The sequence below is a fragment of the Chelonus insularis genome, unplaced genomic scaffold (assembly GCF_013357705.1).
Source record: "Chelonus insularis isolate UGA/USDA-ARS -01 unplaced genomic scaffold, ASM1335770v1 contig_317_pilon, whole genome shotgun sequence".
Taxonomy (NCBI): domain Eukaryota; kingdom Metazoa; phylum Arthropoda; class Insecta; order Hymenoptera; family Braconidae; genus Chelonus; species Chelonus insularis.
This window is the reverse complement of record NW_023276487.1, coordinates 1,695-117,595: the sequence shown is the minus strand read 5'-3', so window position 1 is coordinate 117,595 and position 115,901 is coordinate 1,695. Positions and strand designations below refer to the sequence as shown.

General features: G+C 31.6%; 1 protein-coding gene and 1 long non-coding RNA gene across 6 annotated transcripts; one reads left to right on the top strand and one right to left on the bottom strand.

Moving 5' to 3' along the window:
- Positions 1 to 18,617: 18,617 nt before the first annotated feature.
- On the top strand, positions 18,618 to 103,255 carry LOC118065608 (Ecdysone-induced protein 75B). 5 transcript variants are annotated; one of them, XM_035081011.1, is made up of 5 exons: positions 18,618 to 20,010; positions 89,607 to 89,695; positions 95,560 to 95,704; positions 98,517 to 98,758; positions 99,128 to 103,255. In XM_035081011.1, exons 1-5 carry the CDS (start codon positions 19,800 to 19,802, stop codon positions 101,039 to 101,041), a joined length of 2,601 nt encoding a protein of 866 aa, XP_034936902.1. In that variant the 5' UTR covers positions 18,618 to 19,799; the 3' UTR covers positions 101,042 to 103,255. The 5 variants fall into 5 exon arrangements, with proteins under 5 accessions (XP_034936902.1, XP_034936903.1, XP_034936904.1 ...); XM_035081012.1 differs by lacking the exon at positions 18,618 to 20,010 and adding an exon at positions 60,068 to 60,690; XM_035081013.1 differs by lacking the exon at positions 18,618 to 20,010 and adding an exon at positions 69,238 to 69,499.
- LOC118065609 (uncharacterized) lies at positions 68,490 to 69,849 on the bottom strand. Its single transcript, XR_004690172.1, has 3 exons — positions 69,680 to 69,849; positions 68,696 to 69,598; positions 68,490 to 68,625 (listed from the first exon to the last, which is right to left on the bottom strand). It is a non-coding gene; the product is annotated as an uncharacterized lncRNA (long non-coding RNA).
- Positions 103,256 to 115,901: the final 12,646 nt, after the last annotated feature.

The window sequence follows — 115,901 nt, the reverse complement described above, 5'->3', positions numbered from 1 at the left end:
TGTTAATAATTCCTTAAATGCATTCTATAATTCAATTTTTTTCTCAATAATCATAATTTGCTATCAATTTACTATCTTTATTCTTCTTAAATAATTCAAATTTAAAACATAACTGATCTTTCAATGCAAGAAAATCGTTTTTTTTTTCAAAATATGCAGTGCAATTACTCTAGAAAAAGTGTCACATAATTTTGACTTGTTCAGATGAAATGACAGCTGGTAAATGTGTCGTGATGAACGTGATTAATAATAGCCAGAAAAGTTATTAACTGGTTCGTAGGTACATCAGTTGGGCGAATAAGAGAGAGGTGGAGGGATAGATTTGTCTAGGAATGGGATTGTTGGTACTCTTGGTAAAGTTGAAGTTGGAGTAGGTTAGCAAGGCAGTTCGTGGTTCATACCGGGTCACTGGCTGTCGTATATAATTACTCAAAGCTCTCAGCGAGTTAGTCGGCCTTTGGGCATTGCACTCGATGCATTTCTCGAGGGCGGTCCCGGGGTTGATGTACGCGGAATGCCAACGAAGCTAGCCGAAGGTTGACGAGATTGTCCGAGTTGTTACAAGTGAGGGAGAGAAAGAGAAAGAGATGTCAGAGGATGATGAGAAGAAAGAGGCGAGCTTTTACAGAGTTGTGGTGAGGCGCGCCTTCTTGCAGCTGCAACGGTCATTGAGTTCGATGCACTCGACTGCTGGATACTGCCGTATCCACGATATTACTGCACTCATGAGTCAGTTTGTTGGGATATGGCCTTGACCCGACGTTCAACGTCAGCTATACCTTTCTTATAAACATGTTCAGATTGAATGAGCATTGAAAATTTTACACTTATTCATCAGTTACGTATTAGGCTTAGTTTTAGCTATTTATTGTCTATTTGACGATCATTATACTGTAAAAATGATAAAAAAGTGTACTACAATACCTAATTTTTATAACTGAATGAACTCGATGTCTTCAGGAGAATGTGATTCAGTAGTAATGGGCATTGTTAATCAGACGAAGCTATATCTTAGTGTAGAAGAAAATAAAAAAATCAATTATGGTATTTATTTTTTGGAGAATTTTATACACATTCTATTTTGTTTTAAAATTATCTACATTTTGAATCATAAAGCTGTCAACTAATGTCACTTGAAATTCAAGTATTGAAATTAATTGAATTAGTCAATAATGTTATTGAAATTTTTTCTCTAAAAATGTTTGAACTCTTTTTTATAATGTCTAATTAAGAGCCAAATATAAAGATGAAAATAAGAAATTATAATCATTAATTCTCGATCAATTGTGATTATCTAATTAATAAAACATCATATTATTTATGATTACTTCGATATAATTTGAACTTAGCTTTCTTCACTTTTAAGGGAAAGTACGAAATAGACGATTTCACACACTTTTAACTAATTCATAATAATAAATAGAGTGGGAAATAGACACTGTAATCGAATACACAAAAACAATAGTGTGCGAAGAAAGTGTATTGTCCTCAGAGTTGAGTTCAATGGCTTGTCGAATACGCAAGACAAAGACTAAGAATCTCACCTCTCCTTCGGATATCTTTATGGAGCTACTCGTAAAAGAGTGTCGACGACATTGCTAGTGCGCCAAGGGTGTATGCATTGTAAAGGTCAACGAATCTATTATAGAATAACTTCATCACCTTGCTACTGCACCATGCAAATACTTCACCCACGAGTGATAATCCATTTAATTTTATTCATTAATTTAAAGACCCAAAACTATGATCATGCATTCAGCTATCGTTGAAGGTATTATATCATTTCCATGATAAATATTTTACTCGATTTATTTTTAATATGACAAAAGATAAATGATTAAAATAATTAGCAATATTTGACATAAAACAGTTATCGTACATGTAAAAAAAACGATAATTTACTACTCACTTAGTTTGAGAATGAAATAAAAATTAGAAAAAATAAGCATTGCAAATGTATCCTTCTGTAGTTCTGAATGATGTGGTATGAGCTTGAATGATATAGGTGTTGAAGTAAAAATTGTAACATATTTTTAAATTGTGCTGCAAGGTTAGTAGGATGCACCAAATATTTGACATTACTTGTCTTCTCTTTCTTAACTTTCCTTCAAGTTATTTATATATCATTAAGGGGGATGTATTTTTGGTAGTAGAAACAACACCACACACGCGGTGTGTGCCCGTAACCTTGAACTGATGGACGCAGTCGACACCCGCCAACGTCCTAGACTATTTCTGTTTACTTTGTAAAAATTGCAGTATTTTTTTTAACTTATAAGCTTCTTCTTTTGTCCATTTATTCTCAAAATACTCGCAAAATTGAAATTCTCTTTGATTTAATTCGAATTTGCAAAATTCTTTGTCTTGCATGGAAAAGTACACTGAAGAGATATTTTCGGTTATCTCATTATTAGTGTTTAGTTTACTTCCCTCTGACAAAAAAAATATTTTTTTAACATAAATATATTTGAACTCAACAAACATCAGGTCGATTTATCAAGCAAGTTGATGACTCCTGCAATAATTGTGAAATATTAACATGATATTAATAAGAATCAATAAATATTATTTTTTTCTATATTTGAACATCTCTGTCTGTATAGGTTGCGATGAGTTGACAGAAAATTAATGATATACAATTGAAATTCTTATGACACTTGCATGATTGTTTATAAAAACTTCAGTACCAGCTCCAATGATAAAACAGCTTTAGTGATAAATTATTTGGCTACGATAGGGTCTACATTAAAAATTTAATTTTTAAACTGTGTAAAGATATTTTATTCTAATCAATTACCTTTCCTCATATTCACTTTCATTACACTGAAATTTCATTAAACTCTTACCATACATGGAGAAGAGGATTGAGTAAAAATTACTCTACCTTATCGTGATAATTGGAGTATTCGTAGTACATTGCATAGGAAAATTAAAATATGATAAATATTATTTAAAATATGATTTTAAAAACAACTTGAATTTGTTCAAATAAATTTGACAATTAAAATGAAATTATATTCCATATTCCATTTAAAAGGTACTTAATTACATTAGGTAATTGATATTCATCGTTCAGTGATAGACGTCGATATTTGATTATCAAATAAGTAAATGGTTAGTAACCAAATTTGAGTCATATCAATCCGATAAATTAATTTATTTGATTAATTGAAATAATTGCCAGGACAAAATGAGTGTATAAAGTAGTTGTAAAAAAGTGCACTGTAAATCTGAGAAAATATAAGTGCTTCGTAAAAAAACGCTTAGAGTGTGTAATAATAGAACACCGAAGTGTTAACGAATGTTCAACACCACAAAAAAACTATAACATTTTGGTAAACGGCAAGAAGCGTTTAAAATTTATCTACATAATTATTATAGTTTGTTTATGGTGTTTAAGATTGTTACACTTTTGATGTTTAGTTTCTAGACACTTGAATTTTCAGTGTGTTTGAAAAAATTTATATCTCATACATTCTCTGATGTAATATGTATCACGAATGATAGAATAACAGACAGCATCAAAATATTTTAGATATCTACTAGACAACTTGAGAATAGAGAATAAAGTTTGAGTCATTCCAGAGTTATATTGGATATATTTACACGGAGAGAATTTTTACACTAACCGTACGTAAAAAATGACAACGGTACTTTTTGAATAACAGAAGTACAAATATTTTTGTTCAACAGTGAACTTTGCGTAGTTGCTCGTAGTTTTAAAGTTATCGTAAATTTACTTAGAAGTATTCAAAATTTATTGTTGGATGGAAACATTTTTTTTCTAAACTTCGAAATGTGCACTTGTCATTTGTTCCACTTACATTTAGTGAACGAATTCTTTTTGTCTACAGATATTTATCAATTGAATTTCAAAAAATTTTTATATTTTTACATAGTGTTGACAACGTTTGAAAATGTTTTTGTACATGCAGAGAAATGTATAGTAAAAATTGCCTTGAATTTTATGGTAATTTGGTGACACTGCAGGATGAGGGTAAAAATTACTAGCAGTTGAGTAATTTTTACAATGTGCACTGTAATTTTTACCCTTACCCTGCAGTGTCACCAAATTACCATAAAATTCAAGGCAATTTTTACTATACATTTCTCTGCATGTATGTTTATTTTCTTTCATAGAAAAGATTTATCCTCGTTCACGCATAACTTTTAATATCCCAGTATCAAGTGTTGTTCTCTCTTCGGTGACAAAAACACCTTGGTGTTATTACTGATTTGAAAGTAAAATATTCAGTGGTATATACGTACGATTTGTCGTCTCTGTGCCTTCTTTATTTTTTTACCTTCAAAATAAAGCAGCGATGCCTGATATTTGCGATTCTTTTCATCTTATAAACCCTTAAAATGTCGAAAACAAATTTTTTCGTTCTGAGAGGTCACAAAGTCGATACGTAAAATTGAAATGAGCTTCAAGTTCGATGCTTCACCTTTGTCGTAAAGTCACGATGAAACAAAGGGTGTTACCATTGGCGGGATCAAGGACGTCACACAATGCTCCGGATATGGAACAGCAAATGTAGATTACATTGCTTTCTTGTGTGTATATATATTTGCTTCATTTTTCTTTTGACTTTGCTGTGATCGACAGACCGCACCTTTGCACGCCTGATCGTTTGACCGTGGATTGCATTCTTTATCGATCGTCCGGAACAAAAGTGGGGTTGGATAATAAGGCTAATACTCTCGAAGTGAAGGGTGCTACCATCAGAAACAAAGACTGATTTGAAGTTATCTTCCGACAAAATTTAATCATCATTCATTCCAAAAAAAACTCCCTCAAGCATCAATAAATCTCTATACACTGATAATCCACGATTTCACAAATGTGTTAAAATAACACGCATAAAGTATGTTCAATATAAAATGTTCATAAACAACAGTGTATGAAGATCACATGATGAAAATTAACAAAATTGGTAATTATTTTTTTGTAATTTTAGTAAAAATGATTAAACTTTTCAACCAATAAATAACGCTTTTATAATTTTATTTTGAATATGTTATCATAAATGTCTAATAATAAATTTTAAATTAAATAATAATTTTTAAATCAACTTTGCAATCATAATATTTGCACATTTATTTCGTGTAATGTATGTTTTAGATTAGATAATTCTCTGAAAAGTGTAAGAATTACTTTAGATAATATTATTTATTTAAGAAAAATGTGTTTAATATAGAATAGACAAGAAATTAATCTTTTTTAATGTATTCTAGGTGGTATAATCATTGGAATATGGTCGTTACTTTTAACTATCTTAGAACAAAGATTGACTCATTACCTGCCTAATTTTGTTTCATGTTACGGTAGATAAAAATAATAGCTGCTGTGATAATTAACAATGTCATATATTATACATTAAAATCTCTTGAACATAATGACGATAAAAGTCAAGATTAATTCATATACAAAGTATTTTTTGTAGTAATTAAAATCAGATAAATCTCTCTGGAAAATCATCTAAGTTTTATTGACTAAACAAACTTTTTTGTGGTAAAACGTCAAAAGGTTTAATTAATTTTTGTTAGTATTTCTTTTTCGATATTGCTATAAGTTACTTAGAACTGATTGGATTTTGAACCCAATCGTTTAAGCTATTTCCGAAAATAATAGACAAAAAAAAACGTTAACTTTGGATTGAAAAAATAACTTGCTTGATGATCGTAGAAACCATTTAATCAATTTAGGTAAAAAAAAAAAATATCAGTGCAAGTGTTTGGCTCAAAAAGAATTCTTCGAAATTCTTAAAATGTGTAAAGTAAATAAAGGAAATTTTAATTTGTTTTCCTTCGAGAAAGTAAAGATGGACATTAGAAAAGTTCTGCTATTTTCATTGAATAAATAAAATGATTTGGTTTGCAAATATTTTTTATAGTGTTGAATACATTTCAACCCCTAGAAATTCCAAAGAAAAAATGTATCCAATATAAAATCAATCTGATTTGGTCGATCGCCAGAAGGTTATTGGTGCTATGCTGGTTACATGGTCATTTTGGGATGTCTACAAAGAAAATAAAACGAATAAAATAGCTTGAACCTTTAGAGATGATGAATATAAGAAAAAAATAAAAGCTTTCTTGGCGGAGATTCAAGCTCTGAGTTGAATGCTCTCCCTCTAAATTTACACCCTCCCGCTATTTTTCTCTAGGTCTAGTGCAAATATTTTGTCTGCACTTTATATGTACACTCTCACAAGTATAATACTAACATAGACGTATAGACTTGATTGTCTCCTCCCTTGAACCTTTTTTGTAGACTTTTCATTGCTCTGAATACTCAGACGAGACGGTTATGCAAGACGAGTGCAATCGACCTTCCTTATGTCTGCATTTTACCTTGAAAGGGGTGTCTGGCGTGTAGAAACTCTAGGGGAGTGAAATACTTTTGAATGTCAATGTCTTTTTTCCAGGCTTGACGCTTCTAATGCATATTTTTAATTTTACAACTTTACAATATTATCTAGGTAAAATATTACTTTTATTCATGTCATTATTCAAATTTATATCATTCTTTTTTCCTAATATTTAGTTATTCTATCCATAAGAATGAAGTCGAACAAAACCTGCCTCCAATAATTCTAAGAAGCAACATTATAGCATAGTTATCAATAGTACAATGCAAATCCAAGTGTGTTATTTTTGTAGACACTTTTAACACATTAATTTGATCAATGTTTAATGCCGTTAACAAACTATAGATTTTAACACACTATGAAATGTGTAAAAAGTGTCTACAAATCATGTATCGTTTATTCATGGACATTTTATTGAACATACTTTATATGTGTTATTTTAACACGTTTGTGAAATCTTGGGATTTTCAGTGTAGAAATCACTTATTTTCTATTAAATAAACAAATAAATTAAATTCGTTAATAATATTTTCTTCCGAAAAAAAATAAAGCTTGGAAGTTACAAAAATGTAGATATTAAATAGATAATTACCCATGAAGTTTCTTCATTTTGTGGGTCTTAAATAAAATTGACCCTACAATGTAATGTCATGTAGGAAATGAAGTCATAGGATTAATCTTCTAAATGTAATATACGATAGAGACGTTAGAAGGAAATGTATCTTCTTTAAAAGTATTTAGAAACAGATATCTAACTACTTTCATGTCATAATTAAACTCTTAACCGAACAAAATATTCAAAGCTTGTAAATAAAGCATTGTTGAACACATGGTTGTTATCTTAATTCCAATTAAAATAACAACTATTGTTTTATTAGTCCAATTATATAATAAACATTTTTTCAATTGATAAAAAATGTGTAATGATATTTAATAAATAATTTGACAATGATTTATTTTCTATCCCATATTAATAAATCTGATTGGTTAGCACTGGTATATGTCTATATACACTGGTAGTTCATAGGGGATGATGGATGAGTCTGTTTTCACAGGTTGAATCTGAAGGAGTTGAGATTTATGTCCGGTTGAACCTGCTAATGACTACAAGTTAAATAAAACTATTATTGTTAGTGGTTTATTATCTAATGCATATTTATTGAACAATATGTCAATTTATTATGTTGAATGTACATAATAAGATATTCCATTGAGTTTGTCATTAATTTGGTCATCATATTACAGTGAAAGCTTGATTTGATCTCTCTTCATTTATCTATCTATCTCTCAACTACCTAACCATATTGGATGCCACAGATACCTTACAACCAACTTCCCATACTAATATAAAATCATCAGTATACCGATGGCTTCTTAATGATATTGCTATGAATACCTGTAAAACAATACCTTTTTATATCAAATATAAAATTGATATCTATGTGTACGACTTAAAAGTGCGTGTTCATATTCATATTTTTCAATTTAAATAGGAGTTTTTTCCGGGGATCTTTGAGGTAAAAACATTGTCCAAATAGTTAGAAGATGAAAATGAAGGAATGTGCATCAAGTAGTTTTCCCGGTGAAAGAACGCAAGCGAAAAATGAAAACGAGACATAAGAATTCGTCAGTAGTTGTCGAGACTTAAAAGCTTATCCTCTTAGACTCTGGGATTCTGGCACAGGGTAAAGTTGGATAGGATAGAGTAGGTTGAAGGGGTTAAGAGAAAGAGAGAGCGTCGCATAGGAGGTTGAGGTCGGCGGGCTTACGGGAACGAGGCATTGACCTCCAGTGAGTTAGGATGTCTGCCAGTATTGATTCACTGTGGTATAGTGCAGCTAACGCGTTGAGGGTGGTAAAATAGGAAGACGCGGAAGAAAGGGCAACGCGACGCCGCTTCTAGACAGGAGGGTTGAAAAGAGGAGAATTGCAGGGGAAGAAATATCTATATATATACCATAGAAAATACTTTCCACACGGTATATGCAACCTCAAGACCTTCTCCGTCCTTTCTTTCCTGTTTCTTTTCAGTGTAGCAGTGAGTCTAAAGAACAAAAAAGAAAAAAATATCCCAGACGAAGCCCTAGCCAACTGAAAAGATCTATTGAAATGGATGATTATAATCCTCAGTAGTAAACTTTAAAATTAATGCATTAATTTATGTAAATAATGTAATTAGTCTGTAAGCTAATAAACATTTTGTTTGTAGAAATAAAATTTTTTCATTAATTATGTTGAAATCGAGATCTTTCTCCATAGAGACGGAAAAAGAGGGGAAACACGGAAGGGTAGTGGTGCAGCGGAACACGATGGAAGGGATTAGGGTAGGACACAGCCAGACAGGCAAGGGGAGTACGGAGAGATCAAGTTCGCACTATATAGTATTGCAGACAGGATGGAGGCACTGGGACGAACTTTCGCTCTCTCAACTTGGCATGGCTATACTATTTCACTCATTGAATTTCCTGGCAAAAATAAGCCAGTAGTTTCACTGAAATTTTATTTTAAATTACTAAAAATCCTTTTCTATTTATTATTTATTTTTTTAAATAAAAATATCAGAATAAATTTTACTAACGCTTATATCTATATAGAAAATAATTTGTAACATTATTATCTTTCAAAATATTACAACAATATCATTTTTCGTAACTTCGTTATTACATAGAGAAAAAAAAAATTTCGCAAATTTTTGCATTATCTAGAATTTTATCTAGATGGTGTAATTTTTTTTTGGATTAAAAATTTGATATGACGATCGCATATCCGTGACGTGATGATTTTGATCAAAAATTTCGGCTTTTGACTTGTTTAAATAGCTAGGTGTATTTTTCATTACAATTAAATTAATGATAGTTTTCGTGTTTGTGGAGAATCGATCAGACTCGATCCAATCGTACACGTCGCCAACAGTGTAGACACATCGGCGCATGCAATATTTTTACATATATCACGCGATGCAGGTAGGTAAATCCTACCGTTCATCGAACTAGTCACAGGCTTATTAAATTGTAACCGTCTCGATGGCGTCCTGAGAAAGACACTCATGGTGTATGAAAGTCACCAACAGACGCCAGAATGTCTACTGCAAGGTTTTCCCCACACTGACTTTCTTTCAGCTACTGCAGTCTATGGATAAAAATACATATGTAGAGCAAAAAAATGATTTATTTTGTGAATATTCTTGATAATTTTTTTGAAAATAAAATAAAAAACTTAAATATTATAAAACACAGAGTTTGTAATTAAAAAAACAAAAGTGCTTTCGGAGACATACTAATTGCATACTTGACGTTAGCCGAGACGAAAAAAAAACTAAACTTTATTCAAAAGCAACTAGACCTCTTCTTTATATTCTAATAAAATATATATATATATATATATACATATTGTTTTTTTGTAATGTTTAAAAATTATTTAAATTATTTATAAATAGTAAAGCGGTTATAATGTTCAAAAAATTGAACTTCATTTAAATAAAAACGTTTTTAAAGGAATAAATTATAATTTTTATCATTTTTTTATATTATAATCCACGACAATAATAAAAATATTTGTTTTTTAATATTAATAACGTTTGTTGTCGACTTTTAAATATATAAAAATGTTTATTAAAAATTCTATAGTTTGTTTATGGAATTTACCACTGTAAACACTTAAAGTGTGTAGTTTTTTTAAACATTAGTGAAACACTGGATTCTCAATGTGAAAATAAATTATTTGAATAGTGGACAATTCATACTTAGTGTGATAAAATCTCGAAATAAGTTTGTGAGATTATAATTAAATTAAAAAAAAAATCAATTATTGGATCAAAATGGCCGATAATAATTTTTCTCCTTCAAAAAAATTTTACCCTACTCCCTAAAAATAAATCGGTAAATATTAACTGTTTGGAGTAATATTACTAATTCAAACAGTGGTGGTTTTATAATTAAAAATTAATCTACACTATTTTGCCTGTGATTGTCGCTGATTTATTTTTAGAGAGTAATTTTTACACGAAAAGAAGGATTGAGTAAAAATTATTTTTTACGCGAGTTCATCGTAATGCACGGCATAAAGAGAGTGAAATTTCCTTTGATATGAATATTTTTTTTACAGTGTGTCACGGTTGTCCTCAACAGCAGGGTGATTTTTACTAGATCCTTCCCGCAGGATATAAAAATTACAGGAAAACTAGACTTTTTTTTATTTAAAAGTGTTTCAGACTCATTTTCAATGTCAGAGTAGTTTTAAATAAAGGAATACGGGGCAAGACGACTTTTTGAATTTTAAAATGACTTATACATTTGAATGATATAGTCATATTTTTAAATCGATGTTAATTGATAGCTTCGGAGGATCCGTTTTGCTTCCCTAAGTTACCTGAAAAGCTGTCCTGCCTCGTATTCCCCTATCAAATATTCTCTGTGCACTACTATGACTACTATTACTACTACTACTATAATACTATTCGAATAACGGTATTTTAGGTGAGGGTGAAAAAATCGATTGTGTTAAGTAAAGTTTAATTATGTTCTCCGAGGTCATGCTTGAAGTTACAATTCTCTTCGTCATTTCCGAAAGTCACATGATATGGATTCGATAGTACAAACTGGCTGATTCGAATCTCCGTGACGATAAGAGTTGGTTTCAACACTGTAAATTACTAAGAGAGTTCGTGAAGGGTGCATAACCTTATGACACCAACCCTTTAACTATACAGTACAGCCCCATTGTCTTTTCCCTTGACTTTCATGTTACTGATAGACGGCTGTAACAAAAAGTAAAATGATCACGAATGTACTAGACAATGCACGTTTTATGGATATGCACAGAGACTTTTACATCGACAATTTCTGCCCTCTTTCTTTCACTTGCTATCTCGTTCTTTATCTTCTTCTCCCTCTAGTTTTTGCTCGTCTCACTCTTTTGGATACGATGAGCAAAATATTCCGCTCTTCTCTCGTAAAGTTGATCCACTATACGAAGAGTAGGACAGGGTGAAGCCGCCATGGAGAGTGAATGTCTGTGTGAGATTTGTATTCGTGGAAGTGCAGACAGGAAGGGGGTGACTGAATGTACCCTCTGTCTCATCGCATAGGCGTAGTTGCATCTAGAAAACGTAATATAATTTGAAATCAGGTCAGCTCTATTTTTTCTTGTTCCACTAAATTATTTATTTAATAACAAATTAGTTAAATAGATTTAAATTTACATTATTTATATACAATAATAATAATAATTAAGAAAATATTAACAAGTAAATTTATTTATTCTTATGAAAAATTATGAAATACTTATTGGAAAATATTGCAAAAAATAATCTAATATTAATGGCAATAAAAAATATCCGAAGTTGATCGATTAGTAGGAAAAACATACCGTTTGCATCTCTTCGGATAATATAGGGGTGGTTGGCCGTCGCGACTATTACTGATGCGCGCGCACCGGTAGTGCAGTGGAGGTCATCCACCTGAAAGGTCGGGGTCACGTTCTTCCCTGTAGAGAGGACAATAACGTCGGATAGGTGAACGCAATGAAGGGGTAATATAGGAAGAAGAGGATGAGAGCGACGGACGAGTTGCCAGCAAACGGGGGTGTATATCTTCATAGCAACCCTCACACATTGTCAAGGCTGGACTGCAGCTTTCCAGTATCGTTACTCAAGTTGATCACTCTAGTTATCGATCATTGGTCATTATTTCATTTTACTCGATCGATGTTTATCATGTTGATCGCATTCAATTAATTATACATTGAAGAATCTCAAGAAGATGCTACAGAGATGATTGATGTGTTCTTAATTAACAATTCACTATCACTTTTCACTTTAACAATCGTGATAAAGTGATGTTATTTTTATTTTTGATTAATTTATCAATTTATGTATAATTGGGCAAAATTAATCAATCAATTAATTATTTAAAAAAATTTTGAACTGTAAATAAATTGTTTACGAAACAGTACATATTGATATAAGTACTCCCATTTCGTATTTTTTGGCAAGTAATTGTAAAATTTATTCCCGACATTATTCACTTGAAATACTGCAGTTACATGTAATATCAATATTATCTATTAAGACTGATTTATTATCTTAGTTCTTTGTTATTATTTTAGAATTTTTTTCTTCCTTGTGACCCAGATAAATTTGTAGAAAAATTCTAAACATAATTTATAATATAATTCTAAACAATAATTTATTTGTTGTAAATTTATGTATTCAAATGCTTATTAAGCATAATTTCTTTATTGTTCAATTAATAATTAAAGTACACATCAAGTGAACGAAATTAATCATTTAACAATTTTTTCATTTATTTTAAATTTTGATTGTTGGTTTTTAAACATTAAAATGAATTTATTTACTTTTCTCTTTTTATATTTTTTATGGAAAAATTATAATTTTATCTAGCACAATTAATCGATGAAATAACTTTCCGGAATAAAATATAGGGTCGCTAATGACCATAAAAATATTTTTTATGATGTGTGAATATAGAGAATATATTTATGTGAAATATAAGTTTCCTTCCTTATGCGCAAGATCTCAAATCCCTTTGGCAGATCTTCCGCGTCAATAAACTCACCCTTGCGTCTATAGAACGCAATCTTTACTTGATGGTAATATTCATAGTAAGGATGAAATCTATTGATGAGACTTGTGCGTGTCTCCATTTCTTTGAATTATTTATTACCATTGAAAGCCATTATTTTCGCAATATTTTACATCCAAGTATAGAAATAATATTCAAGTTACACTCAATTAAATTTAGAATGCCAATACGAGTGAAAGATTTCTTTATATTACAAGTACGATGATTCACACAACCCTCAAAAAATAGGGCTAGTTGGACGTTTTTGTTCGTTCGAAGGGGATTGAAAGTAAAATGCATACTCACCGTCAGACGCCTTGTCTCGATGACGTCATTTTTTGCGATAGCTGTAGGCGTAGAATTGAGCCCCAGTTATTTTTGGGACCTCGACCTACCACAGCAACACGTAAGTTGATTAATGTCTCCGGTTAAATGGTGGTAATCAGTTGAATCATTTCCTCAACTTATATAAAAAACTTATCTGCTAAATTCCATCTATGAAATTCACTATTCTACACCTTTATTTCGATAAGAAATGATTATTTTTTCAAATCTATTTATTGCTTCATTAACTCTCATCCTTAGTTAATAATATTTTCGATAAATCAACATTTTTTGCACCCTTTTACATTTTTAGAGAATATTTTTTTGCAAATGCAAGGATATATATTTTTAATAATTACTTTAAAGTATGATGATTATTATTTTAAATAGTTTATATTTATAAACACTTCAAATTGAATGAATTCCAAAAATATTAATTAATCAATATTGTGAAAGTATGATAAAATAAAATACATAAGATACAATATCGATAAACTAAGGAGAATTTCTGCGTATGATGTAAAGATCAATATGACGTATAAATTAACCGACATATACATAATAAGGTCATGTATACAAAGAGATAATCAAAATTCAATGTTATCAATAAACATTTATATTGAAATTTTTTCCATTTGTTTTCTGTATTATTTTTTATTGATACATTGGATATATTTAGATGCTTCAAATTCAACTGAAATTATTTTTGCTTCAAAGTAAAAAAAAAAAAGTTTCTATCAAACCTTAAAACTAACTTCTATTTTTTTTTTCATCTATTGTAAAAATAGTTATTTTTGTGAATGTAATTTTTTGTTTGTTTCCATTGTGGTTTTCTACATTTCATACGGTTGACTATCAAATTGATAAATATTTATAGAACATGAAATTCGGTAAGGTGCGTAAAATTTAAACGTCTGGTACTCAAAAAATATAACCATACTGTGTTGTGTCAAAATGATCGGTCGATAAACGGGTTCAATGTCAAGTGCAAACTGATATAGCATATCTTTCTGCTGTGTCTGTAAATATAATTTTAGTTTACTGATAAAAATATTTTTCGTAGGATGTAATTGGTTTAATTTTTATTACAGAATAAAATACAATTATTATAAATTTTAATCAACGATTTGCTTGTTTGTTTGTTAAAAAAGAAAATCACATCGTTTAAATGATAAAATAACATACCAATTTCTTACAAAGTATATTGATGTCTGTCGATATGATATCGCCGAATTGTTTAATTAAATTTATCCTTAAAAGTAACAAAGTTTTCCACCGATAATATTTTTCATGTAAAAGAAAAAATTATAAAACCAACAGATTTGATGTAATAAAAATCGGTTGACTTTGATGTGAAAGTTTAAAAATATAACTTCTAATATTTTGAGGTCTAATGGTGAATGCAAATTTTACAGGATCGAATGTCTAGACGTGTAGACTCGCAGATAAATGCTGTAGGCCCTCAAATGGGGACCGGTTTTCGTATGAAGGTCACTAGTTCAATGGCGTCAGCCGTTCTCCGATCAAGGGAATGGCAATAGAATGAAACTAGTGTGACATATTTACTTTCATCAAATTTTCAGCTCCACATATTCTTTTACATATGGCTTTTACTCTCACCTCACTATCTCACTGCATCACTTTCGATTAGTGAAAAAAGTGAAAGTAAAATGGGCCTCACTCTTACTCTCATTTTTGTTGCGGTTCAAGAAGTGTGGAATTCACTTTTGATTTCTAGACCCTGTGAAAGTTACAGCCTCAAATATTCAATTGGGTCATGACATCAATACCTATTTATCTACTGTGTTTACATTTGTGTCGTCCATTTTCTTCCTTCTATTTATCATATTTACTTTCAAGAATTAACATGTTTATATTGAAGAATAAATTATTTTCATTGTTTCAGAATTGTTTCGAGTTTTCAGATATTTGCTAGTGCGTGTACTCGTCATTAGGATCTCGTAATGAAAGTCTCAGTACATGTGAGTACATTAGTTTAATAAAGTTTCGCTTTCTTACTACTCTCACATGATCTTTACACGAAAAATTTAAGATAAAATTTGCCAGCTTAGCGAAATCTTCAATTAATGATGTTACTAGAAAAAAATGATAGGTCTTATGTTAATCAACTTTGATCAATACTATTTTTATTAAAATAAATAACATGAAAAAAATTTCTTCACTAATCAAAAAGCTGAAACAAAGAAAAGTTATAATCTACCCAAAAGTAACATTATTTGTTTTTTTTTTTCAAGTTATTCTTTGTCTCGGCGTACATCGTAGATCTTGATTTTTTTGCTAATAAAAGTCGTGAGTAGCCCGAAATCGATTGGGCATTTTTATCACGTTCTACCTTTTTTCTGTATACGTCTGTGTAGGAGATAATAAAATTGAATAATGAAAATAGGTAGGCAGCAGCAGCTAATGTTTAAAAAATAGACATGTTGACCTCGCAAATGAGTATGTGTATAGAGCAGTGGGCCATTGGCAATATATTATCGGCAGTGAACAAGGAAGGCTTTCTCCTCTGATGGCCTTGGGCTCCTGTTCAACCGCGTGAACTTGAACCAGTCGCACACATTCTCTCTCTTCTGGTCCTGGACCGTCTGCTCTTGTATTTGAGTTTCAAATCGTGTCACGATTGCCGTGTTATGTAATTCTGTTTTTTTTTTAGAGGAATCATTTATAATTGATGAATCTTGAGGAAGAAAAATAAGAGAAAAAATTATCACTACTTTTTTGGAGGAAAAAAAATGTCTATACCAGCTGCAGCAGCCGGGAGATATTTCGTAAATAGATAAGAAAAGTAAAGACCTCCTTCGAGAGCGAGTTTCGACCTTGATCAACATCTTAGCTCTCTTGCACAGCAGTATCCCTCATGATCATCTGTCTTTCTTAAACTATGCTCTCCGATGTTTTATACCTCTTCTTTCTTCTCGTGTCTTCTACTTGGTCTGTACTATTTCAACTCATGCGTGTTATAACACACTCAGTCCCTAACCTAATACAACTAGAGATCGCGCAGCATCGACCCAGACTGCAACGAACCTACGTCAAGACCGGTTTGACTGATTCAAGTTCATCTAGATCTAAACGCACGACACGCCATAAATCGTCACCACGATAACCGGCTTACGCACTTATTCAAAGACTAGCCACTCAATTTTTATTTCTCTTCATTTACTCTTGCGTGAGACTATATAAGCTCGCCCGATTTATTATAAACTCATAAAAATACTTTTATTTATTACCAGCTTAATTTGATCGTGCTGCAATTGCGATAAATAAATGCAGAATATTATATTATAAATCTTAATATCGAAAGAATTAGAAATGATCTTTGAAGGGTTTTTTTAACGACACAAGGTCGTTTGCGTCGAGACAGATCGCATTTGCTCTCTCTTCCTCTCTCGTCTCCTTCTCCCTTCCTGCTTCTGAATAGATCCGGTGAGCCTTCATGGACAATAAGGACTGAGGGCAGCGCAGTTTCTCGATTTAAGAGCCGCCGAGAGAGCAAGAGAGAGTGAGAAAGAAAGACCTTGACCTCGACTGGTTGACCTACAACGCCCGCTTTGAAATCGGTTGTCTAGCGTAGCCCTCAGACTCAATTCTAAAGGCTTCATGCACCCGTCTATGCTCTACCTATTATTTCATTTCTTCCTGTACGTTCCTTTTAAATCAACTTTCGTCTGGTTTTATTCATTGATTGGTACAGTGGTACTCACAGCCATTAAGCCCTTTTATTTCTTTCAGATTTTATTTAAAACTTCATTATTCTGTGAAATCATGACCAAATCATATCTCTGTAATGAGCCTCTCGTTATCACTTTGATAATTATTAAGACATAATATTAATTAACTGAATGTCATGTTTTCGAATTTTAACAGCAAAGTTACTCAGTCGGTAGGTACGGCATTGCATCGGAATAGATAGATGGTTATAGTGAGTGCGTCGAAGCGGGATGCGGGGGCTGATCGATAAAAGCAGCAGTCGGGTTCACGAGCCTCGTTCAAGGACAAGGCCATGTGATAGCGGGCGCGCACCCGCGACGCGCATTTTGCCACCCCTGGCTTATGTTGGACTGATGGGCGGCTGTATGTTTCCAGGGACGAAATTCAATGCATTGTGCCCTGCTCTCCCTATAAATATTCACATCAGTGTCATCGACGTCATTGCGATTAATCCTCAGCAATCATTTGTAAACTCCACTGTCAGTTACAAATATGCCTCTTCTCAAGTGAAACTTCATTTCTTTTAGATGTTTACTTTCACATAGGAAATGAATATAAATCATTGCTGTCATTTATTGTAACATTTTTTTTATTTACTCAAATGATAAGGAAACAGATTGCTACATTGTATTTATTCATTAAAATTTTAATTTTAAACACTTGTATCGAGTAATTTTATTTAAATTGATAAAGTAGTGTCATTTATCATCGAATTTGTCTCTATGCAAAGATCAATTAATAATATTGCGTGATAAAGAGAAAAAAACTTATTGAAAATTCAAGTGACATTTGAAGTTTTCAACTACTTCAGTTGTATTAAAAATTCAATCATTTAATCGTTTCAACTTCAAGGATATAAATAATTGAATTTACAAACAGGTTATTAAAAACTCAAGTCAGATTATATTACTCTATTTAGCTGGTTAATTTGCCCACCGTAAGTGCCTAAAATTTTAATCGTAAATTTAAACACATACAAATTTTATTAATACCACTACAATAAAACGATACAAAAAAAAATATTTAATTAATGTAAATTGTAATCATACAACTACAAAAAAGCAGCTAATGTTCATTAAGGATATCCAACTTTTGATAAGTACAATTTTAAATAGAGTATTCAAGAAAGTATTCTCGAAAGATAAACAAATATATGTTAATGACAATAATGTAGTTTCAATTGAATTAAAATACTTGGAGAATGCAAAAATGTTAATGACATGAATAAATCGGTTGGTATGTTTACAGTTGGGTGTTGGGAGCATTGGAGAACGCATCTCTTACGCTTATCGTGGATTCCCGCCGGTTGGATGCGCACGCGTGGCTCGTTTTCCCTTTCATGGGGGATAAAGTTGGACGATGAGTAGGCAATGGGCGCGCATGAAACATCAGCTATGATAGTCTACAGGGAGGTTTTGGGCGGCGCGTGTGTGCGAAAGAGAGTTTATAAAGGTTTGGAAGTGCGCACGGCGGATATCAGAACGTTCCGTCGCGTTAATAAGAATAAAGAGAGGGGGTGAAAGAGAGAAAGATTCGCAAGCTGTACACCACCGTACGTACCGCAGCAGAGCGCGGACTCGTGACGGGTTTGAGCGCTTAATCTCACGCACCGCTCAATCTACACTGCCTGCTACACTCTCACTTTCGCCGGCGCCGTCGACGGTCGTGTCGGCCCGCACCGGCAGTGACACAGTGTCTGCGACCCCCGCATTAGATACATACGCACGTTGTCGCACACTGACCAGCTGTTTTTCTGTGCTATTTGGGTGTTTAAGGAATATCTGATTACATTGGAGTTCGAACATTCATGTACCGATCATAAGCTTAAGTGTCTGTGAATCTTTTTATTGTTTGTCAAAGTATGCAATAAAAAAAATATATATATATATTGTTAAAAAGTCATTTGCACATTACTTAGAAGAAAGTAAACAGAAGACAGACGGAAGGAAGGCCACAAGAGTGAAGGGCAGCGACATCCTCTTGCACTTCTTCTCTTCTTCCTCTTCTTTTTCTTTCTCTTCTTCGCGGAGAGACAAAAACGTTGTAGTGGGGATACACGAAGAGCGAAACAAGGTCTACGCCAGTGGTCCGCGTGTACCTTCTTTCAAAAGTGTCGCCGTCACCAAACGCCGCGGAGCCTGCGCCGATGATATCAATTTTTTGGTACGTCTTGTGAAAATATTATCTTGCAATTTTTATTACGATTATATACATTTATTATATACGTATGTATTTCGTAAAAATTATTTATATTACTACTGTTTTAGTATGAACATTAATGAGTATATTGGCGCTTACATTTTTATTTCAATATATCGCATATAGAAACACCAACAAAGACTCAGTGAGTGACGGAATGTAATAAGACGTAAGTGATAGTGACAGTGATATTTAACTTTAGATTGGTTTAAATACATTTTTATAAGTGATCTTTAATACATTTATCTGTCAAACTGAGTGTGTTACTTATTGAGTGTAAAATTAATTATTGCTCGTAGAAAGACTAGAAAACGATACACTACTTAAAGTACTTGGGAACAGACGGTAAATAACACATAAAGTGTTGAATATTAATTAGTGTAAGTGTCGGCAGATAAGTGATAAATAATTAGTATTTGTTGAACCCGCTGTAGCGGGTTAAATCGCTAACAAAGTGGCTCATACAGCGAGGGATAGAACGGCGGAGTTGCAGGCGGAAGTGAGGAGTGCTATAAGAGTACTCAACGGATGGTGTCCCAGAGGGCCACAGCAGCCTTCAGGCGGACATACTAGAGGTGACACAGTCCTCATGTCACCCCAGTCTCAAATGCGCGGAGGATCATTACATTCAGCACCAACAGGACATCGGACTAGTACATCAACAAATCCACCAACTAGCGTCGTTGTCAGTTCGACCTCTAGCATGCGGCCCCCACCGCCACCACCACCACCAAGGGCAAGGCCCTCATCCGAGGGCAAAGGTCACCATGAGGAGCCCACGAGTTCTATTCCTGATCTTGGTGAGTCATTGCTTTATTTTTTCTATTCTTTTAATTATTATTTTCTTCATAACCATCTTTGGACATATTTTAACTACCCGGAATAATTTAAAGAAATATCTATTCATTAATCATTACAAAGAATTTGTGTTGATCAATTTATCTGTTAAATCAAAGATATATTATTTCAAGAAAACACCTATTGAAGAAAACAATGTTTTGTAATTGAATGACATTACTTTCATTTACATTCAATTAACTAACAATTAAAAACAAACAATATTCATTTCGATCTTTTGCTCTTATCGATTTTTCAGTCATTATTGAAAAATACTACAATTATCATCAAGTTCAACTTGAATACAATTTTTTTTGTCCGACATTGAGTAATCATTTTGAATTTTGCAATGAGGACATTATAAATTAATTGTAGTAGAGAATTAATTTTAAATTATTTAAATTACATGCTTAAATAATTAAATCCTGTAACAATGTATATATGCTGTGTATGAGTATTAGATTAAAAAATGTCGTTCGATTATTACCGATAAGTCGAATGACTTAATATCGGTTTGAAGGACACTAGGATCGATCGATAGATTTGCTTATATGCGATTAACCGTCAACACAATCGCCGCTTGAAACGTTCCTGTCTTTATTGAAATATATGTGTAGAACAGACCTCACACCTTGACCGTTGCTGCTGCTGCTTTTAGTCAAGAGGAAGAGGGGAACAGGGTGAAAGAAAGTCGAACCGGCTGATGTACAATAAAACTATAAAGAATATGAGACGGTTTGAGTTTATCAGTCTGTTGTCAACCAGATGCGTTACACTATCTGACCACAGAAATTCATAGCAGAATTTAATAATGAATATAATCTATCAACAACTAAGAAGCAGGAAATAGCTAAATAAAATGAATAAATAATAATAAAAAAATAAAACAGTATGGTTTAGCAGTTTAGTAGGAGTAGAATAAAATTTTATTATAAAACTTGAACAGACGGTTCGTTTTAATCAACAATCGTGACCTCGGGCAACGATGAGAGTCGTGTGGTTTCAATACTTGTTCGATTACTCTGACTCTCATCGAAACACGTTAATGATGACCGAACGAAAGGGGATCGGACGCACTGGTGTGTTGCATAATATGTCCGGACAGGAGGCGGGTTAAATTTCTGGATAATACTGATATCTGTCCGTGAATAAGCAGTTGAAGGTGATGACCTCGGGATGGAATGATGCGCGTTAAATAATAATCGGTCCAATAGGTGCTCACGATGTTAGCTCCATATGATATACACGCCGACTTCATTGACCGAGTGACACGAGTCATGCTTGTTTAGTCGCGTGATTCACTGGATGAATTTGACTTTTCTTTCAGCAATGTATATAAATATACTCGATGTCTATATTTCATGTAGTATATGTTGTATAGACTTTCTTGACTATCTTGTATTCTCGACTTTGAATGTTTTTAATCTGTGGCTTCTTATCGAACCTATGACCGCCGCGATAGCTTGATTTCGAATGAAGGTCGGATTTATTTCACATTTTATATGCACTCGAGTCTCATTTTTTTTTGTCAATGTAGTCTTTATCTTTATATTGTTAGCTTAAATTGAAGTTTATTTTTATTTTTAAAAATGGTACTGAATATCTTGGAAATTTTTGTTTTCTGTATACTTTGAAGAGAGATTCTTTTATTGTTAGTAAATTTTATTTATTATTAGTATCTAGAGAGAAATTTTTTTGTAGTCTATAAAAATGAATACTTAAAAAGAATATAGAATAATATACATGGCTATTTATTCTAGGAAAGTGTTTTCTTAATTTAAAAAAAAAATGAAGTTTTTTTCGTTCTAAAATAAATGATTTTTCTCGGGATAAAAACACATTGGAGTCAAATAAATTCAGCAATTTAAGTACTTGTCGGTTGCTGATGATGGCAATATTGAAGGAATGAGAAGATAGAAAAAATAGAAGCAAAAAAATGACTTGCTGACCTTGTCCTTGCGACGCGTAGCATTCGACACACGTATAGGACAGCTCTTTCGGATTCTCTCATGGTCATGGTCTCGTCTAACGTCATCGTCTCTATCGTTTTAAATTTAGAGGTCGATTCTGCTGGCTTTCTCTCTAAAATATTTTTTTCAATGTCGAATAAATATTTTTCGTGTTAAATAACGTACATATTCAAATATTTATTATCTTATCAAAATTGATATATATATATAAATTACACTTTGAACAATAGACAAATTTATTCTGTAAGTATTTAAAGTCATCAATAATATTTGTTCATCAACTAAAATAAAAGAAAAAAAAAACAATCTGGTGTAAATTAAATGTGCAAAGATTCAAGTTATAATTTTTGTCAAAGGTAATGGCTTTCAGCAGAAACATTATAGTTTAATCCGAATGTTATCACTATTATTTTAGTATTTAATTAAAGAATTTTATATTTATTATACAAAAAAAATATGGCACAGGTGTTTTATATTAAAATACGTAATAAGTGATCGTGACTACATAGATTATTCTATTGAATTTATTACATGCATGAATATTTGATGGTGAGGTCGATGACATTGATCTTTTTTTTCTTTATTATATGACAATAAATATCTTTTTAATTTTAAATAATATACTTCCATAGGTTCAACTATTATCATACATATACATATTATACATTAATAGACCTTGGCCTCCACACAGAAGGTGATAAAGTTAACAAGATGACGATAAATATTCCAAGTATTTCTGACGTTCCTCGTTGAACTATGCAAGATCATATCAATGATATCATTATCGTCATGAAATCATCAATATTTGAAAGTTTTAAACTTTTAATCACCATAATCTTTTTCTTTAATTACTTACTGTTTGAAGAATCATTTAAATCAGCTGTTTACAGTCACGATGTTATTACACTTTCTAATGTATGATAAATCTGTATATGTGCGTGGAAAGTAGCAAGTTTAATGTCGATTAAGTCTGGCGACGCGGAGGATCGCGTGTGCAATTTAATCGTCATTGAGTAAAAGTGAAAAGTGATAGAGCCGAGTTCTATAGATGTAAAACTTTTACTCTTCTCTCATCATTAAGTTTTAACATAACTTTAAGGAATAAAGAGAAAAACTCTTGTATTTACTTTCACGATACCAAACATCAAAGAAATGTGAATAATCAACTTTTACCTATATTATATGTATAGAGTTGTTTTACTGAACCAATAAGTCTGAAACAAGAAAAGGAAAGTGACGATGAGCATTAGCGCTGCTGGGTTTGATCGGATGTTGTGTCTGGTTATGCCCCAATCAAGAACTTGTCGAGGGCAATGGGTCCCCGCAACGTGTGTTGTAAGCGCAGACACTCACTCTATTTGCATCTGTATAGTTTTGAATGTGCATATACATATATCCTTTCAATTCTTTTTATTTATCTCTACATTCACTCGTGTACATTACATTGTAATAAGTATTAAATTCTTACATACTGACATCATTAAATAGCTCATAACAGAACTGTTACATCTTCGGGCCATTGCATTTTTTATGTTAATCTTATTAATGATTTATTTTTCTTTTTTTTTTTTTGAGAATGTTAATATTATCAGTGATTCTGGTTTATATCGTGCAAAACAGATGATAATTCGACTTTTTTAAAAATTAACATAACAAAACATTGAACTGATTGTAACCTGAGATAATTTTAGAACGAGAATAACATCTAGAGTTTATTGATATTTTCAGATAAAAAAAATAATAGTTCTAACATTTTACATTAAAAAGTCAGTTTATAAATATATAATTAATAATTTGCAATTTTTTAATTTTTTTCACCATTTTACTATTCTATATTATAATGAAAAATTCGCATAATTTATACAGAATTAAAAAAAAAGAATTTATTTGTTAAATTACAATTCTGAAATGGTTGGTCTTATTTTTCTTTTCAAACAAATAATTTTTATATAAGAAAAATATTTCATTAAATGAGTTTGAAGTAAATATGAAATACGTGAATTTCAATTAGATGTTTTTATTAAAATATTCATCTTCATTTCTCAAAGCATAATCGTTTTCATAGGAAAAAGTAATATTAAAAAAATGCATAAACTTGTCGTCTAGTACCTTTGAGTAAAGGTCAAAAGAAGTTGACAAAAGCACGTGCTAATTGGTACATCGCGTTGCACAAATCACGTGGACCAGACTGTAGAATCTCGTATTCTGGCGTCCAGACGATTCGACCCTCTACTTCTCTTACATTCCCCTCCATCATAGTTGCTCTGACTCATTCACAAGTCCACTAATTCTTGCAGCTGATTACTCTCCACTTCCCTCGAGTTATTTACCTTACATGATGAATAAAAAATCTGCTTTAGATAAATATATTAAAAAATATCTATAAATATATTCGCGATACAATAAATGAAGAACTTATTTAATGCGTTATAATAAAAAGAAATTTTATCACCAGTAATATAACGACCATTTTGACTTAGCAATTTTCCATAAATTCATAATATAGAACTAGTGGTTTACGGCCACGCATTTCCTCTCCCTTTGCCAATAGTGAAAGACTACAAACGTATCTGGGTTGTAAACGACGATCGTGGCAAAAAAGTAAGGGGTGGAGCCGTAAGTGCGACAGGCGAGGGGATAGAGAGGGAATGAAAGTAGAGAGGGTGGTAAAAACGAAGGGTTCAGTGTCTCGCAATGACCCTTGCACACTCGATACTGCAAGGGGGGAATGACCTAGTCCCCCTTGGCCTCTCATACCCGTCGTCGCGTCGCGAATCCTCTCACTCTTACTCTCTACTTACCACTCATCGCACACTCGGTCGTGTTTTCAAACGTCTCGCACACGCACTCAAACCCTCGTCGCATACCTTGGGGGTGAAAAATTGCACGTCTCGGTGCATTAATGAAAATAAGGGGAAGAGAAAGTATTCAAATTTTCACCTTTTTCATTCCTACATCATTATTTCCTTTTACTTTTTATTCTACATCATTTTTAATTTTTCTTTTTTCAATTTTCAATCTTTTGTTACTTTTGATAAAAATTTGTAATCTTAATTACAAACCTTATTTAAATATTTACACAAAATTAATTTTTTTTTTTTTAAATTAAAACAACTGTCGTTATTTTCTTGTAAATTACAAAGTTTATCGCTTAAACGATCAAAGGGAAACATTTTGAAGCGTGCTTAGGGTGTTAAGACGCGTTTTCTCAACCCCTTAGTTACGTAGGATTGTTGTACGCAAAATTTATTGAATGATCTCAAAGGACATTAACACAGGAAGATAATTTTAAAAATCAATTATTTCTATACGGCAAAATCCGTAAGTTATTTCGTCATTAAAAAAAATCTTTAATTCTATCGTGTTTTTTTTTCGTAATTAAATAAGAAAGTTGAAAAAATTTTTATAGAATAACGATCATTTTAGATAGTGCACGATAAACAGTAATTGACATTAATAACATTACATGTCAATTACAATACACGTTTAAAAATTAAGTTTTGAAATTTTTTAAAAAAATTTAAAAATATTTCCAGAGTTAGAATTACAAGTATATTAAATATTAAATATTAAAACTTGATTTTCTTTTTGACAAAACATTTATTACAAATGCATCTACATGGTATAATTTAAAGAATTAAAAAACCTAATCTTGTAGTCAATTATCATTGGTTGGAATAAAAAGAAGAGTAAACTTTGATTTCGAATAATTCGAGTTCTAAACAGTAAATCAATTTTTTTATTAAAACAAACGTTTTATTTTCTAATAATTTTTAATTCTAATGTAGTAGAAAAAATCTCAAGAAAATATGAATCTCGATTGAAATACCTTAAGTTTTATAATAAGTCAGTACTTTGATATAACAGAAGGTAATCAGGTGTTTTCTACAAAAAACTTTTCTTTCAGATAATTAAATCATTTTAGTAATTAATATACTTTTGTTGTGATTTCACGTTCATTTGTTTGATAGATTGTTCATCACTGACAATCTAATTCATTCTTTAATCAATATTTCCAGCTCTCTCATATTAAATAAATTGAATTGAAAAAATCCAACTGCCGCAATATTATAAATAATAATGTTCTGAAGACTCTACTTGATAATGTAATTTTGATAATCTCAATTTGTCAGAAACTTGACTAGAATTATCTATCGTCTGACATTCGTTAGGGTTGATTTTCTCTGAATATTTAACGTGATAAGAATCAAATCATGATATACGTCTATAGATTCCATCATGTCATAAATCAAATGGAAAATGATCTCAAATTCTATGTTGAAGTTTAAGGTGTGTCTAGGTGAAATTCAATGGTACCAGGAAGAGGAGAATATAGACTACTATCAAGGGCCAATGTCTTGAACTTTATGACAAGGGTTGATTCGAATGTGGTGTTGGGATAGAAATCGTAAAAAGGGGAGTGTTTGGCGGTTCGCGTTCATTGCCATCTCGTCATCTTGTGCGCATATACATGTATTCTGAGTACAATGTCGACAATGGGTGGGAGTTAAAGGGGGTGGTTGCGACTCGATGCCATTGCACTGCACTGGGTGAGGGTCATTACTCCGAGCAAGGCGAGCCGGTGACCTCGGCGCCAACGCCCGGATCGATCCGATCCCCTCAGCTATAAGGGGTGCATTGCACCACGAGCTTTCCTTTTATTGCTACCCCCAGCTATTACTCTGCAAATCTTCACATTAACACACGTGCTCATGTGTGTATAAGCTCTTTATGAACAAATTCCTTTTTTACTCTTTGCACCTTGCTCTTCTCATGTTTGTTCTCTGTCTGAATGATCTACAGGTCACTTCGATCGTATCCTTTTTTAATCAATTTCAGTTGTCTGTCAATCCATACCTGTGTTCCCTGTTATTCTGAGGGTAAAAACTTCTATTTAGGGCCTTACATTTAACTTCTGGGCCCTATTCAAAGATGGAGCTTCAATTCAACTCAAAAGAATTTTTAACTACTCACATTTCATCAACGATCAATAGATCACGCCACTGTCCTCTCGAGCAAATCGTGCACTTATTTTTTACATATTTTAAATGGCTAACAGGCCTTTTTTCAGCTTAAAAATTATTATGGCAGATAATTTGCATTCACTGAAGTAGAACCTATTCATCTGTATAAACATGTATTAAATAATAAATATGTTTTCAAGTGATTAATGTTATGTGATATGACATATATTCAAGTGAATTTGACATGTAGGAATTAATTTAAATCAAAAATTCTAATACTCAATTATTATAAAGCTGTAAGATTATTTTCCAATCAATTCAAGGGTACCATCATAGATAAATCCCGTTGTGAGTAGATTTCTTTTTTTTTCTAATATTGTTTGATTTCCGGTTTTTTCTACGCATTCTGATGGCAAAATAGCACGTGCCCCTTTGAGGTATAATATACATACCTAACCGCTGTTACGTGAAACATTTTCCTTAAGAGTTCTCGTATTACATCAGGCGCGTGTCGTCTGGCATCCGTTCATCCTGTTATAGGCTTATTATAGTATCTGCAAGGCAGATGTAACTCCCTATTTATGAATTTTTTATTATTTCACACTCACATGTCATAGTTACGAAATTTTTTTCTATCATTTTGTCTAGTATATTGATAAAAAATTGACAAGAAAAAATAACAGTTGAAGAATAATGGCAAACATGTATGTGAAATAAATGTTTTATATTTATTGTACAAAAATATTTGGAATGTTTACATCTTTTTACTTTTTCAGAGAAAAAGAAATTGCAGTTTTTTATTTTAATCGTTCAAAATTTTTAATTAAAGTTTTTGAATTTTTCAGTAATGAGTTTACATGGTAAATAAAAAACAATTTTTAATATTCTAAATTATTAAAAAAAAAATCTTTAAATTTGGAGAGGAATAAAAACTTGTGCAAAAAGTAATAAAAAACCATCTAGGTAAAATTTCCTGTAAAAAAAAAAAATTTGTCTTGAAAAGCATTCAAAGATTTCTCTGTTCCAAGTTCATTTCAAAGTGAAGATCATTTTTACTCCAAAAATAAGCTTGTGTGATTTTTATTAGTATTCACAGTTTTTTTGATAAAGTTTTATTTAGAGTATTTTTAAAAATTATTAATACTTGAATTACACAGTTTTAATAAGTTTATTACGATTAAATTTATGATTCGTTTAAATTAAAACTTCATTATTTTCTATAAACTGTTTGAAAGTTTTACTCACCCATTAGTGAATTTTAAAAAAAGATATATGTTTTGAGAAAAGTGATCTGCATCAAATCATGGGATTTCTAATTATAATAACGGTTTTATTTTGTCTACAAATAATGAAAGAGAAGGTGTAATTTTTGTAGTAGAAAAAATAAACATTTTGTTTTTATTCAATTTATTAATCTTCGAAATGTAACGAATTATTTTTATTGATTTTAAATATAAAGCATCATTTTTACAGATTTTTGTTTGGATACGTAAATATATTTGTAACATGTGATTGAACTGTCATTCGGCGTTCAAAATCTTATATATTAGGACAAATTCAAAAAACTAGAGTAATCAGCTTTGAAGTGATTAGCTTTGGAGTCTACTGTCTGTAATAAAACCATTGTTGTCTACAAGTAAAATGTCGTTTATTATAAACGTTATTTCTAGGTATGAAATAAGTGAGTGTTTTATTTACTGTTTTGAAGTTCATGATAAGAAACATAAACACTCATTATCAAAAATAATTACTCTTATCATAAGTAACCTGAAATCTAGCCTATTTTCTGACTAAAGAAATTAATGTCAAACATAATGACTGGTTTAAATTACTCTAACTTTCAATGATTAATAAATTAATTATCAGAATAACTATCTTTTTTTTAAAATTTATTTCTAAACAAATTATTTTCTTTTTTTAGGATTTATCATTAGAATATCAATCCGCAATGTTTTAATAAATAACACCTGACATTTATTTATTTGTGGTCAATATTTCATAAAAACATTAAGTGAATTTAATAATTAGACGAAAGTAATTTAGTAATTAACAAGTCTTTTTAATCATTGAAAAATATAACACAGCCATAAGTGTAATCATGAAGATAGTAATAATGATAATTATTCAGTATGATTCAATGTTCTCACGACAATTTTTGATCATTTTTTTGGAAAGAATGTAAAATAGATGATATTCCCAGATAAATAAAAGGGTGCATTGAAAAGGGTTAAATTATTTGCAGAGGGTTTGTTTGCTTGGGACATGTAAACTTTGTAAGGATCGAAGCAGGATATAGATCTTTCGTGATATGTCACTGGTATCCGGTCAGAAACCCTTTTGGCGATCAACCCTCCTAGTTTAACATGCAAAATTTCCCCCAACTGAACATTATTCACGTAAATAATCAATGCCGAAAATTATTTTATCCTAAAATTTGATTTCAAGTACTACAATAAGTTACGTCAAAATTTTGATAACTCTTCTTAAACTATTATGAGTGAATTAATTTAGAAAGTTTCATGTTCTAAATAATTCGTATGCTAATATTCTCTCTATAAAATACGAGGTTTGATAATGTACCTCTATATATTGAATAAATATATTTATCATGATGTCATAAGCTGAAACATTCACCCTTTTTTTTACTTTTTTTCCGTTAACCTTACTCAAACCTCCTGGAGGTCTATACGGTTACATGGATAATTGTACCTACAATTTTACAACGGTGAATGTAAAACTGAAGGTGAGAAACTGTGACCGTAATTGTGAGTAAGGTACACGTTACGCATATTTTTCCTGAGTCTCTGAAGATAGAGTAGTCTGCAGAGATCTTCACTGTAAATCTCAGTTTTCCAAAATGCGTTATTTTAATGCGGACAAGTGTGTTAAATATGACTTCACCCATTTGATTAACATTGTAGTCACTTTTAACGCAGATCTAAATGTGTGAAAAGTGACTACAATGTTAATCAAATGGGTGACGTCATATTTAACACACTTATGCGCATTTAAATAATGCATTTTGGAAAACTAAGATTTACAGTGTTCCCACCATCAGTAACTGAGTTTTTGAGAAATTAAAATTATCAACTTGGGACTCGAAGAAAAGTGTTTTGGTTCCAAAATGTAAACATTCTTCCACTGAGTCACTGATGTGGGTTCAACATCTATACTTCTGAAAAAAATTTCATGCTAAATATTAAGTTAAGGTTTTCCTATAATTGCACAAAGAAAATTCAAGCGTAAAAATGACTGTACATTTTGTAGTAACCCAAAGACATTTTTTTTACAACGAAAAAACTATCCATCACCATGACTAAACATACTCAAGACCAAACCTTTTTTATGTTACATAGATTTAAACTTACCTTTTACATAAGTGCACATTCTTTCCTGGTACAGGATGATTTTTGTTTAAAAATGTTTCAGGTTTATTCCAAAGTGTAAGTTAAATTTTACGCTTGATTTTCATCGGTCTGTGGCCAGGCATTTAAGGCTAAAAATCGATTGCATATAATGCAAATCTATTAATTTTCTTATCTACAATACTCGGGAAGAGAGGAATTGCAATTTCTACTCCAATTTATGATAGCTTATTGCTTCATGTACAAAAAAGCACGGAGCAAAAATTTTAAAAATAATTCCCATACTTTCTGGTAATCTGCATGCAATTTATCAGCCTAGTAAAAAATATTAAACATCTTCGAAAAATTAACATTTCAGTAAAGTATTAATTACTAGACTTTTGTCAAAAGTTGAAAACGTTTCTATTACAAATTATTTTGCATGAATAAAGTTTTTCCTCATTTGTTTTAGAAAAATTTCATTACTCGTCACTTGCACTTGCTTCATAATAGTGATCAGCAAGAAATTTTTCTCCGTATGGCATTGAGTTATTTTTTAATTAGAAAACATTACAGTTCTAATGTGCAATGAAATTTTTACGTGAAAGAATTATACTGTATTTTAATTAAAAAATTGTTTATTGCCAATTTTGAATCCATAATGATAGACTACCATATATTGGAGTAAAAATCACACATCTTCTTCCATGTGTGATGTATCAAAACATTAAGTATTTTTTGTTTTTAAAAATAAAATTAATTCCTAAAAAATTTACGCAAATAAAAAAAATCGATTTAATAATTAATATATTGATTTCGACGGCTTATATTTTTCATGGATGCATTTCTCGAACTGGTGCACAAATTTTAATTAATGAAAAAATTCTATTAGAATAAAGATATACCGGAAATTATTTAGATGATATAAAAACTGAAGATCGTTATCGTTTTTAAGGTATATGTGATTTGTATGACAATTATAGCTCATGTTGTCAATAGTTTCCTGAGTATTACACAATAATCTGATTTTAAAATTCCAGGTAGTGTTAATCAAGATTCATTTTTCTTTCAACATTTATTCATAAGTTGCATAATAGAATGCCAAGATACACATGTTACGATGAAGCCAGGTGTGACGACCGTACAAATATTTATCCGAAAAAATTGCCACGTGTCTTTTCATTGCGTTACTCGATACGATAATCTTTTTTCTTCTCCATTTGATCTCAATTATGTTTCAGTTTTCAAGAACTCTTCAGAGTTCATTCAGGTTATAATTCACTTATTCATCGTTCATCGAGTACACATAAAGATTTATTAAACTTATCTACGTCGTTTTTTATTTATTGTTTTATTTTTAGTCAAAAAAATATTGCATAATACAGCTACTATTAACGATATTAAACGGTTTCTTTATTATCAGTAAATCATGTATAAACCATCTGCTTAAAATTGATCATAAGTGTTGGAAAAAATGTCTTCTTTAAGGATACCATTTCATTGATCTGGAGAATATAATCCATTGAACATCTGTTCTATTATGTGGACGACGTAACCCTTTTCATTCTTCGTTGAAAAATCTAAAGAATATCCCAAAAATTCTTATGACATAGTAATACATCATACAATTGATGAAAATTTGTAATTTCCGCATCTGCCAAGATTTTACGTAAATTCGAATCCTTTCGATTCCATTGAAACTACTAACATCTGTTGGATTCCTTGGCCCACGAGTTTTTCTCCATAAGGACAGAGCCCAACAGGTGTCACATTTTTACCAAGTACCTTTCGAGATTACCTATATATACGTATACGTATCAATAAGGATTGTTCATGAATATAAAATCAAAATCATTCAATATACCACGGTATATTTATCATCAGTTTCATACATTTTTCTCTGGACACATGAATAAAGGATCGAAGTCTTAAATCTGAGAATAAAGAATTCATCGTTAACCCGTGCTTCAAATTGCATCTGTCAATGCGGTCAGCTTCGACGATTTACGTAAACAGCACAGCAGCTGGTGGTAAAGTTTCCGAGGTTTATATCCATATGCATATATACATTCATTTAGGCAACTCGAGTGTGAAGAGCATTTACCTGTTGCAGCTGCCGTTATGCAATCACACCCGCGTACGAGATGCTAAGTTATTTACATTCAATACTGTGGTATCGTAAGCTAGAACATAATAGTTAAACATTCAAATGTGGATTGAAAAATAAAATATTTGTTCTTATGATGCTTTTCCTTTCCTCTGGTATCTTCACGGAAGTTTCTGATATTGATAACCGATCAATTTATTCAGTAATGGTGGATATATTGCTTTCTACAAGTGAAAACGTTTTTAAATAATACACACAACAATCACATTAAGTTTATTGATTGATTAAATTTAATTTAGTCATCAGATAATTAAAGATGGTAAAAATGTTTTGTTTTAAGGTAGCATGGTCGAAAAATGATATTAAACTCAGAATAGTAAGTCTACTATTATCTTAAAAATAATCATCCAGATTAATTATTTGGTAAGTTTGAGAATGCTTTAACAACTTTTATAATTAAAAATCAATGATCAAATATCGTAGTTTTTGCATTCACTGTCAATTTAAGTGTTTTATTTTAAAATATTAAAAGTGTTTCAATATGACGTTACCCATTCGATTAACATTAATGTTAATCGAATGGGTAACGTCATATTGAATATATTGTCTCGATTTTAAAACACTTAAAAACGTTTTACATATTGAAACACCTTTAATATTTTAAAATGAAACACTCAAATTTACAGTGTTGACACAAAAGAAAATTGTTTGTTAAAAAAGGCTTTAAGATTGAAGAAATGATTAATTTATATAAGATTGTATATCAACGACTATTATTACAAGATATTAATGATTAATTAGGATATTCATAATTTTCCAATGTACAATACGGCGATAAGAAATTATATCTCCACTAATTAATTAAATCAGTGTTTAAAAAAATTTTTTATTGTTTATAATTGGATTTCGTATATTTTTAACTATTATAAAATTAATTTATTTAAGGTACTTAATTATAGTAATATGTAGATAATTTTTAGTACGCTATTGAAAATTTAGAAAAAAATAAATGGTCTGACGACGACCCATACTACCTTAAATACGAAACAATTTTTATTTTAAGTTAATTGATTACAAGTTGAAAAAAAATAAAATAATAAGGAACAATTAGGATTGAACTCTGTAATTGTTTTATAAGTATTATTCACGTTAATGAGATAGGTCTATCAGTGAATCTTACGTTTAACAAATTTCATGCACACTTGGAGGCAAAGGGATCAGAGCGCAGTAATCTCGAAGGTGCATTGGCCGAAGTGAGGGCATGGTAGTACATCGGCCTGTATGTATCAGTATACTTTATCAAACGTGTTAGTAAGTTACGTATGTATTGTGTAAGTGAATGTAAGAGGAAGAAACAAAGTTACTTCTTCTCCCTTTATGCGTCATATTTTCTCCAGTGCCTGGAGCCTTGGTAAATTCTGTAGGGCTCGCGATGAAGAGATGAGAGAGTGGTTAGACGCGAGAAGAAAGTCGTATTGAGAGGAAAGAAGAGGAGGAAAAGACTCGAGCTCCAAGTCTCTGTCAAGGTCCGCAGCGTGCGTTGATCCTCTCCCGGTCACAGACCTCATCGTGCTTCCTTCTTTCTTTTCTCTTTCCTCTATCTTTCTTCTAGCCCTTTTGCCAATGAAGAAACTCGCGCGCGTGAATATGCACTTTAAACGAAGATACTCGTTTGTATTTTTAAGAGTTATACCAGAACTGAAGCTTAATTTCTTCCTTTTGAGATATATGTGTGTAGAAATAATACACGTCTGGGCTTTGGTTTCATTTTAAATGCGAATGATTTTTCATGTATAATATTGCACTTTATCTCGTGCTTGTTTTGATCGATTCACTCATTTTAATGTAAATGACAAAGATAGAGAATTAATAATGTACAAGACACGCGCGTAGATAACCATCTACCCTCGTCCTTCCAAGTTCCAAGACCTTTGACGACGCAAGGAGTTGACTGAAGAAAGAAAATATGTAGTCTGTTGATGGTTGTTTGTTCGCACGTAAATATTCGCTTGAACAAACTCTCTAAAGAGACATGCCAATCACCAGATTTCCCTTGGCCCTTCTGAACTTTTATTATATTTTTCATCTAGTTCTATTGATATAAATAAAGAAGGAAAATTTTATTTTGTGTCACATGCTTTTGAACTTTTGAATTCTACCCTACAGTTTGTGGTAAGCAGGAGGTATATCTCACGAGAAAAAAATTTTTCACCAAGGGAATAATGTTTTTTCTCCCTAACACGATCTGAGAATTGACCTTGAGGAGTATTATTGAATCGCGGAAGTGAGGCAAGCACGAATTCGCGAAAGCCTAAGGGACTAGGGTGGAAGAAAACGAGGGTAAGATTGTTCAAGCGTGTGCTGAGATACAGGAAATAATATCTTGGAACAAAGAACCCGCAGAGGGTGGAAATTAAGAGGACGTTGCAACCAAATTAACGAGGATTTAGTTGAGGAAAAAATTCTCTCTAGTTTCAAGTGAAACCTATAAGCCTATTTGTTACTTAAGTTATCAAGATAAAATTATTTTATCCAAGGAAATGTGAATCTCAGTAAGTTCTGATTACTTTTTGTCCCTGCTTAGAAATGGCGCTGTTCAAGGTTAAATATAAGAATACTAGAAGGGCCAGTTGCTAAGGAAACGATCGTTCTATTTACCAATCCCGACCTTGGCCACGACATGTAACAACCCTCGCCATCTTATACAAAACTGCCTTGATTCTGTTGTCACCCTCAACTTCCTTGACTTTTCTATTTCACATTATCAAGACAAAAATTCTGGATCGAACCGAAAAAACACCGTCATTTCTATCGAATTAAACAAAGTTTGTTGTTTTAAATTAAAAATTCTATTTCAAATCTATTTTTTATTCATACTTGAATTTTTTTATTAATATACATCAAGCAAAAAGTTATTCAATTTCTTGCTATTCATACTGTTCGATTAACCTAGTCTTTTATATTAGAAAAATCATTGTAATATCCATACAAAGTAATTTTCAAATGAGATGTTCTAAACATCAATATTATGAAATTAAATTTTCCAGTTATACTAGTGAACTGAAAAAAAATCCAAGTAAAATGTCAAAGAAAAATACATAATATATTATTGAAAAAATTGAATTACGATAAATGTATATCATTTTATTAAATCACAAAATACATCAAAAAGAAAATTTATATTTTAAATAATTTTTATGATCAATCACATTTAGCACTTGATTGAATTTTATTTTATTAACTGTGAACTTTGAAGAGTTAAAAATCATTCATGCATGCATTATTCTATAAGTAATATAACGGTAATTTGTCAATAATAGCATAAGATGGAAAGATGTTTTAAATTGAAAAAATACTCATTTCCGGTTTTAGAAATTGAAAAATTATTAACTAGAAATAAATAATCTAAAATAAATGAAATATATTTTGACATTAAATATCAACAAAAAAATTTCTAAATTATATATTTATTTATATTATTGAAGAGACGTTTTTTATTGAATATAAAAAATGCATGAATAATTTAAAATATTAAAAAAAATGTATCTCTCGATAAATTACTATATTTACAATGTTTAAACTAACAAACTTTAGCAACAAAAACAAACACTTCAAGATGACAATACTTTTTTCATGAATATAAGCATTTTCACGTAATATAAGGGGTTTTCTCTGGAGCTCGACATTTAAAAATGACGGTCTACAAATATTTGTCTTATTCTTAAACGTTCAGACTTTAGATCCTAAAGACTTATTGTGTTGTTGCATTCATTCGAACTCGAGATTTGTGGATACAGGGTAGAAGAGTTCACGTGAAAGCATAAATCATAGTTGAACATCTGAAAAGGTGTCAATGTCTAAACCGGACCGAAGGAATATTCAGAAAGAATATTTTCCACTTTAAACCAGTTAAATTATTAGCTTGAGCATTGTGGGATCTAATTTAGAAAGTTACCATGAATGGTTTGTGTATGTGCAGGTAACCGGACAACACAAAAGAGATTGGGGGTCCTATACTCCTAGACACTCGAATCCGCAATGGTCATGTATTTGGAGCAGTGTCAAGGGGTTTCGACCTTGCCATCTGATTGGGTCCATCATCATCTTAGGTACCCTTACTCTTTTTCGTCTTTCGAGCCTCTTTTCGCCTTTAGAAATACTGTCGGAAGTTCCATTTAAAGTGACCTGGTGCAAAGTAAACGGAAGGAGATCGATTTATCGAAGAGATCGATCGTGCGTGGGAAATTTCCAAAATTTCAAAATAATCCAAAGATGTTCTGCAGCTGCTTTTATACAACCTTTCATCTTCAATGTATTTTTCTCATTTCTATCGTATTTGAGAGTTTTTGAAAAAGGGTTACATGACTATTGTTCAAATGATCGAATTCGATTCAACAGATTTATACTTTATTTTTTTTTCTCTCTCTTTTTTCATTAGAAAAAAGGGAAAGGATTCAATTTTACTTCTGAAGCTTCCGTTTTACCTCAAATCTGATGATTTTATAAAAGCGGATTATTTTTCATCCTTCATTGTATTTATTTCTAAAGAATTAGGTGAAATTCAATATGATACTAAAATGGAAGACGGTTATGATTATCGATTATTTACTAACACTCGAAGAAAAAGATGTTTTCGAGCTAATTATAGCAATGATGGCAATTTTTTTCATGGTAAAAAATAGACATAGTAAAATTGTTTTTGAGGAAACGGTGTGAAATTTCAAGGATGCTATGGAAGGGTCCCGGCTGTAAATTTCTTGAGATGTCGTCAAACTGTAACTGTGGCCTTTTCGCCCTATGTCCTCTCTCATCGTGGAGGTTAGCCAAAATTTTCGTGTCCTCGAGCGGCAGTAAACCTATAATGTTATTTGTACTCTGAATTATTCGACCCTTAGGCTGATTTATGGGACAGGTTGGTTGGCTTATTTACGATAAGTATCCAAGAAAAAAAAACGGTGTCTTCATTTTCTTTAAAATTACGTAAAAATTTCCTTACTCATCATTTTCCCACATTTTTGTTAAACACGTAAATAATGCATACAGTCAAGGATACACAAGTTATTGTTGTGATGAGGTAAACAAGAGCTATAATTCGGTAATGTAAGTCAGACTCAGTCATAAAGAACATTTAATTTCAAGTCACAAATAAATGAAAAAACTTGTAACTTTTCTATCCTTGAAGGACTGACTTCCTGGTCGTAATATTTTACAGTTTTCTAATGTTTGAAGCGTGGCTAACATAAAAACATTATTCTATCTTTACAATTTAGTCATAAATAAAAACTTGCTATGCCTAAAACATGTTTTTAATTATTAATTCATGGTGTGACTAAAAGAAATAAATATATTACTTGTTTTGATTACCAAATGATGTGATTTCGGTCATGACTTAATTTAAATATTCATTTAAATTTTAAATCAATAAAAAGAGGAATCTATTGAGACGATTGTCGTAGTCATTAATGATGCATTGATAAGAATAGGAAGGAATTTGAAAAGAAAAAGTTGACAACTTTGTTTACAAAGTTGATGTTGACCCTGAAAAAGAATGTACAGTGTTCACGTTCAAGTTCGTAACACTAAATGGTGTTACAGAGAAAACTCAGAGAGTAGCTCGCGGCAAAGTAACTTGCAGCGGCACGGTTACTGCAATCGAGATGTCGGTGACCGGGACGTCGATCCCGGGCAGGAGGCGAAGGACCTCGGCGCCAATTCTCAAGAATTGCACGGGAGCTGAAGCGTTCACGGACGCTTCAAGTGTGTTGAAAATACACTTACAAGATTCTTAATTCTTCTTCACTTTGAACTTGAGTATTGCAGGTGCACATTCCAACCTATCATTATCATTATTATCATCAAAACATTTAAGGATACATCCTATTATTAAAACAGTGAGTAAAATCACAGCCGTAATGATAAGACTTAATTAAGTCTTTAATTAAAAAATAAAAGATCTATAATCATTACTCAAGAGTTTCATTAATTCCTTCTGAATTATTTATCTCACCAAAGAAATCTCTCAGTTAGGTAGAAATTAGTCAAATTACAATACTTTTATTCTTTGATGTTGAAGATTAAGGAATGAATCGTAATAAGTATTTATTTTCTTGATTTACTTTAATATAACCATGACACTTGATAAAATAATTTTTGTTCCAGTAGAACATAATTATAAATGTCAATGTTATAAAATTTAACTGAGACTGATTGAAATTTTTTTTTATGTGCATAAGAGGTTTTCTAGAGCTTTTATGGAATAATTTATCGTAAATTTTTTGCTCGAAGCAGCAGTAGCCAGACGGGCGGAAAGTTGGCGCAGTTTCTATGGGTGGTGCGCGGTGCAAGGGTAGTTTAGTGGCGGTCGTCATGGTAACCCCGACAGCTAACCATACGCTGCACCCCATCAAGGACCTTGAACGAGAATCGAAGGGCATCACAACTCGGTAATGGGAAGCCTAGGACTATATTTTAGTTGACAAACTCAGATAATCTCCTTTCATCCTACTATCAAACTATCGTCATTTCTTCTCATTATTTATATATTTAACATAAATATTATGCATTCACGAATGAACATTTAAAAATGTTGAAAACCAGTGAATTCATCGAATAAATTTACTGCACCATGGAAGATTGATTTTCAACATTTTTCAAACTGTAAAAAGGATAATAAAATTGTTTAGTAGATAGTGTATACAATTTTTATGACTAGACGATAATAATAACACGCATCTAAAGCTTTCAATGTTGCACTCTATCGATTACGCGGTAGTCTGTAGGTTGCTATGGCTACACCTACACACATGAACCAACTCTCTATGTTTCCCGCATTCGTTTCCTCTTACCTCCTCCATTACGTTATCTTACTCTTTTTTTCTCTCTCAATTCGCGGTCATACACCAAGCTTTTATGCTCATTTACGGTGTCCCTGAAGCGTCAGATGCAGTGGAAAACTATAAGACCTTGATCCTGAACTAAAGCATTCTTCTTTACTTTCCCCATAATAAACCGTCTGAAGGAAAAAGTCTAATAAAAGCGACGTTTGGCTTCAAAGAATTCTCATTAATTTTTTATTATATTTGTGTACTTTTGTACTAATTACGATCTTTACGAGTCATTGGTATTTTTATTTTACTCTGACGGTATTTCGTCGTTGGAACAAAGGGCCGGAATCGAATTAGAAAGGCAAGTCTTTGTTCTGAAACCCAGTGGTCCAGAGGGGTCGAAAACGAGACGGATCCCTTGGTTTTCGTCAAAGTAAATACTTAAGGGATGATGTCAAAGTGATGTATGTATATAGTGTCTATTTTTTCTTTTTTTGCTAAACAAAGTCATTCAAGCGTTGATTAGAAAATTTATATTTAAATTATTTGATCTTTTTTCAATGATTGTAAGATTCGTAAAAAGACACTGTGGACAATAAAATTCTTTTTACGACTACTCTAAAAATATTTTTTATCCTATACTTTATTTTTGGCACATTTTATGTATCATTTTTAACTCGAAATTATTTCTTAGAAATTTAATCATTTGATCGGTGATAAAAGTAATTAAATAATGTTGTAATAAAAAAGAGGGCGATATTTTTACAAAATACGGAAGGGAGCGTTTATTTGTATGTTCAATTATTTAAAATGAACAAGGATAATGATAAGAAATCAGTGTACAAGGTAATATATAAAATCAAAACACGCATAGCGTGCTAATTTGGCAATATGTATATGTATTATTTTTGACTGAACGATAAGAATGGTAAAGTTTCTTCGAGTTTTATTCTATTTTGTTTAAGTTTCTTCCTTCTTTAGAGTTTCATTTTTTCCCCACGTTGTCCGGAGTACTTAACGATCGCGTCAACTTTAGGGAGTGGGTGGTCGTTTGCGTAAAGGGACATCCGTATTACGGGCACGTGCGCCGGGTGAGTTTGAGATAAGTAAACTACTAAAGATGAGCGGATTGTTCGAAGTAAAATGTCCTTAGTTAATAAATATACAAGGAGTACCGTTTTAAGAGAAGATTTAAAATTTAAAAATATCCAATCAATAATGAATAAATTCATAAATTATTGTTAAAAATAAAATTCAAGTGAAGACATGATAAATTTATTACTAAATATATTACGATAATTATTATGATATTCTTGCAATATGTTTTCTAAGCATAAATATTCTAGAACTTTTCATAGGCAGCTGTTATCACCACATGGTAGACATTTAGTTATACCGGAAGAGATTTTTACGCGAATCGAAATTCCGAGAATGGTTGCGCGGGACAAGGTCGCCGTAACCGTGGCAACGCCACGGCACGTGCTTCGAAATTCTCTTTTCACCCTCAAGCTTACCCTCAAATCCATAGGTATATAATACTGTACTTGACGGAAGTAAGGCGTTAACATCATTTCCATCCACCAATATAACTTGAACAATTAGTTCATTTTTCCCTTATTTTTTATAACTAAAATTAAAATTCATTCATGTTTGAACCAAGTTTCAACAAATTGATGCGATAACCTGACGGTTTGGAGTCCAAGTACATTCTCTAGTTCACTACTGAGTCTGTTAATGTTGAGAGCTTGAAAAGCCCGGATAGGAATTCGAGCTCGGTGAAGGCTATACGAGGTGAAGGTCTCTGAGAGAGAAGCTTGTTGCTGGGACGAGGCTCGGGCGATGACAGGGGTAGCTGTTGGAGGCTTGTGGAAGAGAGACGATTATTACAAAGATTGTGAATTAGACAAGGATAACACTGGGAAGTGTTCGATCTCGCTTATATACGGATTTTTTATAGTCTTTGATACCTACTTTTACTTCGTACACTTCCGGGTCTTTTTCTTTTGATTTCTTACCACACTCTGTCAGGATAAAATCATCTTATGAATTTATATATATATATTTATTTAAATTTCATTTTTATGTAAGATGAAAAAAGAAATTTCAATTTTATTCATATTCATAAATACGTTTATTTGCCAATGATAAATTTGAAAATGAAATTTATGTTGAGGGTTGATCATGACCGTATGGCCTTCACACGTTACGCTCCGAGGTTCCAGATAAGGTGAAGGTTATATGTCGATCTAGTCACGGCCATCCCCGTTTGCATTGGATAAATTCAATTACTCTCTAGTAGTCAATATAGTTTCAAGTATCTTAAATAATAAATAAATTATTTTTTCAAATAAATCATAAAATATCGTAGGGAATAAATAAATGTTTCTCACTTATTTCAATTCAACATTTAATTTTTACTTCATTTCATTGAATCAACATGTGTCTAGTTATGAAAATTATTTTACATTAATATTTATTTTAATTTATTTTATTGATGTAAATTTGTGAACAACAGTTACAAGAAAATAATTCGTTTTATTACCAACAGTAGTTATCACTGATAAACTTTTAACGATTTCTAGTCAATTAGTTTAGAATTTTAAATAAGATAAATAGACATATAACTAAAGATTTCTATTTGAATTATTTCAATGAATATTAAACTAGTTAGAGGCAATCCTTGCAAAAGTATCTTCAGAGTATGGTTAGATCATTACGGTATATTTAATAAGATAATTAAAAAAGTTTCTGAAAATAGGCATATAAAATTAGTTTCATTATTTCCAATTTGTTTTATATTATACAAAGTATACAAAATTATGATTTATCCGAATAAAATTCTATTGACGTCGATGAAATAACGAACAGTTATTTTTAGAATATTTTAGTAATCCCACAAAATTGTAGTTGAATGAAAACATCATTCATTTTTATACCATAGTTTTATTATTTTTCATTATTTTATAGTTTTTTTAATTCTAAAATATTCGCAGCAACACGTGCCACAGCATAAGAAAAATTATTTAAAAACCTTATGTCTAGGATGTTGAAATAATACTACTGATGTAGTTCACGTCTTGTAGAAAAGCTGCTCTCTAAAAATGAAACAATGGAAAAAAAGAAATACCATGCAAAATCAGTGAATATTCATTGATTTTATTATTTTCACTATTTCATTTTTAGAGAGTGTGAATAGTTGCATTATAAATAGTATGAGCATTCAAATAAATCTTGAAATTTTTGATAAAACGTTTTGTAAACGTTTAACCACATCATTTTTATTACTTCATCATGATAAAGGGGTTTGTTAGAAAATAGATTTTCAAAAAAAATTATTACAAATGAAAAAAAAAACTACATGTGAAAATATATTATATTTACAATAATAAAACTGAATAGAATTATCTGAAAATCTTCTTACAATTGAGCATCATTGTTTTACGCTTGGTTCTGATCTTTTTTCATTCCATCTTCATTCCTTCGGATTTCTTTTCAAATGATATACTTTTTTTTTATATATACAATCAAAACAACTGTCTTCAATTAATTTACATCTTTCACCATTTTATTTCTATCAAGATTTATTAACATAATATATTAATTTAAAAACCTCAAGAAATACGATAAGTAATAAATAGAAGCAATTCCTATCAAGATCATCATTATGTCCCTAACCTGGAACAAGTAAGATTGTCGTAGGAATGATCGTGCAGTTTAAGATGCAGTTGCATATCATGTCTGCACATACAACGCCCGCATTCAAGTTCCATTACGACTACAACAACTGTACGAACATGACAACAGTATTTCATCGCTTTAGTAACTTGTTTTTGTTTTGTTTGAACGTGTGTGCATCGTTATATGTGGCGTTCGTACGTGCTGCTTGAGACACTCTACTTACTGTGTACGTGTATATAAGTATGAAACGCATGGGGTGGACGTCCGGTCAGTAACCCGTGGTACGTTGCAAGAACATTCGCACGATGCGACATTCAGGGACGGTGTCACGGAGTAGACGACATCATAATTCCTGACATTCTCTCCTATTACAATATTTTATTAAGAGTATCATTACTTTTAAAATTCATTACATATTCCAATATTTATCTAATGGTTTAACTTTCTTTTTGTTGCAGGTGAGTTTTTGACACTTTTTATAACGTTTTTGGATCTACACGTCATTTATTTATTACCACAATGAAGTGAGTAATTGTTAGTTATTTTTATTAAAAATATTATTTCACAATCATCTTCCAAAAAAAAAGATGTCTATCTGTGAGGAGTTTGAGATAAAAAGCTCGTAACAGAAAAAATGTGGAAAACACGTGGGTAGACGTACTTACTTATGAGGCTTTAAGAGTTTGCAAGCTCTACGTGAGAGGACACTAGTAGTATTTGTTGACTTTTAGCAAACGGCTGGTTAGTACAGTCTTCTACTACTTCGACTCGCTATTGGCTTACCCGGTATGGAAGTTATCTACTGCGTCCGTAGCGAATACAATTTCTAAAGCAAAAGTAATATCACTCTCTTGTAACTTATCATTCTTACAGTCAGAGAGTGATGTTAACGTCAGAGATATTTAATCCTCTGCGATACCACCACTAGAATTTTATCACACGAGATTTCTACTGAATAACTTGATACCTTTTGTGTCTCAATCATTTTCACTTTTCGCTAAAAAAAATTTTTTTTTTTTCTATTTCAATTTTAAAATAAAATTATCCATCTCTTAGTCTTGAATAGATAAATCCATATCAACACTTTCGGTATTTCAAATCGACAATTAATAATTCGCAATTATTAATACATTAATTCTGATTTTACTTTCCTTTGTGCAACCATTGCAGTTTTAATGATTCAAATATTAAGAATAGTGAAGAAATGTGGTTAGACAATGTGAAAGCGACTTTAGAATGCCATTTCTATGAGGGAATAGTACAGCGAAATTTTAATTAGTTCTAATTATAGGAGACATCATTAGAAATAAATAAATGAATTAAATAATGATATTTATTAGAATGAAGATTAACCTATGACAAGTCTATTGAATATGTATTATTTATTGTAGTATATGTTGATCTAGTGTAAAACAGTGTTCGCATTAATGCGTATGATAATACAAACACGAATATCCAACAAGTGAACACACAGATGTAGCCTTAAAGTTCAGTCACTTTGTAACCTCCTTTCAATTGAAACTATTACACACTACACAGTGACGCTCATTCTTTAGTTCTCACTTTCATTAAACTTACATTCTTAATGTATTTAACTTTCCCAGAGAAACTTAATTAAAGGCGAAAGTCTTTTCCATGATTCTGGCATTATTATTTATGCACTGACGGCTGCAGAAATGGCAAACTTTTTCTACTGAAATTCAAGAAGTCTTAGAAAATGTACCAAATCATAGACTTAGTCAATAGTAATCATGATTAACCTATTCAAGTCTCCGTGTCACGAAAGTAAAAGTATACACGCTTTGAACAGTTCCAAACGCGTCCTCGAACGGTCGCTGCACCGTGTAAAGTGTTATCCGATCGGTTAGGCAACCGGACCATAGATAATCATTAATTTTTTGCCCCTTCATCTTTAACTTTCTAAAACTGCAATGTAGTACAATAATCTCTCAAGACATTTATAATTCTTTTTGTTGAATTGTTTTCTTTAGATTAAAGCATAACCATATTCTCTGATCTTCTATATCACATCTGATGGTTTCATACTCATCATTAGTTAGAAAAGATTTTACTTTTCATTTCTTCCTACTTTTAGTTTCATTTTTAACATCATAAATTAAATAATAACATTAATACTTTAATGGAAAATTAATTTTTATATTTATTTTTCCATTTTTAAAGATCATTTTGAATAATTTACTTTAATTTTAAATTCCATCAGTGAATACTTCCACTGCCAAATTGATTACTGATAGTTAGTTGAAAAGATTATTTTCAATGTAGAAATACTTTTACAATTTAGTTAAAATAGATTGAATAAAATTTTCATGATTAAATAAACCTTTTTTAGTTAGACTAGAGAATAATACAGTGAAATAGTTCAAGATGGAATGCTTCAATTTGTATAATAAGTATAGAAATTCAACGAAGAATGGATCATTGATTAATCACTTGACTTTTTTACTGTCATACTTTCAATTGTAGTGATTCAGAATTACACGCAGCCTCTGAGAGCATTTGGCCGCAAAAGTGTTGCATTGGGCAAGCGGGCGAATGAACAGCAGCAGCACCAGTAGTAGTAGTAGTAATCACCTCGATAGAGAATGTTGAACCCACGAGAATCTAGGCCGACTCACAGACACATGACCGGATAGCCCGTGGGATATGAACAAACCTTGCTCACAACGCATGCGCTTTTATTTGCTCTCTCATTTCTTTACGCACATGATGATTGACGTACATGAACTGTATTTTTCAGTACTATTTTGGCATGATTAATTCATTTACTTTTACTCATCATTTTATCTCTTATCTTTAGTAAAAGTAAGAAGAACTGATGGAAAAAAATCTAGGAATGGTAAACTAATTTCTTCTTTGGAATATAGAAAGAAATATTGAGTAATTCCTGATGTCATTATCACTGGAATTAGTTCATGAGATAAAAGCAGTAGCAGTTGTATCTTTATTCGTAATTAGGCCAACATAGTTATTCCGAGATTGGTGATGTCGTCGACCTCTTCCTCCCATCCAGTCGTATGACCCTTTATATTACATTATTGCCTCGCAACCTATCGCATTTTATGGTTTATATTTTCTCCCTCTTATTATTAGTTAGATTATGTCTATATGTATGTTTACATTGAGCTTGACATAAGTATGTGTATATATTTTTAATATATATATAAATCTATAATACTCATTATAGAGGTTTGTCATAGGGTAGAACAACATATACATAGAAAAGCTCTACTGAAGAAGTTATTTTTACGGATATAATAGCTAAAAGAGACAAAGAAAAATTTTTATAAATAAATATGAAGAATAATTCATCCTTGAAAAAAATTTTCTTATCAATGATTTTTTTTTTTCAATATAAAAGAAGTAATTTTATTTTAATTAGAGAAAAATGTCTGTCAAATCAAAAAAGTATGTTATTGATAAAAATAAATATAAATGAAACAGATAAAAAATATTCTGGATGATTCTGGATAGCACCTATAATAGAAAGTCTTATACATACAGTTTTAGAACCAATGCTTATTGATTTCCCAATACAAGAATAAGTCGTGGGAGCTGAAAGCAGCCCTAGAAAATAGGTGGTAGGGAAAAACATGAAACAGAAATGAGGATGACAGGGGTGGTATTTTAGCCCGGACAATTTCCGACCCGGGTTCATTGTCCTTCCACGAGTACGCATACTCTCACCTACTTCTCCCACTTTTGATCCTTTTTCACTCCCCTTTTCTACCCTCCCGGGAAACTGAAGATATTCTTTTCATATATTGAAATATATATCTCTGTAAATAGCTGTATCACGTAGAGAAAATTTCCTGAAGGATAAAATACTAATTCAAATAATAATGAAGAAAAATTTAGTGCAAACTATAAAAAGTTTTAAACTTGAGATAACTTAGATTTAGTAGTTATTGAGAATTATCTTATTAAAAACAAATTGATGATAAATATATTGAACTTTCAAGCTCACAAAACATCTAAACTCGTAGATAGTAATAAAGTAGTGAATCTCATCATGATGAATATTTGATGAAATTTTTTTTGATAAGTTTAGTAGGTCATGTTACACAAAAGACAACTCATGTAATAATAAGAAATGTTCATCTTAAATTTTTAGCAATAAAGGTTCATTCTATGATATCATTCATGAATATTTCATAAAGACTATAAATTTTTCGACGCTGAAAAATGATAAATTAATTAAAAAAATTTAAATTATTTTATTAAAACATAAAATTTTACGTGAAAAAAAACAAATTCCATAATTAGAAAATAATTTTCCTCTTCCAACGAGAACTTGGAAACATTTGTCATTTTTATGAATATTCATGGCAAAATTGAATTATTACATTCAAAATAAAACCAAAAATTGAATAGCATGTCTAATAATTTAATACTTGCAATTCATATACCAAGATATATATTATTAAAAAAAAGTATTTACAATAGAAGTTTCCTTTCATGTAACCTATATTATTTATAAAGATGTTTTAAGATTATAAAAAATATCATGTTCTTCTTATCATTTAAAGAACTTTACATGATATGCAGTACTAAAAAATGATTTTATTTTATTTTAATAGTTATTAGACACTTAAATAAATTTTCTGTACATGCTACAAGTAGCAATTCATAAATATAAAATTCATCCGATCGTTTTTTGTGAGTTAATATTGATGAAATTGAAGTAAGTATTAAAAAATGTTAATCTATTGAAAAGGAGTTGTTGATGAGTTTGGTCAGATGATGGTATTTTCCTTTAGCACTTAATAACAATAAGACTACAGGCTCTAGATATGAAACTTAACTGTACACTTAAGTCACTAATGAGTTTCGCAATGGCTACATCGAGATTACAGCAGAGCGAAGCTCGTAGGCGGTATATCCTTGGGCTCGTCTACTTCTATAAAAAAACTTTGCATTAATTCAATAATTGCTTGAGAAGCTTTATGTCTCAATTGTCTTTTTGACCCAGCATCAACATCATATTGACATGTTTTGTTAATGAATGATTTTTAATGAAAGAAATAGTAAAAGTGATTATGATGATTAGTAGTTTTAAGAGTAACGATTAACAGCAAATGTAAATTCCAATTCGAAAGTTCCTTATTTCGTAACGCGAGCAGTCCGGGTTCGATGGCCGGTGCCGCGCCTCTCCTCCAACGCGAAGCGCCACAAACGCCTCAACCACTCTGACAACTCTCCATTTCATAACATGCGAACAGGCGTCCAATCGAGAGATCCGCGTCTAGAAACTTGTAGGATCTAACCTAGCAAATCCAATGAATCCAGAGTGAGTGTTACGTACAATTATACTTTTCTCAATCTGTACTTTGTATATAAATATTCCGCAACAAAATCTAATAAATTGTGATTGAACTTTTAAGATCGAAAGGGCTGGTTTCCTATATGGTATGTTGAAGATATGGAATCTCTCTTGTAAATGCAACTGATATTGGTGTCGATTTATTTATGCTTCATGGATCTATGTAACAGTCAGAACTTAAGCAGAAACACTTACGCTGCCAACAATATTTGCATACTGTAACACGCTAACTCTTGGATATATTGTGAAATTTCCAATGCTGTTGACTTATCTCTTTCTGTTTCGAGAAAAGTCTACGCTCAGTCACGAGAGTGCGTTAACCTCATTATGTATTATAACGTTGTGTTTAATAATGAAATGTGTAACACTAAAAATGATGAAAAAAAATATGTACTATTGAATGAAGTACTATATGCATTTTTCAATTATCTATTTGTTAGCATAGTTGAACTATGAATTGGTTTGAAAATTCTTTATGTTTATTATGAAAGTTTCACTGACTTACTGAAACTTTTCCCTTGAGATTTTATCGTCAATGTAATTCTCTTAGTTTCGCTATATAAATACGAGATAGAACAATTTAAGAGGCAATTTTCTTTTATCGTTTTCGTTTAAAATTGATGTCCCTGTGATTAAAATAAGAATTATTAAAGAGATATAGTTTGAGTGATCTTCAAAGGCCAATTAAATGTTGGTTTTCTCGGAAGTTTTCATTACAATTATTTGATTAATAAACACACCAAGTTTTCATTCATTTTCCACTTCAAAAAATTTATAAACGTCAACTATATCATTTTTAGTAATTAAATGTATATTAAAAACAATTTATTCATTAAATAATTGTATAAGCTTTTTGGTGATTTTTTAATTTCAAAATCTAAACTAATATCATTAAAATATGGATATAGAAAAGAATACAAAGAAGTTTTTGAAGAAAAATAGAAAATAAAATTTATGACAAAACTTATTTTAATTAAAAATCCAATTAACATATTTTTCTCGTTACTCAGGATAATTTTTGGAGTTCTTTTGGAGCCAAATATTTTTTATTAATCAATTAAATTTTCTCAGACAATTGACACATTTTGGAAAATTATTCAATTGTTTTTTATTCCAATAGTTTTTCGAATTTTTTTAATGATCAATGTTTCGCAACATATTTGCGTACGGTAGTTCTTTGTTTTGTATTCATAAAGCTTGCGTAGAGTAATTTATTTCAATCTTATTGTCTAAATCAGAATCGACAGTGCACTAGATACCTAAAATTTGACAACTTACTTGACTATTAAGAGAGGAATAACAAGAGCTTATGTGACTCTCACGTTATTTGATTTATGTAGTAAATTTAGTAGATCAGGATTACATAAAATGTTCAAGGCAGTTGCGTAAAATTTCCATGCAGCTATAATAAGTGAGCACCACTGACTGATATAAGGCCTTGTAGTGAGTGCATTGTGCCCTGGTGTACTTTGAGAGAGGAAGAAACTTTCGGAGAATATGAGAAAAGAGAGACAGAAGTGAAGAAAATACTCTTGTCATACATACGCGCCTGTGCTTCAAGATATTCTTCTTCTTCTTTCTCTCATTCGTAATCGTATTCTATCAGATATTTTTTTCCTTTTTTTCTTCCATATTTCAGTATCGTTTTCCATTTTTTATACTAACTTAAGAGTGCGCTGATGTGCCGCGCATTATCGTCTCCTCCTCTCGCATTTAAACCTCCCCGTTTTCTCCTCTCTTAAGCGCCCCCAATTCCGAAGGCCGCAAGGCCGACGAACTGTCGAGGACGGGGTAAGCTATTGCGATTTGTCGACATGTATGTGTGCAAAAGATTAGCCTAATGCTTTAGCACATATACAAAAGTCTAATGTTCCAGACTTTTTTAGCATTGCACTCCATTATTCTCTTATACGTTCCATTCTCTTTCTGCATAATTTAGATGAAAGCGAATATTTCACAATCACTCTCTAATAGAGAAAACTACTACTTTTTCTGATACCTTCAATTCATTAATTATAATATATATATATATATATAATCTGCAAGTATCTCACACTTTATGGCTTTTTAAAAAAATTAAAAATTTATTCAAGTATATCCTCTCGACAGTCTCATCTTTTTTTCTGTCACATCAATTTAAATTCACTTATTTTAAACAATTATATACACCACAAAAATATCTTTTATTATTATTTCAAAAAGTGTAGGTATTTTAAAAATGTTGTAGAGAATTAATTATTAATAATTTAAAAATATTTTAGCATCATTTTATTCAGTAATTTAATCATTTTCTCGAGCATAAACAGTGGAAATTGATAATGAATTCTTTGTAACACACTAACAGGTTTTCTATAAATGAAAAATGTTAACAATATTGACGTAATTAGAATAATAGTTTCAAGGTAGTTTTAATATATGCGATACCCAACTGCAATATTTTTTCTTTGTTAAAAAAGAAGTTTGAATTAATATACGAATAAAAGTATCAATTTGTGCACTTAAACGCACAAGTTGACGGCCCTAACGTTATAGTTGTGCTTGGATGACGTCAGAGCATTGGTTGCAGCGCCCTACATAGGGGGAGGTCACCGTGTACCAGGCCGACGGCCTGTCGAGGTCGAACCTCGGACTCAAAGCGAGTGCACTTTTCGTCTAGTTGTTTCTAGGTTGACTAGGATTACGTTCCCGTGATCCGATCATGGAAGAGAAAGACAAGAAGATAGAGAGACGATAGCATAATCGAGGAACAATTCCAACACCTGAAGTACTCTCAGTTATCAATTTTATAAGGTCATTCATCTTTCTTGCAATCAAATTGAACTTTAAATTTTTAATAATTGCTCCAATTATGGTTTTTTCCTTCCGTTTCCGTTTTTATTGATCAATATAAGGGCTAAAAAGTATTGATAATCAATTTACAAAGGCAGGTCGAGGCTTCTCTTCGTCACTGGAACAATGTCCCTCCATGAACTTCTAACACGTTGTGCTCCAAAGGAGTATAGCAACTTCAAAACGGAATCGCGTGACAGACGCGTCAAGTGCAACGATGAATTACCTGTGTATATGCACACTTCTCGTGACAAACCATTTTTTTTTTCTACAGACTATAGACACTAGTATTTTTACCTTTTGTTCTTTTCATTATTAATCAAACTATTTTTAACTACCATTCTTCATTCACAGGAATTTTTATACAATAAAATATTTTTTTTTTGGTTAAAACTTACAAATTGTCTACAAAAAAAAGTATTCCCTAACTATGACAAGCTAAATATGATGAATAAATGTCGTCTAAAAATAAATACAGTAGTTGAAAAAAGTTTCCAATTGAAACCAAAAATTCAGTGTCAGTTTTTTCATTAAAAAAAGTTATGTTACATGTTAAAAGTAATGTTATTTATTTGGATTCAATTTGTTAAGAATAAAGTGAAGAAAAAAGATGTTTTAGGGATAAGACATACATGTATTGGCAACAAAAATGAGGCTTCATGATGTAAAAGCTTGCTGGTAAACTTATTCTACATCTTTATTGAATTTAGATGATTTATTAATTTAATTATTTAGTGTGTGTCTTATCTTTTTAAGTCTTAATATTTTTTTTTTAAAATACCTAATCACATAATCAGTTGATATAAATGTCTTGATTAAAAAAAATTCAATAATAATCTTTTGAAATATGTATGAAAAAAAAACTATAGTGTTGTTGAAATTTTTTAGAGAGGGCTTTGCTGAATAAAAAATGGTATCTTGATAAATACATAAGAAAACTTTCGTAAGAGGGTATAAAGCCTTCATTTATACGGTCTATTTATTGTTCACTTGCTATAGGAAGGTGACACCTTGTTTTAATATGATAATTATTATCCTCCACAGTCATTGATAAGGCTTATAGAACCTGAGGAGAATGATCAGGATCCTTGTATGAAAGACCTTGTAACTTTATATTGAAGTGATTGTGTCACCAAGTTAATAGGAAAGTAAAGTCATTGTATCCGTGTGCATTCTTCAAGGTATCATTAACCACTGCACATAAGATACTTATATTGTCTCGATGAAGGTGTTGATAATAATGATGAAGGATACATAGGATAGTTACGACATGTTACAATGGGTTATTGCAAATTATTGGAGCAAGTAAAAGCAGGTCTGGACCAGAAGAAGTAGATTTGTATTGATAGCTTTCCTACATGTCATTATATAAATAAATGTTGAGTATACATGTAGAATGGCTAGCATGTATCAAGTAGTGGCGCTATATCACTCTCTCTGGCAAATTAAGTCTGCCTATCCGTATGTTTCAACACTGGATGTTAATACAGGTCGATACACTCGTTACTGCAACTCTTGGATTCGTAATCGACGTTCCATCTGTTCAATAGGTTACTAGCTGGGGCGTGTGCTTTGCTCATTACTTAAACAGTTGGTCGATCGTTAGAGAAATTGATATTCCCATGATTATTCTTGCAAAACAATACTCATTGTCTGCAACCAAATAATAATGTCAGAATTTGATATTTTTTCATGAAAAATATTGATATAAAAATGCACCGATGGGAATATGAACTAACTAGTAGTAGAACCAATTTTCGGTGAGACTTGTTTACGAAGTAATTTCGTGACAAACGCGTAACATATGCGGCTTCGAGGCAGCGGCCGATTGTCCCAGTGAGCGGACATTCACCCGTGGGCCGAGGCCATCCCGAGTAATACCGAATCTAAGCGAATATTACCGACAGTACTTTATTACCAACGCTAATCAATCAGACAATAGTCGACTGTCTACTTCTTCAAGATTCTTCTGCTCTTTTAATACCACTCTACGAATCATCTTTTGATATACTTATATTCGATATTGATAGCTTCATTGTCTGATAACATTTTACTCATTCGTAATATAATACATTATTTGCACTTCTTTTTTATTTCTATATATACATACACGAGTTGTAAATATGATCCTCTGCATAGCTATTTTAGAATACCTTGAGATATGTGTCATATCAATTTTGCTTAAATAAACTATTCATTGTTTTCAATTATGTATCAAATTACAATTTTCGCATTTGATTTTATTCAATTGTAAAATCATTCTTTCACTAATGATGACTATTTATTGTGGATTTTATATTTCTTTTCTAAATCAAGTTTTCAATGCATCGAAAGTCATCGAGAAAGTTGATCTATACAGACTAGTTGGACAACCATTCGATTTATTATCTCGGAAGTGAGAGTAAAATCCATGTGAAAATGATAAAAATACATTTTCGTAACTATTTTATTTTGAAAATAAAACCTTGTATAATCGCAAGGAAATGTTTTCATTAAATCAACATTTACTATGCTCTTTCTAATGGTTAGAAGACAATTTTTTATCTGACCCAATTCACTTTCAATTAATTGTTTTTTTAAACTTGCACTTTTTAAAAGGAAAATCTCTGAAAGTAGCAATCATTTGTCTCGTTAAGTTTTTAATTATCTTTTATTTTGTCAGGTACTTTGTCATGTATTAATTATAAAACAGAATTTTTTGGAGCAAAAAAAAAATAATAATCCACTCTTCTGACGATGTAAACTTGGGATTCATTTAAGCCTTTATACTTTCTCGCTAGTCAGAAAGCCTTAGTGACCGAATTCCTACATGTTTGTTGCTCAACGATTGCTGGATCATTCGAAGAAGTGTCAATCTTGTGCAATGCGTTCTCGTTTCACAAAAAATTCACATCAACAACAGAGATCTTTTCTTAAAATTTAAATCAAATGGCATATACATAGTCATTAGTATGTTACAATTTGTTTTTCTTTTACTCCAATTTTTTTCCTTCTTCACAAACTTTTTTGGTTTTCAATCAAGTCAACGTGACTACTTTGACTATCTGAACCAAGTGTTTGTCATTGAAGTACTTTATAACCACGTGTTTAGAAAAGTTTTAAACGTATAAAACATTCTTTATTATTTCCGACAACCCACTACTCTATTATCCAACATGGAATATCATGAATGCATTTAAAATTCATTATGAATTAGAAAGAATACTTGATAAAAATCATCTTAATGCAATTTTGCATCATTAATGAAAGATAAAAAATTCTTTGCCACAAATAGGAGTAAGCAAAATGGTGAAAAAAATATTATTGATTTGAAACATTTAATTATTTTTCAGCACTAGGCAATGAATTATAGAATGAAATAGTTGCACACTCGTTCGTAATAAATGATTTTTGTAAAAAAAAATTTGTCTAAAACAGAGGTAAAAATTTAATACATATGGATATGACAAGCGATTATACGCGGCAGGAGTTGGATTAGCAGAAACTTATGGGTCATAAATTGTTACTGCACAGCTGAGAAATATGGTAGTGTAAGAGTACAAGTCTATATGATGCTGTAAGTATATAGGCAGTATGTAGTTGGAATTGAAAAATGTTAATTATTCGAAACGGCCATTTACTATAAAATTCAGTAGGTGACACATGGACAGGTTTGAATATTTTTAGATTGTTTTACATGACAATAATTTTCTATTAAAATTTCTTAACTGGTTTTCATCAAGATTTCTTCTTTTTGCTATAAAAAAGATACATTTAAAAGACATAACTCTCTAAGTTAACGATTGATAGACTGAAAAGTGCAACAGAATGATTTAATTTTCATCTATTATTCATTTGTTTTCAAAAATTTTAAAATAACATGACAATTGTGACTGAAATGGTATAAAATAGTTATTTTGAGATCCTATAAAATAAAAGGTTTCTCTATTTTGTAATAAATTTAAGAATTGGAGCAATTTTGATAATAACTATAAAATATTTCGTAAAATAAAGGGGAAATGAGAGCTACAGTAGATAATCTCGAGATTGTGGTGAAGTTTGGCCAGCAAAGTTTACACGCCAGTAAGTTTGAAGTCACGATTCACGTAAAATTACTTTCTGGAGAGACTAATATATCTTCCAGGTCGGGTCAGCGTGTCGATCAGATGAACTTTGTGACTTATTGTTGGATGAAAACAAAAAAGTTTCCCTCACGACGAGGAAAGTCGCGAGAAAGTTGTTTTGTTAGAAATACGAAAGAGTCTAGAGGTGAATGAACGCTAGCAATACAGATTTATTTGCTGATCGTGTACGTCACCATCACGTTCCCCTTTCGATCAAGTTGGTTGAAAAGTATATCAAGAATGAGAAATTCTCGCGGTGGTAATGTTCTCACCACTGATGGAAAATTTACGCAAACATACTTCCAAACGCAATTGTAGTTTCGTTATTGCTTTTGTAACACTCGACGTACAGGAAATAATACGAAAATTCAGTAGTCACTATTGTCGAGCGTGATCGTAAAATCCATGTGTAATAGTTTGCTGCTGAGTGACAGTTATATTATCGAGATCATTTTATACACAGACAGCTCACGTAACCGCATTTTCTCTTGATCGTAAATGTTCCTTCGTCACATGGCCACCTTCTATTACTTAACTATTTATCAACTACTTCAATCATTAAAGTAAATCTTGACAAATTGAAAAATAATTCTAGCCATTCTTTATTATTTTATGGATTCACTCTTAATCTATTCAACCTCATTATTCAACTATTGTTAAATCATTTGAATATTGAAAAAATTTGCATAATAATATTCCAAAATTGCAGTATACTCTGAATGGTATCTAATTAATAATTAGAAAAAGTTGAAAATAATAATTAGGTATGTTAGAATATATTCATTCTCTTATCGCTCATGAAAAAGATGGATCTTAAAACTCATTCTGCAATCAAATCAAACATGTCAAATAAATTTTGTAAAAAGTCATATCATTTCTCATAATTCTCAATCAATTTTTGCAATATTCAGTACATAATCAAATTAGTTGAATTATATTATCTAAATTAACTAAATTATTAACTAATGAAATTAGCAAACTATACAGCACACACGATTAAATTCTTAGCCAATGAAAATTAAATAATTAATTAATCAAACACATTTAATCAATCATATGAAATATTAATTAAAATTAGAGGAATATAAAATGATATTTTTTTTATCAATTTAATAACTTTTAAGTAAAATCGAAAATATTTTTTGTTCTTTTTTAAATGTAGTGGTGATAATATTGTAGTGATAATAAATCTAATCAATATTTTAAAATTATTTAAAGAAGATTTTCTACAAGTATAGATGAATGTATATTTGAAACATTGAAATGATATTTGCTTAAAATAAAATAATATCATAAACTCAATCATTTTAAATGAATAATAATGGATTGCAATTATCGTTTTTATTTTAGGTCAACATATTAAATATATTTCATTCTGATATTTACTAATCTGACTCAATTTTACCTTGTACAGATTGTGATTTAAAACAATCATTTAAAATAAACGTTCAAGAAATATACTGTAAAAAAATGAAAATAAATATGAAGAAATAATAAAGGTTTATTATGTACATATTGAATAATAATATCTTTGACTGATGAATTATATTTGTGTTGAAACTGCTGCAATAGCTTTTACGAGGCCGACAAAACATTTTTGCTGGACGATTGCGAGACACATGATAGACTCGATAAAGTGGCGACAACCACCACTTTACTATATCTAAATACATATACATATTCATAACTTTAAATGACAAGACTAATCATTGCTTGAACATTTTTATTCAATTGTATGAATTATTATTCAGTTACTTTGTATCCGTTAGTAAATCGTATAATTAGTAGTCTTTAAGTCAATAAGTACCTAAGTAGCCGTAGTAAGAAAATGACATTGTAACTTCTCCGTTATCACCGTCAGATAAATCTTATTATCAGGTTTAACATCAATTAATAACAATTTGCATTCATTTATAACCGCTTAGATATTGCACTGATTGTAGAAAAAAATCATTTCAATAGCAATATTTTCAATTGATTATAGTCTGGTCGTTGTTCTCTATAGATATCTCGATCATTACCCTCGTTCCCTATGAATATCACATTATACTTGCTTTTCAATTTTTTACGTAATCACTAATATCTTTTATATGGTATCTACCCTAAGCGATAAAGTCATTGTTGCATAATCATTTTTCATTTTATTTTTGCTCACTGCACGTCTTTCAATTGCGGACTATTTAATCGCTGTGATGTCCAAGTTGGAGACAAGAGACAAAAGTAGGATAACAATGTGCCGAATTAAGCTCTAAAGAGTCATCGACCGGCGAACCTGAACGCCAAAAGATTTTAACTGGTGATTCTAAATCTGGCGAGTTCAACGACCGAATATAGCCGCATGAACTCAAGTGGACTATTTAAATCCAAAATCATCGTTGGCGGATTCCTTTCTCGCCTTTTAGATTTCATATTGGGTACTACGTAGGTTGTTGTAGTACTTGGTATACATAAATATGTACTCAGTATTTGATACAACATTAAAACCAGTGTTCTATAAGTCTGTCACCAACTTAAAAAATTCACTTTCGCTCTCGAAATCTGCACTCAGCCTACACTATCTACTCAACTTCAAGTGACTCAGTGACTCATAAATCCAGTGTAATATCCGGCATATTTGTCGAGGGTGGATACAATCAGTTATTTCCAATTTAACATTCAGTCCTGAAGGAGAGTAGAACAACTTTGGGAAGGTTTTATAAGATTTTCCAAGAATAACTTGTTTCACCTTTTCTAATATTCACTAAATAAATAAATGTCTCTTCGACATTATTTTTCCAATTTGTCACTGTTGTACAGCATCTCGAAATATATATAATCTAAAGGTTTTATTATAGCTGCATCTATTTGGCAAACAAATATTGTCAACTCCAATACATAAGTAAAGTATAACAGTTTTGTACACATAATATATCTCTTTATTATGTAGCAATAATGTCTTGAAAGTTTATTCAAGTCAACAACGATTTTTTATTTCATTAACATTACTGTGTACTCAATCGAAGGTACATGTAACAAAGCAGGTGTAAATATTTCATTGAAAAAAAAACCAACTCGAAATTTCCAAACCATTGAATTTCCAAAGTTAAATGATTTTTAAAGAAAAGTCAAATGTTAAAACGATTTCATTCATTGACGATTTCATGCTTCTTTTTGAAGGTTTACCAAGTAAAAATTTAAAACGAAACAACGACGATGACTATTGGTTATCCTAAGAACTGTGAAAAATCGCGGAATGGTTTGGACTTCGCAGCAGGTTAGTCGACCAAGCGACACAGCAGGAGAAGGTAGTCGTCAAGTCAGATGTTTTGTTCGCTTCTCGCTGTGTGTAGGCTTTGATCTTCCTAGACTAAAGGTAATTTACGGGTCAAGTCTGTCAGCAATGGCGATTACTTCTCACTCGTAATTTATGGTTAGAATGAAGAGAGTGTGAAAACCACACAACCATAAAACTTAGCCACAAACCTATACCGAGTCACCTTTTATGCATTTCTCTACCTGACATCATTCATTTAGGATCCAAGATCCAAGAATTTGGCTATTGATTATTCCAACCAACATTTTGAAAACTTGTCATTATTTTATGACTGTTTGGTTGTATCTTTAACCAAACTCATCCCATCATCAGAGAAAGTTATTGAAAAAATGACGACTTTTTTTGTTTTGGAGAAAGATCGTCTTATGAATAATAAAATTCATTACCTTTCATCATTTCCGTAAGGATCACCGCAATCTGTATACAGGTTTATAGCAAAACCTGTTCTAACAGTTCTATAGTATATTACAGTCCGACCACTGAAAGCGAAAAGAGTAGAAAACAAGATGATGTGTAACTCACATTATACGTGTGCCTTTGGAGATCTTCTAACTAAATGTTGGGATAGGCCATCAACTTCACCGTTAACTTGCTTATATATGTGACTTAGTATCTTTCTATTTGGTATGCCATACTCGGCTGTCAAACTCAAAGTACTGAAACACGTGTTTGAATATATTGCCAACACTTTCACTCGTTTGAATTGTGAATAAGCGTTAGTATTATTAGTATTCCAAATCATGAATGTCAAAACACTCAAATCAAAACAAATATTTAACTATTATTTTTATTTCTTTTAATAAATAGCTCCTTCAATTTTACCTGTTTTTTTCTTCAACTATTTCAATAATCATTACATCATATCAAATTAAGCACATTTGATGAAATAAAAAAACAACTTACTCAAATAATTGGATCAAGAATGAACCAAGTAATTTATCTTTCATCCAATATTGTGTAAATTAAATAACAATTTGAATATCTTTCTTATTTAAATGTATATTAAAGTATTGTTTAAGATGTAAAGAGTATTACTTCATTGATGAAATCTTAAAAATCAGTCCTTGACATATAAAAAGAATTTCAATGTTTATAATGAAATTTTTTATGAATTTATTGGTCCTTAAATATATAACTTAAATTTAGAAAACATTGAAGATATTAGAAGAACAAGGAGAGAAGAGAGTCTAAGAATCCTTGATCCTAATGACGGGTCAACTGTGCCAATTGGCTTAAGAGTCAATATCTAGAATTCAGTAATTGTTCACTTAATTTTTTCTATAAAGTTCTAATCAATTAAATATCATCTAGGTGATTTATAAGTCAGGAAGAGAATGAATTTGAGTCTTTTATTGAGGTTGGAATTGGGGTTCATGATTGCTAAATTAGGGGAAAAAAGTTCTAATAGATGAGTTAATGGCCTACAATAAACGGAGCGGGGCAAAAGAGTCGCAATATTAATGTTCAGAAACAACGTTGAAGTAGCGGTGGTGAGGTATATACTGGCGCAAGCGCGAGACACTGCGATATGTCCTGACGCGGCAAACTCACTCGCGCGTTGTACCGCATGCCATACACAACCACTAAGTACTCTCTTTCTTCGCCACGCGTGACCACGCGGTCTTTGAGGCAACAAGAAAAGATTCGTCAAAGAATTCATCAGTGACAGTTGGCAATAAGTGACGCGTTTTTCTTGTCAATTTGACAATAATCTACCTTAACTATTCATCAATACTACAGACAAATGATAACAATCACTTGTAGACTAGACAGTGGAAGAAAGTGAAATGAGCCTCGGTCAAGTTTCGAAGTGTTAGTGAATAAAAACGTATTATGTCAAGAGTACGAGACTCACTAAAGACTCGAGGGTGCTAGGGAGATTGATTTCTATTTTTTTTTTTCGCTAAAAGTCTCAAAAGTTTTCCAAGTGTTTAAAGACAAGAGAGGAAAAGTTGAAGGGGTATGATAGACAGACGAGTTGAGAATTGGTGTGTACAAGCAATGACTGTTCAAGAATTTAAACCCCGTGGGGGTACGGAAGGACAATCAGGAACTGGAGACATCCTGTCGCCACCCGATATCCTGGAAAATGACAAGGAAGAAGTCGGGAATTATCGTGATGTTTATCCTCCTCAGGACAGTGAAAATCTATTAGGACGAGTTCTAGCTGGTAAGAATAAGATGGTCCTACAATATTTGGAACTTTACTGATTAGCTGAGCATGAATCAATGTTGTGTGATGACTTAGAAAGCGAAAGAGAATGTAAACAAAAGTCTCGAATAAATTCGGAAATGCTTGAAAAGATTGGTCGAGTGCGTGTAAGTCTGTTGGTGGCGGGCGCGGTGTACGCGGAGGCGGCAGTTTCACTTTCCAGTGTTGGAATGTAGGTCGAGGGACCCGGTACGAGGCTAGTTCGTTGCCCCTCGACGGCCTTCCACTCGGTGCTTGGCTATTTTTCTCCCTCCTCGTGCATTTTCGCTTGCAGCAGTCACACACTCGGTGGTTCTAGCCTAGATAACGGGCGGGAAAATATCACCAACTCCCACCAATTTACACACATTCACACATACTTATGTGTATCGAGCACAATACCAACTTACTTCTCTCCCTCTACGATCATCAACACACGTTCTTACTTGGAGATCTCCCTACTCTTGCTCTTCACTCTGCCCCATTGGCCCAAGAGTCATGGCACGAAAGTGGGTCGGTGGGGCCTTGGCGCGAGGCTAGTTCATTCACCCTGCTCGACCCGTAACTAGGGCAAGATGAAATTAACCGACATATTGCCTTCTCTCTTACACGCCTCGATCGCAGGCGCGCCTGAACTCGCGGCCAATCTACGACAGCACGAGTTCAACAAACTCCAACTGGGACTTCTCCCTACTACCGTTGTCTTTCCCTCTTGTGTCCCAAGCTAATCCCTACTCTTTCCAACCATCGAAGGTCACGATACACTAGTGTATAGTACAATCGTCATCACTATCACCATTACTATCTATTTTACTACACTTCTTTCTATTTTTTTCTTACATTTATATTTCTTTCGATCCGTAACATATCCTCATGAAAATTTTATCCACCATTCATTTTCTCCTTTTTTTTTTGATGTTTAATCATATTTAACTGATTTGCGAATTAATTACTTACGTTATGTAATCATGATAACGAAACCTACTGCGTACCTATCCTTTCTTTTACTTAAGCGACCAAGAGAAAGTAGTACAATCATACATGGATGTGGAGTATATCACTCTCGCTAATCCCACTAGTTGCCTTAAATTCGCGTCTTCTCTTGCAACCGGAAAGAATGCTTTCACTGCTGACACATTACCTCGCCCAGTTTCCTGCTACTCTAAAGTACACTGACCTGCCTCACTACCACAATTTATTATGTTATCATACTCAAGATATCATGCAAATTACTATAAATATTTTTCTATTTCTCTATACACTATTTTATTCTAGTCAACCATTCAACATTTAACATCTCAAGATAGTTGATAATGTAATCGTTAACAGATGATAATAAAATATAAAAAAGTATCCTTATTCACAAGATTTATTAAAATTTAATAAATTAGATTATTTCATAGCAAAAAATAAAATTTTCGAGTGATTATTTTTTTTATCAGTAAAACTTGATTAAAAAATTATAACTATAAATTCTATTTAATATTTAGCATATTTTTTGAAAAAAAAAATTATTTATTTATTTATAATAGATGTTATATAAGAATGATTTGTAAAAAAAAATATGACGAATCAGTTTCGAATTTTCTTGAACGTCGTAAACAAATGGTAGAGAAATGACATAAACTGAAAATGAAAAAGTAGTGTGATGAAATCAATATAGTCTATTTACTTTTCCTTTTTTCATTCTCCGACTCTGTCTTCCCTTGGGTATTTTCTAATTGCGTGATGCTGACGTTGACGACTGGTTAACCTCAAAACCGAGTCGCGGGCAATGGCCTAGCCTCCTCCCGGCCTCCGTTGACCTCGATCGGATACGCTCTTTGCGTTCACCCCCACGCCACAGTGTTACAGAACATATATTATAAACTCGACTACATTATTCGGGGTCGGTTGAACCATGACAAAATCCCTTGCTCGTTTATTATCAACTACTTTGATTATTATATAAACGTTTTGAAGCTTAACAATCGCATGGGACTATGTGAACCTCGTGATCTCTTTCTTGGGGAATATTACACTCTCATTTAACTTAATCCTCTATTTCATTATACCCAGCTCTTCGTTGCAGCGTCAAGGTGAACAACCTCTAATCGTGTCGGGGGCTCTTATCTGGTGTGCTCCCAGTGCTTTATCGGACAATTCTTTCATGCCAAGACCACGTTTAAAAAATACTTATTATCCACTTGAGATATCGATAATAAGTTGATCAATTTTGGTCTTTAATTTTCAACCATTTTAAATTTCATTTAATTTATCGGACGATGAGTTATTTAATCATGATAATAACAAATGAAAACATCATTTGAATTGGAAAAAAAAACAAACACACAAAAGAGGAGAAAGTTTTGTTGGAGACACACTGAAAAATTCAATTTTATATTTTGAAAGACCAATGCATGAGGACGAAAGTAAAAGTGGTCCAAAGAATGAGGCCCCAGAAGTGAAGGTAGCACGTCCAGATGCCAGTGAAAGGGAGAAGGCATGCGGTTAAATAATTTTATTGCCTTTCACTCTTTATTTTATTTCTTGTATTTTCATTTCTATATTTATTTTTCTTTTATTAGTATTGCTCTTTATATAAAGATAAACTTAATCAAATTTTTTTTTTTTTTAATAAATTAACACAATAGAGGTGGAGTAAAATTTTTTTCTCATTCTGTGAAAGAATTGAAGTAAAATTGAAAAGGTTTAAATGCATGCTGTTTGACGGAAATTGAAATGAGAGCTATTAGTTTTTCTAGAGCACGCGCAGGAGTATTCACCGTATATACACATGATAGGAGGTCATATAGGGCAATGAACTCTGACCCAGCAAGTGAGCCTGGAATCGTTGATCCCAACAATTCGACCTGGCCTCGTCCGGTACTAAGTATACCATCATTACTACTGATCATCCAACCACTCTTTGCCATTTATATTCAATACATTTATCTATTTGTTTCATTCCTTATTTTCCTACAGTACCAAAAAATAGATTATCTATTTTAAGTCAAGCTTTTATTTGCTCAAACATTAATTCAATAAATTATTGTATATAACTGATGAAAATAAAATTATCTTTTCCATCTATTGAAGTTAATGAACCTTTTTAGTTCAGATAAAGTTAATTAAATATCAATTGAATAGAATAAAATATACTTAGAACAGCCTTGTGGCCTTCGTGATGTATTTTTTACCATCAGCACTATCATTGTTGAATTCTGAAATTTGAAGTTTCGATCAAGACTGTAAAATGACTCTTTTAAATAAAATAGAAGATTTATACACTTGCTTGAAGCTATAGAAGAAATGTGTTTATAAATTCACAAATAGAATCCAAAGCTTTTTTTCGTCTTCAATTTGGTTTCCCCAGGGAAAGACTGGCCTAGTTGAAGCAACTAGAGCACTGCCCGGTCAACGAACTCCCGACCTCAAAGCTTAGAAGCTCATAGTCAACGAGCTTTTCCACCCTCTCGCACACGTTCTCCTCCCACCACGACCACTTGTCGTTCGTACATTTTGCCCTCAGATTACATTATATACTATCCTGTTGATCATATTCGTTTTTATTTCCTTCTCTTTTACTGACACAAAAATATACTCTACTACTTTACTGCATTATCTTGAGTCCAAAAAATAAATTGTTGAAAATAAAAGAAAACTCTTTCGGGAAAAAATTAAAAATTTCTTCGCAACATCTGGAAAATCATAAAAATTCTTTGCTTATTAACTTGAAGAAAATTTGTAACATAAATTATGAATGATGTATTCGTGTGACTAAATTATTGTACGTGGGTAAAAAAAAGGTTTTACCGTTTTTTTCCCTTTAAACATTTAGATTTTATTTAACTTTATAAAAATTATGACTGTATTTACAGTATAAGTGAAAAAAAGGGTGTCAAAAAGAAAGTAAAAAAAAAATAACTTCGAGTTAATCCTTTTGGCTTTTATGACTTAAGCTTTTTATAACTAAGGATAATTTGAGCAAAATAAACTGGGAATTCCTTTCCTCGTAGAAGGAATTAACTTTGTGACTACGGGAATTTTTTCTCGGCAAACCCGTTGTATCCTTACCCGGTTAACTTGTCGACCTTACAGTTTTATTTACCCTTTTTTTATACCAAGGTGTACGAATCACGTGTTTTACCCTTATCCTTTTTAAAATACAGTTATAAACCCCAAGAAACGTTGTATTGGAGAAGAAAATGTTGGTTCAATGGTAAGATTTTAATGCGAACAAAATTGTTTATTACTTTCTTCTTTCAAAATTATTTCTGCCAAAAATATCCGTTAACATACCGTAAATTCTCTAAAACGAACTAAAATATAAAAACACTTTCATTTATAAAAAGTTACATTTTTTTTCTAAGCAATCCTGTAAAAACTTTTTTTTTGCCATCTGAATATTTTTAGAATTCATGTTAATAGCTAATAAATCATATCCATGATTTACTTACTCAAGTATCCTCTGAATAAAAATTTAAAATGAAAATAGAATAAAACTAATTAACATAAATGTCGCAAAAATTAATTATATCTTTTACTGAGCATTGCCAAATTAAATCATTTAATTTATATTTCGTTACACTTAAAGTTTACCTTTATTTTATAAATGAATCAATTACATACATAAAGTATATAATATTATATATAAATTGTCAAGTAAAGTCACGAGGTCATCTGTGCTTTGTTCAACTTGATAAAAACGAGGGTCGTTGATCGTTTAAGTGTTTTAGGTCACAGAATTTAAATCTTATCCAGTGTTTTAAAAAGTGCCTGCTGGATTCCAATTTATCAAGTAATCAGAGAATTAATATATCATCATATATGTTTCAGGAACTTATACCTAGTGTGAAGTTCATTATTATGATCATGTTAATGAGTTATATTTAAACAACACCCCCTACAATAATCTATCGTAATAAATTTGAATTTTTTCCATCTTATTTCAAGTAAATCAACAATATAAATTACTCTAAAAATACCATATCAGAAAGTTAGTGAAATTTTAGCCAACTTTCACGTTTTCTTGCGTTATAATTGCTAGTTTTTAATTAACTTTCACACAAAATAATTACGTTTTTCGATTAAATCTGAATAAGCAATGTTATCTATTCTATTTTCGCTGAATTTAAATAGAGAATAAACAATTAGATCATGTGCATTTCATTTATTTTTGAGATGAATGTATAATTAATTTCAATGTTTAACTATGAGAGTATATAACACTTATCCTCATTCAAAGACGATGAACTACAATAGCGATGTAGTTTTTTTTTCATTCTTGAAGGACGTGTTCGTTGGTTCATAACGATATTTGTATGTTTATTTGTAGCTTATGGAATGTGTTTAAAAAATTTTCCAATGACTCTCATATTCTCCTAACCTTCAGGCATCACTCAAATTCTTATTATGTACTACGAAAAAAATTATTTTTACCTACAAATAAAAATAAATTCATACAATTTTATATGACATTTCAAAGAAATATTTTTTTATATTCCAATAGAAAAAATTGTTTTTTTTTTTCTCTTCATTTGGTGAATTTAATAATAAATTTGTTGATGAAATTTAAAGTTACAAAACTTTTCTCAAAATCAGGTCTTTCCAGCTTCGACTGGAGTTTGACGTCAGAGTGTCGTTACCACCCTCTCGCCCGTTTTATTCTCCCACTATTTACTCGGAGGAGAGCCTAACCAGCACAGAACAAGAGGGCAATGCACTCACCGCGACCCTTAACTCGGTCAACCTCCACCACCGATTGCGCGTTATGTTTCTCCAGCTGCTCTGTTGCTCCTGGGATCTTTATTTCTCTCCAACGTTATTCTAAAGTGTATCACAGATCTCTGGAGTATTTTTGAAATCTTATCCCAGAGTTTGACATTTTTACTGGGTAATACAATCCGTTGATCATTGTAACCTATTTATCCTATTTGACTTGGAGAAGCGTTGCGCTACTATCTGATGCAGGCCTTTTATAGATACGAGCTTGTAGCCTATTCATTTCTATATAATATTATTAACGATGTAATATACTGGAAAGTATTGTGTAACCGGTTTCCACTCTCGCTTCGTTGTTTATGTTGAAGTGTAAGTAAACTTACAAGGTGCAGCTTAAGACTGCACTTGGCTTCTTTTGGAATGACTTTCACAAACTTTCTAATTCTTATTTTCTCTACGCGGCCATCAACCTATACTAATGATATTATTGTATGTTATTCTGATAAATTTCATTTATTATTTATTATATTTGCACAACTTATTCCATATTTCATACACACATACACTTATTCGAATGATTGGGTTAATCGCGTAATACAGTTGTACACAAATTACTCAAAATTATCCTTATGTAAACCCAAATTATTATGTAAAATCTTTTTCTTATACTTACGCATGACGTAATTTATTCTCATCAATCCTCCGACCGAAAGTATTGACCTAAAATATTTATTAAAACAAAAACAATACATTAATTGGCATCAATAAATATTAACTATTATAAGAAAAATAATAAATTTTGTTTTAATTGTAAGTCATACTTTTTCTATAATCATTAAATTTTTTTATTTTTTTTATTAATGACTAAAAATGATTTCATTTATGAGTAGGATAAAATATACGACAATGGACTAAAAAATGATTTAAAAAAATATACAAACAAAAATAAGAATGAAAGAAGAAAGAAACAAGTGCATGATAAATAGATACAGAATGTAAGACGCATGCGTCAATGATCTCAAGGCCTCGTCGTATTACCTCGGTGTCCCACTTTCCTTCATACTCGGTCAATGACCCAACGACTTCGTCCCCAGCGTTAGGTAAATTTCCAAGGTACAACCAACATATTCTCCCTCCTGATAGTCGCGCACGCGTCATTTCTCCTACTTGCATTTATTTCAATCCCCTCTCATATCAGTTTTGCAAAGCTACGATCACTTCGCGGCGCCACCAACTCACGAGTTCAATTCGCGAGTGTCGGCAACGCAGAATATCTCTTATCACTAGTTTTGCAAATACTGTTACTAGTCGGTAATAGAGTTACATTCGTTGCTTGAGTCTAAATGTTATCACTGCGAGATGTAACTAGTCAACGAGAAGATACTTTATAAATTGAACGAGAGGTGGTATACGCTCCGATAAAATAAATGATGGGATCTATTTCCTTTATTTTAAAATGTGATTTAAATTCATTGAGTCATGTAGTTAATAAGTAATAAATATTTTTAATTGTAAAATACAATCTAGTTCAAACTATCAGTCAAAAATCACTTAATGTATATGACACAGCAGTTAGAAAATTACATTTCTTTTTGTGTTTATCATTTCACTGTCGTTAATCATTTTTATATATAGATTTTTTTTTAATATAGTTATTAAATAATTTTTAGGCTAATCTTCAAAGTAATTAGTTGATAATTGAGTCATAAATTACCATAATAAGGTTCTTCATTTAAACTAATTAAACGTGTGTTCGAATCATCTAAATTGAATGTCAATAGAATTAAGAAATGACGCTATTAAAAATTACAAAATATATGTAATTAAACAAATGAAATCTTTATACAACCATTAATCTTTTTTAATATTTATATTACCATTTCTTTAATCAATTTATATTCATAAAATAAATAAGTTTATAATCATAAATTATTTCCATTTAAATTTATATTTCTTAAAATATCTACTTTAAATTCGTGTTGGTAAAAATATACTCACTATTAAGATTCATCATTTTTTTTTTTATTTACTTAAATAATATGAATTTAAATTGTTTTACAATCATTAAAAATCATAAAATATATTGAATTGATAATTTTTTTTTTTGCAATTCGTAAGAAACTGTTATTATATATATGTGGTTTTTTTTTTGTTTCAGGTAAGTTTCAAAATGTCCAACAACATGCGAATATTCATTGTTTCAAAAATATCCTGCAATGAGTAAGTATTGATAAAGCGGTACAAAATTTTTTGTTTACTTTGTAATGACGCATTTACACACCCATCCGATATTTGAATTATGCTGTGGGTCGCCGAACTCACTAAGCTATGTACATGTACCTTTATAAATAACTTGATGGTGTCAAATCGAACAGCAAAACCTGAGAAGGTAGTTCTAGAAATAGTTTCTGTTAGGGAACCTCAATAAAATATATCATCAAATAACCACGCCTCCACCCTTATTTCATGTTTTTCTGAATAATTTTCCATTTCTGCAATTAACTAGAAACTATATCCACTTTACTCACACCCATTCCAGGAACACAATCAGTCACACGTTGACATAAATGTGACGTCAATGAACTATCCTGATGTATATTAAATATCATTGCGATCCCAATATAACTTTTCCTATAACAGAAAGGAAAGTGATCTTGAATTTATTGCCAATTAAAATGACTGTTGAGAAATCATTATAATAAATTATATCTCTTCAATATCATTTAACATAAAAATAAAAAGATATATTTATATGGTTGTTTCGATAGAATATGATCCAAGTTGACGCTTGCGCAAAAAGGACAGTGTCCTGTTCTCCCCTCTATGAACCCCCAAGTATAATTTTCCAGTAAGTCCAACAGTATTTCAGCACATCGTTTTTAACGCGAAGTTTTTTAATTTTCTTAAACAATGTCGAACGTTATGCAATCATATGCAATTAGTGATTCAAAACTTTCGAATGCGTCCAAAAATGTTCTTCAGTCAGAAGGAAATTCTTTGGACCCCGTAGAAGTTTGTGAAGTCACTATTGTCATTACAGAGACCACAGATGACATCAAACCACGTCGAATTGTACGACCAAGAGGTTCGTTTATTACTTAATTTTATGTTGTTGTGAGATATTTGTTCGACTGGAATTCATATTTAGACAATTGTTTAGAATATTTTCATTTAATAATGGGTTCTGAAAGTAAAACAAATCATTTTCATTTTAATTAACCTCACGCAGCTCAAAAATACATTGAATAATAAAATTGTAAATTACCCATGGATTAGATCATGATTGAAAGTAATAACCTGGATGATGTTTTGCAAAATATGGACTCAACCTAAATAGTTATGGCGGAAAGTTTAGATAAGGGGTAAGACGGGGTTTATTTGACACCGAAACGTATCGATTTTCCACTGACAAACCTTCTCACGTGCTTTGTGACATTGACATTGCCCCTGAGTACTGGCCAACCTCGCCTTTGCCATCTGGTGAACGCGAACTGACTTAATATTCGCGTCCGCGTAAAGTTTCTTATGATAGCCGTATGATGACGCTCTGACGCGGGAAATTATTTACAAAATTTAAACATTAAGTATTTTCGCTAAAAAAAAAAAATTCGCAATATAAGAATTCCGTCATTGTGGTTGCATATTCGTGAGAACTTTGCGGTACTGACTAGTAGTAAATCGTGGGAGCAACGGGGAATTTTTCAGGCCGATTTATGATGACATTTAACGAGCTTGAACTAGCTACTGGCGGACATACAATAAATGTTCAATTGCTTTTTAATTTTAATTTACAATTTTTATTAAATTTTATTATTTTTCTTAATTAGTATATGCTTAGAAAGATTAAAAGTATTTACAAAAATTAGTAAATCATAAAAACGAAAATTAAAAAGCAGTATTTTCTAGATAATTCTTGAAAACAAATCAATTAATAATCTACATATTTTTCTATGAGAAATAAATATTTTTGATAAAAATAATGATAAACGAATGCAGAAATGTTAGAACATTCACTAATGATAATCATAAATTAAAATGTAAATTTAGAATAAATTTAAAATTTTTACAAGAGGAAAATTTCTACATCACGTAACGTTCTACGATTGATTGAGCACTAAATTGTATATTAACAAACTAGTACTAGTCTAATGTAAAGCTGGAGTGTTATATAGACAGTTGTGTCGGCGGTCACTGTCATGTATCATAAGTTGTTTTCTTCGTCTCGCTCGGTCTACCAAGAGGCGAATGTGCTGATGGCCCATATTTTTAACGCAGTCATTTCCCAATGTTTTTCACATAACACAGTCTCAACTGGAAGCATGTCTTAAAGGATAAGTAGTGTTATGCAACCACCAGACTTTACTAAAAGCAGAACTCGGTTTTTTTTATTGGTCTATAGTTCTAAAAGAGTTACGCAAAGAATTTATACAATTCACGATGCTGCCGATGACTTTTACATATTCCTAAATCATTTGTTATGCACATATGAAATATGTAAACAAAATAAAATACAAGAAAAATTATTATTACACAATTACAATAATCAATAATGATTTTGTTTGATAAAAAAGAAAACTTAAATAATATTATTATCATGCCAACACCAATAATCATCATAATACACAGAATAACAACAAGGTCTATGTCCGCTATTGAGGTCTCCCATGACTCTTTGATTCCCTTTCTTCCGTTTATTCGTATATCTACCCAACAGTCACAGCATGTCTATTTACAGAAAACAGTTATAATTTTGCTTCTCAAGCTGCATGCTTATTTTTTTATATTTGTAAATATTTAAAATATTTTCGATGCGATAACGGAAACAAATTAAATTCGAATGAATTAATAAATTAGATATAATGGATATTTTGCTGATATTTATACTTAAATAAAAATAAAAGTAGTATAAGCGTAAAAGAACTTGCTACTCCTTCGTCGACTCTCCCATACTTGTTGGTGAGAGTGCTTTCACCTTTCTCCAAGTGCTCGTGCATCTTTTGCCGTGCGACCTGCTGCTTCTCGTTCACCCTTCCTCTTGGCTCTTTCTTCTTTCTTCTCTTTCTCTTGGAAAGCTTTTACTCTCGATTGCGCTGGCGGGCAATGCTCGGAGAAAGCGTTGACGAGATCCTCACGGTTGAGTTTTATCAAGTCAACATCACTTGATCTGATGTTACGTGTGTTGATGCTCCTCTAAGTCTAGAAAATATCTCATGAATAATTTATCTTTCTTCACAAACACCTTTTGACATTGAGTCATTTCTTTTTTCAAAAATATTTTTCATTAATCTACCTCAATCTTTTTTGTCTCTATTTTTCCTGTGGTGATGTAACAACTAGAACTACTTAAAATGTTCTAGTGAACTGGAAAGGAAAACAAAAGATAAAAACATTAAATGTAATTTCCTACTTTTTTTTTAAAAAATATCATCATTATATTTGTTTCGAAAGACAGTCGTGTGTGTGTGTTTTTAAGGGCCAGCGTGTCAAAATGATTGAGAAATAGACGGAACAGATAATTTGACTGATCTGAATGTCGGCCACTAACCCCAGTATTGATAAATCAAGGCCGTTTGTCGTAGCTCTTACTTTCATACTTTTAAGACAAGTTAAATATTTGACAATTTATCGTCACCTAAATATCAACACTTGATGATTAAATTAATAAATAGAGCCATATTATTGCGACGACGTAGTGATAAATTAATTTGAGTGAATGAAATGAAATCTGTACTTACACGTGTTCAACAAACTCTCAATCATATTCGATATTTGTCAGACGTAATTATCACCATTTCGATCAATACAAATCACTCAAATTGCCTCTATAGAGATATTATACATTGATAATAAGGTCATTTACATGATATATAGATTTTTAATCATGTATTTTGTCTTGTTTAAAATTTTTCGAATTTTAAATTATTCTCCATAAGATAAGAAAAAAAATTAATTAAATGTTGTAATGTTTTATATGTAATAAGTTGTTTAAAATTTATATACAAAATACTTTTATCAACATAATCATGAGGATTGTGATAAAGTGTCGCGCGTGCCGATTGTTCCCCCAATCTTATTTCGACCTCAATCTTTCTCCCTCGTGTAAAAATTAAGCGTCACTTGTGCTATGTCCGATGTACGTTGTTCTTAATAAAATTTTAACTAGTTGCTAGTAGTACGCCTGGTCATTGCCCTCAGCCTATTAGCAAGTCTACAACTATAGTTTAAGTACTATCTTTATCTCTCTCTTCTTCTTTTTCTCACTTCCACCTCCGCATTCTTTCTTCCTTAAGACGTTATGTCATGAACAAATGTACAATTTTATCCTCTCATTTGAATCATTTATTTATTTATTTGTCTAAATTATTTTTTTTTTTCTGAATACTTCAATAAAATTACATTTAATCTAAATTGAATAAAATAAATAACTTTTATGTTGAACAAGTGCAAAAATAATTCTATTTTATACATCATTAAATTGAGTTTAGTGAACAATTTGTCTTTGTATATTTAAAATTTACTGTTCAATGATTATATCGAGGATATTCTATTGGATGGAATGAGCTATCAAATCATTAAGATATAAAATAAATGTGATGATTGCGAAAAGATTGTTGATAAACGGAATTTTGCTCATCATCGTGACCTCGTTAGTTGATGAAAACATGGATGAGCATTTAGCGAAGTACATTGACTCAGGATATTTGTGAGGTTGCGAATAAGCAAATCCATAGGTCACTCACCGGATCGTACGAGTTCGCGCCACGTGCTTCACACGATTCCCATGACGATAGTGTGCGTGGCTTGATATGGCTATGCGAGTCGTTCGTCCTCTGTGCTACGCGTGCCCCAACGTATCCCCTTCCGCGTATCCTTGGACTTGTCAAGGATATAACGGACTTTGCGAACACGCGTGGCAAAGGATCATCGTCCTGATTGAGAATGTTTTTTCAAAAATTCCCCAAGATGTTGAATAAGTCAATTTATTCGTGAATAATTTAATAACAATTATATACTCAATGAATTTGCAATAAATATCTTCGATAAATCATTCAAAAAATAAGGATAGGATAAATGAAATTTCAGTGGGTGTAATGTAGATGATAAAAATTGACTGATTGTTTCATTAAAAGTATCAATTGTAGAGAGATTATTGACCTCGTAATTATAATTGACCATTTAAGTTTAACGAAGGAATCGAGGGCATGAAATAAAGTACACCATTAAGCCATCAGAAAGTAACACCGAAAACACGATACGATACTTTGTAAACATTAAAACACTTTCGGTTAGACCTACTGTGCTATTCTTTGTGTGGTTCCTCTGTTTATATACCATTTTATTCGCATTAGATTCTTCAGTATAAACCTGATTCATAAAAACTTTTTCCAATTTTATTTCTATGATTTTTTAGTCGATTTCACTAGGATTTTATCTCTAATTATTTTCCTAAATAAACAAATAATTTAATTACTAAGTCGTTAAGTAATAGTAAAGAAAAATGAGATGAAAAGATAAGTAGTACTGACAAGAAAAAAATATATTTAGATAAAAGAAGTTTGGATGAGTAAAGTATGGCTGGCCAGTGGCATTTCGTCACTGGCCAACCAAGTTGAATAACCGACGTTACGTCACTGGCTCACGTTTACCGAAGTGATGAGGGACAAAAGGGGAAAGGGAATCACGCAGTAGGTCCGCGAGTAAGAACTTGGACATGAAGGAGAGGGAGAATATCCGCCAAGTGGGGACGATGGAGGTCGATCACCTACGTACGGGAGTCAGTGACACCTTGTAGCAAAAGATTCTCATTCCACTCCTTTCCTTCTTTTTCCTTTTATTCCTTCTCGTACGTCGATCTCGCAAACTCTCCAACAATGTACACACTCATACGTTATCAATTTATGTGCACGTGAATCGCCGCGTGAGAAGATAATATATTTAATTTACCAAAATTTTCAACAACCCTAAATGTAGCCTTTTTTTATGTCACGTTGATTAACTCGTGACATACTTTCTTTTCGAATTTTCTAGACTTTATTTTATTATAAAAAAAAAAAAAACAAAACAAAAACCCCTATTTATATTTTTCAGTTAAAAATAAATTTCTCACCATATCTAGTAAATTATGACATCAGTTATTTTAATATTTTAAAGATAAAATAATTATATGAATTAAAAAAAAATAAAACCGTTGATGGTCTAACAAAGTGAACAGTGAAATAAAAGCAATGAGGGTAATGGGTCCTTCCTTTATCAAGATACCCGTAATTTCCGGTGTGACGGAGACCTTGACCACTTGACGTATATAAATTTACATATATGTATTTAAACTTACACATACATACTAAAATAGATGCATTTCTGATAAATACTAATTTATCATGGCCAATGTAGTGTATTTCCGGGTCACAACTGTACACTTTGAAAAATAAAAGCCGTCCACCCTAAGGCTGACAAATCTCTCGGAATAAATATATGTTAAGCAATCTTTTATCCAAACGCCATATAAAAGTTACATATAATACTGGACAAGAAAGCCACTGACCGATCAAGGACAGCTGAGTTGAGGCGGAACGTTCTCTTCAGGTTTTCAGGGCTAACAAGGATACATACAATCACACAAAGTATTCGAGATTCAATCCCCGGAAGTCACGGCAATCCTTTCAGGTGATTAATTCAGACAGACAAGGCCATAAAGGCCATGAAAGATTTGAAGAGCTTGATCATCTTTGGCTTTTTTTTTCTTGCTTTATCATACACATGTAATGCCATAGTCCTTGAATAAATTGAAGGATCGATTTTAATTATTTGGAAACAGAAAAAAATATATTACTTAATGGAAACAAAAAATAAAAAATTTATTCAGTAAAAAATAAAAAAATACCAGGATATAATACCTCAGTAATTGTATTGGTGAACAAAAAGCATCGTTCGACCATGACCGAAGGGCGATTGGCAGTTCGAAGACCTCACCAGATACATACTCATGCTTGCACTTTATGTGTTGTCAAAAATGACTCACAAATGCTAATAGATTTTCATGAGAAATATCTTTTTCAAGTGAAAAATAATCAAACTGTTTGGAAGACAGTGTAAAATAAAACACATTAGTTGATAGAAAAAAAAGAATATAAATGAAGTTGTTCATGATTGGCTTGCTCATTTGATTGTAGCGAATTTGGATCATCTAACTGTATTGCTGTGGCTCTAAGTCAATGCTTCTGAGGTTATATGCATTGAAAAAGCACGTGACGCCTCGCGGGTGTCTAACCTTCGACTTTAAAAAATTTTAAATGAATTTCCCACGAAAAGTCGTGTCTCCCTGTCAATCTAAAATCAATTGCAAGGACATGAAGTAGTTGAGTGTTTGCTTTTCAACTGCACGTTATGTCTTAGACTAAGTCTGCTCGAGAATCCGATGCGGAAATAGTACCTATCGCATAGATAACAGGGTTTGCGGTTACCCACGGTGCAATCGTCCAGCGTGCGTTGGCGTGGTCGCATATTCGCATTAACATCGATAGCGGGGTTAGGCAGGTCACTGAACCCGAACACCCTAATGCACTTTAGTCTTTATATGTGTAAGTATAAACGTGAAGAGTAGTACGTGCAGACATATTTGTACGGGTGTGTTGTAACTCAATGTTTCTTGCTATTAAAAATCTTTTGATAAAATCAAACAATTTCTTTCTTCAAATATAAGAAACAACTTTTTTTTTCATTACAATCTTCATACATTTCTTGATGTCATAACTACTATTAAATTAAATATATTTCATTTTAATATTTATAATAAACGAACTAAATAATTGTAAAAATATTTCAAAAGGTCTTTTTTATCAACAATTTAATTATTTGAATATGGAATAAATTGATATAAGAATTATCGAAATTATCAAATAATAAATCATTAAAAATGATGAAGTTCTTTTCTTAAATCAATAAATTGCGTAAGACTCATTGACCGAATAATCATATCGCCTACTCATTTATTCTCGTTGCATAATCGACTGCTTCCACTGATCCATAAAATTTCTTCTCTTGATCAATAGACCTCGAATAAAAATAAAGAAAAATACTTTCTTATTGTAATAAACGAAAATAGTTTATTCTCACATGAATTATATACATTTACTCAATTTAACAGAATTCTAATCACCATTTATATATACATTGTTGCTTTCTCTCTATTTTAAATATAATGACTTGTCGGCACGCTTGATTAATATAGTGCACCGTAACGAGATAGTCAGTGTATCTCTTAATAAATACCAAATGGGCAATTTTTCCAGGATAAAACAAATCACAGTAGCTTTCGCTGAAGATTTACTTTCTCTTGGGAGAGGCGTCATTGTCCATTGTATTAAACTCTCTACTTAAACTCTCGCTGATGTGATTAACAAGAACAATTGGCATTCAAATATAAAAGTGCTTAATTTTTTTTGTGTCATTCTTTCCACAAAGTAGGTCTTGGTTTTCATGAAAATGCTTTACTGATGACAAAGACATTAGAATCAAGATTTTATTTTTAAATTTCAGAAAATGACATGAATACACTGGTATATTTGCAGATATAGAGCAATATGGTTAGCAATAAATGGAGGTGACTGACCGACGTCCAGTTGCGTTCACTGGCCTCCTGTTGGTTATTTCCTCCTACCACTTTTGCCATTAACCTCCTCCCTCCTTGTTCTCATTCTCTACTCTATTGTAGGACGTGTCGATTCCTACGCAGACATATGTGTCCTTATCATCAACGTCATTTTAATCAATTTGAGCTATTGAATCCAGAGCATATTAATTATCAATATTTTCTGTTCATCATATTTGTACTATTGATAACGAAATCATCATGATTGATGTGTAATTTCTATTTTTAAATAAAAACTTTATTTAAAATATTTAAATGAAACATTAATCTAAATTGACATAACCATTGCTCAAAACAGCAGATATTCCAAGTCTTGCATCCATCTGTAGTCTGACATTTTAAGCAAGAATTTGAATACACATTTGCGCAAGGTTAAACTAAAATTAGTAAAGGTTTTTAGGGTTAGTCACATTTGTTAAAGTCAAAGACCCTCATCAACGAGTATAGAAAATTCTCCAACACAAAGAAGGTTGACTAGTGCGTTACTTAGATGGATCTGCTGAGAGAAAATATGTTACGCACGACCGCGAGAGAGTTGAACAAATCTAACGATCTGGATTGACCGGGTTGTTGAGGTCTTTCAGTGTCACCTTGTTACAATTTGACACGGTAATACGAAACCTTCCAGACGTCATATAACTCTTTAAGGTGAGGCAAAAGTTGTGAACGAAAATTGCACCAACGAGTTAACTTTACATTCTTTGAAATATTTACGACGCAATTTACCTGCTCGGTCTTCTTTTACCTTAAAGTAATGCATTTTAACAATGAATGAGTTTACTTTCTTGCAATAATCGAGCGTAAGAAAATCATAAATAATTGTTGTAATACTGACTTTGCTTTTCATTTCTAAGGTAATAATAGAGCATTTCAACAGACAATATTCACGTAATATATTTGAAATATTGCGAATTCAGAGAATTCAAAATCATAAGTTAGCAGTCAAAGAGTTTAGGCATCACAACCTTGACTATTTGGGCCTATAGCCACCTTTCCCTGGTATCCGGCAAGCAAGGTTACTTTAATGATTGATGATCTTTAACATATATTTCGATGTAACTTCGAAGCCTTTAAACCTTTAAAAAAGAACAACTAAAAATTCTACGATGAAGATGTTATATGAATGATAAAATTGTAAGAATAAAAAATTGAATTTAATTAATTTTAAATATGATGATATTAAATTTGAAAAGTCAGAGTGATCAGAAAGTTCCATGACTTTCGATGAAAAAGCGAGTCTTCTAGCTTGTCAAGTTTACAAACTCTCGATCGAGTGCCGAAGATTCTCGATTTCGTGGCGTGGCGACAAGCTTCAAGGAGCGATGAACTCGGTCACCGGGCAACAAACTGCAAGCAAGCGTAGGTATCCACCGACACACCTTTTCAATGCACATGTGATGCATTACTTACTGGTGCATATGTATATATTATATTATCTCAATACATTTTTACATACATATTTACATATACAAACAACTGAACACGTGAATATCTACATGACTGAAACGTGACTCTTGACCTGACAATCCACTATTTTTCCATTTATATAATTTTGTTTTCTGGAAATCCAAATTCCTATATTTTAATATTTATCCTTTTTTTCACACATTAGCATACAAAATTTATTTTCACTGTTTTCATGAAGTATTTAACATTATTAGAATCATTGATAATTTATATAAACTGAAAACTTTCATTGAATGTAAATTACTCGATGTAATCAATTTATAAATCCGTTATGTATACTAAGAAAATCAAATGATATTCTATGAGCATTTTTATATTTTAAAAGTACTGATATTTTATTTAAATCGAAATTCAATTGGTATTCTTTAAGGGCCAGCAAAGAAAATATCAAATTTCCAATCACGTTTTACAATAATAAAATAAAATTGTTAATTCTTATCCATGAATAGTATAAGTATTGACAATGAACACGTTCACTTCTTGCTACAAAATTTATATTTATTTTCAACTAGAATAACAATTTTGTAGAAAAATGAAAAAATTTTCTTTCTACTCTACTCTTTTCAACAATCTTCATTTCTCTAAACATGATTTGATATCCATAAAATTTTTTCACACAATTCTTTTTTTTTTTTATTAAAAATCATCCGTGAAAATTGAACAAATGCCCCTATATTATCAATCACATAATTTAATCGATCTGACAGTGAATGATTGATATTAGAAAATTTCACACACTCAATACGGTATAGCTTTTGTTCAACCACCAATAAAAAGGTGAACTTAGGCATAGTAAATTAGGATGAAAACTGAAAAGATTTGAAAAAATTAGCATGTTGGAGATTTTATAAAATCTCTCCACTGTCATGAATAGCGGTGTCTTGAGAACGTCCTGGTCGACGCTCTGGAACGTTCGTTGTAAACAATTCATTAACTCCATTCTTCACGTCCAGTGTGCACGTCGACAGGGTCAACAACCTGAATGATATAAACACTTACCGGATGAAGTACAAGCCAGTATTAGCGAATAATCAGGTCTCATTTAATACCTAAATATATATTTCAGCTGATCAATGGGAGACACAATGAAGCCTGGAGAATAAATAAAATGTACGATTGGTATAAAGGAATAAGCGAAAATAAAGTGATGGAGAATAGAGAAGGGATAAGGTGGAAGAATTCCGCGTGCAATTACTCTGAAGAGCAAGCAGAGAGAGGTAACTACTCGTGTCTGGCGAACGGTGAAAAAGCCCGTAGTGTAACCGTTGCTGCATAGCACGTTGACGTCGGACGCTAGTGTGGGTTACCTGGTTAGTGACCGGCCAACCGAGTTCACTGGCATCGGCCCTCTTCCTGCTGCAGGTTTGCTAATCTCAAAGAGTCAACGGAACAGACAAAGACGAAGATAATCAGTCAGACGTTGTGTGCAAGTTCTTCTTTTCCTTTGCTTCCTTTCTTCTTTCGCACGTTAGCTTCATCACCATCATCATCATCATCATTTTTCTCGACTCTTTACTCGAACGATATGTAATAATAAAAACAAGGATATAAGGCGGAGCAATAATGGATCGTAATTAATTTATTTTAGATTTTTTTACTAAGTAATTATAATGTAGAATGAATGAGAATAAAAGCTTTACCCACGCTCTTAATGTTGATATTCGTCATCGTTGAGAAAAATCCATGGTCGCGAACGATATCTCATAAACGGTGAGGTCGTTGCCTCACGATCATCTTTCTCTCTAACGCGAAAGTGCTTTCGCCGTGATTTCCCGCACGCGATCCATCGACCGTGATCAACTATCACGCTTCTATTTATAATTTTATCTCAAAAAACACGATTAAATTTATTACCTTCCGAAAGGTTCAAATTTTTTTCCTGCCAAACAAAAAAAAACAGACTACATTATACTTTTAATATTGTTTTTACAAATTTCTAATTGAATAAATGTCGAAAGTTCAATAATTAAATGTTCGATAAAATGATTAATTAGCTTTATCAGTTATTAATGAACTACAAATATGACACTAAAGATTCTATCAAGATCACATTTACTGAAATATCAAAAATATAACGCCGTTTATTGCCCTCAATTTTAATCATAAGACTAATCGTCATTAAATAAGAAGACAACGAACTTTCGACAATGTGGGTCAAAAAACAACCTCATCGGTATTACCACTATGAGCAATCGACATGTGTGTATATACACGCATTACGTATATGTCCTTATTATCAACGTGCGACGTCAATAAAACACTACAGGGGTTTAGTCATCATGTAGCTGATGAGAACGTGATCAATATGTGTACGATTTACTGTACGAGTATAGGAAAAAGGAAGTTCTTCTAGATATAATACTTTTCTGTATGACACAAAGAAATATAAGGGGAAAAAGGTGCATCATCGCAGGGTCGACGCCCGAAGTCATATAGTCATCGTCATTATGTCATTCATGTCGCTCTGTTACGCACGCACGTTCAACACTTCTATTCGTGCGTTTATTCACGTATATTGTTTAAGTACAGTTACCGATCCCTCAAGACATATTCTAAATTAAAAAAATCATCGGGTCTTCATGTATGTGCAGGCTTTCATTCCATTCAAATTATACATAGTACTCGTATAGTTATTGATAATCAAAAAATTTCTTTAATCCTTATTATACCTTTTCAATCAGTCTACACTTGAGTTTATTATGTTAAATGTATATCATAACTGGAATGCTTTATATTCGAATATAATAAAACATATTCATCTATAAAAATAACATTTATATGGATTAAATTATATTTATTATAAATCATAAAGAAAATATTTAAATAAAAATACTTTTGATGATATTTTTGGAAATGTTCTCAGCTTGGCATTTAAAAAGATTAATAAAATTACTATTATATTGTTTAGATTATTTTTTAATTAATAAAATTTGGTATATTAAAATAGAAAGACTACCAGTACTGTGATAAAAGTCATTTCAATTTTTAAAAAAGATTTTCGTGATTATCAAATCGTCATCATTTCTAATTAATAATTATATAGTAATGAACATAATAACTTATCATTATTTTAATAAATTATATCAATATTCTGTTTGATAATAAAAGCTAAATGATTTGAAGAAAAAGAAAATTTTTTTTTCGATCGTGAGATTTTTTTATTTTTATTTTCCTCGGCACAAATTCTTAGGTCTCATTATTGTATTCATTGACAGGGTCATCGTCCTTAGAACCGCGAGACACAGTCCACTCTCTCGGTCATGAACATCGAGCTCTTTGCGGGTGCAGGATCAACGAACCCCATCACAAGTTCAGTAGACTTCTCAGTCTTTGGATTCTAATTTTTTTTATCTGCAAACGAAAGAAAAAAAAATGATTAACTAAAAAACCAGCAAGAGAATATTTCATGTAGCAATTTTTTTAAACTGTAATTTAAAAAAAAAAAAAAATTGATAATCATAATGATAAAAAATGGAAGATAGCTTAAGGGCAGTTAAGATGATTGTACTTAGGCAGGTAGGGCATTGCACTGAGGCACCAAAAGACAGAGCAAGAGTGTTTGATGGTGTTTGCAAGCTTGCAAAGAGTTGCATCGCGTCCAGTGACCCGCCCTACCGTTAGGACGGCCCCGAGGATGCATTTCCCTCTCTCGTATATTCCTCCCTTCTCTTTTTCTTTTACTTCGTCCTGTGCTTCTTCTTGAATTTGTTCATTTCTCTTTACTACTCTTGCTCTCTACATCCTCCTCTCTGTCTTTTACACCAAGATATTGTAGATTATAATACTACACCGGGAAGTAGAAAGTCGATCGATCTAACTGGAGAAGTATTTTAGATCTTCCTCAGTTAATATCTTATACGGTCTTTTAGATAATATTAGTAAGCATATAATATGATACGATTACTGACTATATTTCTTTCTCACTATCGCAAATTTTTTTTCATCTATTTATTATTATTATTATTATTATTATTATTATCATCCTATATTAACTACAAACCTAACGGACATGTTGTTTGTCTTCTTTGACGAGAACAAAGGATTCGTATCAAATTTTGTACAAGTTAAACCATCAATAATAACATCATCTATTTAATAAGCCTGACTAGAAAATATTTTGTGTTCAATTTCTTAGAATCTTTGGAAGTTGGTTGCAATAAACTAGGGATTTGTTGAAAGATATTCATAGTCAATCAATTAATGTGAGAATTGAAGGTCAATGTTTGACCTACTGGCCCAACACCTTTTCCAAAATATCCTTTCTCTTTTCTTTTGACCACCAATGAATGCAGGTCTACCTGTGAAATGAATAAAATGGTTAAACTTCATAACTGAATGATTCAATAAAAATAAATCATGAGTAGTAATAATGACGATGATGATGTTAATAATAATAATGATGGAGTTGGAAAAAAGAAATGATGACGCTGCGCTGACGTCAGGTCTATTCGACGTCGATCTTGCGATCGAGTGAGTCGAGTTGGAAAACCGCGAGGTCATTGACCGTTTGTGTAGCGGCAAGGGGTCGGCGCACTCCCATCACAGCTCCCTAAAGAACTCTCTACTTCTCCCTCTCTTCTTTTCGCCAAGTTGCCGCGTGTGCATGAACGCAGCTGCTCACGTGCATGTGGATGCAAGCAGTTGTTGCACTCCCACGTCGCTATGTAGTCCCGTAATATTCGCAGAACTCCAGGGTCCCCTCGTTACGCCCTCCTACTCCTCCCCCGTTTTCTACTCACTTGTTCCTTCGTTCTCCTCAACACTCCCAATAATAGATAAATTTCGGCCTAGCAACTGTCCTTTTTCTAGTATGTTATATGTATGGATATATTGACCTTCGTCTTATTATTCTTGCTAAAGCCAACAAACGGAAGTGAACTTATAAATTATTTAAGTAAATCTATTACGTAAAAATACTTAAATTCATACCAACAACAAAAAAAAAATACTGGAGCTGTAATTTTTTTGTGATGGTTTATAAAAACATTTACGAAATTTTAAACTTTTTTAATTCTTCATTTTATAAAGTTACTGGTTCATTTGTTGGGTATTTGAAAATAACATTTCAGCATTTCTGTGTAATAATTTCTTTAGTGCTTACCTCAACTTTTTTAAGACAATAATGAATTTATTAACACCACGACCAAAAATGACGTTTTACTTTTTCACTTAATTTTCCTTAACAGCATGATAAGGATAAGCCTAATAAATTGAATAAGCAAAAAAAAGCATGACAAGTTATTGTTCCTTTTGACTACTACTGGTTTAACTAGCTTATCGTAGGTCAGGAGCCCAATTGAGAACCGTAAAATTATTCGGTAGAAGAAACTTAACCCTTTCTAAAACCAACAGAATTTGAAACTACAAAGCCAACAATGACCACACCCGTACTTTTTCAGATGACTCGAGCCACAGTATAATGACTCTTGCATTATTTTTCAATTATACCTTAACCCCTTGTTGAAAAAGTATTGTGGTATTTTGCCAAACGAAAAATCTATGGACGGTTTAGTAAGTATATATTAGAAAGTGACTTGTATGATGTTTGGGGAGTTGCAATATAGGATAGAGTTAATCTTTTTAAACTTAAAAAATCGCTAGTCATTTTTAGCAGTATTTATTTTGACTGATCCTTTCTTGAAAAATAGCTTTTCCTCAAATATATTGATTCTCTTAATCGCATTAACTCGCTAGATACCAATACATTTTCACATTCAAACTCCTGGTATTTTCGTTTTATTTATAACAAAAAAAAAAATAAATAAAAATGTAATTATTATATATGAAATTATTTATATAAATCATTTAGACTTTGATTAAAAGTTTAAAGAAGAAAAGAAATATGCGGGTATAAAAATTTATTTAATTAAAATAAATCATTTTAATTTACGATAAAAGTGACTTGATATTTATTGATGTTTCTTCTATTTTATTTTCAAATAAATGATACAGAATATTATTTTCAGTAAAGCAGTGAATATTAGTTAATTAATGAGCTACATTTTCAGATTTGACACATTGAACATTTAATTTAGTAAATTATCTATCGAGATTTAAAAATACTCGACGAACTAAATTAAAGTGATTGGATCGAGTTTATATGTAGACATTTGAGATGGAGAATCTGCAGGAAATGAAATGATAAGAGGTTAGAAGAGAAAGAGAGTGGATGAAGAACGGGTACGAAGAAGAGAGTTCACTTTATAAAGTCGATCGACTTGCATCTTAAAGTAGCAATAGAGAGCAGGGCATTTCGAGGTCGTATGGCTACAGAATAGCACAAATTCTTTAACGCTCTTTCCTTGTTCTTTATTTCAATTTCATTCTTTTTTTTTTTTCATCCTCTTGTCTTTCACCTTGACGTTTAATTCACTCGTTCTAACTTCTTCCCACGTTTCATTTTAAATGATATCCTTGATACTCATATTCTGAGTTCGAAGGTTTTCGTTACGGTTCGATCCTTGCAAACGTGAAGTAATAAATTTAATTACCACTAATTAAATAGTTACTTATGATATTTAATTAAATTTCAAATTCTTATGCTTTTGTTTTTATTTATAAATTTCATATAAAGACATAATATTTAAATATTGTTCATTAATATTCTATTTATTGATTTTATAATGCTACTACTGATATGTCAATTTGTTTTTTTGCCAAAAATCGTCAAGATTTTTTTACAAAACACCAATTAATGTTTATTAAAATTTTTTAAAAAATGATTATACATACAATAAATACATTTGCTTGATTTATCAATATTTCTTACACTCGTATTATTTTAAAAGTTAAAAAAATATTTTTGCAGTACCATTCTGTAAGAAAATATTATCAAATGGAAAATTAATAATAATAATAAAATACCTATAATCATTACATGTCAAAGACATTTTTGAAAACATTGCACTTTACTGCGACCTTTAATAATGTACTTAACGAATCAGAATGTTTTTCTCTTATGTACATCTTAATGGTAACAATGTAGAAACAATAACGATAATTAATTGACTTCATCAATAAATTTAATTTTCTACAGAAAATAATCAATTGATTGATATCAAAAATATCTCTTTAATTCAATTAGAGTAATTATAATGAAGTAAACAAAAAATAAGTAATAAAAGAATTTATCAAAATTCTGTTTATTCTAAATTTAAGAATTATGGTATAAATGTTATCGAAATTTTCGAGCGTTGAGTGATTATGCTAACTGATTAGTATCTTAAATGATATGTAATTACTAGGAGGAGGAGGAGGAGGAGGAGGTATAAGTGCATAAATGTAATATTTAAATATAAAAATACGTAGAATACACTTTGATACAAGTATGTAGAAATGTTTGCAGCAGGTTCAGTGACATCATACACGCATGTGCGTGACGTTCACTGCGCACCGTTATACCCATACCTAGCCAAAGTGCCTACTACGGAAGTGTATTGTGCTCGTCGGCACGAGCATACAGAAGTCGATTCGATGCATCGATAATTTTCCATAGTTGCCGAGAGTAAACACGTAGACTATCGATTGTTCTCGAATTTCTATACAATAGTCTTTTTCTTGTTATCATGATCACGATTCATTTTGTGTATTCTTTATCTTTCTCCGATCGATGCAGCATAATTTTTAATCGAGTCTCTAAAACATTTTTCAAGTATACATGACGATGACCAACAAAGTTATTAATAAATTGTATTGAAACATCTCATGATGTTCATTAATTCTGGTGGTCACCATAAAAAACAATATAAGTTAAAATTCTAAAAACCTGTTAATTTTATAAATGAAAAAGATTGTTGTTCTGAGAAATTATTTTGGGAAACTTTTCAAATAAAAGACACCCTTAGAATACATAATAATGAAAGGCAAATTTTACATTATACAGTCGATACAAAAGAAGCAGATAAATATCGATAGTTTTTTTCTTCTAACGACCAAAATTTCAATACATGGTTATGTTGACACGAAAGAAGATAAATAAAAAAGTACATATCCCACGATGTATGACAGAAAATTGAAAGAATATATATTCTGTCTTTGTTCTTTTCTTTTTGATATGATGTTGCATATAAATGCACCTATACTGCATTAGGTGAATATCCGAATTCAAGGTAAACATCACGTACTACAAACATTTACTTCAACAACCTACACTGACAATAATCATAAAATCATGAAAATAAATAATGGTCTGATAATAATATTAACTCAAACTATTAGTCTACAGTTTATGTACACATGTATAGACGACAAGGACTTTGACAAAAAGTTTTAAATGACAGTTCATAAAACAATTTTCTTCAAGTTTAGTTAGAGAAGAATTATCAATGTGAAGACGGGTTAAAACTCTACTTGTGAACCCTAGAATAAAATTAAGATTCAATACAAAAGATATTTTATTATTTTACGATTATTTTGGCAATAAAAGGCTTAAAAATACTTGAAAACGTTGGCCTTGGTAATTGGGGAGAATTAAAAAAATGTTCAGGCTGGGTCACACTTTGAAGGAAAGGGGTTGTGTTAAAAAAGGATTTGAAAGAATTTCCCCACCGCAACATGTTGAAGCTTAAGACCAGGTCCTGAAAGAAATGCAGGTATTTTTTAAATGAAAAAAAAATAAAACAATATTGTATAGTTTGTGTAAAATATTGAATTTCAATTCGACAGAAAGAGAAGGAAAAACAACTGCTCTAATTTTATTTTATTATGTATCAAATAACTGCTTAATCAATTTTTCACTAATAAAAATTTTAATGAATGAATTAGTACTAATATAATGAAAGTGTCTGTAACCAAGCGGAAGAAATTGAATGCTCAATGTTTCCCGTGAAGTATTAAGACAGTTCAGTGTCCCATTCAAGGACCTTCCCTCCTGATACCAATCGTGGCGACGATATCATCGGCCTATGACACCTAGCGATCCTTCGCCGTTATAGGAAGCCAACGTCCGGTCGTACGTGGTTGAATTGCAAAGGAAGGACATAGATGTTATATGTATCACTAGAAATAAAAGAATCAAATAAAAAATATGAATAAAAAAAACTAACGAGAAAAATGAAGACTGTTGTGGGCTGACATAAGCAGGTGTTTGATTGCGAATTATATACACCAACTCATTCTACTCCGACTATATGTAGATTGTGTATACTTGGAAGTATATAAAATGACAATTCTTCAGAAAGAATATAGCAGACCTGGTCAGGGATTATTTTTATTATTAAAAAGGCGTATATGCAATGGATATAATTAAAGAATCAGCATTTTTATAAAATGCAAAATTAGTTAAATTTAATATATAAAATAAAGAAAGAGAAGTTTCTAGATGTGAGTGTTTAATAAAATTTATGGTTCTAAAGAATAAATAATTGAAAATAATGGGCTGATAATGAAGAATTAAAATAAATCTTTCACTTTTCTTGAAACAATTAATAAGCGATTAATGTTAATGTAGTTAACTCAATTACAACGCAGTAGTTAGTAGAGATGCGTGGGACACGCACGAAGAACGAGTGAAAGGATCACGATGTCATGTATATATCCACGCGCGAGAAAATAAAGGCTCAAGATGTTCAATAAAAGAAAGAGATCGAATAAGCGAGTGGTCGTTTAGCGATATTGAAGCAAGTATGTTAGAGAGAGTAAGCACGAAAAAATAAGTGAACAAAGCGTGCAAGAAAGAAAAAAGAAGAAGCGAGAGAGCGCACTGGCCTTGGCCGCTGCTGTAGAGTAATTCAGTCAAGGTTTCGGCCGATGAACTTGATCGTTGTAGGAAGGAGGGCCTGTCGTAGTGGGGATGGCTTGCTACCAATAAAAACCAACTGTGAGCTCAGAATGAAAATTTTCATTGGTCGAAAGCTCCTCGACAGTGTTGTATCGGGCCCCGCGCTTGTCAGTGACCTCCAGCATTGAAAATACGATGAACTCTGTGGCTCTTGAAGCGGGCTATGTCCCTCTACTTATATACTATACTAGTAGTTGAGGCGTAGACACAGACCAAGTGTAGTACCAGACTGAGCGCACTACCAGGTTTGCTTACCCTCCCCACCACAAAGACGATCTCGAGCGTGAGTAAGGGTGCACAGACCAGGTAACCAACACTCGCCGGCATCAAACTCCAGTCAGACCAACGCGAACCTCCCTCGAGCGAAGATACTTTCACTCTCGCTCTTGGACTTTACAACGCGATTTATAATAACACTTTGATTTCAAATCCTCATATTACTCCCAAATACTCTGTCGAGTATTAAGTGATGATTTATTGTTGGATATAAATCTTGATACTTGGTGTGTATAAATATATTAGTGCTGTGAAAGGTGAACTATTTACGATAATACAATCGTAATGTGTGCTGACGATTAGTGTATAGTGTTGTGTTGATTGCTTCAACACAAAATTACCTTTTTTTTTGTGAATGACGTTATTTATTCAAAATTTCATGATTCCTAAACTGCTTGCTGACCAACGAGTCGAGAGTTCGATCGATCACTCGTTTCAACCTTGGTCATACGAGAAGATGATTTTATCACCAGACAGTAGTATCCAGCAGGGAAGCTTGGCACCAGAATCACCGATATCTAGTGCATCAACACACTCACGACCATCTAGTGTTGTAATGTCAAGTCCTTATCACGTTGCCCAAGTCCCGCATGTCGTTCCAAACATGCCGACTATGGATTCAACTGTTTCATCTGCAAGACCTGAACCTGAATTAAATATAGGTACAGTCGTCAATTATCATATTGATTCATCAATTGCAATGTCAGTATTTATCATGATAATAAAATTCGCTATTATTTATCGAGTATGAGTTTTATTTAACGAAGAGAAATAAATAAATTCGCTACTGTTTAAAGCGTGAAGTAAAGTTGATCAAACAGCGTGACAGAATCTGAGTGAAAGCAGAAAGTTGTAATATAACGATGCTGTAATTCTCTGCTCATAGAGAAAGTGCTTTCTTTCTCTGTCATTCCTTTCTCTTAAGCCGTTCAGTGGCCGCAGATACACGTGTAGTGGGGAAATAATACACAAATATTACCTATAAACATTGTTTAATTATTTTTGTCTTTTTTTTTGTTGTAGAATTTGATGGGACGACAGTTTTATGTCGAGTTTGTGGTGATAAAGCATCTGGATTCCACTATGGTGTTCATTCTTGTGAGGGATGCAAGGTAAGGATAAAAATAGTATTAACAAAAATAAGAAGAAATTACAGTCGGGCATTGACTTGAAGATATAATTGAACAACCTATTTGGCTCTCGAAACCAAACAGTCATATTTTTTTTTCTCGCGAAAGTGCACAACCGGCTTATATCTAACTCGTCCTGGTGAAAGCATTCGATTTGTACACTCTTTTTTACAATTGTCTCGTTTGCAACAGTGACTGGACCAGTTTCTCGATAGCGAAAGGAGGTTGTTCTTATAAGTAGTATTTTCTTTTGAATATTAAAACCATTGATTTTGCATTAATGTTTTCTCGTAAAGGGATTATTCAAGCAAATAAATTCACTACTTTCTCTCTCTTTTTTTTTCAAACACTCAATGCTATATTTAAACTTGTTTAATCAATTTCTCCAAGTATTTATAATTGAAAAAGACTAAATAATAATTATAAAAAAAATGCATAATCAATGACATTAAAAAGCAATATAAATGAGAGAATAAATGAATGTATAAGAATGTCAGACACTCGAGGTTAATAAAAATAAAGTTGTCGACCTGCACAAGAACCTTGTCAGTGTGTTTCTAAATGACCAAGGTCTTTAGAGCATCATTAATGTATAAATATACGCGCTTAAAAGTCTTAAGAATCCGGTAGTGACCCTAAAAAAAAATTTCACGTAAGATCCCAAATTTAAAACCTTGAAATAAACTATTTTGACATTTGAATTAAGCTCTAGTTCCGGTACAAAAAATCATTACTATTGAAATTTTATTCATGCAAGAGGGTAAAATCGTTCTTGGGGACAATAAAAAGTTGTCCACGAAACCAGAGACGTCCGCGTGACCCATCTATAAGACTGATGGCCTCGATGGCCAACCTCCAAAGAGACAGGAAATTTGCGGTGGCCCAGAGACTCAGTGAGAGTACACGAATGCTAGGAAAACGTGGCCTCGAATCACAATAGAACTCCATGAGTCCTATTAACTCATGAGGGTTGCGCAAAAGAAGCGGAAAATGTAGCAAAATTTTTTTTTTCCTTTCTGCATAGTTTCTTTTTTACTCGTAGTCTCTTTTTTTTCTAGTGAATAGGATTTTGAGAAGGGTCTTCAGGTATATTTCGTTCTTCTTTAAACATAGATCATCTCACTGATTTTCCTAGTTGGATGGATTTCTCGTTTTCTCATGCACCAAATTTACATGAATTTTTTACACACATTATCATCAGTTCAATTATTTTATCAATCTAAATATATTTAAAAGGAAATTCAATGTCATTATTTCGTGTGAATCTCTTTATTATCGACAATAAATCATTTTTCATCTATTCGTATTTCTTTTCTTTGCTTTAATAATTAATGTTGCGATTACTTTTGCTCAGTTCGTAATTATGAGAGATCTCGAAGGCCGTAGTGTCAACGTCCTCGTGGTCTTGGCGAAGACAAGAAATGGAGGGAGAAATGAAGAGAAAGACAAGAACTGATGATATTCTCCCACTCTTTCTACAATATTTCCCCTTCTTTCAACGGTCTCTTGATACATTGACCAGTCCACCTGAGTATTGTACACATCAGATTGACATCTGGAGATACATAGCGACAGTCTTATGTTTATCTGGTGTTTCAAATGTTTTTCTAAAAAAATCAATTCTCATTTTTAAAATTTAAAGAAAAAAAAATAACATTTGAATTGATAATTATTTTTCTATTTTTTTTATTTATGAATATGCTGTGAACTTTTATGCTAAAATATCAACCAAAAGATGTTCACTTTTCAACAAAACGTTCTATTGTCTGGTGACCTCCTTGACCAGAAAAATGATCGAAGAAATTGAAAAGTCTTTTCACAGCAGGAAATAGTGATGGAACCGGGAGAGGTAGGAACATGGAAAGAAAAGGGATCCCGCGAAATGATTTCACCGGCCACAAAAAGAAAAACGAGATCCTTAGATATCGGAATCCTAACTCAGGTAAAGCAGGTATAGATTTTGTCTATGAAAAGGAAAAGAAAAAGCACATTTTTGGGGTCGAAATTAAACGTTTGAAACACCAGATGACATTTTTGTTTTATTTACTGAGGGGTTTGGTTAATGTGACGGTTTAAATTGATGGCCAAGTAGGTAGAAAAAATGTTGTTGCATTCATATTGACTAGGTCAGTAACTTATGGCCGGCGCCCGTAAGCTTAAGTCTCAAGTGACCTAGCCGCTAGCGGTGTTGAAGTCGCTTTATGGTGCGAAGAGCTGGAAGACGCAACCAAGCAGCCGTGGAAAGGGAAGAGAACGCGGAAGAGTATTGGGTATACATCTTTGAGACTAGGTCGCTCGGTCGTACTACTGTTGGACTAGAGTATATTTCGATCATCATTCGCGTGTAAATTTATTTTTTTCCAACATTAAATATCCATCATCAAGGAGAATGTATTTTTTCAAGATCTCCAAGCTTTTCTATGCTTTTTTTCAAGTCTCTTAGTCTCTGTAATAAATAAAATAAATAATAAATTGAAAGTCAATTTGACTTTATCTATAACTTAATAAAGAGTTTTAAAATAACGAATAAATAATAAAACATTGAATTTTGGTGTAATTTCGTATTTGATTTAAAAGTAAATTTATTAAAAGATATTATCCAAATATAGTTTGAGTGTAGAATAAGATCGATATTATAAAACAGGGATGTCTATATAAATATACAATTGTGCTTGAAAGGCAGACTTTTTCCGGAGGGTTGAAATCAGGCAAGAGGGTGCATTAACCCTCCGGTCGTCGACCTCACGAACTGGATACGTCACCCCTCTTCTATACCAACTCCCTTCAACGTTCCCACTAGTGTACGCCATCACTTTTGATGTCGTAACAAGTCGTGATCTCATTTTCATTTGATTGCGCACGCGGGTATTTTGGTGCAGCAGGGGTCACTAACCCCTCATACAATCAGGTCATCTATTTATTATTAAAATTATTATCATCGTCATCATCATTTTGTTCAATAGATGGATATTTCATTTAAGGACTTCTTTCATCAAAGTACCCTATCAGATAGCACCATGATGCATTGCTGAATAATTTTGGATTTATTAACAGTATGTCAGAGTAATTAAAAAATCAACTTCACTCAAGATCTATACTTAGCCAGGTATTTATATGAGGTGTGCAGGAGGAAAGTGGAGATTCACAAAGAATTTGCATAGCTCAGACCGCTCCAAATAAAGCAATCAGGATAGAGAGAAGTAATAGCGAATTGGAAGAGATCTGGGTACGAAATTCTTGTGGGCCGGAGTGCGCGGTTAATGCCCTCAAGGCGCAGAAGTACAGCGATGCACATTTATTTGCGCATGCGCATGTCTTACGTACGTCACCGTTACTCTGTTTCGCGGGTTCTCCACCTCCCGCTCCTCCGCCCTTCAACTCGCTCATTCCCCTCTCGATGCCATTCCCTCCTGTTCTGCAACCCCTTCCACATGGCCCCAGTGGCGGTCGCACGCGGCTCCGGTCATTGGCCTCAACGGCTCCTCTAAGCGAATCCCATACTCTGTGCAATCTTTTCTGTCTTGTCATAACCAATCTTTACCTCTGCTGTACACTTCTCATCTTCTACTTGTTTCCACTCACTCTGATATCTTTCTTCTTGTCCATATCTATTTAGTGATTCCAGAAAGATTTACTAAAACAAAATAGATAAAACAACAACAAAACTCTCTTGTAAGTGAATAGTTTTCTACTCGGCATTTGATGCCATTTACTTTCCAGTATTTTTCCTTCAAGTTTTACCAACTTATCGTCACGTAATCATTGAATGATTGATATGTTGAAATATTTCTATTGAGTCAACTGAATGAATAGCAATCAAGTATTTTCAAATTTTTCAAAAGACTAGATTGTTGATTGAATGTATTGATAAATATAACTTCCGGACTTCCTAATAAAACGACAGTCCTCGCATAAAAATGAAGAGAAAGAAAAAAAAACACTTGCACGAATGAAAACTGTACAGAGGTCTATGACTTGAAATACACTATGAAGGTGTTCACTCCCTGACCTGCTTACGAAATGCAACGAGAAATCGATGCACCACCCTCTCCACAACTTGATTTATCTGGGGGTTGCTGCCCTCGTCCGGGCATTTGATACGTGGCTTAACGAACGTTTACCTATTGTTTTATTATTCGAACATTAAATGTAATCCAAGATGTCATTAATCTATTTCTCTTATCAACCAATTGATCCACTAATAAACAATGAGTAATGAAGCAAATGGAATAAGTATAATCACCTGTTTTTAAATGATCCCAACATATGTGGAAGTGAATTCTGGAATAGTCTTGGAAATTCTAGTCAGTAAAGACTCCAAAGACGATGGCCAATCGGGAGCGGTCGGCGCCGTTGCAGTTCCAACGGTACTTCGCTCTCGCTCGTTGCACCAAGTTGAGGTAGGCGAGGTCGCGCGTCTGACGTCATGCTAGGAGAATCATTCGCTACTTTTACGTGCCTCGACAACGACAGCGATGACACACTACAAGTCAGGAGATTCAATATATATATACATGTGCGCACACATTTATATTTACCATCACGTCCGAAGCTTCTGTCGCGAATACGTTACATAATTTCCCCAACTTCATTCCCTCTTGCCTTGTTGCACTACTTCACTACTCACGAGTTCGTTGACCGATAGAGTCTCATACTTCCCTTCCCAGGGTTTATTCGGCCCTCCCGTCACTACAGGCATCCGGAAAATTACTAACCATTTTGACTCTCTTTTTATTGTATGTTATTTTAAATAAAATAAATAAATAAATAAATTTCGACAGAGTAGAAAAATAATAAAGTTGATGAAATTGATAGATGTCTTCTCAAAATAGTTGATGGATGAAAAATTATTTAGGTTAAATTTATTATCAAGTCTCAAAAAGAAAAAAAAAGAAATAACAATTAAAAAGACTTAAAGCATGACGGAAGATGAAAAAAAGTCACATATGTTAACATGTATTATAAATATGCGGGGATGCATGTCTGTTTATAGTTGTAACCGTGATATATTCGTGGGTGGGTTGACCGAACGATCTCGAAGCTTGAAGTGTGAGACACTACAAGAAGAGTGGTCGATGGGTTTTGAGGCGAGTAGGGGAGTGTAAAGTTTTGTGATGATGAAGAGAGAAAAAGAGAGAGATAGAGAGGGAAGAAAACCCGTTAGTAGAGCGGCGCTCATTCGCGAGGCGATGGTGAGAGCGAGATCGTGCTACGGGGGGGTTGTAAGCGCACGAGCGAGACCTAAACGCGCAGGGGACTCTCACTTTCACGCGGTGAACTGCGGGTGAACGTCCGGGAATTGGGTCAGAGGGCCCCCACCCTGCTCGGTGCCAGCGGCAATGTGCCGAGGTTCTATGCTCTCTGTACTAGAGACACCAGTCGACACTCAAACTTCGATACAAACGGTCGTTACTTCTTACTCATTCTATTATTACTAAACTCACACTCTTCATTATTATAATTATCTCATTTAATCAACATTGTTTATTGCTTTATCCATGTTTGGTGATCAATCAGTGGTAGGCGGTTAATTAATATTGATCAAGTGTTGTGTCGTGAAACAGTTTTTGGTGATAACACAAAGAGTCTGATAAAACAAATATATATATTCAAAAATAACTGATAACGCAAAACTCGAGAAATTAGGCATACTTGTGCTGGGTTGATGACTTTATTATCGAAAAATTTTTTAGTCTTTTTTTTTGTTTATTTTATTTTGACCAATTTCCATGGGTTGCTTGTGTGAATGTGATCATTCAGCTCCTAGAGCGAGTAGCGCTTGTTTATCGGAATCATCATCCGATAGTGATAGTCAAACTGATGAAGGATTTGCTGGTGATTCACAGGGATTTTTCCGAAGGAGTATTCAACAAAAAATTCAATATCGCCCGTGCACCAAGAATCAACAGTGCAGTATTCTCAGAATCAACAGGAATCGCTGTCAATATTGTCGCTTGAAGAAATGTATTGCAGTCGGCATGAGTCGAGATGGTAAGTTTCATCATAATATTATTATTTTATTTCTATTATAATTCAATTAAACTGACAATAATCAACAAATCAACGAATGAATCATAAATAGAAAGTATGTAAATGAGTATTAACTAAACGATAAATTGTAATTTTATATAAATATGATACAGGCGATAGTTTGACAACGGATTTTATTTTGTAAAGAAATAATGTAGGTCGCATATGTTGAGACATAAAAGGGCTATTACTTCACCCAATGATGATATTACGGATACTCTAGAAATTTGGGTTGTCAGGCCATTGACCATTTACGCAATACATATTTCTCTGCGACCACGACTGTCGCAATAGGCGAAAGTGGCTACACGAGAAAGTGTATTTGTTGTAATTTTCTTATAATGTGGTATTTTTAATGATTATTGCATCAATGACCTAATAAATATATTATTTAATGCATCACGATAATCATTGACGAAAATTCGTACTGCCCGGGAATGACCTCAAGTAGATTCTGTAGCTCCGTGAGTTCAATGACCTCTCTACCAATACATACACACAAACTGTGTACACTTATATATACTTTAGTTTTATCAATAATCTACTAAATTATTTATCTATTTATCTAAACTGTTTATTAACATGAAATAAAAATTTTAATTACTATAAATACATTATTTATAATTGAAAAAAATAAGTAACATTATTTTAAATGATAAAGAAGAAAGTCGAACAATATTTAAAAATAAACTATGAATGAGAATAATTTATTATCATAAATATGTGATAATCATTAACAATTGATTTCATGTCATATATAGAACTTAGTAAATGAATAGCGGGGTTAATAGACGACCGATGTCAAAGTTGCATATAGTAGCATTAATAGAAAGAGTACCGCTACGCCAACGCTACGTTTCCCCTTCTTTCCTCCATGAATTGCCCTCTCTCTGATATTTTATATCCCCACCATAGAAACACTCAACATCTTCAACCTAGCAATGCAAGCAGTGCAATGCTATACAATACAATTTTAATCCCACTCTTATACATGAGAAGAGTGTGCGCTGTCGCGTGGCGCTACGAAACGGGCGGAGACCTCGCGAACTTTGCGTTTCAATTGCTTTCTCCCCACCACTATGACATACTCTAGATTTTACGCGTGTACTTTTACCCCACTCATACACTTTTTAGTGTTTAAAATTACCTGAAGAACCATGTGCGCTTTTTAATATTTCATTTAAATTAATACATGACGATGAAGCTTCAATTAGATAGACAGATAGATAGGAAGATTTATTGCTTAGACAGTTAAACAAAAATTATATTAAACAGCACAATAATTACAAATACAGGGTAAAAATTACAGAGAGAAAAAGAAATAATATCACAGAAGAATACAACAAATCATATCTTTTTCTGTTTCACATTTTATCATCGAAACATTATATTAACAATATTTTCAAAACGGCATCAGACAAAAAATATTTACATCGCTAATTATAATAACAATTGATAAATAAAAAGTAATAATAACAATAAAAGTTTAAATAATATATTTTGTTGAGCAGATTGTAAAAATAAATAATTAATATTAAGGGGAGAATACAATTGGAGCAGTGAATAATAGTATGAATAAAAAATAGAAATAGTAGATTTGGGGTTGAAGCAAGGTCATACAGGGGTAAGTTACCCTCTGGACATAATAAGGACGATATCTGCGTAGCAGAGGTTGTGGTATACACGCGCGCGCACCAGCTTTAATTTTCGTTCATTGCTTCATAATAAGAGCCGTATGTGTATATAGGTCGGTGGTACGCCTCATGCGGCTGCCGTTGAAACCAAGTTCAAGGCCAAAAGGCTTGGTAAAGGCCACAATCAAGTTGTAAGAGTGGGGAACGTATGGTTAAATAAGTGGGGGCGGGTTGAGGAGAGGGAAATTGTTGAACGCAAGTCGCGGAACGTCACTCAGTCGGCGGTGATGCTGTCTCGCGTTAACACGCGTTGTCTCGTCCCGTGTCGTCAAGTTAAGTGCGATAGTCTGTGCCATTTCTCGACTATTATTTGGAGTAACTCTAAGTAAACGAGTTAGCCAATATATTACTTGTCATTCTCACAACCTGTATTATATGGAATTAATCTATGTAAAAACGATTAGTGATTTATGAATGATCGATGGATTTATTACTTAGGATGAACTTAGTGAAGTGTATTTCGATTTATAATTGTGAATAATAACGTGTCAATAAAAGTATTACTTATCAAGAAATAAATTGAATATTTAACCAAATAAATATAAATTGTCATGGGAGCTGACGGTTCACCGATTCTTAAAGAGCTCCTATCAGCTCCTCCTGACGAAGTTACAGTCAATTACCGCTACATATGTTACACACGTTATTCACGTTACTTGTGTTATTCAGATGATAAATGTGAGTATTATTGTGATCAGAAATAAAGTTCATTTATACACTTTCTATTTACTGATTGTCAAATACTTTCATCGGTTGACGAGAAAGTTCCGCTCTCGCTTTCCCTTGGACTTGTTTAATTCCTGATCAAATGACTTATCGATACGTAGATGTCGTTCATCGATGAATGCTGACCTTGCTCGATAGTAGAAACCGTTGGACGCGTTTTTTTACAATTAGCTTTAAGCACTGTCACGCGATAACCGATGGCCATTGGTGAAGGCCAACCTCTTATTCCCCGCCTCAGTTCGACGCGCATGATTCATTCATTGATTGCATTAATTATTCATCAAGTGCATTGTCAGTATTATTTTTTCAAGTATTAATAAATTAAAAATATATGTTTTTTTTTTCTTTTTCAGCCGTTCGATTCGGTCGAGTACCAAAACGTGAAAAGGCAAGAATTCTCGCGGCAATGCAACAAAGCTCAAATACTCGTTCTCACGAGAAAGCAGTAGTAGCTGAATTGGAGGATGAGCAACGTCTTTTAGCTACTGTTGTACGTGCTCATCTAGATACATGTGACTTTACTAGAGACAAAATTGCTCCAGTACTCGCGAGGGCGCGAGAAACGCCTAACTACAGAGCATGTCCACCAAATTTGGTTAGTATTTTATTTTTTTTATTTTTTTTATTTCATCAGTTAGGATTTTTTTTGTTACGTTCCATTACGACATTAAACAACGAAAAGTCACATAAATACTTTGGAATCTACTCCAAAAGTTAGTCACATCATCAGTTAAAGCCTTGAAAAATGTGAAAACTGAATTAACGCGGAAATGGACCAGGCGTCCTCGAGACTTATTCGAGACGGAAGTAACTTGATGTATAAACATTGAAAGTACTGTTAATTCGAGGACGCCTGGTAAATGTTCTTCAAACATATATATTTAAAGTCATTTTGATCATTCAAAGTTTAAGTGTATAAAAATATTTCATTTATTTAATGAATATTATTTTTCTTTTGTTACAGGCATGCCCATTAAATCCTTATCCACATCCATTGACTGATCATCAAGAATTTCTAGAAGATTTTACCCAAAGATTCTCACCAGCGATACGTGGAGTCGTAGAGTTTGCTAGACGCATTCCTGGTTTTAACTTACTCGCTCAAGATGATCAAGTCACTCTCTTAAAAACGGGTGTTTTTGAAATTCTTCTAGTACGACTAGCGTGTATGTTCGATGCCCAAACTAATAGTATGATTTGTCATGATGGCCAAGTGCTCAAAAAGGATTCCATTCACAATAGTAACGCACGATTTCTCATGGATTCCATGTTTGATTTTGCCGAAAGAGTTAATTCTCTTCGATTATCAGATGCAGAACTTGGTCTTTTCTGTGCAGTAGTTGTGATTGCTGCTGATAGACCAGGTCTTCGTAATGTAGATCTCGTTGAGCGAATGCACAATAAATTACGCAATGCCCTCCAAACAGTGCTTGCTCAAAATCATCCTCAACATCCGGACATTCTTCGTGAATTGCTCAAAAAAATTCCCGATCTCAGGACATTGAATACATTGCATTCAGAGAAGCTTGTGGCTTTTAAAATGACTGAGCAACAACAACAACTTCAAGCTTTACAACAGTGGCCAATGGAAGAAGAACCTGCAGCATCATGGGGATCAGCATCTGATGTAACTCTTGATGAAGCAGTAAAAAGTCCATTGGGAAGTGTATCGAGTACTGAAAGTACTTGCAGTGGTGAAGTGGCTGCATTAACCGAGTATCATCATCCGGCACCAACAAGTGGTCATCATGCATCTAGTGCACCTCTTCTGGCAGCCACTCTAGCAGGTGGACTTTGCCCACATCGACGTCGTGCTAATTCTGGCAGCACTAGTTCCGGTGATGATGAATTACATCGTTCTACCATGTCTAAAACACCTCAACCCCCACAATGTCCGCGATTCCGAAAATTGGATTCACCTAGTGACAGTGGAATTGAATCTGGTACTGAAAAAACCGATAAACCAGCTAGCAGTAGTGCTAGTAGTGCACCAACCTCGGTATGCTCGAGTCCACGATCTGAAGACAAAGAAGTTGAAGACATGCCAGTCTTGAAACGAGTACTTCAAGCCCCACCACTTTATGATACAAATTCATTAATGGATGAAGCTTATAAGCCACATAAAAAATTTCGTGCTCTTCGACAAAAAGACAGTGCAGAAGCTGAGCCTGTGATTGTTCAACAACATACACAATCTCAACTTCATCTTCATTTAACATCTCCACCATCAAGGAGCCCGACAACAGCTCAATCTCAATGTCCGCAGACAGCTAGTCTATTAAGTAGTACTCACTCTACTCTCGCTAAAAGTCTAATGGAAGGGCCGAGAATGACTGCTGAACAACTTAAACGCACTGATATCATCCATAATTATATTATGCGTGGTGAGGCGAGTCCGAGGTCACCGGCCGCATCTCCATCACCAGCCGAACAGTGCGCTTCGACAACGACTCTAATTGCCCGTTCACCTCAAGGGTCTCAGGGTCTTCTTCAATGTGCTACCACTGGTTTCTCAAGGTGGCCGGCTACTTCTGTGATCACTACAACTACAGGTGCAAGACAACAACAACAACAGCAACAACAACAACAACAACAACAGCAACAGCAACAGCAGTCTTCCACAAATTATCTTGCTGTGGGAAATTCACCAGCATCATCACCTAGATACCTCTCAGCTGCAGCAACAAGTAGTACGAGTCCGAGACCAACATCAAGTACTGCAGCAACATTAGTACTTTCTGGATGTCCGAGTAACATGATGGAACTCCAAGTGGATATTGCTGACAGTCAACAACCGTTAAATTTATCGAAAAAGTCACCGTCCCCATCACCAAGACCACTTGTAGGACCTTGTAAAGCACTTTCTCTTGAAGCGTAGTGCTCTCTAAATTGTTATTATCGTCCGAATGACAGTCAAAAGATGAATTAACCCACCTTTAATAAAAAAACAAACAAATCATTGATTGTAATCGAGAGTGCTATAATCTCATTACAATAAATTTTTGCAGTCTTCGGTGAATGATGCCGAAATTTCTCATTAATACAATGAGAAATAAATTAAAAAGAATAAAGTGCCAGGACGCTCTGAGCGCGTGACAAACCAAATAATTTATTATTTAAAATTAATTATAATTGATAATAATTGCGCGATAGGAGGTCAATAAAGGAGATTATTGATTAAGATACACGAGAAAACAATCGTTATTGGTCAGTGACAAGGACCTCTCGCCATTTTCCCACCTATTTAATAAAAAGTTAAATAGTGCTAAAAATCCAAGGGTTTTAATAAAATAAAACAGTGTGACTATTAATGTGAGAGGTAGCGGTTTATAGCGAATTATGCAGTTGGTATAGACACTTGTCAGTGCCGGTATTTGATTTAGAAGTACTGTGTAGACTATATCTACACACCCATCTAATTGACCTATCTACCTATCTATTTACTGTTGTTATCAGTAAATCTAGTGATTAGTATACTGAAACTGCAGATGATAATTTGACATAGAAAAAAAATTGATTCAATGTTACAAAAATGAATAATCTATTACATGTGATAATCATGAATATCGCGCATCCTGTACAGTATCCATTTCATTCATCAATCATTTACTCTACTACTATTATTATATTATTATAATTATTATTATAAAATATAAGAATTAATAAATAATAAATAATATTATTATTGTAATATCTGTAAGCTATAAAATATAATCGTAAACATTTATCATTTCGTGTGTCTGTAATCTGTAGAGACGCGCGACAGCATGATAAAGAATAAAAAGATGCGTGCGTGTGTGCGTGAGTCGGGGCTATTTAACGTAATTGGCGTAAGTGAAGTTTAACAGAAAGAAAAATAAAAAATTAATTAAAGCAAAGAAAAAAAAATTGATTAAAGATTTAAGAGTTTTGTTATGAGACTGATCGGCCCAATGAGTGGCCTCCAGTTTGCAATTACCGTACCTTTATACTGTATGTTATGTATGAATAATGATGAGTGAATGATACAAAAAAAATTAATTATTTCTCTTAAATACGTCGTGTAGATGATTTAGGAAGTTAGTTTATAGTGATACAAGACACGTAATTATTCTATTATCATGTGTCATTCTGTATGTGTGTATATGCGCTAGTATGAAACGTGATTATATGGATCGACAAGAATAAATAAACATTGTAAATATTTAAATAATATCGTAAGACGTAGTTATTAGTACACATGAGTGAAAGAATAAAAATTTTGGCGATAAAATCATTACTAAAAATAAAAAAAACATAATAAACAAATTAAAATTATCAGTTGAAAAATTTTAACAAAAAATAAGCGGCGGGCCGCCGCCGATGTGTTGTTGAGACGCCCGCCCTACCCCCCTTAAAATTACCCGCCATTTATCCCTTTAGCATTTCACAAATACTTACATATATGCAATGTGCAGCACACAATCATACAACAATTAAACAATTTGTAAAGTGATAATGTAAAACAAGATTTTTTTTTCTTTATACAATAGAGCACTTTATATTGTTTTGGATTTTCTTCATGTGCTCATGTATACTAACGTATACAAAATCATTCCCAATTATACTCATTACATTAAAACTACATTGCTGAGCACTTTTTTTCAATAATTAATTATTAATTATTCAGTCAATTCAATATTTTGTTTCTTTATTATCTTCTTTACAAATAAAACTTACAAATACATACATACGCTTGAAAAAATTTTCATTTCCTTTCTTCTTATTATTAAATGCTCTAATTTATCATCAACTGATTGATTAATTAATCATCAAATTACTGAATAATTGATTAATTGGATTGAAATAAAATAAAAAATGATTAAAATTAGCATTGATATTCGTAATACTGTTATGCATTAACTACACATAATTATTATAGTAAACGATACATAAAGTATGATATATTTCTCTATCCATTAAGACGAAAATACAAAGCAGTTGTTGTTTCTGATGAACAAAAGTACTAAGCATGAATACAAAACAGCCCCGCATATTGCCCAGTGAGCACGTCATTTTGTACGCTTGGGAGTTGTGAGGTCGTCTGAATAAACATTGTCTGGTGAATTATAAATATTTCTATATTTATTTTATACCTTTTCATTAATTCCTCATTTATACATATATACATCATATATTAATTCCTTAATGAAAAACTATTCTCTTCCGATTACCTTCAACTGTCCAATCATTTATAATCACCTGAAGGTTGATAATTACTAGATTACTCTGATAATACTCTCTTTAAATTATTATCATTAATTTATTTTTTTATTACTATTTATATATCAATATTAACATTAATAATTACATTAAATATATATTAAATACTCTTTGATGATAATCAAATATTTCAATATTTGTATGCAGAAAAAGGTTTTCTTGTTTGCTCTTCATTGTGTAATTAGATCCAAGACATTGATGACAATAGTGGTTTATTAATTTCAGTCATCTTTCATTAATTACTATTAAGATAAAAATACTTCTTTCTCCAAGTAAGTATGATCATATTTTCTTATTTGTTTATTCATTTATAATAACAAATTTTATTGATTAAATCGAATAGAAAAAATTCGATAAGTATCCAATCTCGATAAAATTATTAAAATGTAGGAATTTAGTATAAGTTATAAATATTACTTATTTTTTTACTTCAAATCAAGTTTGAGTCACTAATATAATATAGAAATTTAGGAAACTAGACACGTCATATCCGCTGATACACAATCAGAAAATAATCTTGGCTTCGTTCCTGATATAATGTAGACATCAGACTCTCGATGCTGTCATAAATTGACGCAGCTTCAAACAATTTACAAAACACAATTGGCCACATGAGTGATTCAAACTTTGAGTATATCATAACTTAATCTTGATTCACCCAACAACGAGATTAAAGTCAATTAGATTTCATTTTCAACTTGTATTAATGGTAATATACTTGTTCGTGGTGATGCGTGTGTTGTTTTTTAATACGATTCTTTCAACCTACGCCAGGTCACAGCAACGTTTGCATAGATTCATATAAAAGGTGAAGAGCACGTGTCAACTCGTGGGCGTTAGTTGCCAAGCAACCTGTTCTTTCCATTGGACATTTCAGGTGAACTTTGATCTTAGCCGAGTAAGAAATTGTACTATATTTACACATTTTTATTACTTGCATTGTAAATGAAGATTACATTAAAAATAAAAAGAGTAAATACATATACATTTTGAATTTTATATTTTTAAATTAAATATAAAAAAAAAAATATAAGCTGTGACGATGATAAAATGGATTCCACAAATTGAAACTGAGATGAAATATTTGAAAATTAATTTCTATTTCGTTTAGTAACTGCGCACAAGTACAGCTATACTCTAATTTTGAAAATAATATTTGAGAAAAATACAATTTCGTAACACTATTTTTTTATTTCATTTTCCATTAACAACTGTGATATTTTAAAAAACAAAAATCGATATCTTAATGATTGCACAAAACAACATGAGTGGACATCTCATTACATTAATAAGTTAATTAATTAATATATTAAATTTTATCACTTAATAATTAGCTGACATAATTCCATTTATTGTATTAAATTACAGCAATTTAAAAATAGAAAAAAACTCTTTTTCGTTTTATTATTTTTATGAAATTAATTAATTTGTTTTGATTCGAAAATTTTTTTCGATTTTTTTGAGAAGATGAGTCGTCATTTTTTGATTAATTTATTATCAATATTATTTTTTAAATAATCAGTCAAGTTATTAAGGTAAAGATGTAGAATAAATTAATTTTAATTATGCAGTCAACTGCTATTATTAAACACTCGTGGTATAAAATTATTGTGCGGATAAAAAAGAATGTGAAAAAAATAAAAGTAGAAAGGAATTATTCGGAGAGCTTTAGTGTATAGATTTGGGTAAAAATAGTTTTATTTTTTAGTCGTCCTTGAATGGGTTTAGGCTTGGGGATTTTTGGTGTGTATTACGAATGCATGTGTGCTCCTAAAAAGCATCCAACTGATCTTTGAAGGGGAATAGAATGAAAAGAGTTCGTCCCTGGGTATCTTAAACATTCCCAGACTGGACCAGGCCAGAGCCTTCAGGACGCCCTCGCACTCCTTTTCTTCCTTATTCTTCAGTTCCTTCTATCTTAGTTATCGTTCTTCGTCGATCTTTCAGAATTACAACTTTGAAACGCGCTTCTCTCTTCTCTTCGTCTCATCGTCGCAACTCTCTCGTTCAAGGTCCAACCGAGGTCGCAGACCGACTCCCTTATTCTTTCTCCTCTAAGAAGACTTTTCTTGCGACGCAAGGCCGATCAGCAAGTCGAGAGTAATGATAATAGTATGAATGGTAATGACGACGTTAAGACACTCTGTGGTTTGTGCTGCGTTCATGTCAACAACCTTGGATATGTACTCTTCAATGGATCAACATAGTCTAGAATCTTTTCTCTTACTGCCATGGTTTTTTCTTTATCGACATCTTCACTAACCTTCACATTAAATTACACGCCTTTTTACTTCCAACTTTGAGAGCAAAGATGATAAAGGAGCTTTTCAAAAAAATTTTGAGCTGATTTATTTGGATTTGAATAAAAAAAAAAAAAATTAAAATATCACTTATTGTTTCTTTATTACATTATTTAAGTTTATTATATTATTATTTAATTTTGTTGATATATAAGTCTGGATTTTTTTTTTTAAATATAAAATTAACTGAAAAAAGGTTTTTTATTATAAAAAATTATTTACTGTAACTTAATAAATATATTTACTTAAATTAATTATTCATTTAATTAAATAAAATACACTTATTATTGAGAACTAAATATTTTGTCATTAACCCCGTCATTATTAATAATTATTCTATTAAAGTTATTTTTGATTTTTAAGTCGTAGATAAAATTTTATTTCATACTCCAATAATTAAATTAAAAAAAGTATGTACAATACTTATAAGTGTTTTTAAATGAAATCTTCAAGTTGCTCATCACGTATAGAAACTAAAATACCATCACAATCGTTCTATCAATTGAGAATCCTTTTGTATAAGTCCCCATTAATCCTCGCTAATTCCCAGACAGCAGATTCTCTCCTGCTGTTAGACTAATAGAGGTAAAACGATTGAAACGACTTTCGGTCAAGAGGTTTCGAGATGACGCCAAGGAGAAATTAAAAAAATAAAAAAAACACATACATGTCTACATATAAAAATTCATACGTACGTAATATACAAAGTGAGTAATAAAAATAAAAAACATTTGTGTAAAAATATTACATAATTAATATATAATTATCTTGTAATTCATATTTTAAGCATATTTTATCATTTAATTAATTAAATTAAAGTCGTTCAAGGTCACGTAAATTATGTATTTTATTTATTTACTTACATTAATATTATAAACAAAATTTCACCTTCATTATCAAGGATGTTTGTTTAAGGAATTAAATTTATCAAAATCACATTGATAAAATTGATTAATGTATTAAACTATTCAAGGATAATAATTGATTTTATGTTGATAGCCATATTTTTGATAGAATCAAATGTTAACAGGATTAAATAATGTAAATATTTCAATTATAATTATTAAAATATTCTAATCGCTGTATAAGATTATCTTAAAAAGTGGTCAAAATTGTTCGTTTGAGATTGGAGTATTTTTTATGAAGGAGCTGGTCACGGACAGGAAGTGAATATCTTGGAGGCCAGTCGTCTGTGGAGGTCGTGGGCCACGATCATCACTGGTGTGACAAAGAACAACTTAGGGAACAATGGCCCATAACCCAAACGCCGCCACTAGCCAAAAATATGATCTTGTCGAAGGTCGATCATTAGCATAAATAAATCTAAATGAGCTACCGTGACACTGAATAATAATCGAAAATTAATTTTTTCAAACAATTATGGGCTATCGTTTTTAATCACTAGTCTTATGTTAAAATAAAACTTGTATAATTCAATAAGTCTTTACGACATTATCTTTTTTGCGATACAATAAACGTGTTGAAATTAATTTATATGTGTTGTAGATGATGCATAGGTATTTATTTTAAATGTCATACGTATGATGTGTTAATTATTTTTTAATTAAAAAAAAACTATAGATTATAGTTTTGCAAAGTAGACTTGTTTATAATTAAAAATTTTTTTAAAATTTCCATCATTGAATTAAAGAGAATTTATGCATATATCCCAAGTATGTAATCATATTATAAAAAAAATGTGTATCTTCATCTGTATGTTGATTGATAAATGACTGAATTTGTTTTCTGCAACATTTGATTGAATTTTTATTTTAGTTTACGATTGAGATCACTGCAAATCGTAGTGGTTTGATTTAAAACACTTAAACATTTCCAAGTGCATTAAAAGTAACTACAATGTTAATCAATTGGATGATGTAATTTTAATACATTTCATTTAATAAACTCTTCGTTCATTTAAATCTTTTTTTTGACCAATTATTTCACAACATTATTAGATATCAAGTTAAAAATTGAACTATTATATTTATTATTTGTATTTAATTTTTTTTCAATAAATATTTTTTTTTTTAAAGTAAACAACTTGTTACTTATGTTAAATAATTAATAACAACCATGTATCAATAATAGGTAGCAACTATTTTAAAAGTTAACCACTTCAAAAAAAACAATATTTGTGGTTATTAAATTCTTAACATTAAACGACCAGTATAATAGTAGTTATATAATAATATAGTTCTTTTTCGAGAGAATAAGTCCTTGAATTTTTGGATTTGTGTATATGAAATAGGAAGATTTAATGGATAGAGAATTGACGCACCCTAACTTATAAACACTTTACGAAACTTCCGGGTTAGACCTTGAATCTTATTTAATCTACAAGAAAAAATAGTTGTATAAAGTTACCCCTTTAAATAGGTCTCTCCCTTCATTTTTCTCATTTCACTTCTAAATCACCCTCCTTAAGTATCTCCCTTGATACTCTTTTTACTCCACGTGGCAAGGTCATGACCTTTTATTCTCCTAATAGTTAAAGTTGACCTCGAAGCAGAGGAGTCGAGAGCGATGAGAAAGCTGTTTGCTACCCTAAACTCGCGGAAATTTACGAGCTATATAGCCTTCAGTACTACAGTTTTTTTCTACTACTGCGTAGAAAACTAACAAAATATTCACCCTATGGTTTTTTTTTTTTTTTTAATCTTTCCTCCCTTTTTTCATCATTCTTGTCCTTCACCTAATTCTTTTCTTGTCCCTCTTTTTTCCTTCAAATCAAACACTTCATCCTTGTATTGTCTCTATCCCTTCATATATCTACGAAAATGCGTTACATTTTACAAAAATTAATAATGAACAATTTTATAAGAGTATTATATTATTAGACATTATTAATATGACTTATCTATCATGTGTGAACGTATTTTCGAATTATTTAATTATTGTTATTCAAGCTTTTAAATACCACTTCTATTTTAAATGAGATATAACAAGTTCTGTGGCTAACAATTTTATTTATTTATTTATATTAAAATAACCTTCGAGTAACAAAAATATGGATGGATTATTGATTTTATTAGTCTACACATAACTATATGAATATAATTACACGTTTTTTGATTAACTCATTTATTGTAGTAAACATCAACCTAAAATGTACACTGTAATATATTTTATTATATATGGAATTAAGACAATTAAAAAATATAACTGTTTATAGAAAAAATTGGAGATTAACTTTACATTAAACTTAGTCAAAAAAGATGTGTCAAAATTATTCACTCATTATTTAGAGGAGAAGGTAGCATTATGGCCCAGTCTTTGATGAAAAAAAGTGATCTATTATCCTACCTTCTCCTTGACTATTTTAGAACTAAATTCATATTAACCAAGACCACCTCATGAGTAGTCAATTTGTTTAATTGAAGTATTTTCTTACCTTCACGTGTATACTAAGATATTGGATTATTCTTACTCGTAAAAATAGTAACAAAAATGAGCGTGATATTTTATAATACTGCCCATATGAAGAAAATTCGTTTTCCAAATATTCCGTTCGTGGGACAATCGGGAACGTTTGGAAAACAAAAGTTTTTTTTCTTTTCAAATCAGGATCTATGAGGCCTATATTGATAATGAGCATATCAATGGATTTGTGAGAACGAGATCTTTTGATTGCAGTAGTTAAAATCATAATCGGAGCATAATTCAGGCTCAAATTAAAGCAAGTTCCCATTTTACCCCATTTTAGGAGTGAAAAAATTAATTTTTTATATGTTTGACCCGATTCCGCATTTCTACGCATCAAGAAGAAGAGAATGAGTGGTCGATCATCAAAATCGGACAACTTTTATTTTTCGACCCAAAAAAATGGCAAGTGGTACCCCTTTCCATTTTTTTCGGCCAAAAAATAAAAGTTCTCCGATTTTCAAGTTTGACCACTCATTTTCTTCGTCTCGATGCGTAGAAATGCGGAATCGAAGCACAGCTCGGAAAAATTCACTTTAACACCCTCAAAATGGGGTAAAACTGGATACACATTGAAACTCATCATCCCCTTAACTTTAAACCCTTATAACTCATGAATGGACGGTCCAATAACCATTTTTAGGGATGTTTTAGAAAGATTAAAATCTGAGCTGTTTGATGATATTCATAGATTTATTGAAAAAAATTTCTTTCACCCTTAAAATCGCTAAAATACTTGGTAAACTCCCAAAAAAATGTAATTTTTTTTATATTTTAGCGAAAAAAATTTCTTTCACCCTTAAAATCGCTAAAATTATCAATCATTATCAATATAGGCCTCATAGATCCTGAACTATGAGCAAAAAACTAAATTATGCTGAAGCAAAGCACAAAAAAAGCCTTCAAACGCTCATAGCTCGGAAAGTATGAGAGTTACGGGATTTTCGACGGGGTTCTTCGGTAAGGGGGGATGGACTTTTCCCCTTCCGTCCAGATCTCGTATATGAACCCTCGATCATCCCTGTAGCATCATTAGTATAGATGTTATGCACATTTCCATGTCTTAGGCAAAGTACTTTCGTTTATCACTATCAACGTAAAATATACGCATACACACTGTAAATCTTTTGCTTTCATAAGTGTGTTAAAAATGTCTGCAATGTTAATCTTATGAATGACAACATATTCAAAACTTTAGTCGTGTTAATATAAAACATGTTCAAAAACTAAAATTCGCAGTGCAACATCAATGATTCTCATATGCAGAAAAGATAGGATTATGGACCACTTTTTGTTTTTACTCGATTAAATAATTATCTTTCAAATCGACCATATTACTAACTGGATCATAATCCTACCTTCTCCTCTATCAAATATTATTTTTTAAAGTAGTTTTTAATTCAATTTTCAACAATAAATTTCAAATTTTTTTTAGACGTGTTTTCTGATTGTAATAACTATTTTTTTTCTCTTTTTTACAAATAAAGTTTTCAAGGGGAAATCTTCTGAAAATATTATTGTCTTTTTTTTCTGAAAAAACAACTATTTCACACTAAAAGAAAAACATATTTCATCATCGTTGCATCGTCAAAAGTGTTGAAACGTGTGTGCATCAATGTCTCAATGGTGTTTTAAAATTGTCTTAGGTCATAACATTTTGAAAAAAAATAACCTTGAGATAGCTATAATTGAATTTTCTAGACTTTCATCTCAATCAATGATAAACAAAACGTGATAATTTAAAAATTAATTTTTTTCTGACTTCTCATACACATCAGCCAAATTCTTAACAAATGATAATTCCAAATCCAGGCGTGTTGACATCAACGATATGGTCTGAAGGTGAACTCGACCTTCTGTTACGAATATATCAGCTTATAAACAACCACACATATGAACACATATACGTATCTGAAACCACTGTATCTCAGAATGTTTGTAATCGAGAATGATCCGCTTGAAACAATTCCATTCAGCTTATCAACCACGTAAATGATCGGTTATTCCACGTTATTCTATGACTGATTTATAAATAAATCATTTCAATTACTGACCAATTCATTTATTTATGTAAAAAGTTTCATATTTTTTAACAATATAAAATTATTTTTAATAATATTATCATTAAATGGGAAATAATTCAATATTATTTGATGTTTTTTCATCTATAATAAATCAGAATATTCATTTTCATCAGTATTTTGTTTACTTAGCTTAGTAAAAAAAGATTTGATAAATTGTAAATGTTCAAATCGTTTACAATTATTATGATTATTAATTGTACAGAGTGATCTGTTGAGTTTCTTTTTTTATTGGAAATGCAGTCAAAATAAGTGACCTTAACTTTGGTCCCAGTCCACACCCACAATCGGTTTATTCGTCCGACACAACGACGTCTGAATTCTCGTGAAGCCGTTAAGCTTTTTTATTTTTCGGCCAAATATCAAGGACACCCCGAACGATCTCATCGACTAGACAGTTTCTCAGTAGTTGTCTGTCTTTATCCATTTTTAAAATGAGATTTTGAAATCCAATATTATCTTATTTACGAATTCCCTCATTGTCTTACAACAAGTCTCCCGTATTTTTCGATCATGTGGAATTTTTGTCAGAAAGTTATTCACTATTTATTTTTAGTCCATTTAATAATACGTCAGTATAATCCCTATTAAATCCATCCATTTAATTAATTTAATTTTTATTATGAAAGATAATTAGAATAACAAAAGTTTCATTCACTATTAATCTATCAATCTTTTGATTTAATGTAGTTGATAATAAATTTTAATTTAAAACAATATATGAATTGTCAGGACTTTGCTATTATTCCAATTAATATATTTCTATTGTACTTGTTTTTTAAAAATAATGTGGCAGTAATAAAAATTCTATTTTAAATGTCATCTATAAACCACTTCTCGATATGGGAAAATAGTATGATTATTTTTAGCTGAAATATCAAAATCAGAATAATTCATCAAAATTCTGTATTCGTCTTTCCAATTAACCTGTAACTCTTTAAATGTTATTCGATTTTTAAAAAAAAATTTCCAACCAATATAAATAGATTGTGAGATATAAAAATCAACAATTGTTAAAGGTCTCATTATTAATGAAATGCAAAAAAAAAAAAATAAAAATGATGATGATAATAACACATCCGTTCCAAGATTTTTATCATTCTTAAATATTCTGAAACGCATACTAAATTTCTGGTATTTTATTTCTCTCTTCGCTTATATTTCAACGAATGTATAGAAGCTGATTACTCATGATCCCGTTAGAGCGTGTGGATGTAACTGAACCCATGATGTGAAGAAAAACGATCATCCGATTAGAATGGTCTTTCTGAACAGAATTAGCATCCCATTCATCATACTTCAGAAATTACAGCTTTCTATCCATAAATATAATCTCTAAATATATTTGCAAATCATATCATTTTAACATCTCAATTTAGAATATTGGACATAATTTGATTAATTATATTTCAGTATTATTTTCATTATAACTATCATTCTACTCATAATCATTCCTGATAACTTCATTTTTCTGATAAGATATTTATTAAACAAGTAAATTTCGTTTTCAACGTAAATAAATATAATAAAAAAAAGTAATTATTATATAAATTACATAATTGATTGGTCATAAATTAATTCTAAAACTTTTTATTTTAATATCTAAAATTATCTCTGTATCAGTTCTTCCTTATTTTTTAAAAAAGAAGTAAATTTATTCAGCATTGAAGAATATAAGATGAAGATAATGATCTAAATAGTACAAATTACTTCAGATGGAAGATGAATTTGATTTTTGAAATTTTCGTTTTCATCCTAAATATATGTTAGATTCATTCATGAATGAAGTAGTTTTTTTTCTAGTACCACACAAGAAATACAAAAAATGCAGAAATAATTCTTGCACATGAATTTTTTTAAATAAGAGAAGAGAGGGTAAAATGAAATGCTCGAGGGAATGTAATAATTTATTTAAATAAATTGAATAACGTCTATTGCACTCTACCCCCTCTTCTCCTATAATTGAAAGATGTTAAATAGAAAATGAATACATAATAGTGAGTTCAACTATTTGATTTCAGTTTCTTTCAATCTATTTAAAAATAAGTTTCAAATGAATGAAACCCGGAAGACCTAAATTAACGACTTCGCAATCTTCATTTGCGCATAAATTGTTGTCAAGAACAAATCTGTTCATTCTTTCAAATACATACATACATATTCTTAACACTAATGTCGGTTTTAGTATCTAAAAAAAAAAAATTCTATTGGAATTCCAAATTTCGACTTAATTATATGTAATTACCCTCTGATTAATCAAGAAATTAACAAGGAAACATAAAGTTTGATCGAATAAATTTTAAGCAATATTAATAATTATTTTTCAGTTTAAAATATACATACAATAATTCATTATAAATAAGCTTCTTCTATAAATCAAAGAATACAATGAAAGAATTTGTTGTCAATAAGATTCTTAAATACTCCGAATTAGCTTTTAATCGGATTCATTACTGTATCAATTCTTCAAACAGATAAATAATTAATGGAAACATTAGAACGTGCTTTTCCAGTTATTCTGACCGGAAGTGCGAATAAAATATAAGGATTTTACTGAGAAATAAAGATAGTTGTTAGATAATGAAAATTCTCCGATAATTACTCAACATGATACTTTGAATTAAAAGGTTTTAGTTATAGAACTGATTGAATTGATATACTATAATGTCGATAAGACAATATTCTCATATGACTGTCTGACCCTGAGAGTTCAAGAGCACCGGGTGAATGTCCGCACGTTCAAGTCAATTCCCCGTGAATACGTATTACACCCATTATATTCCGGTTGATAGCTCAGGACAATATACGAGAGAAAGTATTGATATCTTAAGCTTTAAGCCCATCATTCACTTGATGTGATTTAATCAGATTATTTTTTCTGTCACTCTTAAAGCACACTGTAAGGTTTATAAAATTTAATTCATCTACTTTTGATTTTGAATATTATGTAGATCAATTTGTAATTTTAAATTTATTATGTCATACTAATTTTCACAGTTTTAAAATTATTACATCATAAATATGTGAATATAATACGTCGTTATAAAGATTTAACTCTCAGGATGTATTTTAAAATTATTAAAGGTTCATGTGAAGTCAAAATCATCGATAATCAATGTACATAAATTCGCAATAAATATGAAAAAAAATGGCAACATAATTGATTTGGAATTTTAGTTTGCAAAATGATGTTAAAGTAAAAAATAAATATTTATATATTAAAGCACAGAAATAAATTCCTCTATAAATCTGATAGACGAAATGATTTTTCCGGCTTATTCACTGAGAGAAAAACTTTTTTGTTTCAATGTAATACTTTTTTGAATAGAATCTATAAAATAATTAATTGATTTAAAGAAATGTTTTTTTCAACACTAAGCTGATATTGTTCCAAAACTAGATTTATTCGGTACAATATCAGCTTATTGTTGATAAAAAATATTTCTTTAAATCAATTAATTATTTTATAGATAGATTATAAAGTGAAGTCAACAGTTCAAATCTATCAATAAGTGATTGAGACTCCACTCTAGTAATTGAGTCTTCAAGGAAGTCGTACAATATTCCGATTATTTGAAAAATAATTATTTATGCAAATATTTAATTCATCAATGATAAATTGAATAAGAATTTTACATTGTAGGATTTATCATTACATTTCAGTGAAAGAAAATTCTTATTTTTTATCCAACTCTTTTTCGTTATTATTGAACATTAATAAAAAATTTCTAACATTTAGTGCATTGCAAAAAAAATTGCAATTATATCACAGATATATAAGTATGAGCTTATTTGCTTCTAGATATATTAGCCTTTTTTTTAAAAGTATGTTTAGTTCATTGTGTTTCAAAAACATACACCCATCATGATGATTTCCAAACTGTACAGTGTAGTATTAGCAGCTAACACTACGTCATTGTAGCCATTTATGGTGTCAATGCCTGATCATTGAACTCTAACGATCGAGGTCTGCACGTATTAAAATAAAATAATTTTTTTTCGCTTATTTAAAAAAAATAGATAAATCAATGAGTTATAAAGGCGGAGAAAATAAAATGCAGATGAGATAATTTTTTGTAGAAATTAAACAACACTATGAGATACAATCAAATATTCTCACATTTAATTATTTTATCTATATTCTAAATAATTGAATAGAACAATCAAAATAGATTTAATGGGAGAGTATTTTTTATCTAGTGACCTTCGTTCAAGAATTGAGAACGCCCTCCGAATGGCCCCGAACTAACTATTTATGTTAGATATTAACTAACAGATGAAAAAATGAAATTTATTTATCTTCATATATAAAAGAAGCGAGAGAGTTCAAGAACAAACTAATCAAAAAGATGCTGTACTAGTTAGGGTTCTGCTCTCGTATGTTTGCTACACATGTCTTTGCATAGAAGTCAAAAGATAAAAGTAGATTTGCTTTAATTAAAAACGCCTTGATTCACAATACAAGTTATTTTAAGATGGATCATATAGAATTATCAGGCTGTTATCAGTATGAAAAAAAATGTCACAAAGTCCAACTAAAAGTCATTGACTTTGTACTTGAGACAGAAAAAATCATTTTACATTAGATATATTATATTTATGTTGGCATACCTTATTTTATTTTAGAATTATCATCATTTTTTTCTTTCAAATGTAGAAATTTATTGTAATCTTTAATAGAAACATGTAATTA

Coding starts and splice junctions, on each gene's coding strand:
- LOC118065608 (XM_035081010.1), top strand. CDS start 88,939: ATGACGTTATTTATTCAAAATTTCATGATTCCTAAACTGCTTGCTGAC. Junction 89,246..89,606: donor TGAACCTGAATTAAATATAG/GTACAGTCGTCA, acceptor TTTTTGTTGTAG/AATTTGATGGGACGACAGTT. Junction 89,696..95,559: donor ATTCTTGTGAGGGATGCAAG/GTAAGGATAAAA, acceptor GGTGATTCACAG/GGATTTTTCCGAAGGAGTAT.